Here is a 144,179-nt window from a genome sequence, read left to right on the forward strand (position 1 = left end):
TTTCATAGTATTAAAACATGGAATTGACAGGATGCTCTCTCTCATGATTGGCCTGATTTTTTTTGTTGTTTTAAGTATACATGGTTATACTTCAGCATTTGAATTTTTCTAATAGCCAATAGAATAACACTGCCATTAACTTTACTTGCCATTAGGCACAGTTAGACATATTCAGCATGTCCAATCTTACAGGGGCTGGTGTCTTTGGGCATTGGTGTTTGCACTGCTTTTTTCCAGCTCACCTGCTATTCTGCTTTGGAGGCAGATGGTCAGAACAAAGAAAGGGTTTCCAGATTTGGCCTTACAAACTGCTGAATGAACAACCACTTGAGGTTTTAGTACACAATTAAATGTAACTTAGTCTACTTAAATGGCCAGATGAAAGGGGATTCAAAATTGGGAAGGGGAAAAAAGAGGAAAATGGAGCAATATTCTTGAGGTATCACCTTCAAAGGAGGTTTTCAACAAGATGTCTGTGTTTAAGGCTGAACAATTGGATAAAGGACCGAATGATATCTTACACTTTTTTTTTTTTCCTTCAGAAACACTTTTCTGAATTGTTGAAGACATTAAGAGGGAAATGCTTCGCTCAGCCCCAAAATGAAATGAAACAAAATTCATCTTCACAGCTTCTCTGAAAAAAAATACAAACAGGCTGACATTGTTTCACATCTTACAGTCACTGATGGGGAAAGTGAGGAATGAAGGTGGTCAGGATGGGTGAAATCTGCTGTCTGGGTCCATAACTGACAAATGCACTTTTGGAAATGGATTGGAAAACACAAAATGCAAAGGTTCTGCCAGTCTGCAGCAAGGAAATTACATTCCTGTCTTTCAAGCAAGAGATGTTGAACCACAAAGCTGCTGTTCTTAAACACAGCTCCTTGTGCAGAGGTGTTAAATCGGTTTATTTACCTAACACAAACATGACTAGAATCTGTGAGGAGGAAGGTGCCTGCCTCCTGCAGCATCCCAGCTGAGGAGACAGGCAGCAGGCAGGGCTGGTGAAGGGAGGGATGAAAACAGTAACTTGACTCAGCTCGGTCTTTTGATGGGAACAAGTGAATCAGAAAAAGAGATGTTATATTTCTTGTTGACTTGAACATTTCAGATTACAAAGAGGACACAAATGTAATAAAAGTTTTATTGTCTTCAGAATAATGGGGAAATTTATTATTTTTGTGTGACATAAAATGCTGTAATTAAGACTGCACAATAAAAACAAGTGTGACAGGAGCTATTTTTAAGATTCTCAAATTCTTTCACAGATTCTCCTTTTATGCTTTCTTGATTCCCCTGATAGTGGAAAGAGAATCATATGATGTAAAAAAAATCGTAATTGCAAGCCCTTATAAAGCTTGTTTTAAAAAAAGTAGAAAATTAACTAAAATACATATTCTGATTCCAGTGTGCATCATTTGCATATGGGAAAAAAAGTAGCTCCCATATAGCATTTTCAATGCCTACATTTTTAGATAAAGAACAGCTTGACACAGTTGTTGCCTGAAATTATGCATCCTAAATATTTCAGCACTGAAGACAGAACATGCATTGTTTGATATTCCCCTTTTTGCAATTTAGCATTGCCCTTATAATAAGGCTTTGATGTATCACTTTAAAAAGTCAGTCACTCCTCACAGCCTGTTTTGCTATATAGGGAAAAAACAAAGCAGTGCTTAATTGATGATTCAGTTTATCTATCTGCAGTATTCCTGTAAATGCTGTGCCACAATGGGATTTCAGCCTCGAACATTCTGGTGCTGAGAAAGAGCTGATCCCATGTGGGCTCTCCTACCTGCTGGGAGGACACTCAGTAGTTACAGTTGTAGTGCTAAATAGCCTGCAAGTAAAACATTTTATACACCAGGCTGTATTTAGCCCTTGTGTTTTCATTATAGCTATTTTCCAGACACCAAAAGTTGAGTTTATTTTTTGAAAGAGACTCCACAATTATAAACTAAAGCTTAACTTATTATTATATGTAAATGTTACATGTTTTATTGCTGAAGAGCGGTATCAAAACTTTACACAGAACATTGAATTCAGTGCTGGTAAGGGAAAATGATCCATCCTCCCCATGTAGAAAGCATTACATCACGAAGGGATGGAAACAAAGAGCTCTGAGGGACTGGGATAGGCAAACTTCCCCCCATTCACAGGAAATGGGTGAAGCCTTGCTTGAAATTATTATTCAGACATTTTGTGCTGTGAAGGAAATGTCTCCTGATAGCACAAGCTATTGGTTTCCTGTTGTGAACTAACAGTTTTGGCATAACCAGGAATGGACAGGAAGGGCAAATGATTGGGGGTCATTGGAAGAACTTATTTCAATGAAAAGACCAGACCAAGTAAGTGGGAAGAAATTTGGCCTGAAAAAAAACCCCTGAAATTACAATGGGGGTGCGGGAAAGGGGGAGAAAAGGGCTCAGATGCTGATTGCTACAGTGGAAATAAACCTTTGTGGAAACAAATAATAACAAAAACAATGTTCCCCATGAAATGTTCACAGGTTTAGCAGGGGGAACACTGTTATTGGGCAGGAAGTATTGCAGGGGGAGAAAGCCCTTTGTGTCCTACCTAATTAAGAGTCTGATTCAACAAATACATATCCGGCTTCTACACTGAGGAAAGCAATTTTTGGAAGTTTTCGCAGATGCGGAATTGTTTAGGGTTGTTGTTGGGTTTTTTACAACTAGGACCTTTTAACAGAGGCACTTTCAAGTGTTCTTTTTCCAGCAGGGTGTATAAATAGCAGTGCCAGCAGGTCCCTGGGCCAGCTGAGGGTGCACCTTCCAGGCAAAGGGAACACAGGCAAAGGCTCACACGATGTGTTCCTGCCCAGCCTGCTGCGAGGGCAGAGAGGAGGCGATGTCCCTTGTCCCCCCTGAGGTCTTTGGGGATATCTGCCACCTTCCCTGGCTTGCTGATGCTGTGTCAGGACTGCCTTCCCAGGTGCTCTGTTGTCTTTCACTCCAGCTCTGATTTCCAGGGGACAGTGCAGAACTGGTTCCAGCTCCAGAACGTTCCTCCTGGCACATCCCAGGGGCTGCAGGATGGCAGGGCATGGCAGGGACCACTCCCTCTGCTCTGCCCTGGCACTCACAGGGCTCCACTCTCAGCAGAAAAAAAGTAAATCTAACAATCTCTCCAGTGTCATAGGCCTTTTTTTAAGATGGCAGCCTAAGTTTCACTTCAATCACTCAAAGTGCTTAAAGGCTATTTCCAAAAGTCAATGAAATCTGCTTGGACTTTTGTGTTACATGCTTTTGGAGCAAGCATTTTCACCCTTGCAAAGATTATTTTGATTGTATGGAAATTCAGGATGTAGAAAATGGCTGCCTGGTTCAGAAAAAAAACTATGAAAAGAGTCACTGTGTTTTTGGAGATTCTTAAAAAGCTGCTTCTGAAGAGTCTTTTATGATGCCAAACCCAATAGAGTTTGTAAAAATGTGTCTGATTTTTTTTTTTTTTTAATTTAATTTGTATAGAATTTTTAAACCCATATACAACATTTCTGCTTTCTCCTCTTAGACAAATACAAACTTGAGCCACATTGGAATCATGCTTTTTTTTTTTAACATCTCCTTTTAAATATTTTTGTTTCCATTTAAGACTGCCAGCATTACCATGGAAACCCCCAAAAATAAAGACTTTCTCAGCCTTGTGAGAGTACACCTGCAAGAGCAAGAACTGCCTATCAAAAGTGGCTTCTTCATTATGGGTGTCACCTAAGGACATTTTGTGTGGTCTGTATGACTTTTTGTCTCAAAATATATTGAAATTATATTCTTAGCATTGATACAATTTGGTATCTTGCCATGGACCAGTAACAAATGTCTGTTGCTATCCAATAGTGCTCTCTTTAATATACTATCTCTGTTTCAAAAGAAAAACCAGCTCTTGACAAACTGTAGAGTTGAGTTTGGAAGCCCTGAAATACCAAGATGAAATAAGTACTCATCTCAGTGAGACAAACATATAAATGAAGATCTAATAAGCTGTTTGAATATAAATAATTCCACTGGCTTCAGAAGGACTTGGATCAGAGTTACAAAGAGAATTGCAAGAATTCTGCTGCTTCCTAGTAGAGAGATGGAGCATATTTACTAGTGAGCAGTTGGTTACTATCAAAATGGAGCTGTTTAGACTTTTCAACATTGCTAATTTTCTATATTTTTTTTGTTACAGAATTAAACAGTTTGATCTGAAATTTTACAATTGCAATTAGTTCTATGCAGTTTCAAATTAACAAGAAAAAAAATTTTAGTTAATTACAATGGCTTAGCATGTACTTTTTCCAAGAAGAAGGCAGCTATGGTGGTAGGACTGAATTCAGATAACCTGGTAGTATCTATAAATAATATTTCAAGACAATGTTCTTGCAATAACAGGCCCTTAAACCAAAAAGATATTTTCATTTTTCTGGTGCCTACTCTCTGTTCTTAACTATTTGAATTGTATATTCTGCTTGCCAAATTGTTAAAATTTCCAGTATTTGGAGGCTTTTGATTTGTGCATCTTTTTGCAGTGTAGTGGCAATTTGACAAGTCTGCATGTGTAATAAGCACCACTGGGAAAACAGAGATTTTTGTTTGTTTGTTTTTCTGTATTAAGGACATTCCAAAACCAATGAAAAACTGAACTTTAAATGATGCTAGAAATACACCTTTGTGTTATTACACGTATGCTGTGTAATAGCATAGAAAAATCACTGACATATTTTTTGCTGTTATTTAAGCATACTGGAAAAAAAAAAACCTTAAATGCACTGAGGTGTCACTGAGATTTGCTTTTCACTGCTGTTTTAATGAGCTAAGTCCTTGGCAGAACTGTTTTTCTGCATAGACAAACCTCAGAAATGTTATCCGTAACATCTCCATGGTATGTCTCATACCAAATGATCCTGTTCAGATCAATAGACACCTTGGGAAATTAGGTGCTATTCCACGTGAAGAGGAGCATCAGACCTCAGCTCTCTGGTAGTATTGAAGTACTAAAGAACAAATTCAGTCCTCAAACCAGGTGTTTGCAGTACAGAGCTGAGTCTAAAGAGGGAGGGATTCATTCAAGCAGAACATTTAGCTGTACATGACAAATTAGTGTCATGACTATTGACTGCACCATCTCCGACTATAAATTCATCACAATATTATATTTTTGCAGGACTGGAGCTTCCTGTAGTACAAACAAAAAGTTTTTCCAAAAAAGTCTGGTGTTTGTAAGAAGATATCTTTCCAAAAATGCACAGGTGCTATCAACAAGATACAAGAGAACTGAAGTAATTTTGGCTGAATTTATCAGCTTTAGGTACTGCACTATGAAATTTCTGGATGTTTGCAGTCAATAAGGTTTCTGTGTCACAAGAGAAATGTTTCCCTGACAAAAGCTGATTCAAATGTTATACATTCCCACTGCTTCAATTTTTGCTCCAGGGTAAGTAGATGATTATTTAGTGTTTCTACAAGTTGTCATATTACTTATGCTACTCACCAAAGAGGTGGCTGTGTTTCAGCATTAGGCAGGGAGTGTTCCTGTGTGTGCATTTGAGCCCAAAAGGACCATTTCAAAAGGTTGTTGCCTGTGTTTGTTGATACCCTCTAAGATTGATTGTTACTGGCAGATGGCAGCAGAAGTTGAATTTCCCTGTGAAGGTGAGTAGGAGTGGTAATCAAATTAAACAGGGAAAGTGTTTTATAAGTATTTTAAATTCTTCTGTGGCAAAAAGTGTGGAAACTGTGGAGAGGATAAAGAATGATGGGTTACCACGCAGGGTTAATTTTTCAGGAAAGAAGTGGAGAAATTATAATGAAAATAATTGTAGTGGAATTTGTAAACTGGCATAGAATTGAGGTCAGTCATTGTAAAATTATTCCTCTTCCTTTGGCTGGATGCTCTGCACAAGCTGCTATTCCCCCTCCTACAGTGTTAAAATCACTTCTTTTCATTTGTATGTGCTTTCTGCAACTGATGAGATTAAAACAGCATAATACCACTTCAACTCAATAGGGAATGATTGCAACTGAAAAGCATTTATTTATTTATTTGATGTGAATCATTCTGTAGCACATTTCAGTTCCATACTGGAGAGGAGTTTTTTTGTCTTTTAAATGTTTACATTTATATAGGGGAAGGGAGAAGATGCCCCTGTCCCCTCTACTTTGCTAATGCAGGTGACACACACAGTGTTTCACAGTGCTGATGTATTGCTAGGGGACATCTAGGATAATTTCAATTATTCTAGTGTTCACTGTTACCACATCAACTCTTTGCAGTTGTATATGAAGATGCTGGTTGGTGTAAAAAAGGAAACATAATGTAATAGAAGTATCATAGAAAAGGTTACAAACAAAAAAACCAAAAAGTGGGTTTTGTTGTAATGCCACTGTCTATTGGCTCCACCTTGCTAGTAGTTTTTAAAATGAGGTAGACAATAATAGCCACTGTTTTGTCTAAAAATAAAGTAGATGCCTTACGGGGAAAGTTTTGTCCTAAGTAAGAGGACAGGTGAATTGTAGGGAAAATTACTTAATATATGGTAACCATAATATTTGACTTTTTATTGTATTAAAAAGCACTGCCCCTTTAATGACAGCTTTCTTACACTAATGCATAGCTTTGCCTTTTTTATTTTTTTCAGTTTAGTTAACAGTTCAGATCAGATCCTTTTATTCCAATTTACAAACATGCCAATCATTCCAGGATGGAACTAACAATTGTCTTGTAGCAAGAATGAAACAGACTTTGTAGAAAAAAAAAAACATAAACAAAAAAATCTTTTTTTAGGCCAGTTAATATAATTGGAAACATCAGGCAGAATTTTGGGCTCAAAGTCGTTTCCCTGGGCCTGAAAAGGAGTGGCAGAATCTAAGACAGAGACAACATTAGGCCCAGTTCCTCTTAGTTTAATCTAATTATGTTAGTTAGGACACTTGAGAGATAAGGGTACTCAGCAAGCCTAGAGCAAAGCTCCCTTTCCACGTTACAGCAATCACACTCTGCTGGGAAAAGTTGTATTGCATGAGGAGCTGCACAAGCCTGTGCATCACTTTCCAGAGCCCTCCTGGGGTCCCTAATTGCTGGCATGCACCCAGCCATGCTGGCAGCACACACAGTACTCAGGGAATACAGGGTCTGGAGTGGCTCTGCACAGGCCAAGTTCACATCACCATCCCAGGTTTGCATCCAGAGCTCTCCCAGAACTGTGACTTCCTCAGGGACTGTCGGACTGAGGAGCCCCAGTCCTGCTCAGGGACTGAGAGCAGCTCAGTGTCTGGGGTTTGGGAGCCCCTCTGGAGCGTCCCTTTGAGCTGGTGTGTGGACAAGATTCCAGCCAGGCAAATGGATGGATTACCAATATTCCTTGGATTCCTTGGCCATCTGGATGTGCTGCTACCACGAGGCTCATTTTTCAGCTTGATGAACGTAATGATTTTGGCAATGGTTATGGCTGCTCCCAATCATTCTTTTAACAATTTTCATTACTCTGGCCAGTTCAGGGTCCTGGCCTTTTCCTTCAGAGCTATGTGTTTTTACGTTTCAAGATCTGTGAATAGCAACTTGTACAAGTATATCTCTTTGTGTCTGCTCCTCATCTTGGAGCAGTTTATATACAGCAAATGCCTTTTGAATGGGATTGTGACAAAGTGACTCTAAAATGTGACAAATGCTGCTCTAAATGACCTTCCCACAGATACTGAGTAAAAAGGAGAGCAGCATCAGCTCTCCATTTTGCAGGACAGGGTAGGCACACTAAGCACACAGTCAGGTGGAAAGTAATGTGGGTTTCATAATGGTGTCAGCAGCAGACCCCAGCTGTTCCCTCTGATACATAGGGACTCCCCAGACAGAGCTGGTTTCAGCTCCATTTTACTCTGCAGTTTTGTCTATCTTCAGGTTTTTTCAGCCCCAACAGGCATCTTCTTGTGTATTTTAAGCTGAAAGACAAGTCAGCAAACAAAAACTGAGTCTACACAGGCACCCAGAAACAAAGCTGTCATTATAGGATATGCAACTGCTTTTTCTGAAGCATTGCTAAGTGTTATTCTCTCAGATCTGTACACACTGTCCAGTTCACATCTTAGACCACTGGGGGAAGAGAAAGTTCCCAAACGTGCTTGAAATACTGAAGCAGTCCCAAGAGGAAAGACCTAAACAAACACTATCCCCCTCACTGAACACACCCAATCCTTCCCCAACCTAGGCAGCCACTGACACTCTTATCACTTTCTGCCAGCAACTCTGACTGTTGTATTCTTCACAAGGAAGGCTTACACTGCTTGTACAGTTATTTGTCACCCCTGTGCATTGTATGCCTCAGTTACTGAACCAGCTGTTTTGCTGGTTCTTAGAAGGGCTTTTACAGAAGGGAATTCTGTATAAAAGTGCTGCTGCCCTGAGAATAGGTGGTGACTAGTGGTGACTGGTCATTAGGTCACCCCCGGTGACTTGTGGTGACTGGCACCATGGGTTACAAAAGGGGCCAAACAGCAGACAGACATTTTGGCAGAATGGCTTCTGAGTGACAACTTTCCTATTATCAATCTTTACCAGTGTATGTACATATCACAGTAAAGTACACCAGGCATCTCTAGTTACCATTGCTATCTCACAAAAGTAGGGTTGGCTAGTCTTAGCCTCTTGACAGGAGAACTTATAATAAAAATCAAAAAGCTGCACTTGGTGAAAATTATCAGTTACCACCTGAAATAAAGACATTTCAGATGCCATTTCCTTGAATATATGGTTAATAGTTTTAAATCTAAGAAAGCATGTGCCAGCTCCTCCCCATCATACAGCTGCACCGACTCCACAGTCTTTGGATTCAGTTCAAATCTTGTTTTCAGTATGACAAGAACTTTTGCCAACACTGTAGTTAAGCAACAAGAATAATTCCATTAATAAGACAGACAAACAAAAATACCTTAGCAAGCAGGTAAAGATCTAAAGCCTTGGAAAAGGCTGAATAAACTTTCAGCACAAATAGAACCATAGCAAATTAAGCAGGCTTGCTTAAATTGTACCTGAGATGGCCACTCCTAGAAACAGATCTTGAGCCACAGCCTGATTTCTCCTTTCCGGGTGGCCCTTGGAGACATCCTGAATCCAGACTCTCTAAAAGTGCCATGTTCTCACTTCAGGCCACATCAGCCCTTATCAGAAAGGCTACAGAACATCTTGCCTGGTTGGCCTCAAACTTATGGTCTCATCACAAGGACAGATGGGATGCGGGGAGGTGACAGGGACAGGTAGTGCTCAGGGTTGCCCGCACTGCAGGATAAGGGTCAGATGCTGGGAGTGAACTTTACTTTTTCTCCAAGTGTACTGATTAGTTCAGCAGTTCCAAATGTCATCCTGGGACCTCATCAGGAGTTTAATTCAAAGCAGTAAATTTGTTCTTTAGGCTCTACTCAGCTCACAGAACCTCTTTATCCACTGGATCAAGGAAAGCCCCAAAAATTACACATTAGGTATGCACAGTTTCATGGCAAATGCAAATATACACTTTAAATATCATATGAATGCAGTGGATTGCATTTATAGCATGCTGGTGGCCTACTTAAATACTAGCATTTTCTCCTCTTCAATGCATATGTAATTTATAATAGCCAGCTAACATCAGGAAGCTCTTCAATTCTCCAAGACTGAAATACTTGTATATTATACTTGTATACTGTACTACCCCCAAGGACTAATAGCTAAACAAAATAGGGAAATTCACTCCCTAGAGAGAAGACTCCTCCAGGCTTTAAGGACACATAGCTTCCAATTAAGGCTTTACAGAAGAGCTGATACGTGCAGTGTGACTAAGGCTCAAGACTACCCCAATGTCTGTCTGTCTGAGGAGGTGCCTATGGCACTGCTGTGCATTACAAACATGCACCACTAAATCCACCTCCGCATTCAGTTCATCTCTCTTGGGAATGAAGTTCATCTTTCACAATACAACATGGTCTTCTAAACAGAAGGCAAAAGAAAAAAACATTTATCATTCTTGTGCCAGGCAGAGTTTGACTTGAAAGAAACCGGATGAAATGTGTATCATTCATCTAAGGAACAAATCCACACTACAGATTTGTCTGAGAGACAAGTGAATGTGATCCAAAAAAGCTATCCTTCTCAGAATGGGAGCCTTGAATTCAGTCCAACCAGAAAATGCATGCTGAGTAGCATCCATTTATTCCGAGCAGTAATGGTTTCTTCTAAGAGCACACTGCCTTGATCATTGTGTTAAACATAGTATATATAACCAACAAAAATTCCCCTCTTTGCAAATGCAGGCTATCTGCCAGTTCCACAATGGGATTTTTATTTTTTTTTTCTAAATAGCTACTGCATAAGGGCTGTTGCCTGCAGAGCAGGTTTTGTGTGCTCAGCCCACTGCGATCATCAGGTCTGAGTGCACAGTAAATGGAATTCACGAGCCTTTCCAAGTCACCTCCTGTGTAAAGCCCTGAACAGACAGTCCCAGAAGTGAAGTAAGGAACAACTTCCCTCTCCGCCCCTTTGGGCAGCTCACACACATGCTTTTAGCAATACCTAAAACAAGAAAAACACCTACAGCCACTTCAGTGGGACTGGCGGAAACAGAACGGAAATGAGAAGCTGATTAAGTGGAGAGCCAGCTTCACATGCAGAGAAACTTCCAACTTTCTTTCCTAACGACTTTTTAAAAAGTGCTTCGGTTTTGCTAGTATTCCCTTTGAAAAAAAATAAAAATCTTGGCCCATGAGCTCTCAGTGCCTACACAGATGAAAGCTGTGAGAGGCCTTAAATGACTTCAGCAGGAAACTACTGGGAAGGGGAGGGGTCTGTTTTCTGACAGTCCCATTACACATTTCTAGGAAAAATCTTTTCAAGTTCTGCGGACGAAAACGAAACAGAATTACAGCACTGCCTCTCTTTTGGAGACAATCAAAACATCCTGCTCCCATGCTGGAGTGCTGCAAAGTAATTCTCTTCTTTTTTTATCTCTCCTTCTGTCTGTCTCAGGATGTTGGGGTCAGGAATAGCACTTCAGATTGAAGAAATTTTTTGAATCAATGCATTCTAATCTGCTCAAATAGGACCCATGTTTGTTTCAGATAAACTTGAGGAATAGTTTATTCTGCAGTTGCATTCATAAATTCTCCTGCCATTCCCCAAACCCCTCAAAAACTGTTCAGTGAGCTCAGGAGTTTTTCTGTTTAGTAGAGATGACAAAGCACTCGTGCAAAACCACGGCAGGGAAGCTGAGCAATAACAGACGTCAGCCAACGTCACCCCCAGATCACTGGAGTGGAAGGTCATCCTCAAACAGTATTTCCATTTCTCCCCTCTTGGTAAATTGCTCTGAGAAAAATCCTCTTTTTTTAGTGTAATGTTGTTAAAAATTAGAAAGTCACCAGCACTTACACAAAGCTGGAATTCCTGGCTGTGTTGGGAATTTTAAATGATGTCTCCACCCAAGCAGCATGTGGAACCAGCGAAATGGCTAACACAATTCAGAGCTTAAAATGGAGTGATGTTGCAGCTCCAGCTGTTTTTATAAGTCAGTACAAGAGATCTTTGGAAGCATTAGAGAAGAAATAGAAACAGAGGTGAATTATGGCTTCTAGTCTGATGATGTGCACTAAGGAATATGTGAGTGACAGTGTAAAAAGCAAGGAAAAAGTAAAGCATCAATGGACAGTATTACACAGTGCCATCCTCAGGACCAAGCTGGCCACAAAAAAGTGATGTCTGTTGGGACATATCTCATGGGAAACAGGTGCATTGTTTTTTATCTGTGCTTCTAGAAAAGGCACAGTCCTCAAAGGTGAAGAAGATACATGACAGCCTGGGATAGACAATACAGCTTTTGTTCTGATGAAGAAGAAAGGTTCACTGTGAGCAGACTTGGCCCAACTGCCCTTAACAGTTCCTGTGACTCGATGTGCTCTACAAACCCCTCAGTTATCAGCAAGCTACAGCTCCCTATTTATCAGCTCATCCAAGCTAACTCTGCAAAGGCTTTTTTATTCCCTGAGAACTGAGCTGTACTGTTTGACCAAACAAGTTTCCACCTCCTTTCCCAGTCCTAACATGCAGAGACCCAAAATCACTAGCAGGGCACAATGATGACAAGCATTTACCTTATAACCAAATAGATTTCCATATAGGTTCTTGCTTATAAGCAGAAGTTCTGACTAGCTGCTAGTTCTGATGCAGATTTTTAGCAATTTAATAATTACTTAGTATTTAATGAGTCTTTAGTAGTAATTTGGTAGATCTGCTGTCTATCTGGAGATGTTAGACACAAAGAATTTATCCAATGAAGAGAATCATGGCATAAACTCTGTCCCTACTGAAAACAGAGACTGATTTGCTGCCAACATCAATGCTTCATATTTGCACAGGATAACGTGCTGTGTATTTAAAAATAATTAAATAAATAGATAAGCAATGGAACTACTTGACAAGAACTAGAGAGGGGTGAGATATTTAATAAAACAGTTCTGGGGCTTTCATCTCAAAAAACTAATTTAAAAGGTTGCTTATAAATAATAAAAAATTCTGTGTTTCTTTGAAAAGTCAAATCACCCAAACCTCAGGTAATGCAGTTCTTGTAACATTACAGCCTCTCTCAGAACATGCAAAACCTGTACATCCCAGTTTCATATCTGCAGGTAAGACTCACTCTGCAAACTAGACCTAACTAGGAACATTTTGCTAAGCACATTCTAAAGGGCTGTAATTCCCTGTCCCCCAAAAATGGTCCGAGAATTCTGTACTTTCTGGAGTGGTAAAATTAAACAGTTTGAAAATGATATGCTTCAGGCTCACAAGAGTCCTCAAACTACTACAAATACAGCAGCATTTAAAATTACTAGGTTGAAATTGTCATCAATCTTACTTTGGCACAGTGCTAGCTTTTTCCCTCAGAAATAAATTTAATATCATTTCACTCTGTCACTAATTTCACAGGATTATTTGATTCTGAGGACAAATTTATATAGTTGCTATCACTGAGGCACATAAACAAGCTGAGCACTTTTCTAAAATAAAACTGTAAAACGTCAATGCAAATCAACAGTAAAATATATATTTTAAAACGATGAAAGTAGAGTAATTTAGTTACAGAGCATCTTAATGAGTAAAAGAAAGACTGTTTTGCAGCCCACTTCTGGAAACTAAAGCAGTTTGCTTTTTCTCCATTGATAGAAAAAAAACCTGCTATTTTTTGGCATAAACCCCCCCAACATTTAACCTGTTATTTTTGATAAATAGACTTTGAAAAGAGAAAAAGACAAAGGCAGACTTTTGTGAATCACGTAGGCTATAAATTTTTTTGGCAGCTGAAATTTTTTAAATTTTGGAATTAGTAGTCCTGAGGTAGAGGGGCTAGTTCAGAGTTATTGAAAGAGAAGTGTCCATCTTACAGCATTTTCCTACAGCTGTACTGTGAACATTCTTTATGCTCTATTCTCTTGACAGGAGTGATTTTCCTTGGACATCAAGTGATTCATGGAAACTCCAGATCACTTCAGTAAAATGCAGTCTCACAAGGAAGAACCTGCAGCATCTCAGAGATCACAGTCTTAAAAAGGTTCCAAACTCAGTGAGCAACTGCATCTTCCATAAGTGAAACTCACCCATCTTCTAAAATCATCTCATGGGGAGGAGATGTGCACAATAACAGTAAGTGACTGTAACAGGAACCCACGTAAAACTATGGCTAAGGTTTACTTTCCTTTGGGAAAAGCTTTTAAAAAGTACTTTGACTCTTTTTTTACAATGTTTCTATCAGATAGATTTACTAGATTTTAGAAGTCTGTTTTACTCAAGCTTCTTTCTGATCACCACTGTGCATTTGCAAAGTGTATTTATCATCCAGGGAAAGTCTTCTACAGACCACCATTATTTTCAAAGGAAAGGCTTCAATGATGTGAGTGAATTATTTCATTCACAAGTGCAGCATGTGCTCTCTCTTCTGTAATGACACAGTACAGAAAACAAGAGGTAATTAATGCAATTCCTTTGCCAAATGAGTGGGATCTTATAAAGAATTGGCACATAATTCTGATTTGAGCTTTCTTGTTTTAAACAAACCCAAACCTAATACAGAACAATATAATGTACTAACACGGTCCTTCACCATATTTTTCTTTATCGCCCCCAAAACAAGTGTCTGCAAAGTGCTGGGCCTGCAATCAAAGGACACTCAGTGTCCAAACCAGCACTGTTGATGCAGCCAGACATTTCTCTGTACTACAGTACAGTCATAAAAGTGAACCAAAGAAGAACATTTGGTCTTTTGTTGTCTTACATATCAAGACAGAAAAACATGGCTCTTCCTCTGTTCTACCCAATGAACAGATGTGGGTTTAATCACATACAAAAGAAAATGCTCACAAGTTTCAGACTATGACTTTGATATTTAGGAGTAAAATTACTTTCTCAAAGAAAGTAAATTTCATCTAATTATCTTGAAATTGTCCATAAAAAGAAGATTGGTAAGGAATTGGATAAATACACCAAATAGGGTTTCCTTTGGAGTTATTTTCTTCAGCTGGAGAGAAACCTAAGGTAATTTTCATAAACAAAAAACCCATGGCAAGACAAGGAAAGAAGCCTCAGGGTCCAATATAGGAAAGTTATAGGATACTCTTCAATAACTAGATATTACAGAGCAGTGTAAATTCAGATGCCTCCTCTATCTTGCTGAGCTCAAAGCTGCAGATGACCTCAATACACAAGGTTAGCAAACAGCAGAGTTAGGTAAAATAGAAGCAGAAAATGCCATACAAAAGCCCAAAAAGACACTTTAAGGGCTATAACTTTTAAGCTGGCCACTAACTTACTATCCAGCTCCCCTGCCTCCCCCCCAGCTCAAATCACCACATAAATATCTAAGGCAGATTATCCTTCCTTCTGAGGAGCATCAGAGCTCTGACAATCTCTGTGAAATGCAGATCCAGTGAACAAGGCAGCTCTTCAAGACACATTTTGAGAGGATGTACATGGCATAGAGGTGGTTGGAATTTGCATCCAGAGAGAACAGGTATGTTTCCAATGCCATCTGGCCCCTGGTTACCAGGATCTCTCCTGATACCCGTGGCCTCTGCAGCAATGATGTGCACAGAGTACAAAGGGATCTCCCTCCCACATCTGGGTGTGGTACCAGGAGCAGAGAGTGGAGGGAGAGCTGCAATCTGTGATTCTGATGTGAAAGTAAGATGCACAATGCTGGCATCTGGCAGCCATAAAAGACACATGAGGCAGAGCTGGGCCTCTGGCCCATTGCCAGCCAGGGCGTCTGCAAGGACAGCAAGAGCTTGTAACCCATGCAGAAGGGTCAGCATGGCAGCAACACAATTATGGCCCATGCTGGTACCTCAACTGCAAATTCCCCAGCTTCCTAGACCTTCAGTGAGTCTACCCAACATCCTAAATTAATTTTAAAACCACAGGCATTCAAAGTTCATCACAAATGACCAGGCCCACAAAACATCCCAAACTTACACCTCCCACTGAAAATCAGTGAGAGTTAAGCCTCTAAATACTCCTACAGTTCTGACCAAGTGTTTTCCTTTTTTTCCCCTTAAAAACCCCGAGTTGTGTTGTCCCTTTGAGCTTCTCTTGCTCATAGCTTTTTCAGTCCTGTATTTCACTGTAGTTCTTGAGAGTACCACAACCTGCAGTGCCCAGCCAGCAGCACCTATCAGGAGATCAGAGATAGTGCTGGTGTCTCTGGAGCATGTAGTGCTCACTTCAGCAACTGCTCTTCATCCCACTCACACGGTACCAGCTCCGTTTACAGGCTGTTGGGACAAACTCCTCTAATGCCAGTCACGAAACAAGGCAAGATTACAGATCCTGAATGAATCCATGTCTAAACTCAGTATTAAGATTTCATACAGGCAGTTTCACTTAAAACCTTCCTTGTAATGCTTAGGACCTATTTGAGTTTCTAAAAAGCGGGTTTTTAATTATGAGCAGAGAAACAATAGCTCACTTCAGCATGAAAAAGAATACACCCACTATTTTTCCATGGTCTGTAATTTAAAAATAGGTCAGCTCATTAGCTTTAAAGCTTTCAAAAATACTAAAACTGAAATTCGGGGCTCGATTTCTTTTTGTTTTTTAAGCCAGACTCAGAGATTGAAGAGTTTTAGACCAATGACTACTTTTAAGATGATGAAAGAGGATAAAGTTTTTGAACTATGAATCTAATATAGCCAGAACAGATTGATTTCATAGTAAATTTTTAAACAGAAAGTAAATTTTTAAACATTGACTAAATTTGAAGCATTTAAATAAGACCAGAGCATTAACTGCATGCCAATTCAGAAGTGCTGCAGGGCCTATAATTCGTCACTCTACACATATAGATCGAAATTACTTTTCTCACTTTTTTCCATCATGTGCATGTTCAGAATGCAAACAGGGGCCAAAGTGCACCTGAACAGCCAATTGAGAGACTTCCTATATGTAATGTGAACCAGACAGAATCAATACATATGGAAAAAAATTGACTGGGAAAGGGCAATTTCTTACTCTGTACTTAAAAACCATAACCCTGAGGGCCAGAATTGCTCTCCTGACATTTTGTAAGATGACAACAACAGCATTATGATCAGTGGGACATTGACTCCCAGTGCTTCCCAAGCTCCTTCTTCATGACCTGGGAGAGCACCTGGTGTACTTTCAGTATGAAACAGAAGTTCATCAGTGCCAGTGCCCAACAGGTGTCAGGGCTGTGTCCTCTATCCCCAGACTAAAGTTCAGGTTCCTGCTGCCCAAACAAAACTGGAGAAAAACTGCTGATTTAAGATCTTGGTAGGGTAAGTCAAACCAAAACCCAACTACTCTGAGCCATCTCATACTTCCAGTCACTTCACCTGAAAATAATTTGATTTTAAAATTGAATTTAAGCAAGTTGTTAGTAATCATTTTTCAAGTATTTTTTTTATTGAGGGAGGGAGGAGAGGAACATCAAACTATTCAGCTTTCCAAGTATTTAACATAAAACCCAGAAGAGCTCCATCTGGCAACCAGCAGGATTTCTAAATAATCTAAATAGTATCTACATAAGAACCAGGCTGTCTATGGAGTGAGACAACTTCGACTTTTACAGCCACAAGAAGTCTTTATTAACATAAAAGGAAATTATAAAGAATTACGTTAGAACAGGAACAAGAGCCTGGCAAGCTGACAAAAGACCCCAGGAATCTCTGCATTAATCTTGAAATGCTGCTTTTGACTTGTTGGAATATAGCATCATACTCTGCGTGGTTTTAAAAAAACAAAATAAAAAACCCTCTTAGGTTCAAAGGACTCCAGTACAATAAAACTGGCTCTAGGAAAATATTCAGATTAATGAAAATCAATATGTAATTCCTTACTTCGCCACACAAGAAACAACCCTTAACATTTGAACATAGTTTGGAAAACATTAGTATTTAATTAAAGTCATGGACAAGGCCCTTCATGTCCATAGATGTCTGTCTTCATTAAGAAGATGTTTCTGAGTACTGCTGCTAATTATGTAAATTAAATATACTTTTGAAGTAGTCTTACATATAAAAAATATGATAAATCTAATTCCCAAGTAAGTAAACACCTCAGAGTATACAGTATTTAATTTTTTGACTTATTCATATGAAGGATCTAGCCTTGCACTTCATACCTACCCCATCTACTTTTTGGATCATTTGTGAGTGATCCAAACCCGGTGGTGGTTTGGTGTCATATGGGAAATATTTAACTGGTCCTAATGCCCTTGTCAAGTTGCCATTGGGATTTTCTGTCAGTTTCTTGGCAAAAAATCAAAGAGTGAAACAGTGGGGCCAAAAAAACATGTTATGGTGATCCTGTGAGGATAGGGCAGCCTTGAAGCTCTGCATTTCCCGCTATCCCTGGGCTACAGGAAGAGAATTTCTATCTTTATCATTGCCCATCTGGCACCTTTCACAGGCTGCAAGAACAAAGAAGTAAAATGTACTGGCCCCTACCATCTGCTTCTGCTTGTGAAGTCTGGAAAGAGCCCGATAGGGAAGAAAGCAAAGAAAGATAAAACCCAACCCCTTCGTTTCCCACCAAACTCTTCTGGCAGGTACACATTGTGCCTGTACTTCTGACATATCTCAGGGCCACCCCAGAGACCCTCTGGCTCCCTGCAGCAGCACAGCTGCTGAGCTCAGAGCATCCCAAACACTCCCAGCCCCACGGCCTCACTCCCAGCCTTCTGAGGGCCCTGAGAGAAAGGTTGTGCTGTCTGAGATCTGCTTTATTGGATCAGCCACTGTTTTATCTAGAATAGGAAAATTCCTGTGGGTTTAATAAGAGGTATTACCCTACAGATTTTCTCTGGTCCCACCTCCTTTCCCATCAGCCACATCCCCTGTTACTGCAAGGCTGCATACATCATGTGTTGGCTGGACCCCTTCTGTCTCTGACAGAAGTTTGGCCAAAAAGAGCAGATTTTCTGCTACTTTGATCATTTCCTGTGGTAAAAAGTGAAGGGAATTATCTGACCCAGGGTCTTTTCTTTTTTTTCTTGCTTAGTTTTGAAAAATAGCATGGCTTTACATTTGCAAGTTCCCTTAAATAGTGTACTTGCTTTCCAATATCATTTTGCTGCTAGTTTACTGCTTGCCTTACAGAACTTACTTTTTTTAGAATCAGAAAACACATTGCTCTGATCTCAAATTCGAACTCTGCTGCTGTATTACATCAATAATGACCTTCCCCATGCTGAAGCAGCAACCACAAGATAGTATCAAATTTACAGACAATACAAAGGTGTCAGCTTCTTCCCTGTTAAAAAATTATTACATTTAAAAAACAAGCTTACTTCTCTTGTGGTGGGGATAGCGTTGTTTTTGGCTACAAATGTGCATTGCATAATGTCTTTAGAAATAAGTTAACCATTTTATTAAGTGCACTATTAGAGCAGTCTATGACATATGTGATATAAGCACCCTAAAACTTGTTTTCCCCTCAAGACTCCACATCAGAGAACATCTCATGCTTGTGCAAGCCCATGTTGAAATAGTCACAGCACCTGCTGACCTAAATGGTGTGGAAGCATTTGGGAACAGGGGCCTGAGTACGGTGCCAAGTAACAATCACTGACCTCCATGGGCCCTGCAAGTGCACCCTGAAAACTCGTCCTTTTTTTATTTTTTTCTGGCCCAGAGAGTACAAAGTAAACAAACAATGTGAATCTACCCACTGAACTAATGTCTTGTGTCAGAATTAATATTCTAAATAAATTTCAAAGAAATTATCACAATATACATTAAGCCTATAAATGTGGCACTCAGGCATTCAAAATAGATACATATATTCACATTAAGTAGTGAGACTCCACTTCTTTCAGCTCAGAAGAATGCCACAATGCGCAAGTTGTGCTTGTTGGCATCAAAACTCTTTTTTTTTTTTCAACTTTGCTGTGCTAATTACAGGAGTAGCAGAGATTCTGACAGATACACTGTTGAGCTGAGGCCAGGGTGCACTGTGTGCCTCCCTTTGAGCCAGTTGTACTCTCAAAAGAAATGATTGAACATTTTGAACTGTTAAAATTACTATTGTTTTAAAATGTTACAGGAAGTTACTTTAATTAATTTACTATTTGTGTATATGGTTGTGTTTTTTTTAATCAGCCTGTTAAAAAATCATAGCCTGGCTACATTTCCCACTTTATTTATAAAACTGAATCCTTCCAGAACTCACACAGCTCAAAAGCAAAGGGAGACCTGGGGCAGTCTGGTTTCTTTCAATATTAGAAAAAAGAAGATAAGTACTTATTTATATATTGAATGCATGTATCTCACTTAAAGATACAATAAGAAAGTGGAGGAAGAATCTACAGTAACCTTGTTAAAACAAAAATTGCACTAAACAACTTCAAACAAGACCTTACCACAACAAAAATGAGCATTATCATTGTTAATAACACAGTGCCTTCCATATGCAAAGGCAATAAGGAGGCTGTACTGCGATCCATACAACCTCAATAACGTGTAAACGAATCAAAAAGGATCTAATTAGTTCAGCACCACCAAAAGCTATTAAGTAGAAACATCAAAAAGAGCCAGTGGGACATTACTCTTTTTTTTTTTTTTTTTTTTTTTTTTTTTTTTTTTTTTTTTTTTTTTTTTTTGTCAGACGCGCTGCAGAGCTGCCCTTCAGAACTCTCTGGCTTGTATCTGGAAGGAGGAGGCCCCACCAACACAGGTCACAGTAAGAGAAAAGCCCCGGGGCTGGGGATGCTCCTGCAGCCCGCAGTGCCCCCCGCACGTCCCGCACGCAGCCCGAGCCCGGCCCCGCAGGATCCTGCAAAGGAAGGGCGGAGGGGTTCCTCACCTCCTGCCTGCACAGGAGATAGCACATCCTGCTCGGGCTGCCCCTTTTCCTCCTGCCCGCACAGCCACCGGCAAAAGGGGGAACGCCCCGGGAGGTGCCTCAGCTCCCACCGGGACACCCACCGGGGAGGGGGAGACAAAGGGCAGCAGATACTGAACTGAGCCACAGGACCTCCCTGGAGATGGCCTTGGCCTCCTGCGAGTCCCTCCGGACTCCTACAGCTGCTCCTGCCACACAGATGGGAAAACATTCGTGTGTGCACACGTGAGAGCCTCTGAGGAAATACCTGTGAAGGCATCTCGAAGTCAGAACACTGTGTGCAGATATTTATTTGTTAAAAAACAGTGAGAGGACTTCTATAGTTCACCACACAGCTTTGGCACTCGTGCCTCTGCAGCACACTCCACATGGTGAGAACATCACACCCTGCAGGAGGGCAGCCTGGGCTGATCATGGCAAAGAAAAGTCTTGTTCATACAGTTCACTGGAGTCAGAAAAGTTCCATTTAAATATAAGCAAAACCTAACACAGAGGTCCACTGTACTTAAGGAGTTATTTTTCTCTAACCCTGAAGGTACGGATATAGCTTTTATCTCCTCCAACAGATGTATCTGCCCCACTACCCAGTAACGTTTCACTCCGCTTCAGTAAAAGCTCATATGCAAGAGGAACAATAATGCTATAAAACAAAGACCTTTCACTACTCCAGGTCCATTCCATACCCAAAGCCCAAAGGTTTCCTTCTTCAAAGGAATAAATAGGACTGTATTTGTTAAGGTTTAAACCACACAACATTTTTAAGGTGCTTCCTCCAATAGTTTTCAACATGGTTCAATCTGCAGACCTCTAAAAAAACCCCACAATTATGCAATGGAGCAGGACAGAGAAACAAAACCTCCTTTCCAGAAGACTTGCTCTTCTATTTACCTTTAACAGAACATATAGAAGGCAACAGATCTCACAGGGCCACAAAGACCAGGCTGACAACATTCATCATTGCAACTCTGGGAACTACTGCAATATGCACTAAGCTCCACTCCCACCTCCCAAGGAACTCAACTGGAAGTCAGCTGCACCTCAAAAGTTAGACATGGTCTCCTGTAATTTACAACATCAAACTCAAACTGCTTTGATAGAAATCTCTACTGAGGAGCTCCAACACAAACCTCTGAGGACTTAAAGCACCCACCCCAACAAACCTTCACAATCCCCAGAAGACACATGGCACACGCTGAGATAACCAGCAAGAGTTAAGTTTTTCAAGAAATAATACTGAAACTCATAAGACTTAACACACAGAAGGCCCACAACATCTGCAAGAATTAAAATATAAAACTTTCTCAAAAGGTTAACACGAATGCTGATAAAGACAAACAAAGGCAGGCTGTGCCCTGCTGCAGCCACCAGCAGCGTTCTGCAGAGCAGCCCCAGTGCAGAGCAATCCCAGTGCACAGCAATCCCAGTGTGTGCAGCACTGCCCAGCTGTCCACACATACAACTGGAGTAGCTCTGTCAGAGGCTCCTGAGGAGGAGGGGTAGTACTGGGAGAGGGACAGTATTTATGCAAATAAAAGAACTGAATTGAAGCCTGTATGCTGCTGTCTAGAACTTACAGTTACGTTTGTACCACCCATTCCCTGGGGGAAATGACATACAATACAAACAGGCCTAGTTGTTCAATTATTCAAGTATTAAGAGATTCACAGAAAAGCATCTGAGAAACATAACATTTTAATAGATGAAATAAATACTCCAGTACATGCAAGATAAAAACTGACATTGGAAAAAAATTAAAAATCACTTTTGTTATAGTGTAATTTTGTTTGTTTGTTTAAACACTCACAGTAGCTTTTCCCCCAGTTTGGAAATCAACACATGGAAAACATAATCACAACCTCCAGTCCTTCCACTCCTACACACCAAATGCACTTCTAACCTAACACTTGATGCAAAATAAAAAAAGTCATACAAAACAAAAACAAACAAAATAGTAGCTACATCCATCATCTATGTGTTGTTGGGTTTTTTCATTTTTTTAAATGAGTAAGAACTGAGGTAACCTTTTTCCTGCACAACCGAACAGCAAAATTTAGAAGGGAAATTTCGGAAGACAAGACAAGACAAACTTTAAAAACCGCACCCAGCGCGATTAAAGCTCTTTTTTTTTTTCTCCTTTTTCTAAGATACCCCCACCTCCCCAAATATAAAAAAACTTTGAAACAGTTTTACCACTTGTGTGAAGACCTTGCTGAATAAAGGAAAATTTATCTGCAGATACTTGCTTAACTTTAAAGTAAAATAAAAAGAAGCCAAAACTGGCTACCTTTATTAGTACATATAGTTTGAATATGTTCTGCTTCTTCACCACATGAAATCAAAGGATTGGGCTCATCCAAGCAAATTCTTTGGTATACAAAAAAGGGGGTGAGGAGGTGGGATATTATTTTCCTTTAGCAATGACTGGGATCTAAACAGAAGATGTGGGGGTTAATTCACAGAATTGGAGTTCACTGGCGGTAAAGTCCTGGGTGAAGATCTTTCTCTTAGTGCCTGAGATAGCAGGTTGCAACCATCGGAGACGGCGCAAGCTGAGTTCCTCAACCTTTCCCTGTAATCACTCATTTTGGTGCTACTTTCGGGGTGTTGGGCTATATCCCTGAGGCATTGGGTCAGGAGCACACAAGCGGATACCACACTCATGGCTCCTCCTAGGATGGCAGTTTGCACAGCTTTGCCCTCTGGATTGATGGTGGCAGCTTTACCCAAGAACTGGGGCTCAGTGGCAAAGCCCACCAGAGCATAGACAGACTGCACCAAAGGTCCGCTGAACAAGACGCACCGGTTCCTGGTCAGCTCGCTGGGGGAGGTCTTGACCTCCTTGACACAGGCCAAGAGGGCAGAGGCGCTGGTGCTCATACATTTGACACTGAGTTTGAACTGCTCCTTAGCAAACTTATCCTTGGATTTCTCACTGGCCAGCACGCAGGCGTCCGTCAGGAATTTCAAGTTCTTGGACATGTTCTGAGAAACCTCCAGCAGGAGCTGAGGGCTCATGTCTGCCAAAGGGGTGGTCTTCAAGACCCCGCAGCCGTGCTCCACCTCGTGCCTACACCGGGTCACCTTGTAGCGATCCACCAGGCCGGGCAGGGCGGGCTGCGCCCCCGGAGTCTCCACCGCGGCCAGGTAGGCAGCGTGGGCAGAGCACTCGGTCAGCGACACCACCAGCTCCCCCATCTCCATCAGGCTTTCTCCCACCTCCCCGAAGCGTCCCATGTTGAGCTGGCTCTGGACGTCATGGGTCAGGATGGAGAGTCCTTTGGTCCTGGCGATGATCGTGTCCCTGCACTTCTCAAAGGACTCACCGAAGACAGACAGGCTCTCGGTGTTCACCGGCCTGGTCTCGCTCGACAGCAGGAGCAGATCGGCCACCAGTTGCATCTTGATCTTGCAGTGGTCGCAGATAGAGATGAGCTTCTTCCTGTGCAGGGAGCCGCTGCTGGGGGCGCCGCCGGCGGAGGTGTCGCTGCCGGACTTGCCGGAGCCGCCGCTAGCCATAGCGCCGGGGGGGCACTCGCATGCCGCTCGCTGCGCCGCTGCCGCCGCCTCCGCCGCCGCCCGAGCAGTCCCGACTGAGCCCGGCAGGATCGCTCTGCCTTTTCCGCAACATCATTCCATTAATCGCCGGGAGGCAAGAAAAGGCTCTGGGCGCCGGGGCTGCCGCCGCTGGGGGCACCGAGCTCGGCCGGGGCGCCCCCGGGCCCCGCTCCTACGGCGCTCCCGCGGCGGGGCGGCGCTGGCCGGGCGCCCCCGGGCCCCGCTCTGGCATCCTTGAGCTAAAAACACCTTCCGCCTTTTTTTTTTTTTTTTTTCGCACGCTGGCTCCCCTTCCTTCCACCACCTCCTCGTCCGGCTCCCCGGGATCTGCGGGATCCTGCGCGAAGTTCCCTTTAGCAGCCGCAGCGATGCCTCAGGGGCCGCCGAGCGGAGTTGGGGCAGGGGCTCAGCCCTCCAAGTTGTTACCGCGGCCCCGGCGCCTCCGGCCGGGGAGCTCGCGGGGGCCGGAGGGGCGGCGGCTGCGCACCATGTGCCGCCCCCGGCGCCCGCCGCGGGCCCGGCTCGCAGGAAGCGCCGCCGAGGGTGTGGCCCGCACGGCCCCGCCAGGGGAGAGAAGGGGCACGGCGGGGAGCCGGGACCGGGGTAACGTGGGGGGGAAAGGGAAAAAAAATATAAAAAGGAAAAAAGAGAGGAGGGGTATTAAAAAAAAAAAAAAAAAAAAAAAAAAAAGCTCCACCGGATCCGGGTGCTGCTGGGGCGGGCGGGCGGATCCGTTCCCCTTCCTTTGCCGCTGCCTCACTCCTTCCTGCCGCGGTCATTCACGCGGCTCGCTCCCCGCCGTCCGTCCGTCCGTCCGTCCGGCCATGCCCCGCGCCCCGGGCCCTGCTCGCCGCCACAGCTCAGGCTCTGCCCCTCAGGCTCTGCCCGCCGGCAGGGGCGGGGGCCGCGGGCTGCAGCCGCCGATGCTGCCACCCGCCCGGCCCTGCGCTCCTCCTGCCATCTTCCCTGGCCCAGCCGCCAACTCCCAGGGAAGGAAAAAAAAAATTTTAAAAAAAAATAAAAAAATAAAAAAAAAAAAAAAAAAAAAGAGGAGGGGGAGGAAATCTCCGTTTAAATTTCTCAGGCTTTCAGACAAACTACTGGGAAGCGGCGGCTGCGGCGGCGCTGCCAGCCAGACGCTGCACGGCTCTGGGGGGAGCTCCCCCGCCCCGCTGCCTTTGCTGTAACCTCACTTGAGCCTATCGAAATCTTTTGTGCGGTGTCACCGCCCTTCGTTTAAATCCTGCCCTCCCCCCGGCGCCGCTCCGCGCCCGCCGCTCGCTCCTCCCCGGCGGAGGGGGCGGCACCGCCCGCCCGTCACTGCCCCGGCCACGTCCGGAGGGCTCCGGGATAAACAAACAGCGGGGGAGGCCGGAGGGAGGAAGGCCAGAGGCAGCGGCAGAGCGCGGCCCGGGCGGGTACCGGAGAGCGAGGAGCAGAGGGGCAGAACCGGGGCAGAGCCGGCCCGGAGCCGCTCCCGGGCCCCGCCAGGTGAGTGCGGCCTTCTGACACTTCCCGTGCCGGGTGTCGGGCAGAGCCCGTTCTGGGCCGGTACCGGGAGGCAGAGCCCGTTCTGGGCCAGTACCGGGTGCAGAGCCCCGTGAGCTGCTCCTCTCGGGGACCCGGCCCGGCCCGGCCCGGGTCGGGCTGTGGACCGGGTGATGGGACATCGCTGTGGACCGGGTGATGGGACATCGCTGCGGCTTCCTCTGCACAGAAACAGTGCTCTCTGCACTGGCCTTGACCCAGATTTTAAACCAATGAAGACCAATTTGGTCTGTTGCTCTCCCGTTTGTGCCGCTGTTTTTGAACGCTGGTTACTGTTAGACTTTAGCAGGGAAAATGTAAACCAGCTACACTGCTGTGCACTGAAAGCTCTACAAAGGCTTCCTCTGAGCTGTCTCCATGCTGCAGCACCCCGAGAACTTTTTGAGACGATTCTTGTCAAAAGCAAGATGTTACACTCGGTGAACCTGAGGCACACATCAGATCCTGTCCTCTTGCACAGTACCTGCATCAATATAATTCTGATTAATCAAAGCCTGTGTTGAAACCACACCTTATATTTGTTACATATTTTGCTGTAGCTTAAACTGCAGCTAAATAACATTATTTTGTTCTTTTTAATCAGAATTCTCCTTTTAAGTCAGCTGCCTAATTCTAGGCATTTGCAAGACATTTATGAGGTTACAGAACTCCAGAAGTACATTTGTCCCCATTCACATTTAACATCCTGCTACATTCCTACTGCTGCAGGGGTATAAGTGACCTTGAAATAAATGGAAATTGGACCAGATTCCTCATTTGCAGTTGCAGGTCAGATCCAACAATGTCCCAGCACAAACAGAGCCCACCTTATGGATTCCATACATTTAAAGAGCTTCAGACAAGTTTATTTGCAGAAATTCTCAGCCATTAGCCAGAAGAACCTTTGGCCTTCTACTTGTAGAGTATGATGTGAGCAGGATTAGCACAGATGTGAAAATGGGGGGTTAACAGGGGGTACATATTTGGGGGGCAGGGGGAGCCCTTGACATAAAGCCAGGCTTGAGCAAAGGGGTAGATGCTGGTCCATGGGTGTGTCAAAAATAGGGCAGTTCTCCACCCATCCCTCTTCACAAAAACAGTGTCAGGAAAATTCTGTTTACTTGAGTCACATTATAGCAGTTTCAAGGAAGGTCATGATTTGGGCCTAAATAATTTTGGCTTACTGCCAGCAACTTGTTTTCAAAAGTATAAATAGGAATGATTTCAGAGTACTCTGAAAAATAAAATCAATGAGCAGAAGAAGGCCAGCTGAACTGTATTTCAGAGTATTTCCAGTTATGTCCTTAAATGAGATAGTGTGCAGCAGAAGGAATGTCTCTCATAAATACTAACCCAGTTTATCTTTAATGAGGATTGACTACATTTAATTAGGGTTTGAAAGATTTCATTTAAGAAAACGTAGGTCTCATCCCTGGCTAGAAGAGGTGTTACATGACCTAATAGTCTTTTCCATTTTTAGATGCTGCTGCCTGCCATGATGCTGTGTGTGATTTGTGCCATTCCCCAAGGACAAAGCAGAGAGATCCTTGGCTTGGACAGGTCCTGCAGTACCTCCTCCACCAGTGTCTCTCCACAGAAACCCAGCTGGGCCTTAACTGGGGCAGTTCCTACAACCTGACAGGGCCACCAAAGCTCTTGGTAACTGCTACAATATAAAGCAAATATTTTTCTAGCTCTTATAACCCATCCACAAGACTGATTCAGTCCTTACCTGCCTCAGTATTAGCAAGGGGGAAAACTGGTAATTTTTGTCTTGTAGTAGGTGTTGCATGTGGACAGTGTCCAAGAAGTCTTGCCAAATGCCATTCTCCTCCCATAGTAGCTATGGGTGTTTACCTCTTCTGCATATTAAATGTTTGGGGAGGAGTGACTTGGCTTCTGCTTTTTGAAAAAATAATGTAGAAAATACCACCTTCATTAGTCATTTTTGCCATGGAAGTGGCATTTCCTGAAGCAGCTCCCTGTTACAGACTGCAGGGTTTGCAGGGTTGCTGCCTGGGTACACCTGGCCTGGCTGGATTCCCCCTTAGTCTGTCTTTGCCATGAACATTCTCATGAACAGTCTCATTCTAAAAGGCAGCCTTGGAGGTGGATTCTCTTGGGCTGGTAACCTGAGCAGAGCTGAGAGTCAGCAAGGTACATGGTTTAAGGTGCCAGTACCTGCATCTCTGTGATTGAGGGGGAAACTTGTACCCAGTGATGTTTGGGGTGGGTGTTTCCTTCATAAGTCTTCTGCATGTCTCTTTCAAAGAGAATGTGTTCATGCCCATTTATTTCATGCCTGTTGAGGGCAAAGGTGGTCCGCAGGTCTTGGGCAGCTCACTGAATTGGTATGAAAACTTGGAAGATGTAAAAATCAGGTGGCCGTGCTTGGCTTTAAAAAGATTTCACTGACAGAGTCGGAATGAATTAACTCTCTGGGGTTCAAACCAGCAGGCATTGTCAGATACAAGGGATTAAAAGGCTTTTTAATGTGGCTTAGTAGTGTACAGAAGATTGGCTTACTTGTATGAGCTCTTCTTTTGTCACATTGATCTTTATTTTGCATTGTGCTTAGTACAACAGAAACTGGAGGCTGAAGTCTTCTTTCCTGAATCATCTGACAGGACTTGGCCCTTTTATTGCTTAGTAAAATATTTTTTTGTGAAGGAGGAATTGATTTTTGCCAGTGTAGCCACTGTTGAGTAATAGCTGAAGAATACCAAGTTGTAATAATTTCATGAGCACTGTATGTGGCCGGGTCAGTGAGAGGAAGTTACTATACAGTGGGTTGTACTTCTTTATATGACTTTCCTCTATAGATGTATCGATCTAACCTAATAGGGAGCTAGCTGATGAAGGAATAAAAGGCAATTCAGTGGTTCCCCTGTGTCAGCTGTATGTGACTAAACCCATGAGGTGGTAATTACAGGAATGATAGCTCCAGTTCTGAGGGATGCAGCTGGTTTTTCAGGCTGTAAACTAAAAATCATAGGAGGATGAAGTTGGCAGGGGCTGGTGGAAGGAATACTTCAACACCAAGGCAGACTTTGCAGAGGAGGGTGGATGAAGATGGGCCTTCCTCTCTGCAGCAGTGTAAGTCACACAGAAGGAAAGGCAAGTGTGTTGACCAGCTTATCATTCCTAAGATCTATTTTGTCCTAAATGTTTTGGTGCTGAGTAAGAGTTTTGTGGTCAGTGCTTACAGCCATTACTTCATGAGAAACTAAAACTGTGAGGTCTGGGTCTGCAGAGGTGGCCAGGGTTGATGCACTGGGGATGCAACCCAAGAACTGGTCTGCTTGTAGCCAAAAACACAGATCTGGAGGAACAATTAACGAGGCACTTGATACAGCAAAGTGCAAACACAGTCACAAGTTTTGTTTCTTCTTTTGTCAATAAATAAATAGGTTTTAGGATAGTGGGTGAGCTTTTACATGCAGGTTTAATTAACCTTGGTGTTCTGATGCGGTGGTTTGTGTTTGTTCTTTTTTTAATATGGCATAGTCAAAAACACAGTATCAAAGGTAAGAACAAATTTATTACATAGACTCCATTAATGTAAATATCTCAGTAGTGGGATGCTGGTCAGTTCCCGTTTCTCTGAAAGGTAATACAGCAAAAGAGGTTTTTCTTTTGTTGTCCTTTTATTCACCATTTATTGCAGTTTTCACCACTCTCTGTATATAATTGATTGGTTGTCCCCTGCTGTTACCATGGATATTTAATACATCGACATGGAAAAGAGACACGTTTTTATGAACAGGAAAATGCAGCTACAAAACTCCTCTTGCACTGAATGGACAGCTGTGCCATATTATATGTGAATACGGCCAATAATAGCTTTTTGCTTCTTATTCTTGCCTGCCATCTCCACACACAGACATCCCTCCTGCACCTTGTGTGTCATGGGGCGGGTGCCCAGGATGTGCCATGTGGCTCCTGGAGCCTGTTCTCCCTCCCTGGAGCAGGTGAGAAGGGCCAGAGGCAGGTCTGTAGCCTTGAAACTCAGGAACACTTAATGGAAGAATGGCAAATGCTGTTGGTGAGAGTGGTCCAGCATAAACAGGAATCCGAGACCCTCCCTTAGGCTCTTACATCTGGGTTATTTTGAGATCAAAGGAGAACATGGTATTTTGAGCAAAATGTGCAAGGGCCCACCCTTCCTGCATTGCACTTTTGGTGGTATGTTCTGTCCTGCAGCTGTAATTCTCTACAGAAGGCTTTGGGTTTCTCCCCTCCCTGCCCTCTTTTAATATGTATCATGAGAGAAATTTAATAGATGTTTTCACAGGGATCTCTGATCCTACACTGCTCTCATTGTACCTCTGTGTTCTGTGAGCAGGGCTAAGCTTAGCACTTCCAATTCATCTGAAGTTCATGTAATGTATTACTTACACTAGATGTAGGTGCCAAAACTGACCTGTAAACCTAAAATGAAATTGGGACTACAAAATTAATTTCATTTAGATTGTGAAATTTAGACTATAAATGGAATTCCTGTGGGAACTCTGTAAATCTTCTTTGACATTGATTTAATGTAATTCTTTTCTTAATAGGGTAACTTTAAATTGTGTAACCAGTACATTGTTTCAACCAGGACAGATCTGTAGCAAATCTTGCAGTAAGATGAGTACTAAGAGGAATATTCTGTGGTATTTCTGAATTTAAGGATCACACTGTGTAGCTTTAATGCAGTTGACTAGACAGTCATCATACCCCCTCCCCAACCCTGAGCAGATGGGTAATGACACAAAGCTGGGATGTCAGTTGTCAAACATCTCCATCCCATCAATAAATTTTAATTTATAAAATGCACGTGCACAGGATAACACAAATTCAGGGTAAAGATTTATTTTATGTTCAAAACTCAAGTCAGAATCTGGGATTTCGAGGTTAGTACCTGAATCAGAATTTTGTGTCTGAGTCACAGTAGTTAATCCCTAATCTGGGAACGTTTTGAATTGAAGACTTAATTTTTCAAATTGGATCCAGGAATTCAAGATCTGACTAGCTCTGGAACAAAAATATGTGTTCTCTTAATAGATGGCAAATAAGTGTGCTTGCCTTATGCATGAAATTAAATTGAGGACTGAAATTATTTTGAATCATTCAAATGTTCATGCTCTAGATGACAACATATTCTGCTTGCTCTGCTGCTTTTTTTCTTAGACACCTTCTTGTTTTTAAAGATAACATGTTCAGGTCTGATTCTTCAAGTTTAATTCTGCCTGTGAGTAAATTCAGAGGGTTGGATTGACACGTGCACTGTCTGTGCATGAGAGCTTGGCCATTAGATTCTCTCTGCAGGGGAACATTTAAGGTACTTGAGATAATTTGACCTATGAAAACATTAATTTTGAATGTTTTACTGCAAATATCTCACGATTCTGTAAAATGTATGATAGTGCCTTTAAACGGGGAAGAATATGCTGAATGCTGGGACATCTCAAAACTTGAAGTTTTCTGGGTCTCTTACTCAAGCAAGTCTTCTGTGTTGTTTAAAACAATATTGTCCTGGTCCTGCTCTAAGCCAGTAGGTGCAAAAAGCCTGTCAGGTTGTATAAGAGTCAGATCTCAGACATTTTTGTTATTCAAAATTACCACTACAAGGCTGCCTTGCACAACACTTTAATTCATATGGGACTCTCTTAAACATCCTTTTGTGTCAGTAGAGTTCTTGAAATTAATTGATTCTTCCAGACATGGTGAGTGCTGATAGCAGGCAGCCCTTACATGTCCATTCTCCCTTCTGCATGCTTAGGGCTGATCTTAATTGTCTATATGTCCTTCCAAGAAGGCAGGCACTGCCTTTTCCTCAGTGAAGCCAAGTTCTTTGTTCTTTCTAAGGTTTCATTCCAAGGATTGTCAAGGAACAAGCTTTAAGGTTCTACTGTACTGTATTTGCAAAGAAAAATAAAATGTGACAAATAGGAATCCACTTCAAAATAGAAGATTGCATATAAAACTCCACCACCAGTAGACTTGAGAGAGCTTTTGGCAGTTTAAAATTCACATTCTTCTCCCAGATCAAAAGAAAGAATGGTTTGGAAAATACATTTTGCACAAATATAGTTCCAAAAATGGAAAAAAAAATAGAATCTCAAACTTCATTAACAGAAATTTAGAACATCTTGAATCCTGTCATATTACAGCCTGACCCAGCCCTGCTCAATAATGAAAAGAGTTTACAAGGAGAGGTTGATTTGCCTTTCTGATGAGGTATAACTTTATAATTAAGGGTACTACTAATAAAACTTGAGGGTTGCAGAAGCAAAAATGACAGTGACGGCTTGAGACCTTCCCTGATGTGATAGATGGGACTTTTAGCTACAAGGTGGGGCATTTATCTTACCTTACTCTTGCAATCCACAATGAAAGTAGCCATGGATTATCTGATACATTCTGTATTGCAATCCTGGTAGTGTTAGCTGCTAGGACTATAAAAACTGTTGAGAAACGTGAAAACTCTCAAGCTATAAAAATCACATTGGCATGATTCAATAGATGCTCTGATCAAAACACAGTGTTCTTCAATAAAAAGAAAATGCAATTTAATTTGCTCCTGTTAGTGGTGTGTGCTGCATTGTGTTTGTTTCTTGCATGGGAAAGAGGAACAGCAGAGAGCAGGGGCTGGACAGGTGTTTGTCCTGCAGCTGACCCCACAAGCAGTAGACTTGAATGAGTCTTCCCAGACACAGAATTTTGCCTGAACAGAGGTAGTTGCAAAGCCAGAGCCAAGCATGAAAACTACCCTCCTTTTCAAACTAAAGCTTTTATTGGCACAACAAGGAAATGCATAGTGTTGTTTAGTGCAGTCCTGGGTATACTGAACAACTTGTTCACTTACCAAAGGGAATCGAGTTACTTTTGAGATCCGTATCTGAACATAGGATCAGGTATTAAAGAAAGTTAGTTGGCTGAAAAACAGAATTGAAGAAAATATTTCCTAGTAGAAATTCAATGAAAATATTTTATGCTGCAAGTCCAGCATTCCAAGATAGAATCTTTAATTTTTTTCCAGTGAATGTCTGCATGATCCAGGAATAACAAAAACTAGCAGAAACCTATTTTAGTAAAACCTCATTAATCACAGCAATCTGATATAGCATACCTGATGTTCGTTATATTTAATGAGAAATCACTGAGCAAATGTGCTCATTAGTGGCTCTGGTATTGGACAGCTCTGTGAGAAATACTTGTCTAAACCCTATTTCAGTTATGTACATTTAACAAGCTCCATGAATAGCTCTGGGCTGCTTCCTGTTCCTCTGGCACTGGCAGCGTGTCTGAAATGTTATAAAACACATGGAGGCTGCAGCCCATGCTGGTTGTTTATGGGGGTGCTGAAATCTTGGATCCCACCTCCTCCTGTGCTGTTTCTCGAGGTCCGTGTGCTTGGCAAACTGCTGCTTCATGTGCTGTGTCTCCCTGGTGTTCACCAGCTACGTGCCCTGCAGTGTGTGGTCACTTCCAGGGTTAGTCCAGGCTTTGGGGAGCCTCCCCAAACCCATGCCCCTGCCTCTTTGACTGCTTTTGTTTTGTTTTGTATTTATACACCTTGCCCATAAAGGCAGTGGGCTCCTGGTTCATCTCACGGCCGGAGCTGGATCATCTGGGGTTGAAAATAAATTATCTTTAAAGTCCCTTCCAACCCAAGCCCTTCTATGATACAGTAACAGAATTGGGGTTGAAGCATTCTCTCAACAGAATTTGCTTTGGACCTAATCTACCTTCAATGCTGGAATGGAAAAGCAGCCTGTTCACTAATCAGCCTAACTGCAATTAATACCAGCAGCAGTAACAGTGATGCTGCCTTGAATTCCCAGGTTTGAACTTACTGGAATGCAAGGTGAAAGGTAGAAGACAGCATTGTGCTATTTGTAATTATAATGCTACCATGAGGAAAAAACGAAGACTGGAGCGAAATAAGGCTGTGCAGACATCCATGCATGTAATTTGGTTTAGATAATGGAAAAACAGCCTGTACAAAGGAAAAACCGTATCTCTTACTTCTTTGTGGTGGTCAGATGTTCTGGACTTGTATTTTAGTAACAAACAGCATTAATTTTAATAGTTTTCTTTTAGAAACCTAATGAGACAGTAGTCAAAATCAGAAGTCTCACGCAATGGGCCCAGTCCCCATCACACAGATCAGCAAACCCGGCTACTTTTCATCCTGTTTTTAAAATAAAGCAACAAGAAGAAACCACATCGTTTAGATCCCAGGCGCTGGCCCAGCAATATTTACTCGTGTTAACCTCTCAGTGCCCAGCGTTCACTCCCTGCCCGGGCCCTGCAGGGCTGGAGCGGGGCTTCGTGCGGGGACAGCGGCCCGGGGGAGGCGGCCGGGGGAGCCCGCGGTGCCCTCAGCCCCGGCGGTGCCCTCGGCCCCGGCCGCTCCGGGCACCGGCCCAGCCGCGCCCAGGCCGGCCCGACCCGCCCTGCCAGCTCCTCCTCCCGGCTCATCCAGGCCCGCTGCCCTTCCTGCTCCTCCTCCCGGCCCGATCCATCCAGCCCCGCTGCCCTTCCAGCTCCTCCTCTCGGCCCGGGCTGCCCTTTCAGCTCGTCCTCCCCGCGGCCCTTCCAGCTCCTCCTCCAGGCCCGATCCATCCCGGCCCCTCTGCCTTTCCAGCTCCTCCTCCTCCTCCCGGCCCATCCAGCCCTACTACCCTTCCAGCTCCTCCCGACCCAGGCTGCCCTTCCAGTTCATCCTCCCGTTCCTCCCCTCTGCCTTTCCAGCTCCGCCTCCCGGCCCGATCCATCCCTCCCTGCTCCCTCCCAGCTCCTCCTCCCGGCCCGATCCATCCCTCCCTGCTCCCTCCCAGCTCCTCCTCCCGGCGCGATCCATCCCTCCCCGCTCCCTTCCCAGCCCCTCCTCCCGGCCCGGCCGGCTCCCCCGCCCCTGAGGCGGCCGGGGCCGCTTTCCCGAGAGCGGCAGAAGATGGCGGCGGCCGCGGGCTGGGCGCTGCTGGCCCTGGCGCTGTGTCTGAGCGCGGCGGCCGCGGCCGGCGGCTCGGAGGGGAAGCGGCGGGAGGGTCCGCCCAAGAAGAAGGACATTCGGGACTACAACGACGCGGACATGGCCCGGCTGCTGGAGCAGTGGGAGGTGCGGGAGGCGCCGGGGCCGGCGGGATCCGCCCGCACCACGCGGAGGGAACGCGGCGGCTGCCGGGGGGCGGCGGGGCCGGGCCGGGCCGGGGAGGATCGGCCGCTCTGCCCGGTCCCGGGAAGGCGGGGGATCCCCGGGCCTGGGAGGGATCCCCGAGCCTGGTGGAGGGTGGCCGGTGCCGTGTTCCGTCCTCCGAGGCTCTGGGTCCGTGTGTGGGGGTTTAGAGTCGGAGCGAGTGGCCTCAGCCCTCCCTGCCCGGCGGGCCCTGTCCCTTCACAAGAGCCCCCGCACCCAGCCGGTGCTCGGTGCCTGCCCGCAGCCTCGTCTGCCTGAAAAGTCTGGCTTTATTGAAGTATTGAGCGATACACATGTGACCGAGGGGCGGATACCAGGGGAAATACTCATTTCACGTTTACAGGGCAGATACGGCGCTGTTTTGGTTTGGTGTTTCTTTCCTATCTTGCCTCATAGTAACAACTTCTAATTCCAGCTCGCTCTCGTCGCCTTTATCCTTATCAGCTCCCTGCCTTAACTTTCCTTGGCGGTTTTCCCTTCACTCTCTTCTCCATGTGGTTGCCATGCCACTGTTAGATTCTTTTCACTGTATTATGATCCATCGTCTTCTGATAAATGCCAGAGTGCTCCTCACTGTTATTTATTCTTTCCCGTGAGGTTTTTCCCTGGAATATTTTGCAAAAAACCCTGAAGGAAATAACAGAGAGAAAACTTCTGTTTTATGTAACACCAGTTGCAGCTGTAAATCAAGGTGAAGTGTGTTTTATATGTGAATTTTAGGTAAAGTAACAGGAAGTACAGATGCCTGCCTTGGTCCTGGTGGGCAGGTTATGGACTTGGTCATCCCATAAATTGTTGCTACATATATCCCTTTAGGAAGGGAGGTTCTTAGAAGATTGAGTAAAAAAATTAAATAAAATTAGTTAAGGGCTCAAAGTTCACTTTTCTGTTGGTGGTATCAGCCAAGGACCCATCAGGCCCAGCTGCTAAAAAATCAGAGCTTAATATTGCCCAGCTTGAACCAAATTTGGCCTTGTAGGAAAAAAATCTTAAAAGGTGAGCGTCTCCTTTTAATGAGACAGCTGAAGGGAAGGCTCAAGTTAATGCTGTTGTAACTGTTGACTGTAACTCTGCTCCAGCCCTCATGGGCAGGCCAGGAGGCTGTTGAGGGCTTTTCTTTTTCAGCTGGAGCAGGTCCCTGGTCCAGGTCCCAGTGTGCTGCACAAATGCAGATGTGGCAGAGCAGCTGGGGAGTCACTGCTGGGGCTGGGGGTGTCCCTGAGGAGAGGCACACAGAGCACAACAGGGACTGGGGCAGGGTTCAACGATTAGGGGTTGTTTGGTTTCCTGTGATGGTCAGCTGCAGGGAATTTTGCCTGGTTGGGAGTCGGGACACACAGAGAACATGAAAGGCTTGAGGGGAATGGTGGCTGGAGGGTGGAGGAGAAGAAAGGGCATGAGTGCACTTGATGGAGTGGGATGAGAAACAAAGGGGCCACTGTGAATTCGGGTGAGAGCAGGAACTCTGCCTGGGAATGAGGGGCACAGGGCACAGATCTGTACAGAATCAAATGTCATTACTTTCAACTGAATGAAATTACTCCAAGTATTTTTTATTTCCCTGGCAATTAATCTAAAACCATTGGGGGATGGTGGTTATGACATGCTTGGGTTCAGCCACAAGTCTGAGTCTGTGGCTCCAGCAGCTTTCCCAGCAGGAGCAGCCAGCTCTGAGCAGGATCTCGTGCTGCCCCTTGCACCATGTGCATGACTGCCTGGTGATCTGGGACAGTGATCTGAAGACAGGGCAAAGAGGCAGAGGTGCTTCAGCAGCTCCACTGCACAACTACAGCTTGGAGGAAGCCAAGGGCTTTTCCTCATGGAAAGAGACTCACCTGGAGTCCTGGGGAGCTGGACACAGAACTGAAGATCTGAGCTGGAGCTCTCTTAGTTACTGAAATGTCCAGTGTTTAAATAGTTCATTACTGTTACAGGCTCAGGGTTTCTCAGGCTTGACTCTGGTCATTGAATTGGCAAAGCAATTAAGTGGCATGTGTTATTAATGTTTTTAAAAATCAAAATGCAGGGCATTTATGAGAAATTTGTGAGAATGGGACCTGAGGGGAGGAGCAAGTGAAAGAATATGCAGTTTTTACTGTGTCTGTGTAATGCTTTCCCTCTGGAACCTCATGTTACTGTTTAGGTGAGTGAGTCTGTGCCCTGGGGTGACTTTATGATGCTGAATTGGGGTGAATTTATAATGCTGAGTCTGTTCAGCCCAGAAATAAGTTTTGCACCTTTAAAACTAGATCTGAGAGTGAAGGGGGGGAGAAGGAGAAGCAGTGGAATGTCTGAAGCAGAAATAATAGAAATAAGAGCTTCAGCTTCCCTTCTCACAGACTGTGTTGTCTGCAGCACGGACAGCAGGAGAGAGCTCTCCTCTGCTTTTAGTTAGGTTTTAGCTAGCTGAGGCAGAGAAGTTCCCTGGACTGTGGCTTTTCTTTTTCTTGGAAGTGATCAGCCCTGCTCTGGACTGAAAACCCAGAAAACACTGGGAGCTCACACTTGTGGCCCACCAGGGCCTGGGATGTGGCATTTTCCAGTGCAGGAGGGACTGATAAGACTGAGCAGCCCAAGCTACACCCCACAACAAGGACTTTCTGAATTTGGCATCTCTTCAGAACAGTGAGAGGTTCCATTGTTTAATATTATTCATCTTTTATACTCGTGAATACTTTGCTTGTTAAATAAACAGGAATTTTTATCCACTTTTCTCCAAGGAAATCTTTTCCCAAACCAGCTGGGGAGGGGCTGCTTAAATCTGCTTTCTAGAGGAACCCCTTTGGAAGTTTCCTCCCAAATTTGGCCTAAAGCAGGACAGTCTGCTAGACTTTTCAGAGCAAAAGCTTACACTCTTTCCCTTCACTTTTTTTACCTTTTAGATAGCTTTAAGCATAGCTGCATGACCTTGTGTACAGAAAATAAGAAAATAAATGCCATCTAGGGGAGCTCTTGGCATCTTCTGATAATATTCCCATTCAAATTGTAAGAATACAACTTCAGGAGCATTTAGTTGAATAGTTAAGGAAAAAAAATAGGTAATACATGTTAGTAGCTCATGTTGTCACTTAATCCAAAGTCAGTTTCTTTATTTCATACAAAGTATTTGGAAAAGTTTCTTTCTGCCTTTTTCTTTGAAAACTATGAAATAACCTGTCTTTGCTCTAGTCAAACCAGACTTAAGCTTCAATTTTCTTTAAATTGTGGAGAATGTTTTTCAGTCAGTCACATGAGATTTTGTATTTTCACTTTACCAATTTGACCATTCTCTGGCTTCGTGTAAGGTATGTTAGTGAGGGCAGGGACTTTCCTTGGGCTCTCCTTTCCTCCCAGTTCACTCATTTCAGAAACTTCAAAGCGTGTGAACTACTTGAAAGTGTATTTCACACTTGAAATGCGTAAGACTTTTTTTTTTTTTTAACTAAGTTTTTTTACTTTTAAATTCTGTGACACCAACACTTGTTACAGAAATCACATTCTGGCTTAATGTAAGTTGTCATCACATTCAGCTCACAGTTGTGAGCTGTTTAGAGGGGCAGCAATTTGATTGTGCTTTCCAAATATTTAAATGGCTGTCAGCCTTAGCAGAGGTTAATTTTTTTCTTTTTTTGTAGAAGTGATTTACTCTGGGTGATTGTGTTGTCAGGCTGTGAGCTGCATCTGTGCATTAGAAAAGTCATGAAACCTTTAATCAAAGTCTTTCTGTGGCATAAGCACACAGAAAATCTGAACTTTTATGGGTTTAATTGTATTTCAGACACAAAGTAAGAAAACTTCACATGATCCTCAGAAGTAAGTTTTGACCTCTGAAAGCAATATCAGATTAATGTTTTTTTCATATATGTGTGTATGAGGCTTTTTATTGCAAATTTTCCATTTCATCTCGCATGCATAAAAAATATTTGTGAATCTGAAAAAAAAAAACCCTCTATTATGAGTTTCATAGGTGGAATTGTATTGAATTAGCCTTAAGGCTGAAATATTTCTCAGTGTGTGATAAAATGAGATTCCACCTGTCAGTATGAAAATGTGCATCATTTTCAGGGAAGGTTTATAAATGGAAAGAGGACTCTTGGTGAAGTATCTTGAAACAACAGTCACTGTTTCTTTTGGTTTCATGATCTCCATCATTCATCTAAAAATATTTTATCAAAGCACAGTTATCCTCTAAACAAAGAGAAATTTAAAAAAAAAAGACCCACAATATATTTGTGGAACAGCTGAGTTTAAATCTTCCTTGTTGTTTTCAAAACAGAAAGATGATGACATTGAAGAGGGAGATCTCCCTGAACACAAGAGGCCTCCAGCACCAATAGATTTCTCAAAAATAGATCCAGGCAAGCCTGAAAGCATCCTGAAGCTGACAAAGAAGGGGAAGACTTTGATGATGTTTGTCACAGTGTCGGGAAATCCCACAGAAAAGGAGACAGAAGAAATCACCAGCTTATGGCAGGGGAGTCTCTTCAATGCAAACTACGACGTGCAAAGGTGAGCTGTTGTGCACAAGGATAAAGTTCTTGCCTTTGCAGAACCCTTTCTTTCTTTCTTCCTGAAAACCTTTTGAACTGTTCATCGTTTGCTGTTCTTCACCTCCATCATCCATTATTGTTTCTCTGTTTCTTTGTCAGTTGTGACAAGAGCTGTGGTGTGATGCAGAAACCTCTTCAGTGCTTATGCACCTTGTGTGTGTATAGCCCAAATTCTTTTTATCTCACAATGGTTCAGCTGTTTATCAGTTCTAGCTGCCTCTATGTGCTTGATGGAGAGCATCCCACTCTGAAGACTTGTCACCACAAAAGGCTTTTTGTTCCTCTGCTAAAAAATGTGACTTTTTTTCCTCTGAGAGAGAGCTTAATTTTGAAACAGAATGTTGTGCTCTTTTATTGAGGCTGAGAAGAGTTGCAATAAGTGTGTAAAGCAAATTTAATGCTCATTAGTGTATTTTATATAGTGCCAAATTAGTTCTAAATTTGTTTCCTTATTCTTACTTCCTTGGTTATTTATTGACATACTTCATACACTTTATTCTTAAATGTAGTAGATTGTTCTCTTGTCCCTATCCCCAGGCAACAGCTAGATCAGCTTCTTGCTCTTAAATATGTGTCTCAGTCATGAAGGTTCTGTGAGCAAATGCTGGAGTGTTTGAAAAGCACAGAGTTAACTGAAAAAACCCCAATTTTTTCCTCCAGGTTTATTGTTGGCTCCAATCGGGCCATCTTCATGCTGCGGGATGGTGGCTACGCCTGGGAGATCAAAGACTTCCTGATAAATCAGGAAAGGTGTGCAGATGTTACTCTGGAAGGTCAGGTTTATCCTGGCAAAGGAGCAGATGGGAGTGAGAAAGTGAAAAACAAAACAAAACCTGAAAAAGCAAAGAAGAAAAAAGAGGCAGAGAAGAAATCTAACGGTGTCAAAGAGGACAACCGAGCAACCAACCAGAGAGAGGAGCTATGACAGCCACGGCACCCAGACTGAATCCTGCTCTGCTGCTCCTCAAAGGGAATCTGCTCATGAGTCCTGGGTTTTGGGGAGGAAGGAAGCAGAGACTACTGAAGCTTAAATTTATGTTGAAATTCACCAGTTTTACTCCTTGCTGTTGGCCATTTGTTTAGTTACAGGAAAGGTAACGCTTCATGCCAGCAATTGACTGCTTTAGTTTGTAATTTTTTTTAATGTTTTTGTTGTTGTTTTAAACCAGCATACAAATCTGTGTGTCTAACATCACAAATTTAATTTAAGTGGAAAAGAAGAATTATAATTTCAGAATACACTGATGTTCATCTGTAGTAGCTGTGTCTATCTTGGGTGTGCAAGTCATGGATTCACAGCTGCTGTCAGAGAGCCAAGTGCAGTGTGAAAAGATTCTCTTGGAAGATGGTTTGATAGACACAGTTGGCACAAAACTGCCCAAACTTGCAAAGAACAGTGGCCAAAGATGCCTGAAATTAAAGTTTAGGATATGTTTGGTTAGACTGCCTTTTTCTTTAAAATAAACTCAACCCGTTTCTGTCCCAGGAAATCTGTGGCAGTGCTCAGGAGTGTGATGGATGCCAGGGAGGAGCTCTGCTAATGCACTCCAGGTCTGTACAGAAGGGACACTCTGTGCCCTTCAGAAGTGAATGGAGCTGCAGCACCTGCATGGGCAGTGTCAGGGTGAAAAGTGGAGACAAATCCAGGGCATTCAGCACTCCTGCTGCTGGAGGACTGTGCCTGTGGAAGCAGCTGTTCCATGTGCCTGTTACTCAGGCAGTGAGCTGGAAGAAAAAGCTTTAACTCTGAAGTTAATTTGATTTGCTGATTTAATGGTTTGTTTAAGTATTTGAAAAAGTGCTAGTTAGAGCACAGAGTTAAACTTTGAGTTAGACGTATCACTTACTGATGCTGATCTGGTCAGATTTTGGTGGTTTTTTTTTTCCTTGGTACAGATTCCTGACTGACATGGTTGATTGTAAATGACCATTTGATTTGAATACTATGAAGTTGGAGCCAATATTTCATATAATTGAGGAGTTTTTATTATTACTCAGATTGTATTCAGTCAAATGCTTTGCTTAGAATTGTTTCCCTTCTGCCTTACTACCAGTTAGGGACTAAAGGCACCCAGTAGTGTGGTCCACATCATTTTGAGCACAGTATCAACTGTCTTCACTCAATACTGGTATGGTGTTACTTTTTCTTTAAGGTGCTAAAATCCAAATGTTTTGGATAAAAGGTCCTAATTGAACCATAATGGTTGATCTTGTGGAATACTTCGGTATCAAAAGTACAAAACTGTGACCGAGTCCTTGTTCTAAAATAAAAGATGTCACTGAACTTACTGTTTTCTCGAAGAGTAGTAAAACCTTTTTAAATAGATCTGCATTTGGTTATGTATTCAAGAGGCAGACTAACTCATCATTGGTTTCTGTATGTAAGGACTAAATGATGTTGATGAAGGTTCCAGTTGATTCATTTTATTTAATTTTAATTATATTTGTATGAATTTAGATTAAAGAAACCTTTGCAGCTACACTTCACTAAGCAGGCCCGTACCTGTTTGAGTGGAAAATTAAAATTTGTTTCTTCAGGATTAACTATTACTTTTTATATTCTTACACTAATGCAGATGTGCAGCAGAGTTGAGAAGAGTTTCAGTAGATGTTTGCAGAGTTGAGATGTGCAGTCCAGTTTTGTGCATAACTAATTTATCATTTGGTCACATATTCTGGGTTAGCACCACCCTTTGTAAACTTTGCTTCTCATCTCAAGGGAAGAACAGAGGTCAGATGAAACTATAAAAATGAAATATTAATGAGATTTTGCTTTTCAAAGTTATGGTATAGAGGTGACAATTCAGATTTTTTGATCAGAAAGACATGGAAGTGCAGTTTTGTATTTCTCCTAATGTTACTTCCTTTTTCATCAGGTTGGGTTTGAGACTGTTGGAGAAACAATTACTACACTACCGCTATAGCCCAGCTTTTGAGTACAGGTACTTCAGTCATTCATGAATCCACATTTACAGTAGATTAGGGTTTTTTCCCTTCGTAGTTTAAAGGAGCTTTGTTTAAATTGAACCAGCCAAGTGATCTTTTTCTTGGTTGGTTGGTTGTTTCTGGGCCAGTTTCCCATGCCAAATGCAGGTATATCTTGTGCCACATAGCTTAATCAAATTTCAAAGTGTTATTGGGTTTTTGTTTGTTTTGTTTGGGGTTTTTTTTAGGTTTTTAATCTGTGTGATGACTTGGCAGTTGCTTTTTGATGTAAAACACAAAATGCTGCCTTCACAAACCAAGTTTCTTTTACTTTTCCATTTTTCTTCTCCCTTTTTCATGCTTTACTCTAAATAAATAATGAAATATACCAGTAAATGTAATATTGCAGTCTGGCAGGAGCTGCTTTACCTCAGCCAATCTTTCTCTGCTATCACAGTTCATTACTCAAGAATAACCCGAATTGCCTTTTAAAACTGGTAAAGTCTTTGAGACAGCTGCACTTGTCCTGGGACAGTGTTACATAACCAAATGTTTGGTGATGATTTAAGGAGCCCAAACCCTATCACACACATGAATATATATCTATGTGTGTGTGTATGTGTATATATCAAAATAAACATCCTCAAAAGTTATGTAAGACCAGGAATGTTTTGTGAGTACCTCAGAAGATGGAGTCTCCTTTGGAGGCTTATCAGGTTTTCAATAATACATTTGCTATTTCCACATGCAGGACATTCAGATATCTCCTTTAATTTCAACCAGTAGAGTGGTAATTACAGATCTTGGGTTGTTTTTTGTTTTTTTTGGTGGGTTTTTTTTTTTTGTTTTTTTTTTTTTTTTCAGTTCTATACAGAGATACATGGAAAATCATCTGTTTTCATAACAGCAAAGCATCTGCTGCCTTTCTCCTCCCAGCATAGTGGTTTCTCTGTTCTAGTGCTATAACTAACTTTTCTGAGCTACTCTTAAATTTTTAACCCAGCTATCCTACTCAGAAAAAAGAGTTTGTCAGTGATGCTACACAGGATGTGTTTGCACTTTGTGAAAAATTTCCAATGGACAATCAACTTTTTATGTAATAAAATACTGGAAAAAATATTCTGGGTTTTGTTGATTTGGGGTTTTTCTTTAAACTGTTCTGACACAAACTACAGCAGGATTTCTGATCTTAACTTAGAGGCATCAAAGCATTTCTCTGAACAGTCAGGTCAGCCTTGACTTGCTGGAGAATCTACTTTTCTGTCACTGTTCCTGAACTCTTTTGTCCCAAAAAGGAAATCATAAATTAAAACACCATTTTGTAAAGATATGGAACAATCTGCTTTTATCTGGTATTTGGCCACTGTTCTCAATGGATTTCTGGTAAAGCTTATGAATTATTTCCATTCTTTTATCTGTGGCTCATTTCCTTTTTTAATCAGGGACTAACACTGCCTTTTCCAAAGGTTTTTTCTTTTAATTGCATCGGATATTTATAGAAATTCAAAGAACTTGTGCCCAAATAGAGGGGATGCCTCTGTTTTTAAAATGCCTAATTTTTGTCATGTTTTTCTTTATTCAGATTGCCATCCTACTAGGTCCATTGATACCCTGCTATTTGATCATTCTTACTCTGGGATAAGATGAACTATTTTTGAATATCACTATTTTTTATCTTTTATACTGTGCCCTTTTAACAGGACAAATCCCACTGAATTCAGGTAGTATCAAATTGCCAGGAAGGAAAATCACTCCACTTGGATTTTTGGATGATGGTATTTTTTTCCTGCAGTAGTCAGGTGGTGGAGGGGGTTGGACACAGGAGAGCTCTGTGCAGAGCAGTTTTTGATTAGCATTTAAAAAGCTGCTGTAACACACAACAATCAGGCATTGCACAGTGCCAGACTTCAGCCAGGGACAGATGGGAAATGCTTTGTTCCTTTCCTGTGTGATGCTACTTAACACACCAGTGTTGATACTGGCTGGGTTATCAGTGACATTTTATCAACTGTTTCTGTGACAGGAAAACCAGATCTGTTAACCATCATTTAAATTAACAGTAGTAATTAATTATTTTTGAATTGGTGTTGTATGTTGATTATTACTACATAGACATTGGCATTTTGGGGAAAATGGGACAGTTAAAGGAGCTTCAGCCTCTTACCTCTCTTATGGGTAAAGGCTGCAACTTGTCAGAAACAGAACCTTTTTCCTTTCTTCCTCCAGAATTGTGTCTGTTCAGGGGACAGAAGATGCCCTTGTTTTTTACAGAAAAGGGACTGGAATGCTCTGATTCATGGAGTTTATTTCCCAAACTTTTTTCCCTTAGATAATTTATTGATACCTCAAAAAAAGCCTGTGAGCCCATCTTTAGTGCCTGTAACATCTGCTGCTTTTAAAGATAATTATCAATTGTGTCTGAACAGAGGCTGGACTTGTGTGTTGGCACCCTGCCCACCAATTCTGTGGGGAGCACTGACCAGAGCACTGAGCACTCATTAAATCATTAATATTTAAATCAGCTCGGCTGCTTTAATTGGTGGCAGGGTTACATGTCATCAGAGCTCTGTGTGCATTGGAAAAGAGGTGTACAGCAAGACCCTGGAATATGCTTGCAAGATGCAAGGATTGAACAGCACCATGAAGTGACCTGGATCTTGCTGTGACTTTAATATAAAGTTTTCTCTGTAGTGAGGAAGACTGAATTATACAGGAATAATTGTAGTGCAAGCATGTATTGATAATGATTGAGTACTTGCTCAGTCAATTTAAAAATAAGCAAAAAGGTTTAATAGGTGTATTTATGTGACCATTGCTGTTATTTCTGAGATTCATGTCTTCAGACCGTCTTGTATATTTGGAATTTTTTTAACTTGTCCTTCCTGCAGGTCCATTTCATTCAACTTTTTTTTGGTTTTTTTGCAAAAAAATTAGAAATTAGTCAGTTTTCGTTCCCTCATCTGAAACAGTATTTCAGAAGTGTCCAAAATAGTGCATTATGTGAGACTTTTCTGTGAGTATTTTATTATTCATCCTGCCAGTTGTATCCAGAGCCATACCCTGTGCCTTGCCAACCCTTGATAGTCAGCTGCTGTCTTTCAGGTGCTGTACAGCATGTTAATCACTGTGTGGACTTTAGATAATTGCACTTATAATAGGATGGAGTTGCCAGGAGTTTAATGGCAGCACAGACATGCAAATGCTTTGGCATTTAAGACAGCAGTTGAGCACAAGATCTTGAAAAAATGTCTTGCCTTTAATGTGGGTACCAGGTAGTTTGTTGTGAACTAATGAGCTGTGTAATATAATGAGGGCAAGACCACTCTCCTCTTTATCACCATTCCTCTCAGCCTCTGTTCCCACATAACATCACCATGAGCCACATTGCTCAGTTCTCAGATAACCCAACTAAGGCCTGAAATCTATTTCAGCCATGCTGTTATTTCTGGCAATAGTGATAAGCCAGGACAGTCTCACTTTCTGGGATGAGAAAATCAACTTTAGATTTGTAATCAGAGCAGCCTGTGTTCAAGGAATGTCGCTGTACCACTTGAACACTGGAGCTGGTCTACAGGAAAGCAGAAATAAATGAGCTTCATTTATTTCCTTAGGTGTTGCTATCAACTGACAGCCCCTTTGCTTTCAGGTGAGTGTTCCTATCAACTGACAGCCCCTTTGCTTTCAGGTGAGGTGTCTGTGCTTTGGGAAGCACTATCCTATTGCTCATCCTACACTAACACAGCAGGAGAGGAGACGGGGTTGTGGTGGGGCTGGTAATTTCATTGTGATCTCACATTACACCCTCTGGCAAAGCAAGAGAGAGACTTATTTGTCGGGGGCTTCCTCCCGAGCAGTTTCCTGTAGAATCCTGTCACAGTTCCCTTATCACAGGCCCCTGGCCATGTCCTGGGAGTGCTGAGACACCCCAGCTGAGCCTTACAGTCAGAAATTGCAAATAGATCCGTTTACAGAGGGCTGGGGCTCTCCCCGGTGTTTTGTTGTTGAGGGTATAGAGCGAGTGGATGTGCTGGGTTCACTCCATGGCTGGGGGGTCACCCCAGGGAGGAGCTCCTGAAGGTGCTGGTGAAGGAGCCACTCAAGAAGAAGGAAGGGCTGTGGCTGCAGCCGTGTTTGTACAGATCCCTCCCCATCCTCTGGTCAGAAGGGGAGGTGGAAGAACAGCTCCTGAGATCTGGCTGCCGGGATCGCCCTTCCAGGCTGAAAAAGCCGGGACACATCACAACGTCTTCATCTTCTGGCCGAGGAGATGGGCTGGCTGCTCTGAAAGCCTGCAAGGGTTGTATAAAAAACTCTTAATTTGGGTACAAGCAAAATTTCCTGTGGTCCACAGAATTGGGGAGGATCAAAGCTCTGTGGAGCAGCGGAGGGAGCATCCCTACCCCTCGCAGCGGGCCGCGGGAGCGGTGACAGCTCAGTTTGGCTTTGGAGAGACCCGCAGGAAGGTCGCGGCTCCGCCGGGAGGGGGAAGCGCCGGAGCCGAGCCGGGAGCGGCCACCAGAGGGCGCGCGCGGACAGGGAACAGCCTGGGCCGGATAAAAAATTATTAATATAATAGAACGTAATATAAATCTTCATTATATCATACAAAATAAATTCTAATATATTATAATGTGGCATTTCTAGGCATGGTTTAGCAGTGGACTTTGGAATGCTTGGTTATGACCATTGGACTCAATGACCTTAGAGATCTTTTCTGAGATAATCAATTCCATTCTCTTCTAGTCTATAATGCTCTTCTGAGTATTTATGATTTGTATTATCTTTGTAATATGTAATCTAAATATTAACACGTGTTATATTTTATTAGACATATTAAATTGTGTTATATTTTTATGCTTTTCAATCTCAGGTAGTGGATCCACTCAGCCATCCTTAGTCCCAAACACACAGACACACATGCACACAGACACAGAGCAGCAGTGGGACAGCAGTGATGTTTTCCTGCATGCTGGCAGGAGTTGAGATGGGGGGAACCCTTTCCACATCTTCCTTTGAGTCAGGTGCCTTTTCAGTTTCCTGGCCTGTCACCCAGTGCCCCACCTGCCCCAAATCCAGGCCTTTCCCATGGCTGTAATATCCCCATTTCCCTCTCTTTCCCTTCCTGTCCCCCTCTCTGAGATCCTGCAGCTGTCACCAGGCAGTGAAAGGTGCTGTGGTCCATGTGGACTGACCACCAAATGCAGACAGGGGCTGCTTGGCCTCTTGGGTTTTGCCTTTTGAAATAAATAGAGGAGACAAAAATAAAATACGAATTTTGCACTGAATATTTATTTTGATAAACATTGTGTACTCCAAACAACTACGTGTTATTTCAGTTGTAAGCCACAATCTTTTGGAAACAACGTCCCAAGAGCTCTTGTCATCATAAACCCGACAGTCAATGCACCACCACGGTCTGTGGACATAGAGAGCTTTCAAGTGCAAAGCAGATTATCAGAAAAGACACATTGCCAACCTCCTTAACAAACTGGACAATGATCAACTCCAGTAAAAATGCTTCATATGTCTGCAATTTAGTTGTCTTAGTGCCATTGTAATAAATTAATAGAAAATATATCTTTTTTTTTTTTTTCATTGGAAAGTCTATAAGAAAATGTACAAACATCTAATTCCGAAAAAGGACCAGCTGTTTCGGCGACAGGTAAAACAAGCAATTGAACAGAGGCAACAAAACCCAAACATCCGAACAAACAAAGAGACAAACAAAAAAATGCAATCAGAAAAAAAAAAACCACTCCACCAATGGCAACTGTGTAGGCAAACATGGAAACATCTGCAGTAACAAAACCTCTCAGCGAGGGTCACTGCAGCTTGTGCAGGGGCTGTACAGGGTGGGCAGAGGACGAGCACTGGGGGAATTCACTGGTCAGGATGTGCATTTTCTAGAACAGTCAGAGACCAAACAGGAATCCTATGGCACAAAGCTCTTGCTGACTGGCACCAGGCCCTCTTCTGTCTCCAGAGGACACAAGGATGGCTCCAGTGCAGGTCAGAGGGAGCCCTGGGCATTTCCCCATGTCATTTTCCTGGTGTGGTTGTCCCTGCTCTGTTCTCCCTCTGGCTGCCAGCCTGCAGTCATTCCCTACTCTGTATTCACAGCAAGACATCCTTTCCAGCTCCAAAACAGTCCCTGTGTGACCAGCTCAGCACCACAGGAAAAGCTGTTGAAGTCTTCTCTCTCAGTAAGGTGAAATCTTTTAGGAAACAAAAAGAAAAAGGCTTTTCCTAGACCCGAGTCTCATGCTTTCACCCTGAGAATTCCCAAAAGGGTAAAATCAGAGGCCACACTTCAGCACAAAGGCAGCATGCTCCTAGAGGCTGGACAAAGCAGTCTAGGGGACAGACCCACCTGGTGGGATGCTCCTGGGAAGTTACACACTTGGAGAGAGCAGGAGAGGGGAAATGGCTGTGGCCAGTGGAGCACTGCAGAGGGCAACCCCAACACTGGAGCTTGTACAAAGCCAAATCCCACTCCAGGCACATCCCAAGCCTCGCTTTCCTGCCCACCAAGTGCTCATGAAGAAAATACTCCTACTTTGGTCCATCTCCTGGAAGCAAATATGCTCCACCAGCACTGCTGCAATGGCATCAACAGCACTGGCTCAGGGCAGGGAAAAGGTTTAGACAACCCAAACTGACAGACCCAAGGGAATTCTGTTAGTCTCTTCCCTTGACTTCATGGATCTGTTTTGGCCATCGTGGGACATCAGATAAATGTTTTGGATGATCACAGTTGAAATACCAGTGAGACTGACTCTTTCATGGAATAATTTGTGGAATCCCCAAACTATCATAAGAATTTTAGGAAATAAACAACTGATCTTATTTGCCTTTTACAAATGTTGCCCATTCACTCTAAATGGCACAAATGCCTAAGGAGCATTCATTACCAGACTCTTGTTGGGAAGCTGGGAGGGAACGCTTGGCTTTTTTTTTTTTTTTTTTTTTTTTTTTTTTTTTTTTTTTTTTTTAATACAATACACAACATTCAGTGAATTCAAAACAATTTTGTAGTTAGTAAGTCTGAAAAGAACATTTCCAGTTTCAAAACCCAGGAGAGGCTTGAGAGGAATGTAACCTACAGTACTATCTAAATTTTGTTCATGCTTGCTTTGACATTCAGAGCAACTGATCTAAACCAGCATCTGCCCAGCCTTTGGAATGACACAGAAAATCCTTGTTTTTTAGTTTAACTTCAAGGTATCATTTTTGATACTGTGGGAAAAAAAAACCAATTTAATTACATAAACAAAGTAGCCATCAGCTATTGGAATAATTTATGTGGCAGCGAGGACAGGCAGAAATAAAGTGGGGAAACAAACCCAAGTCTTACTGGCCAGATTGACATTCTTTGAAAAGATTGTCATGATGTCTTTCACACTTCCCCCCTGCCCTTAGATTTCTTAAAACAGCCACTGCCTCCAGAAACGCCTTTGAGGTATTTCTGGGCAACTGACAGAAATATCACTGAACACTAGAAATGCTTTCAGTGTTTTACAAGATAATGTTTAATTTCCCAGCTTCAAGAGATGCCCCTGTAACATCCTGATTGACTCTGACCTGCCTAAAGTGCCCAGGTATTGGTTTGAAGCAGGGGGAAAGGAGGTACAAGACATCCAACTAGTGCACTGGGATTCTCACTTTAATTCTTCAGCCACCTGGAAAGACCTCATCCAGGTCTTCTGTAATTCTTACAGGAGGATCAAGACATAATATCTTAAGCCTGAGGACAAGATTAGAAAGTAACACACAGCAGAGCAATCTGATCCTGTTCCCTTTGATGTCCTGGGAAAGGCGAGGGTAGCTCACCCTATTTGATGCTGAATAAGATAAGTCCCAGTATTCCTAGTGAAAAATTGGAAGTCTTGAATTCTGATGGCTTTAGCTGGCAACCATAAACTGATCCTGCATGTTGTTATACAGAGGGAAAGGCTGAATGGGAAAGGCTGAGAAAATACACCTGCTAATTGACATTGCTCTCCTTCTAGCCTGCAGCTGCTTGTTGAAGGAAAATTTATTGTTTGCACAACCACTATTAAAACTCCTGGATCCATAGGAAAAACACAGATTTCTGAGGAAGCAGAAATAGGTGGTTCCATCAGTCTCTGCTGGCATGTTTCATCCACTCCTTCTGTCATTTCTTCCCCAACTATGTGCCGTGGGCTGCGTGTACAACACACACCCCAAAGAGCTTGATCAAACCTCACAGAAGCTTTAGGAGAAATGCTTACTGTCCAGTTACACTTCCCAGCATCCAGGTAATCACTCAAATCCACTCTTCCCACCCCAGACTGTCAAACCAGTCTTTGAACTGGCATTCCATGTCTACATGAGCAGCTAGTTGCACTACGGAAAAGAGAAAGTCTTCAGACAACTTAGAGGCTGGTAGAAGCAACAATCCTCGACGGTCTTCAGACAAAGAGCTCCCCTCCAAGAGGCAGCACGAACGTCAGTCAGTCTGTCCCAGGAGCTCAGATAAAGCAGCTCCTGGGGGAACAGCTCAGCCCTGGCCCAGTCCTGCCAGAGCAGCCCTGGTGCAGGAGCAGCCTGAGCACACGCTGCTCACAGAGGGAGGTTTCCTGCCACACCTGGCCACTCCAGCTACTTACAGTGAGATTTCTCTTTGAACAGCAACAACAACAAAATGCTACATCGGCGGCGCGGGCGGGCGAGGTCTGTGCAGAGCAGTCACTAGTCCATCCGTCCGTCTGTCTGTCCATCTGTCCATCCGTCCTTCCATCCCACAGGGCAGTGCTGGCGGCCAGCAGGCACAATAGGGTGTCCTCACAGCTTCATCTTCTTCACCACAGGGATTGGCAGTGCCTGGTAGATTTTGGCTGAGTCTTCGCTGGTGACCAGCTTCACCCAGACAGGGCGGAAGGTGCCTTTGAAGCCCACAAAAGCCATTTTCTCTGCAAACCAGAAAATATGGATTTGGAGTGTGCCAGGACTGCACCAGAAACCCACCTGTGTGCATGGAGGAGTGCAGGTGCATAGGAGCCATATATATATGTATAACACAGAGATGGAATCATGCCAAAAGCTCCTACAGTTGACTGCAGCAATGTGCACATGGAGCTGTATTCTAATGCAATATGTGATGCTCTGGAATCAACTTGTGCCATTAAGTCAGAATGTTTCAACAGAAAACCAGCTAAAACCAAGTTCAGACAAGTAAAAAAATCTTGGTTTGGGGTATTTAGTGGGTGAAAAGGCTCCATATTTATACTATTAAAAGGTCTTTTTATCCAAAATTAATCTGGAAAATCAAATCCTCTGAATTATTTATTTCTAAGAAAAACTGCCAGCATGTTTTTCCTATTTACAGTTTTAAACAGAACATGTTACCAAAAGCTGCAGTGGATACAACCATTCTGAATACATAAATTACTGCTTCCAGGATGTTTGAGCACATGCTGATAGAAACAAGCAGGGCAAAGTTTAGAAGCAGAAGAAAGGTCCCTTGACTGGAATAATGGGAGGTTAGAAATGACTTTTTAAAAACTGGTTACCTTTTAACCTAAAACCCTCTCCTGCTCCAAGTTTCTCCAGAACTTTAGTCCATGGTCCTCTTGAAATGAATCTTCCTTTAGATGTCATCAGCACTATGGAGCTGAAGGAAGCAAAGAGATGTGTAAATGGATGAAGAGTCAGAACACATTTCTCAGTTGTTTGTCCTGAGCCCTGGTAACTCCTGCCTGTGTGTTCACACACCCATGAACTACAGTGGCTTCAGCTTTAATGCTTTTCAATGCTTTCCAACAGTTTGGTCATAGATTATTTTTCCAGTCATGTAAAACCCATTAGAAAGCAGACAGAAGCAATGTGGTTTTGTTTTTTTTATTTTTAAACATGGTTTTCTAGGATGATTTAAATGTTTCCAACCTGCAGTTCCCTCCTGCTTTGCTTAGAGAGAACCATTTTCTCCCTGGGATGCCCTTAGTAAGTATCAAGTAATTTCTTGTTCTTTCATTAGCAGATTAAACCTGAAGAAATTCACTTCTCTGAGACTTTTGGTGGCCTGATGCTTTTCCTATCAGTATGCTTCTGTTTAAAAAGTGTGTTAATATTATTAAACTTATTACAATAAGTGTGTTAATATTATTACACATCAGGAAGTGGATTTAGCCAGGATTGAGATTTTTGTAAAGCAGGATGATGGCCTCTCTAAAAAGATTTCTTATTTTTTATATGAAAGAAAAATGAGAAAATACCATGCTTCCCTGAAGTAACTATATGATACAATTTTTTGAAACCTGTAGAATTATTTAAGACAGTAGAAACACATCTGACTGCACCTGCATGGCACTCTGCACAAGCTTCCTCCAAGTCTCTAGAGTAAATGCCAGAATAATATCCTGTGGATCTGGCCACAGCTATTTCAGACGATTTGTCAACAATGCACTCATATTTGCACTAAATGTTACCCATCAGATTTCAAATCCAAACAGATTTCATAACAATTAAATATATTCACTTCCCATGAGCACTCCACAAGCTAATGTGGGAACAATCCCTTTGGTTAATGGATTTCTGATGTGGTTCCAATTCTCCTTCCAGAAGAAGTCACTGTCCTCCAAGATGCAGGAACATTTTTTGGCTACCTTACCACCTATTTCCAAAACTTTGCATTCCTGGCTGCCATGCTTTAAATACAGAATAGTCCAGCCTTTAGGTCTGGACAGAGGAATGTATTTTACTAGTGGAATTATCTGAAATTTGAGAAAACATACATGCAGTAAAAAATGCAAGCTGTGCACTTCCTTACAGATAAATACTTTGTGAATTTAAGTCTGCAGTTTGTCTATAACCACAACATAAGTGTAGCTCTGCAGTTTATTAATCACATGCAGCCCTGCAAGTTATCTGGGGCTCAATCAGTCCCTGAATCAAAGAGTGTGCATCCTGCTGCTGCCTTCATGTCCTGCACACATTTGGGCTCTTTTGGAGTCATCAGGCACAAAAATACATTAGTTGTTTGCTCTGCTGTTGTGTCTGGCCCATGTTGGGTGATAAAATCCAAAAAAAAAGATGAGTGTTTTGCAGTACTCTTGTACATTGAACCTTAGTGAGAGCAGATTATTTACTCACTGGTCTTTGATGTTGTTGACATAATTCTCTATCTGTGCTGGGATTCCTTGTAGAATGGAGTTTTTGAATGTTGCTCGATCAACAACTTTTCCATGGTGTCCATCAATCACAACCAACTGGATGCCCTCTTCAGTGAGGAAAAACCTGACACCATCCACCTGGGCAGGGGGAAAAATATTCTTGGTCTGTCACAGCAACACAATTGCAAACAACCACCTATAAGGAACTCTGATAGTCTTGAGTCACAGGACTGCTGTTTGCTTCAAAGGGCAGAACTCCATGTTTATCCTGCCTAGTAGGAGAAGATACAGCCTTTTATTTTTTTCCCCCAAAATACAAAGCAGAAATGACCCAAACTTTCCATGGTTATTTTGTAAGCAAGTTTTCCATGAAGATAAAGCAAGTGGTGCAGAATTGCGCCCCATTGAGTTTGTTGAGAGGATTTACTCACCTCAATGTATGCAAAGTCATCCTTGAGGTGGAAGTACTGCTTCTTGTAAGTTTCTATTTTCACTTCGATTAGGTGGTCCTTGGTCTTCTGTTTGCAAAATGAAAAAAAACCCAGACGTTCTAGTGAGAATGTCCATTACCTGAATGCTGCATTTTCAATGAAAACATTTCAAAATTGAAATTCAATCAACAAGGAAGCTACATAACAAGCACTGACTTGCCAAATTAAAGTGCTAATGAAACTGGGCACAATGGTAACCTCTCTGCTCATCCCATCACCAGTTAAATTGTTTCACTGAATGGCAGACTGATCTTACTTTGCAGAACTGACACATAACTCTCCGAAGATTTGCTGTGTATTCCTTTTTCAAGGGTGATGAGTGAAAAACCCAATTAACAGATAAATACCCCACTTCCTCCCCCAGAACCAGACTGGATACAGGAGATTGTCTTATTCATTATATAAATGAGAATAATTCAACTCAACTATTCAGTCCCCTGTCTGTCACTGCTGTTCTTACAGCCTGGAGGAGCTGGAGGCTCCAAAATCACATTCACTGGACCAACCTGTCTTACACCTCATCAGTGTTCACCCTGAAGTTTTCACCTTTCAAGAACAGCACATCACATCAGAGCCCCAAAAGACCAAGTAGACAGCTTGCAATGGCTCTCCATACGTTGCAAGAATCTGTTTCATATTATTCCACCTGCCTGAACCATTTCAGAAAACCAGGCACAGCATATACTGACCCCGGCACAAAATTTTTCTGTGTCTGTGGGCACAATATGTGCCAGATTTACAAGAGCAATGATTCTGTGATAAGAAATCAGCTGCTTTACCAGTTGTGCACTCGAGAGCTTCTTTGGCATTGGCACTTCCACTATTGGTGTCTCAATGTACTTGGGGTAGGCTGTGGCTTCACAGTCGCTGACACCAGCTGTCTTTGGGATCACAGCTTTGATTCTTATTCTCTCACAGCCCTTCACAGAGCAGAAAGCAAATTTCTCCTTCTCATTTTGAGCTTTGAGTTTCAGAAACAGCAGCCTGCAGGCAGGAGAAAAAAACAAAACAAAACAGCCTCCTTCAAACTTTTTGTGCAAAAACATACTGAGTTTTGGTAGTGTCTTTCCTGTGCTTTGCAGTAATTTTCATTGTAGCCCTTGGTGCTGTGTTTTATAGTGCCCAACATCCCACATGCAAATAAAAGGGAACACTCATCTCAGAAATGGTTTAGGGAGCTCACAGAAAGTAAAAGACAGAAATCAGATAGCATCTGAATGCCTTCTGAGCTCCATTCTATAGTGATATATATATATATATATGTAGAAATGCATGCTTTATATTTCAGGTCTTTCTTTCTTTCTTTCTTTCTTTCTTTCTTTCTTTCTTTCTTTCTTTCTTTCTTTCTTTCTTTCTTTCTTTCTTTCTTTCTTTCTTTCTTTCTTTCCCATTATTTTAATTCTTTAAAATAACAGGCTTTACACTCAGTTCCTGTTTATTGTGTGCATCCTGTCATGGTGTTTATAAATAGTTGTTCAAAGCAATAAGGGCTGTGCATGTCCTGAATTAAGTTTCATGGTCTGCACTTTGCTTTTGTCTTTCTTTGTTCGTTTGTTTTCTAATTTGTATTCACGTGGAAAAGCATTTCCCAGAGTAGTTGGCAGTACAGCTGAGGTTTTGAATGACTGGTAGGCCTGGGAGTCCCAGGAAAATGAAACACTGGTCACATTCCCAGAAAACCTTCCTGGTTTTGTTGTGATCTCCACTAGTGGCATGAGCCAAAGAGCTCACAATTCCAGCAGAATTCCCAAAGCAATGTCCAAACCAGCAAGGCCTGCTATCTTACCCAGTGTCCTCATCCCAGTAGTAGTACCCTTTCGTAGGGTATCTGTGCTCCAGTTTCTCCATTTGGGAGGTTCTGTAGAAGGTTCCAGTTTTGTATGTTTTCTTCAAGAGTCGGTTGTGGATGTCTGAGAGAATGGAAAATGTTGTCCCTTTAGGATAGCAAAACCCTACTTGGATCCAGTCATTCCTAAAAATAGCAAAGACCCACATTTTAAAAGTTATAACACAACTATTATTTTCCTGGGCATGCTAGAAGCTGAACTAAATAATTTACAGTAAGTTTTTTCCTGTCTAGTTAAAATTTTCATGGTTTAGAATGGATCAATGCAACATAAATTAGACATAACAACCATGGGTTAGTTAAGCAATGTAGGGCAGATCTGCTCCTGACTTCTACACCTGTGACTTCCATGCAGCAGGAACGAATTAGCTCTGAACTTCCAAAAATGAACTGTGTTATCTTACAGAGCTTCCTGGGGGAGGAAACAGGAACCTGAGATGGCTCATGAAAAGATGGTGAACTCAATGGACTTCCTGTTAACAGGCATGTTCATTCTGGAAGAGCTCATGAGGTGATGACCTCACCCATTAAAAATGTGCAGTTACATGATTGTACTGGAATGTTGGGATGGAGTTCACTCACTTGTTGAAGTTGATGAGCCATATGGCCAGCTCTTCAGGGGCTGTTTTGTCCCAGTGGATAGTGTAGCCTTTCCTCAGAGTTATAACTGGCTGATACTGCTGGTAATGAGTGCTTTTGCTCAAAGCCCCTTCCAAGTAAAGTGGGTGATTGTGGTAGTCATTTTTTATTATTTTCATTTTCAGGTTGGCTGGCTTGTAGGCTTGGATGTATATCTAGATAGAAAAAAAAAAAAAAAAAAAAAAAAAAAAAAAACCACAAAACAAAACCAAAAATAGATCACCAAGGGTTTAATGAACTACAGTGAAAGGTTCAGATACTCAATAAATGTGAGCTAGTGCAAGTCCTGTGTGCTAGGCAGGGAGCTGTGGGCTGTGCACTTATATTCAATTCCTTTAGGCTTCCATTTCAACAAAGCAAACTGTTTTCAGAAAGAAAAAAAAAAAAAGCTCATTTCCTCATCCACTGAGTTTTAGTGCTTGTGCCAGTGGCTGCAGCAGGGCTGAGATATTCCACAGCATCCTGCAACCCTCAGCAGCAGGACAGTATCTACCTCAGACATCTGACTTGTGTGCTGAACAAGGATCCTTCTGTCTGGATTTCAGAAGTCTGAAACCCAGCTCAGTGGTTAGAAATTGGCTGTAGTGGCACTACACACAAAAAACCTCAACTGTTGCAACACACAAGACAAAACCAGGCACTCTCAGCAGAGGAAAGTGAGGGCTCTGATGGCAGCAGCACTCAGGCCTCCTGTGGTGGGAAGAATGGTTTGGTGGTCACACACAGGATGAAAGACCATCAAAGCTCAAGTCTAATTTTGACTCATCAGCACATTTCCCATACACACTGTGGGTAACACTTCCTTCCATAAATCAGGGAAAAATAACTAGCCAACAGCCCGTGGATTTATGAATATTAATCTGTGAATGCCCATGGAGCTCTCAGGAGGCTTCGGGCAGAAGTTGTTGGAGTTGTCAAGAGCCAAGGCCAAGGCTTCAGAAAATATACCACAGGATTTCTCATGTTCAAAGCCACCTGTGCAGACATGCTGATAAATAAACACTGAGAACTCTGAAGAAAGTCCATTTCTACAGGTCAAGCTTTAAAGTGCCAAGAAATTTTAAATAAACCAAAGTGATAATGATACTGCAAGGTAAGCAGCCTTACCTGTGCAAAGTGCCCACTGCAGATGGAGCCTCTCCAGTCGGGCACATCAATGCAGTCAGGGTGCTTGATTAACCAGTTATCTTCTTTGATCAGGTATGAGCCTGGGTATTCTGACACAGAACCATCTACATCATGGAAAACTGATGTTTTGTCACCATCCATATCCAGATCATTGAACCACGGGCCAGGTTCTCCAAAGAAGACTCTTGAAGTAATCTAAACAAAACAGTGGAACAAATTTACATCTCCAGAAAAGAATTCTTCACTTAGGGGACAAGAAAAGTATGCCCTTGGTCACTACAGTGGCTCAAATTACACATTTTCTGACTTAAAAGGTGTGTTTGACTTGTCAGGCAGAGCAGACACACATCTCCTTGCTGATCCTGGGGGAAAGGCTAAGAAAAACACAATTTCAGCCTCACCAGTGGGAAGGTTTGTTTCCAAATTCTGGAGGAAGGTTCAGGAGATGGGGTGATTTCATGAGAGCCACTTCACTCATTGTTTGCTAACACAGTTTCAAAGTTCCAAGCCACATGAAGTCATACCAATGTGGGAAACAGTCAGCCCTGGGAAATGGCTGCTTAGGCAACTTCTGACTGATATTTTTATCCAGCATAAATAAATTCCATGTCACCAGCCTGCCTCGTGCAGTGTGAGAGGGACCAACCAACACTTTTAGGGGAATTTTGCCTTTCCCATCATATTTGGCACTGGTCAGCACTTTTCCTGACCTGTGAGCAGGCCTGCTAATTTTTTGAAAATTAGGCAACACAAATCATTTCAGCCCAACTACTTTATTCATTTATTTGTTTGTAATGTTTGGCAGCTGGATTTAACAGCTGCTAAAGGTGAACCTCAGCAAAACAGTTAGCACATATTTGTGCAGGCAAATACAAAAATAACTCAAAAGAACAGGCCCCAGGACAGGTTCAGACCAGCACCCAGAGGTTCATAGTGTAATTCAAAATTTGGCAAACCCCTTTTGGCTGGACTCTGCTCTCATTTATGTCTGCAGAACTGGAGTCTGGAATTACCCTAGTGTGCAGGGCTGCAGAATTATCCTGCATCAGCTCAGTTTCACTGGCTGCTCCCCAAAATCAGTATTTTCTGCTTCTAGGTCAGTCAGGCCTTCCAGAACAGACTTCCTTCTGTTGCTTTAATATTATACCACTGTTGAAAATAAAGGGGGGGGGGGGGGGCGATTCTTCGCTCAGTTTCTGAGTTGTACCGAAATGGAAATTATCTTCACTTCAATGTCGCCATTTTTTTATTATTTTTAACTGACACCTGCATCTGTTTTGCTGCAAACTTGACAGACAATCAGATTTCCTTATTATTTCATCCATTACACCCCCTCTTCCCTTTCGTTGTGAGACTTCTGGCAAAGACAATCATACGAGACCTGACATTTTCCCCTTTTTGCCCACCACCCCGTTTCCCGGGCACGAGGGGCTCCCTGGGGAGGGTGACTCACGGGGACATCCTGGAAGTGGATGTCAGTGACGTTGTTGTTGGGGCAGCTCTGCCAGGCGTTGTTGAGGCGGAAGGCGAGGGCGCTGGTGTGGCGCCCGTCCAGCGCCGCGAACTTGCGGAACGTGCAGTTCTGGACGTTGATGGGCCCATCGTAGAACTGGATCCCTCGGATGGGAAAGTCCCTGAAACACATTCCAGAGACGTGCTCAGGACACGTTAACCTCAGATGTGTTCTAGACACGTGTAGTAAAGCATCTCCCACCCCCAAGTGGGCGCCTCTGTCATAAAGAGTTTACCTTTAGACATTTTAGGAAGTTTACCTAGAACTTTCCATACTCTCCTGACAGTGATTGGCTCAGTACCAAGAGAGAAGTGTCGCTGTTAGAGACACGAAAGAACCACACACTCAACCAGTCAGGTCGAAGTGAGGAAAGAAGGGCAGTTTATTATGATTTGGGGTTTAAGTAGGATTTGGAATTTGATCAAGGATTGGTAGATGAGAGGAACACCTCTCTGACCCCAGTGGTCAATTCAGAAGTCCATCACAGAGAAATATGAAAACAATCTACATTGTTTTGAGAAACTCCAATTCAAGAATGTAAACAATCAGAAGGCTAAAGAATCAGGGCGACAGAGAAGAGCCTGTTGGACCTTGTCATCTGTTGCAATAGGACATGAAATAAAGATGCTTGACTCTAGTCAGGGGGCAGTAGAAATCAGAAGGCTTAATTTTGCAATTCATCCAGACCATGCTGCACTAAGAAGGCACGTTTTTGGTTCATAGGATTGACACCTCTCCCATTGGCTAAGAAACAGAAATAGCAAACAACACCTGTTGTTATGGGAGAGGAATATCGTTTACACAAGGTTGTTTTGGGAAAAAGAAAACTGTTGAAAAGTTTCCCTTGGGAAGAGCTTGGCAATTCTCAGGCTCAGAAAATATCGAGCCAACAGTCACCCTTCTTCAAGGCCTGTACCTGTCCCTATTGGCAGCAAGACAAAGTGTCCCTCCTAAAACATTAAGTATTTAGGAAGGAGCACAAAGGAAGTAAGGAGCTTTTTGGAGTGTTTCTAGCAGGGTGTCAGAGGTTTTCTCAGACACCTGTGCACGGCTTTTCCTTTCCTTTCTGTAACATTTGTTATTTTTCATTTATTAAGCTTTTTACTTTACAAAACACGTCTGAAGAGCAGTCTCGCTAAAATTATTTTAAGCCAATCTGCAAGGGCTGGACCCTCAGAGATTGATACATTTACACGTGGCTTGTAACACTCTGGCCACGTTTTAAACTCTATCAGACACGCACAGTCCCACAGAGCTTGTTTTGTGGCTGCTTCCATTTCTTGCAGCCTGTAGGATGACTCCTAAGTTCCTGCTTTGGAAGAGAAGGGATTTCCCTTCTCTTCAGCTCTCTAAAGTCCTCTTATCCTTGCAAGTTCAGCTCAAGTTCTCTCGTGTGGAACAGATCATCTTTATTTAGTCTGTACTTCTCCAGGGAAGGAAGTAACAGCAATGCCAAAGGGTTGACCTAAAGATGAATAAATTCGTGTTTGCCATCAGAAATGAGTTCTGCAGCAGTGAAACCTGAAACTCAGCAGAGCTGTGCAGACTCCTTGGGCTGAGTAATGGCAGGGCTAAAAGAAGTCCCACCACATCTTTCAAAGGGATTTGGAAAGAAGCATTGCAATCAACTGCAATTAAAAAAAAAAAAGTGTTTCTGAAAATGAGGAAAGGTCCTGCAATCTATAAAGCTAAGAAGAGTTGAAGGGGCAGATTAATTTATCTTTATCATCCTTTTCTGATATCTGTAAGGTAAAGAAGACACTATTTTCCCACCAATTAAATTAACAAGATGCTTAAGATCTTTGAGAGGCTCAGATAAGACATTTCAAATTTCACTTATGATAAATAAATTTGATCCCTTCCTCATATGATCCCTTAGAGAATTCCTGCCTGCTCCAGTGCATTTGTTCTGAGTTTCTGCATACGACATCTAAGACATGTCCACATACATATATGTGTAAAAAATATTAGGAGAGTCATAGCAGAATGGGTTTTCATTATTGGTATAGTTTATAATAAGTCTCCAGCATCACTGCTGACAGCAAAATTGAAGCCTGTGATATGGCAGAAAAGCATCAGCTGTTTGCCTACTGTGGGGCTAATTGTTAGTATAACTGTGCTTTTAGGAAGCAAAAGCATTGCCCTGGCAAATCAATCTGTAGGACTAAGGTCTGGGAAGAGGCCACACATGAAGTCCACTGGCCATTTCAAACCTGCTTAACAAAGGCATCACAGTCCTTTGCAGGAGCAACAGTAACAGCAGCCCTGAGCACACCCATGACCACATGCAAGCCTAGGAAGGGGCTTCTATGAGCCTTCCTGGCAGCTGATGGAGCTCAGCTCATTGCTCAGCACTGCTGATCACACGTACAGAGCTGTCCTGCTAGCACAGAGTAGCTCTTGCTGTCCTCTCAAATCCCCTTGCAAAGGGGAGGGGAAAGGAAAGAGGAGCTTGATCTGTCTTGGCAGCCTGCAAGGATGTACCTGCCAGCAGCAGCTGCACAGTGAGGACTCTGGGATTGGGAGACATGAAATGAAATCCTTCCTGTGTAATGGTTATTAAACTGAACAGTGTTGAGGAAACCACACTGGGCTGGGGTCTGTGCTGGGAGCAGGAGCTGTGAGTGTTTGACGTGCTGAGCTCAACTTACGGGCCAATGGGCAGGGTCCTGCCCCTGTGGTCCAGACCCCCAGGGCCCCAGATCTCATTGTCCGTCATCTCTGTGCCCAGGTTTCCACTCTCACCAACAAACAGGCTGTTCTTGATCTCCTGCTTTGAGCCATCATCGTGAGGGAAGGTGCCACCACTGAGGAGAAAGGACTGGAGGTGAGAAGGCTGCCCAGCCCAGCCCCAGCCCCATCACAGTGCCCAGGGACAGCCTGTGCCCCTCTTACCTCGCCAAGGTCAGGCCAATGCCGTTGTCAGCAAACCTGCCAAGAGAAGAGACATGCTTCACAAGAGATTTGGGGTTGCTTTGGTTTGTCACGTCAAACTATAACAAGAAAACTAGTGGAGGACAGCAGGGATTAATTACTGTACAGTGCTGTTTTTGGGTTTTTCCAGACTTGTTCCCTGCCCAGTTTTAGAAGATTTCTTTTGGCACATCTTGCAGAATGCACAGATCACACGAAGCAGCAGACACACACCTGATTGTTCCAGCTGGGGTTAAGATGGTGATTACTAGCCGTAGTTTACTTGATAAAGCTTTATCTCTTTGTCTAATGATCACACACTTTTCTCTGGTAGATAAAAAAAATCATGTTTATCTCCCACTCCAACCAGATTTTATTATTTAATGGTGCTTTGCCTTACACACTGTGCTTCCCTGTCTTCATGTTTCACTGAAACTGCTTCCATAAAAGAGCTTTGCAAGGGGTTAAAAAAAGAGCAGCTTGGCTTGTCTTCCCTCAACAGGAATGCAGAGATCCAAGCTTCCTTATTAAAAATAAAAATTAGAATATCTATTTTGCTGAAATTTCAAGATAAGATAAATCACAGATGTTGGTCCTTGACTCCTGCTTAGAGAAATGCTACAATGAATTGATGGTTTGAGTCAGCCTTGATGGTGTCTTCACACCGGCATCACTTCCCACACCTGTCACTGATCCTGGCAGTGGTTTGGGAGCAGATCCCCTCACTGTGCTGCTGTCTGTAGGTGGCAGCCCTTCCCACCCTATCACCTCCTTGCTTCCCTGCAGGCCACATTAATGCTGGCCCTGTTAATGAGACACATAAGTCTTTCTGTAGCAATAGAAATGGAAATGGAAATGGCTGTAAAGACAATTACAGTTTGATGGCTGCTTCCTCCAATTCACACAGGCTCAGAGATTTGCTGCTGGAAACTCATAAAGCACTTGGTGTTTTAGCACCCTCCACACGATGCCTTTGCTCCATCAGCAATGCAAATATGACCTGAGTGGGATCTGTGAGGACAACACTTGCTGGCCATGGATTTTTGTGGGTCATAAGAAACACAAACTGTGTTGCTCAGTGTGACATTTCTGAGTGTTCTGCTACAGCTCCAATCTCACCAGGTCACTATTGCCAGCTTATTCCACTGCTTGGGTCACTCGAAGGTAAGGCAGCTTTGGCTGGGAATTGGACACTAGGTATTCCCAGCTCTGGCTGGGAATTGGACACCAGATATCAGCGTGGCAGCCATTCCCACCAGGGTTATCACAATATACCCGTAAAGGAGCTTTTTCCTTTTTCTCCTCTTCGCTAGGATTTGATATCAGGAGCCTGGCTCAGAAACAGAAACTGCAGCAGATCATCTGTTTTCAAGTGCAAAACAAATATCTGCTCTGGCCAGTGCAGGAAATGGCCTTCAAAGAGCACAACACACACACTTGCCCAGACTCTCTCCCTTGCTGCTGTGATGCATAGTTTTATGTCTGCTTCATCAGTACCTGCTTATTCAGCATTACACTGAACCACATAAAACTGATCTGTGACCAGGCTGAGCCAGGAAAGGTGGTGCATTTCACTGCTTTCTTTTCAAAGCACCTCATTTTTCATATTAAAAAGAAAATAGGTTTTATTTTTAGTTATTTGCATCTGTGTGTCTGTGTCTGTATTGTGACCATTTATAAATGCTGGTCAGCATCACACAGAGAAACAACCTGAGGGATCCTCAGCCCAGACAAAGCAGGTTTTGTTTTTATAAAATAATGCCTGTGGTGGCTTAAGATTTCATCTTCCTTTCAATCTTGGCCATATGAAAGGTGCAAAGTGATATAAATAGTCTGAACCACAGTTATGCTCGTCATAAACACCAGGCTGAGCTCTGAGAGTTGAAATAAGGCAAAACTCACTGGCAGTTGTCCAGCCACACATCTCCACCTCGCAGCCAGGCCCCATGATCCTGATTCTTGTAGGCAATGAAGCCCTCAATTATTGCAGGTTCCCTGGGCTTCAAAGGATCAGCATCTTTGTGTGGGCTGTACCTGCAACCAGAAGGAGAGAGGAGAGGTTGGCAAGGGGAGGTGGCCTTGCTGCCTGCATGGCCCTGCTAAACATCTGGTTTATGGTAACTCAGGAACAGCTTTGGGACCACAGTCCATGCACATAGCGTGTCTGCTCAGGCTGTGATGGCCAGACCCAGCTGCCAAGGGAAGGAAGGTCCAGGCAAGGCAGTTGTAAAGGCCTGCTCCAAGTTTCCTTTCACCTTTCCGGTATTGTATTGCTGATATATTGCTGAAAGCATGGAAAGTTTATTATTGCTCCCAAAAGTTCCAGCTATTTTTTTAATCCCTTACTGCTATCCTTTAGCATGTTCCTGTTATTTAGATAAATATCCTTTTGTTTTCCCTTTTGAGCATTCTTATCTCCTAGCTCTGGCTATACTGTGGCCATGAGTACCACTGCCAAATTTTTCTTGCTGTGGAAAGGAATTTTAAAGTCTTGGAGAGGGGCTGAGAGTATGTCCTTCACTACTCCCACTGCACAGGACACACGTACAAGATTTATTAACCCTGAAGTCCTCAGTTTGATGAAATATTGGCCTGATTTGGCAAAAAAAAAAAGCAGACAGAACCAGAAACTGCAGCAATGTGTGCCCTCAGTTGCTCCCTGACAGCCACTGCTTGGGCCACAGGATCTGAGCAAGGTGATGCTGAGCTTGGCTGTCATTTACCCTGTCCTGAGGCACCACGCTCCTTGTTGGAGAAGCATCCTCCATCACACTACACAGCTTAGAAAACCTGACAGATGAGTATCCAACTCAGTGCCAGCAACGGATGGTCCAGAGATTAAAATTCATTCCTCACCATGGGTAGTGAGGCCAAGCTGTCAAATTGCTAACAGATATTCAATAGCACTTTGCTTTGCTTAATAAGCCATCATATCAATCTAAAACTGAGCATCAGGCTGATAGGGTTCCAATAAATGAATATTGCTTTGGCAGCTTCATCACCGTGAATTTACTTTCAGAGACAGATTTAGTATCAGCTCTTGTGAATTCCCCAGGCAATGTTAAGTACAGATATTTTGAGATGGATTCCAATTTCATTCACATCCATGATAACTGGAGGAACACTACAGGGTCCAGAATGTGACTTGGACATTTAATGCTGTAACTGAATGCAGAATAATCTCTCCAACTCTGTCACTGTCCAGCCTAGCTTGCAGTTTGCTCCAGCCAGACCAACTTTAGTCATTTATTCACTTCAGTCTTGACACGTGAAAAGTGGAAAATAGAATAAATAATCTGAGCTGCAGTTTATGCTGGTGGGTAATCCCCGAGCACAACCATGACTGCATTATGAATTGTTTGGCTTCCAAGGGCCATTCCTGCCCTTGTATGGCAAGGGAGAAATTGCTTTTTGTGACCACTAACTGTGCCTGTGGCAGCAGGCAGTTCCCCAAGGCATGTGTTCATCTGCATGGAAAAGCAGCATCAGGCTCAAAGAGCAGGCTGCTCTTAAGTTTTGGGGTTTTTTTAGCATCTACTTCTACCATTGAATTGATCACTTGAATTAACTGAGCATTAAAATAATGTAAATAAAATTTGCTTTTGAACATATTTTAGCATCAACTGCTAGCCAGGGTGCTGGGGTGATGTGGATAATTGATATCTGAGCTCCTGACTGAGCTCCCCTGGGAATGAGGATAGATCCCACCCCTGTAATGCTTGCCCAGTGCATGACTACAGTAGTCTGGGTAACCCACACCCCAGAGATGAGAAGGAGACAAAGTTGTCATTCTCCCCTGCTGAGCAGAGACTTCCAGCAGGTTTCTCTTCCTTACATGGTTTCTTCTGTCAAGAAATGCAGTTGTAGGGGAACATAGGTTAGGGTGCAACTGGAGGCAGTTGGTCTGTTAGGAAAGAAACTATGGGATTTGAGAGAATTTAAGTCCTTTTACATGTCTAGGGGTTGGTAACCAAGAGCCAGACTCAACCTCTAATGAGATACAAGAGTGCAAGTGCAGCCCTTTCATCAGCCTCCTCTGGGGCCAGCTCTGGGGAAAGAGTGGGTTCTCAGAAGCCACCAGACCACAGCAGGTCTGCTGATATGATACAGTCTGTAGAAAGGTTTTCATTATTTCTAAATTACTCCATTACATCACAGGGAGGCTGTGCACAGCAGCAGAAATGAAGTAGCACTCTGTGTATTTAATTGTGATTGTTACTGCAGTGTCAGGTTTGGAACTAGACTGAAATCTGAAATCAAAGCATGAGCTCCATGACATAAGCACTCGCTGTTCAAGCAGGTTCTAAAAGAATGAACAAAAGCAATAGCATTCCCAAGAAAAACTTAAATTTCTTATTCCTAAGAAACTCTTGCAACAAGTCCTGCCCAGAGGGAGTGTTGACCAGGCAGTGAATTTTCTTCCTTATCTAAAGAATTCAAAAATCAATGGAACACCCTAGAGCAGATGTAATATCCATGCCAGCTCAGCTCAGAGCTAAAGAATGAGGATGAAACCAGAAAACTGTGGGTGTTAAGGGTCCCTTATAAAGGAGAATGGAGAGATGAAGTCAGAAATGGCAAGGTGTATCTAAGTGAAGACCTTTCCTCAAAAAGAGCCACCCCAAAGGCATTGCAATAATTCTTGTGAGCTTCCTTGGGGCAATTTCATAGCTTTCAGTCAGTGTTTTAGAGAAGTCTTTTTCAAATCAAACTATGCAAAACCCTTTACCTCCCAGAGATCAGTGTCAGGATGGGTCTTTTGTCCTTGGCAGAGGCTGGGGTGGTTTTAACGCCATTATCAATGATCATTCCAGCCTAAAGGAAAGACAGAAATGCAATTATCACAGTATATTTATAAATTTTACAGCTCTTTCCATCTCCAGACTCTACCTCCAATTGTCCTAAGCCCAAGTCACCCACATGCTGCTAAGAACAGCACACGAAACAGGTGTGCCAGGACTATCCAGGCTTGCATACACCCCCCAAAATTGCTGCAGATTTCCCAAGCTGCACTTTTCTCATAATTGCATGTATTCGAATACACCTAAAGCTTTTGCTTCAGCATAAAGCCCTCAGTAACACACAGTCCCACAACATGGCACGCTAAGGAGTAAATAAGCAGAGAAGGCAATTAGACACAGCGGCCGTATTTATCCCTCTAGAAAGCTGTTCAGTTTAACTGCCAGCATTGGCAGTGGAGGTGTATAATTAGACAAGCTGCCAGCAGATGCTCCTGGAGGCAGTATTTTAGCAGCACAGAGGCAGGGAAGCAGCCTGAGCAGAGGGGAGAGCCGCCGTGGATGCCCAAGAGCCAAGCGGAACAGGTGCTGGCCAGCTCCGAGCGCTCCCGTGCCAGCCCGTGAGCTGCCTGATCTGCAGACACAAACAGGCCTGCAGGAGCCCCGGGTGAAGCAGAAGGCACAGGCACTAATGGCTTGCAGGCCTGGGGAGCTGGATCTAGATGAGGGGATGGTGTTAGTTCCAAGGGCAGCGTTCCCGTTGCGCGCAGACTCACGCGGTAGTTGGAATGCGCGCGGTTGTTGGAGAATCTCCCCATCGGCATGTGCTCAGAGTAGCCCGGGGAATACATCCCTGCCGAGGGGCCCGTGGGCACGTGGTGCAGCACAAACCAAAAGCCTGTTTCCTGAGAGAGAGAGAGAGAGAGAGAGAGAAGGGACAGCTGAGGCTCTGCTGGTCTGCACTGGCCCCAGGAGAGCTCAGCAAAGCCACAAGATGTACGCCACACAATTTCGGTAGAAGTCACACCCATTGACCCTTGTAATGCTCTGCAGCCAAGAGTTTAATGCACATGAACATTGGCAGTCACCCTTCTGATCTTCAGGGTGCCTTAGGATGAGTTTTGGCATCAATACCAAAGCAGAAGTAAGATTTCCCAAACTTAAAAACCAAATAATTTCTATTTAGTTGCCTAAAAATTTATCAAGGGGTCGTAATTTAGGGACTCGAGATTTGGAAGCTTTGGAAAGGCCACATCGCTCTGTTTAGGCTTGATTTTCTTGTTTTTATGTCTTCTCAGGACAATAAGGGCTCCTGATGTGACCAAAAATGCCTGTGGAATTAGCATCAGGGCTGACTGAAATTTCAGAGCACCATTACTGTGCTGCAATCAACAATATCATTGCCAAAGGCTTCTCTGTGACTCCACAGTCACATTTATTTAATTTATCCAGGCTGCACACTGTGGAATTTTGTTAAATCCAACTCTAGAAACAGCAAGTGGCAAGAAGTGTGGAGCAAAAGTAAAACCATTAATTTTACTGGTGGCACCAGCCACATTAATGTGTGTCTCAATCAACCAGCTTCAAAAATGTCTATGTCACAAAAGCAGATTTTATTCCAGTGCAAGCCTCCCTCAGTCTTGCAGGGCTGTCACTGCCTTGAGCTGTTACCAAATAAGAAACTTGTGCACTTACTTCAGATCCAGCAGCTGCACAGTTTATAAGGTTGTTGTGTGGGTTGGCTATCCAGAAGGTGGATACAGCACTGCGGGTCAGGAAAACAAAGAATAACACAAAAATGACACTTTGAGCACACACCAGAGTCACCCATAAACTCCCCCAGTGCGGGCAGGGCTGATACCTCCCCAGATAAGGAGTCCTGCCTAGGGTGAGAGGAATGTGTTTTGTCTCATACCTCATGTCCTCTGTGGTTTGACAGAGACATGGCCTTATCTTTTAAAACACCAAGTATTAAATGAGGAATTTCGACTGCAATTCCAAGCCTGCTGTGAAGCTGTCAGATGTCAATCATGTTTTATGATAAGGTTATGTTGTTGCACAAGTTATAGAGAAGAGCTTTTCCCCCCACATAAGCCCTTGGGTTCATTAGAGACTCATTTAATTAAGGAACCCAATGAGCTGCCTATTAAGGGCTTTCCAAGTGTACCCCCGTACCTGCCTTTTCCAAGACCTGCTGTGATTGATTAACTTTATCTGCTCTCACCCTCCTGCACATTTTTTTTGGGACAAAAAGCATTCCATTTGTCTAATGCACATAAAAGACTCTTAATTGAAAGATTCCCATCAAGGAGGACAGATCAATCCATCCATCACTGTCCACCCTATGACATACAGAATTCATTAACCAACAGGCATGGCAAACATCCAGCAGTCACAGCCAGCAGACTGGCCCCTAAATTTGCTGGGTGAGATTTGCCCTTCTGCAGGATATGAACCTATGGAACCCTTATGTCTATTTTAGTCTTGCCATGAGAGACTTCATAGGGGTTTTAGGCCAACTGATTTTGCTGATGCTTCTCTGTTTGTCTGACTTTATCATGAAAACATAGCAAAATTTTTCTATTTTGGGCGTGGGGCTGGCCTAGAAATAAACAAATTTGGATTATTTATAGACCACCTCCTGCTGCGTAGGCAAGGGCAAGGACAGTGTATTTCCACAGTGACCTGTCTTCCAGCCTAATCCTCTTCTTCAGAGCCACATGGTTTGGGCAGGTTGTGGTGTCATTTGGCACAATCCTGTTGTTTTAATTCCAGCAGCAGCTCCCCTGCCTGCCTCTCCCAAGCTGATGGAGCCACAGCTGGTGCTCATCCCTCTGTCCCTGCACTGGGATTGGTGTTGGTGCACTTGTGCAATTCCAGGCTGGATGAGCCCAGTGCAAAACAAGCTGAGCTATTTTTCTGATCAGACCTTGAATTTGTTTATAAAGGAAGACAGGGCAGATCAAAGTACCATAACACTTTTCCATTAGAAAACGCTTGTTCATGTAACCGCCTTCAAAATGACACATAGAATATGTCCCTATGACTATTAAATGAATTATCAGTGGAAAATGAGCACAATGGCTAATTAACCCTTATTTTAAGAATGGGGGCATTAGGTGTATTTTATAAACAAACTCAGATGTAAAAAAGAGCATTGCATGAATTCCTCTCTCTCCCTTGCCAAACTAAAAAGTTTAAAAAATCTTTGTTTGAACAAAACCAAGGTTTGTTCTGAGGACAAAATGGTTGATACTGAAATCTTTTCAAAATCTACTGCCATTTGAGATAAGCATGAATGTCAGAACATGGCCCATTCTGAACTCAGCAACTTTTTGCCGAGCCATCGAGTTCAAGACCCCACAAGACACAAGGCAGGGCTGGGCCCTTTGAAAGAAAGATTTTAGGTGGGAAGCATCTCAATGGACTTTATGCAAAAAGTTAAAAGTACACCCTCGGTCTGTAGGCATGTGAATTGCACAAGGATAAAGACCCCAAGGAAACTGCTGTCCCAAATTTGGGGCAAACAGCCCAGACCCCCACAGACATCTACATAATCACATACACAGAATGCTGTCTGTTCTGGCTAACTCCTGCAAGGAGAAGGAAGAGAAAAGGAAGGCTCTCACTCACCTACAGTCCTGCCTGGGCTTAGGGATGTAGCCTGGGTAAGCTCCCTCTGTGATCAGCTTGCACATCCTGCTGTCACGGTCGGAGGGGAGCAGAGTGCTGGGCTTCACCAGCAGCCCCAGGCAGTGGTCAAACGTGTTCCTCTCTTCTGGCCCATCCTCCGTGAAAAAGCAATGGCCCAGAGCATTGTAACCCACCACATCCTTCACCTGTGTGTTCAAAACAAAGGGCAGTGTTAAGGTCTTGTGCCTCAGCCACTGCACAATTAGAACACACTTTAGTGTGATGGCACATAGGAGCCTCAGCACCCTTTTGAACCCAGGATCCATAACCAAAACCAAAAGCAAGATCCCTCTCAGCCCTTGGGAGCTTATAGTCTAAGCAATAACTCTAACACTTAATTAGAATTTGTCATCACCTAGGAAATGCTCATTCCATTCTTTTGTTTGCCTGTGAAATCAGAGACGGTCTTAGCATGAGGCTGGAAAAAACACAGGGTGGGGGATGAGGAGAGGAATTAGACCTTCAAATCACATCTGGGCTCATTCATCTTCATGCGGAGTTACATGAGCAGCTACATAAAATGAAGCTCAAAAATGCAGCTGAGATGAAAAAATATTTTTCCAGGCTATCAGAGAGGCAGAAAGTTGTTTTCCAGACAAGCTGGTTTGTTTTAGGTTTGACCTGATCTTTGTTTTCAAGTTGTTGACAGAAGCTTTGCTTGACCCTGAGACAAATCAGCTGGTGTTAATCAATGCTGTTCTGTTTTGGTTTGGATGTTGTTACCATCAGGACACCCTTGGTTGGACAGAACAACACCCCTCACACCCCTGGAAGATCTGAGAGCAGAAATGTGAGTTTGAAGCCCATGGACAGGACAAGATGGGAAGCAACAGCCCTTGGACATGCAGCGTGTCCAGCAAGTCAGTTATCAGTGGATATATCTGGGATATAGAAAATTACTTTCAGGTCTCCATTGACCAGGGGAAGGTCTGGATCTCCTGGGCTTTTTCCTTGCTGCTCCCATCAGCCACCACTCATCCATCACCCTGGACTCAGGAATCCTCCCTAGCAAAGGTTAACCTGCCACAAATGTGTTCCTCTAAATGCTTCTGATAAAACAGCAAGTGTCAGAGGACAAAGGACAGTATCAACCTGGATAGAAGACCTGCTCACCATGGTGTCACTGAGAGACCAAGTGCTTGGGCATTCAAGTGCTGGAATTGCTTTTGTAAACAGCCTTGAGGCTTCTCTGTCACCTTCATGCCTCATTCCTGAGGCAAGGAGGACCAATTTCAAATAAAATCCCAGGATTAGTGTTGAAATTATTACAAATATGTTTTCACATGAGAACAAACACTTTACTTGCCAAATCTGTTACTGGCTTGCAACCACACAGACTTCTATTATGTAGCATCCATGCTCCAGTGTAAATACTCAAATTTCTGAGCACAGGTCATCACAGTAAATTAAACACTGCTAAAATGACCTGCAAAATTGTACATTCCATTGAGCTACCTTGCTGAAATCCACTGCTAACTTCCCTGGTCTAATAAAATTATAGATTTTGCAAGAATTAGCCTTCTTTATTTAGGTGTAAAACATACGTACTAAAGTGTACCCCTCAGAAGAATGACCTAGCCCAGCCTTGTTACGATAAAGATTTACAGGACAGAGCACTTCAGGACACTGAGCAATATTCAGAAGGTTTCCAACAGCCAGAGGAGCCACAGAGATGTCAGAATTCCACAGAAACTGCCACAAAATCCTATTAGCTTTCTGTAACAGGACAGTAATACCAAAAAGACACATAAGCCATGGTGTTGGGACATTTAGATGGTGGAAGCAGTTTCCATAGAGAAATGTTTGCCACTTCAGGCATTTATCTTCCCAGCTGGCACAACACTGCACCAAGGCAGGGACATGGACACCTGCAGTGACCAGACTCAGCTGGGGCAAGGCAGGGGAGTGCTGTTCCAGGGGATCCCATCTCCCAGAACAGTGAGAGAACAGGAGCAGGGTGAGAGAGGGCAGTGCACTGGCAGAGGCTCAGAGGCAGCCTGTTGTTCTCCTAATTCATCCCTGAAAGCCCACAGACCAAAAGGGAGTTATCAGCCAGGAATCTGGTCCCTTAGGCATTTGTCATCCTCCCTTTGATTAATTATTTCCCCTTAAGCCACCTCAGTCACCTCTGACTTGTTTCCTGCGCCTATTTTCATACACAAGCCCACTGCTGAAATGCCTGGACAGCAAATGAGATGCTTGTTCCAAAATTACTCTTCTAATGCATTTAATTTTTTTCTTTGATTAAAACCTTGTTAATAGGCCATAATCTTCCATTAACCATGAGTAATTTAGAGTCAGATAATGTCCTTTCTGGCAAAATAATTTCTGTAAAGTGTAGCTGGATTAGTAAAAGCAGGTACCACTGAAGCTGTTAGATAGCACAGTCTCTAATTCCATGAAGTACAGGCCTCTCCTGGATACTGCCAGACTATTTAGTGATCCCTATTTAATTTCCTTCCCAGTGGCTTCTTTAGCTTGCACACTGGGATCCAATGGAGAGAGTGGGAATCAGAGCAAAGTTTCATCCCTGGGATTGCAGTGGTGTAACTAGGTGGGGGGTTTGGCCAATATATTGCAGAAAACATTGGGTAACTATTGCATTTTAAAACAATAATTATGGTGAGAAACTAGTTTCTACAGATTTGTTTCCAGAAGGACCCTCTGTGCCTCTCAGCTAATATGAATTTACATGCAAGTGCAGAATAACCCATCAATGAGGTGAGTTAACACTGAGACAGTCACTTCTAACAGACTGTGCAGACCCACAGAAAAATACCTGTCATCAGAAATAACTGGATAGTCTTTTCCCCTGGACTTTTCAGTATCTATGAGTATCTCTGAGGTGACATGAGAAAAGTGACAGCAAAGCAAGCAGGAGAGTCTGTATGTAAATTACCTGCCTGCTTTAATGACAGTAAAAAACAACTGATTCCCCTCTCCATTTATTAAAACATTTGCACAGGTACTCTACAACACTCTGAAATCAGCAGTTTAATGTTAAGGACATCATTAAGTGCTGTGATATGCTGAGGTTTAATAGTCCAGCTAGAATTTTTATGGCTATTTCCAAAGTGTGGTTTGTGCACATCATTAAGGCAAATTTTCCCTCAGCAAAGTACACTTTGGATCTACCTGATCTCAGAGGGAATGAATGTTACCTGGGGAAAGACAGAGCTCATCTCTGTTTGCATGAGTGGTGTTCTTGCCCAAGAACATGTAGAAACAGGTGGTGCTGCCCAAGTAAAGAGATAACAGGCAACTGGGAAATGTATATAGTAACTATTGTAGTCATCAGAGCCCCATGTGGGTGTCTTTGAATATATCTGGGGGAAGAAGGATGTGGAAAGGAAGGAAATTAGAGTCAGAAAGCAGATGAGGAGATTGTGGTGGGATCACCTGGTGAATCAAGGCAGGGAGCTGCTGACTGCAGATGTGTATCAGAGCCATGAAACAACGGCTGAGTTATGCAACATTTGGAGCATGTTTTCTGTGATGCAACTGAACAAACTTGATCACATTGCTTTAGTCCACTGGGGCTTTATTTTCAGCCATCAATAATGATGAGGTTAAAAAATCAAACTAAAACAAGTATGGGCAGAGCTTCATATTCACACATTTTGATAAACTAAAATCAAGAGGGATTATATTGACTAACTAATGTCCTAAATTATAAGATTTCTCTTGGGTGCTTTGTCATGGAGGCAAAGTATGATAATTTAGGGAATTGTGGTTGTACAATAACAGCAAGAGAATCAAGCTGCTTTCATCAGCTACATCAGCCTGTCTAAATCTCACTCAGTCATCTTGGCTGGAAAAGCTTAAGCACATGGATTCCTATGCCACAGACTCCCCATGGCACAGTTGTTACCCAGAGAAAGCAGAAAAGACAAAATTATTTCCAAATTCTCTGCATGAACCCATCTATCTGACTGATAAGAAAAATTCCAGGCTCTGGGTATTTGGTTTGGCAATAGGGAATGAAGATCTCCCATTAAATCCAGAAGCAGCTGCAGCTCCTCAGCAGCTGTGCAGCCTCTGTGCAGCCAGAGGATGTGCTTGTGGTGCCACTGGTGACAGCCCATCACAGCGTGACAAATGAAACCTGCAGTGCTGCCCTGCCATTCTGCACATTAATTGTGTATTAAGCCCCTCTACTGGCAGCCTCAGGTTGGGCAAATGCCACATGACCCTGAATGACTTATACAATTTATACAGTAAAATGTCTCTTTAATTCAGAAGCCATGTTCATTTGGTAGGGTTTCAAGATCATGCTATAAACTTAGAAGGACAGAGGTCAAACCCAAAACCTCAGATTCATAAATAGTGGATAAAAGCTGCTCTGCTTCTGGAACTGCAAATTAAGTGTCCTTTGTTCAACTTCTGTGCATTTTAATTATGCCTGGGACTCTCCCTTCCAACACTGGCACTTCTAGAGGTATGAACTCCTAATGCACAGTGACCATCCAGGTTACAACTGCCAATGATATGTTTCCACTTAAAATTCTGTTATATATAGCAGTAGAGCTCTTGACAGTACAAATTCTCCTCTTCAGCATTTGGATACACTTTTTCATTTTGGAATACACTGCCATTTCCCTGAATGGGTGAGAGTCCTTTGCCTAGAGAAATCCTGCACCTTTAAGATTTCCTTGAAGATCATCCAGTCCCCCTGGACTCTTCTGCCCTTCAGGACCTGCCTCCCAAGGGACTCTGTCAACCAGGTTCCCAAAGAGGCCAAATTCTGCCCTCTGGAAATCTAGGGGAGTTTTTCTGCTGACCCCACTCCTTACTTCTCCAGGGATAGAAAATTGCTATTTGTGATCACTATGCCCAAGACAGCCTCTAACCATCACATCAACCACAAGTCCTCTGTTCCCAAACAGCAGGTCCAGCATCCTTATCCCAAAAACAAAGGAACCCCTAGAACTGGAGAGAATCTGAACATATTCTTGACATCTCTGGTGTGCTGTAACTTTTCTGGTAACCATCATTTATTCGAGAGATTTATCCTAAAGGGTTTCTTGTTATGGAATGCAACTCTGGCAAATCACAGCTCTCCGAGTGCCTAATGTTATGACTGGCATTGCAAACCCAAACCTTTATTACAGGAATACTTAAAGCTTCTGGTTATCCTCTTTAAATAGCAAACCCTGTGCCTACAGAAAGATCCAACCAGTCATTAGAGATGGGCTGGTCTGCAGACACTGCAGCACCCAGACAAATGTTCTGTCCACTCTGAGTCACACACAGCCCCCAGTGCCACACTGGTAGGTTGAGATACTCCCTGTACATCTGGGGTGGGAAGAGTCAAGCACTGGTTTCAACAATAAAACACATACTTCTGCAATAATTAAGCTGTATTCATGCTATGAGGAAGGGTTTTTTTGCTGCTGTCTTTATCTCTAAGGCAGATACTGGAACTTCTTACCAGTAAACCATTGGATCCATGGACTGTGACACAGCGGGAGAAGGTGTTGTGGATGGAGGTGTCCTTCACGTACGTTGGAGGGTTGTAGCCTCCCTTCTCATCCACATCTCCAGCCATATGGAAATGAATTGGGTAATGCCCCATTGTCTGCTGGCCCATGTATTTCAGTTCCAGACCTTCAATGTGGGTAGCCTTAAAACCAAGACCAATCTGGAGAACACAAGAACAGCAGTCAAGAAACACAAAAGTCTTTTGAGGGCAAAGAGAGGGAACAGAGGGAATAGCAAGGGTTGCACTGTATCTGTATCTGTGTATGGTGGCCAAGGAGACCAGAGCTTTCCCCACTGCTGCCACATTAATTGTAGAAGGAAAGCAATTTATATTTATCATTTTCCATGGAATTCAGCCAGCTGGGTTCAAATCAAACTTCCTGGGCTGAGCACCACAAGAATCTAGGGAAAACTGGGATCGGGATGTGGAGACTTTATCTCAGGTGTGTTGATCACCAGCCTCACTGGTTGAGCAATGTCTGCAGGGGCCTGACATGCACTTCAAAGCCAAAAGACAGCCAGCAGCCAGATGGTAGATCTGCTGTACTGTGGGGAGAGGTTGTTTGCTCAATGGCTGGTGAGGAATTTTTCCCTTCCTGCATCTTGGCTTCCTTGGTATGTGAAGGTGTAGCTGGAAGGAGGAAGGGACAAGCAAAGGGCCCCCACCTTACCTTGATGTGTCCCCCAAAGGTGTCGAAATCAAAGAAGGAGCAGAGCTTGCTGCTGTACTCGTAGCACTGCTGCTCCATCTCTCCCATCACCACCACGTTGCGGCTCAGCAGCCCCACCTCCGCCCGCATGTCCACACCATCGACCACCTCGCCCATGTGCAGGTATGTGGCTTTCCCTAAAGGAACCAGATCCAGTGTCAGGATTACTCTGCCAGTGCTGCTGGCTTCCCCAGGGCTTCCTGTGGTGAGTCTGGTGTGCTAATGAAAGGAGCAACCAAATCAGCACAAACTGTTGGCTGGCACCTCAAAGGAGGGGAGGCTGGAGCACAGGTGATACACAAGGTCTTGGTGAGATATTTGCAATGGAGGAAGTGGGATTTTTGGTGTTTGGTTGCTTCATTTTTCCAGGGAGTTAAACTAACAGTCTGTCTGGACAAAACACATTTCCTTCCTTGAAAAGGAGCTGCATAGTTTGGATTACAACCGGCTGTGTATGAACATCCAATGCAGAAAAACCCTGATGATGCAGCTACAGAAAAGTCTAAAGGTTACCAAAGGTCACCCAAGTTAGCACAGCATTTCCCATAGTAAGACACAGGGAGCTGCTCAGACCCCACAGCACTACTCTCAGGCAAGCATCAGTCAGATCCCGCTAGCACCGTGGCTGTTGATGCAAGCAAGGAGCAGAGTGGGCAGAAGTAGGTATTGTGTCTTGGGACAATCACAGCCCCTCACCAAGTCTGTGGGCTGTAAAACCTCCAACTCCCTGCCATCCCAAACCTCTCCATTTTAGATCTACCTTCATTTCTCCAACTTGCTCTCAAGGCTTCTTCCTGCCCTGATGTAGTTGGAGACAATGGGCTCTTCCATCTACCCCATGCCACACCTGCCTTTGCCAAGCCAAGTTGCTCATAACATCTTCTACACACACCCTCCTCCATGGAGGGGTTAAAAGCACAGAAAACTTTCCCTGGCCTGACCAGAAAGGGGAGAAGTCCAAGCAGTGGGGATGTCTAGAAAGCAAAGCATCTCTTTGTTGTAATTTCATTCAAACATATTCCTACTACCTCCTTCCTTCCGAAGGTTTTTGCAGAGAAAAAATCAGTTGGGAAAAGGTTCATCTTACTGACTCCATTCTGTATTATTCCAGTAAAAATAAGTAATAAGCTCTTTAAGTAAACACTGAACTGTAAGGAATGCTACACTTGCATGTATTTAATTTCCATGGAATCATTCAAATCCTTAATTAGAAACAAATGGCAAGCCTGAACACCGGCTATTGCTGCAAAGTACTTTATGCTTAAGCAGAATTGCCAAGTCGAGGGGAGGACTTTGAACACTGAAACAATATTATTTTAAACCAAAACATGATGCTTTGAGTGTATAAAAAAAAACCAAGCAAACACCATTCACTCCCTCTTGTCCTGAAGCTGGAAGCAGTGTCGTTTGATGGCAATACTGGGATTTGGGGAGGGTGAGTGCTCCGCCCTGCTCTGGGACAGCTGCGTTGTGGGAACAGGGGTCACGCCACAACATGTGCCTTCTGCCTTGGCACCTCTGCCTTCAAAACCAGCTGATCTTGTGAAAAACACTCTCTGTTAACTAGAGGAGTGGTGATGGCTCACCTCAGAAATGAAGGGTTGCGAGGAGCCCTGGATTTGCACCTCACCCACTTTCCAATTGTCACCCTACAGAGTCCTGGACTGATCCATGCCCGTGTTGTTGCCCCGCAGCCAGTGAACCTCATCAGGTGTGTGGCCAAAACTAGACTCAACTCATCCCAAAAACAGCAGCTTTGTTCCCTTTATTCATATACATAGAAAAAGCCACTGCAGTGAGTACCCTCCACATGAGGATACTCCATGCTGGAGCCTTGAGTGAGTCTGTGAAGGAGCACAGTCTCTTCTTGGGGAACCATTTTTAAGCTGTTATTTTTCAGTTTTCCCCGGAGCTGACCTCTCCTTGATTTATTGAAATGCGGGAAGGATTTTAGATAATCGTAAGAACATACTATTTGAAGCCACATCTCCAGGATTTGTGGCAGTGAAATTAGATAGGCAGTTTTGTTATTCCTGCGCTGAGCTCTAGAATAATAAATGTCATGCTTGCATGTATTTAATTTAATTTAACACCAGTCCAGACATGCAAAACAGGGTAAGCACTGACAGGAATGTTAAATACGAACTAACCAGTTTCTAAATATAACTTCTTGGGTGCATGTTTTTCACTCTGTGCTTTTGCTGATTTGACATGTTTCCAGATAAAAGGAGAGACGGAAAGCAATCGCCTTCCAAAGTAAAAGCGGATTTTGAATAATAGCTCCTTTAATAGGGTTTTGAAAAACAAACCACTTCTCAAGGCAGACAGAAATTCAAGCTCCTTGCAGCAAACGGGCTGAAAGGAGCTTGTGGGAGCCAGAGCCTGGCATGGGAGCCCTCACAGGCTGTAAATGACTGCTGGGAACCAGCACTACAACATCGAACACTTCCCATGGGACCAGGAGAATTGTGAGGGGCATTTACAGACACGTGGCACTGCCAGGGAGCTGCCTGGGGCATGTTTGGTGGTGGGCAGGGAAAAAACCCACAAAAGAGTCTGTTCTGTGGTGAGTTCAGGGAGTTCACACGAGCTTGGCAGCGTCTCACTCTGCAGAGCTATAAGTTTAAAGTTTGGTTGCTGCTCACAGCTGGCGCATGGAGCCTTCCCAGGGACCAGCCAGGACATCTGAGACCCTGGGCACTGACCCTGGGCAAGGGGTTTGCAAAGGGCCACTGAAGTGGTTTGATACTAAAAAGGCAACCCTGTGCTTTGGAAGTGGGAGGAATGTGCTGCTGCTTCAGCAGCAAAGCCAGTGCTGTGATTTCCCAACCACTAACAAGCCCTGAGGCCTCTGATTCACCTTCTCCTCCTTTGGGTTAGGGTTTGCTGCATCCCTCATGGATAGAGACTGCCCTGCCAGGCTTGTGCCATATTGTAATCTAAACCAAACACAGCCTTGCAATGACACACATCACGTCTCCTCACAGCAGACCCGGGTGATGGATCAGGAAAAACTCCCTGGCTTTGCTGCTGGTTGTGTCATAGCAGTTCCTCCAGTTAGCACAATGCAGATTTACAAGGAAAACTTCCTTAATATGTGGTTTTTGCCTGGTACAAGACTTGATTTAGCAAAATATGAGCACATTTCTGTGCTTATTACTCAAGACAGTGACTGCTGAAGTGAGTTATTGGTAAGGACAAGGTAATTACTAAAACAAAATATACATTAAAATAAACATAGATGATCCACTGATCAAGGGCATGCTTATGTCAATAAAGCTATTCAAAGCAGAGTTTCTCCAAACTGTGCAAAGGAAAACCTGCCACATATAAACCCAGCCATAAAACCTGGGTCTTGTGCCTTATCAAACCTGGGAAGGGTGGGATTATAAAACTATTTCAACTGCTGCAAATGTGGAAGGGTGCTCAGATCTGGTGAGTTAGAGCTCCCAGAAAACCCTCCCAGATATACTCATACATTCCCAAATCCCTTGGCTCTAAGTGGCCCAAACTGGTAAATCTCCCTTTAAGAAGTGAAACCAGCACTCAAAGGTCTGGATTTGGTGAAGATAAAGTAAAGCTGAAATTCTCCTGGAGGAGATTTTTTTTTCTTTAAAGAGTCTTTTCTTCTCCTTTGGGATCTCTAGGGATAAGACCTAGTGTCTCATGGTCTTTTGATGTTTCCTAATCAAGTTTTTAAGGGAAATGTTAAACATAATTTGTCTGTTCAACTCGCATGATCCAGTGACAGTAAATCCTTCATGGCATCTTTAAAGTCAGTTCGACTCACTGCAGATGCCAGCCCAGATCTGACAGATTTATCATTTTTGCCAAGCACTTGTCATCACTGGTGGTAATGCCCCTATTGCTTATATTTAATAACAAATGCTCACACTGGCATCTTTCAAATCCTCATTATTCTGAATTATCTTGATGGGGTTTGTTGTTTCATCCCTAAGGCACAGGCCTGTAACGCAGCATGGTTTGGGTGAGCTTGCTGGCTCCTTGAGTCACACAGCACAACCTGGTGTCCCAATCAACAAATATTCCTCCAATTCATAACTTTAACATGGAAAATTAACTTTTCAGCAAATAGAAACACAGCAATCAGGCACAAACTCCATCCTTATGAACTTCTATGTAAACCTGAATGGGATTCTGTCAGCTCAGCTCCCAGGCAATGCCCAAAGGTAGAAGGAGCTCTGAAAGACTGTTAGAAAGGGCTGTTTCACAAGGTTTCCTGCTCTGCCCTCAAGCAGTAGAATCACCTTAAAAAAAAAAGCTTTTGGCGTGTTGCAGCCAAAATGATGCCAACTTCTAAACAGAACACCCTAAATCTCTAAAAATATCTGAATTTTGATAGTGGGGTAAACTCTCCCATCCTTACAAAACCAGATGAAAGCTGACACAGGCTGTGGATTTGTGAGACAACTACGTGTTTATACTTTAATTCAAAGTTCTCTGCATGAACAAGATCACAGTAAACTTCTTATCTCTCTAATATTTGCAACCCAATAAGCAGGATTTAAGGGATGTGTGCTTGAATTCATAGATTCATCAGTATGTGAGATAATTGGAGTAATTATGCCAGGCACGAATAGTTTTTTTCATCCTTTATCAAGAGCATATAGGAGCACAAAAGAACATTTCATCGTTTCTGTTGCATGGTGAAACTTATCAGCATTAGTAGAAACTTCACACAGAGCAACCAAGATGAAGATAAGACTTGTTTCCCAGGGAAAGTAGACAAAATACTTGATCTTTCCTACTATCCAGTTCTATCATAACAACACAACCCTTCCTTCCTTCCTCCCTTCCTCCTCCCTCCCTTTTCCCTGCACTGTTGTCCCTCCCCAAACCATGTGAAGTTGGAAGATCAAACAATTTTAATCTGTTCCCACAGTGAAAATAATCTAGGCACAAAAATGACAAGCAAGCAAGGAAAAAAAAAAAAAAAAAGAAAGAGTTAAACAAAGAAAGCAAGTGGAGGAAAAAGTTCCATTTAAGTGAGTGACCATTTGACTGGGAGCAGGACCTGCAGATCTGGGTCCTGATGCAAACCACACTTACCCATGGGAGCCACAGTTTTTACATTAGGGCAGTTATTCCAGTAAAAGAGTGCAAAAGATCAGAGCCTGTGTGCCTTCCCTCACTTTCTACACTGAGATTTGCAGATGTCCACAGTTAAATAACTAAATCCTCCTAGAACCTCATGGCAATTGAGTATTAACTCCCTTAAGTTCTTTTGAAAAGCTCTAATCAATCCATTTCTAGCCAGTAAAGAAAGTATGAGTTTCAGCAGGAAGTATCAAATATAAATAGGACATGAGCTAACTAATGAGTTTGACTTATTTGGCACAATATGCTAAACCATGTCTATTAAAATACTATTAAACTATGAGAGCATAAATTATATTAAACCTTGGTATGCCAAGTGGCTGCCACACCAAACTGGCTGTCCTCAAAGCAGAGGTTTTCTCCCTTTTTTATAACAAAGAGACTCTTAAATAGTTCAGATCTGACATTTAGGTTTCATTTTAAAAATAAATAGAAAGGAAAAAAATAAAGATTAAAAGGGAAATAAATCATCACGGGTAGGAATGGTTTTATCATTTGTCTTTCAAAGGGCAAACTTTTGGAGTTCTCAGCTGCTAAACTAAACCTCTTAGGAAAATTAAGCCTTTACACTTATTACAAATGACATCCCTCTGAGACCCTGTATATAAATGTCTGTGTGGAAGGCTTTTCTCAGAAGGAGCAAAGCAATCTTGCTTCCTCCATGCCAAAGGCAGGCAGACATTTATGATGAATGTCCTACACTCAGTTACAAGCCTGGCCCAGGCACACAAAGCCAGGCTGTGCCAGGGCTGCTCACCTGTGCTGGGACCAGGGGCCATTAGTGATTCTTATTCTGGTTAATTACATGTCATGGCACAGGGCAGTGGATGAAGTTACACCATGGTCAAGCGCAGAGCAGCTCAGGGACCTCCTGCCTCCTCAGGACAGGGGACATCTCAGCCTTACCAGATTTTAATTCATCTAGACTGAACTTAGATTCAGGTAGATTTTATTTTGTTTTCTAGTGTGAATGTGTTTTTGTTACAAGAAAGTTGGAAGTGATTTTTATAACTGGACTAAATTCTGCCTCAATTTATATAATCAGTGAAATCCCATTGACGTCAGTGGAGTTGCCTGGATATAAGAAAGGAGAGACTTTGGCCCTGGTGTTCATGTCATTTGTGGTAATAAAAGGAATGTCCTAATTCTCCTAAAGAGCAATTGGAGATGAGGAGCACAATTGCTTTAACAAGTGTTTCCACTGCTTCTTTACTTGAAATTCACATGAACTTTTTTGTTGTCTTTAACCCATTATTTGTTTCCTTAAACTAACCTTGCTGTCACTGCTGCAGAAGATGAATGTAACTACATGAATTCCATAGATTCATTAGATTATAGGAAGTCCAAGACTCCTACACCATCTTTATTTTTCCTGGCGATCTTCCAAGACCATCTTCATGATGTGACTTGTATCATACCAGTCTGAGTCCAACAGCTCAAAAGTTTCTCAAGAAAAAATATTCAGCTTGGAAATATGTCTTCTTTGAAAGCACTAGACATTTGAAGTCATAAGACTATGATACATTCAGACTTTGAATAACATTTTTCTTGGCCTAATGCACATCTCCAACAATGAATGGCCAAAGCTCTGTGGGGATGCAGCTGCCAAAGGAAGGATATTGGTACCTTCCAGAAGGACTTGCATCAGAGATAATGCTGAAGTGGGTCATTTCAGAGAACTGAGTGAACTCCCTGGTGCATTGGGTGTTCCAAGTGCCCTCATGGTTTCTCAGAAAGGTCTTACTGTAAATGCAGACAACACTGCCTAGAGCAACAGCCACTGTGCAAGAAAAGATAAAGTCACAGGCATGATTTACCACCAGGCAGATGCTGCCTCTGAAGGACAGCCTCATTTACTACAGACTTTTATACTGTAAAATAATGATTGCTTTTGTAAATTATAGAAGAAAAAAATCCTCATCTATTCACGTTCATGTGCTATTTCCATGCTCTGCTTATCAATGTGCCAAAACAAGGTTCTAGAAGGGAAAGACAACTTCACAGACTCAAGTGAAGATTAAATCTCCCACTCTGGATTTCAGTTTTGTGCTCTTGCTGGTAATAGTCTGTGCCTCATCATGGTTATAGTTTCTTAATTGGATTCAGTGTCCAGAGGCCATTCTACAATCATTGGACTACAAAATCCATTAATCAAAAGCAATTTGTTTTGCATTTGAGCTGGTCACCTGCAAGAGGAAAATGCTGGGGCTCTAAAAAGGCTCCCACTCCTTCTCAGGCTCACCCTGCCATTCCATCTCCCAGTGCAGAGGCTCAGGATAAGTCAATGGCCTCCAGAAATGTTTGGTTAATGCATCACCTCTGGAGGCAATACTCTCTGGAGACACAGTAACCGGGAAACAGTAGCTTTAGTAGTACAAAACAGCAGTTCTAAAATGTAAGATTACAGCTCTTGTTAAATGAAACTTAGGAAAGCAGCCAGCTGGAAATTACTTCACAGCCTTACAGTTTCTCAGAGTCTGTTCCTGCCCTAGCTCACTCTTCACATCAGCTGTGCTCATCTGCTTTCTAGAAAGTGGTATTTCAAATACAGTTATTGAAATTCTCAAATACATAACATGTATCTGTTCCTCTTAAGTAAATTCACCCACTCAATAGCGTGACTGGGGACAAAAATTGAGTCAGCTGTGCAAGGAAAAGGCAGAAAGGAACCAAAATCAAGTTAGATGGTTTTCAAGCAAGAAAGTTATGTATCCCAAAAGCATCTAACAATGAGCCATCAGATTCAGGTGTCTTTCAACATTTCTCAATTCTTTTTGGAGTCACCCCAGTGCAAATGACAGAATTTGTGAACTGCAACACCAGAGGGATAAGATGAAGCACCTCACCTGCCACCTTGACCTGGGTGGGTCTGCAGGTCCTGCAGGGCAGCACTTGGAACTCTTCTGCCTGGTACATGGAGTAGTCAGTGCTGGCCACCACCAGCCTGTCCCCAGGTTTCCATGAGCTCACATCATCCACCAGGTTCAGGATCGTGCTGTTCACGTTGGTGTCAATGGTTACTGTGAGCTTTGGTTTCACTGAAAACCCAAAATGCAATGGTGGAGAATTCAGTCAATCTTATCAGAAAAAGCTTGCTCCTTCTTTTTTCTTCCCCTCACACCCCTCCTTGGAGTGCCACCAAAAATTATGATTTTCTCATGATAAAAAGGAAAAAAAATTAACTCCTCCAAACATGTTTTTTTTTTTTTTACTGGCTTTGGCTTGGCAAGCAAGAAAACAGGAAAAGTATTTTTCCTTAGTTGCAGGCAGGTGGATTTTCCACTAACCCCAGGATAAATTTAAATGTACCTCTTAGTGGCTCATTCTCACCACACCCACTTAGCAGCAGCTCTTGTGGGCGCTGGGCGCTGTTGTTTACAGCAGCCAAGTGGTCTTTAACTTAATGATGTTTTTTTCCAGCAAAACAACAGTCTGCCACCCTTCTCTTGGTGCCAGCACCAAAAATCCTAATGACCTGTCTAGTGATCAGGTTAAGGACAGCCGTGTTGGAATTATTAACTACAAAATGAAGTATAAGTTTCAAATCCTGTTGTCTTCACACACTCTTATTGACTAATCCTACGTCATCCCAAAATGTTTTTGTAAAAGAATTTACAGGAAAGAACTTGCCAAATATTTCCCACAGCTTTGCTGGGTATTTGAAAAACCACCCTGCTGCTTCTGTTAGTGCTCAGAAATTATTCCTGAGATAAATCTTGTGCTGTTATATCTGGGGTTGTGTCTATAGCCCAGCCAAAGATTTAGCTTGGAAAAATTACAGAAGTTGTTCAGACACCCTGAAGGAGCTAGTCATGGGAAGACAGGATTTCTGCTGTTCTCTGTTCTGGGTTTCAGTGGTGGGGCACATACCAGATTTGCCACAGAGGAACCTCACTCTGTAGTTGTGGCAGCCCTGGCCTGTCTGGCCCTTGCCGTGGCACAGGAATTGATAATCGTGGCCGCTCTTGTAGAACACCTCCGTGGTTAAATCTGCTCCATCAAGGGTCATTGCCTGCAACGAGGATGGAAATACAGCTCAGCTTTGCTGTGAGGTGAAGGGATTTCATCAAAGCACCTGAGCCATCAGAAGAGGCCTTTATTTTGGGTGATGGCACAAGCATTGCCCAACAAACCCCTGTGACTCCAGCCAGCATTCCCAGCTGCTGCTCACACACAGCTACTGCTTAGGTGCAAGCCTTTCTCCTGTGTCTACACTGAGACCATGGGCTGTTTTGGGAGGAGTCTGTGAGCTTCACAGACAGCTGCCTCAGTGCCCTAGATTTTCTCTTGCCATTGGTTTTGAGGGCAGATGGAAACATTGAACACGGATGCTTGCACACAGATGAACTCATGGCTTCAAGCCTCTGCACTTCACTCATTCCATTGCTTGTGGCTAGGCTCTGTCTGAACCTTGCAGGAGAAAGGGGGTAGGGGTTCAGTTTCTCCACTGCATGGATCAGATTCTCAAAAAAACCCCCGAGGGTGCTGCAATACTGCTGCCTGTTCCAAAAGAAACAAGGAGAAGTGGCCCTTTCTCACAGGCAAGTACCAGCTTGTAGAGCTGCCTTGAGATAAAAGGCTGTATCATGCCAAGAAGCAGTGACATACACAGCCTCTCTGGTGTTCCTGCTGGGGCAGCCTCTCAGGGTCATGTCAGATTCCACATTCTGTCTCTAGAGCTTGCATTTCTCTTGACCCTTTCACAAAAATGTGGTGCATTGCATCGGACAAGCCAAATACCAGGTGCAGTTTGGCAAGGCACCAGGAGAAAAGCCATTTTTCAATGAAGGGTCTGATCCTGATTCTCTCACTCATGCAGGCTTTCCTTATTAATGCTGCCGTGTGTGGGATTAGCACCGTCAGCTGGAGGAATGTGCCTCTGGCTGTGCTGTGCTTCTGTTATTATCATCATATCTTCAATTTTCTCCCATGTTCCAGAGCTGGGGCAGGCCAGCTGCCATAAATCAGTGCAGCTTTATAAAAGCAATGAACAGCACCAGATTACACTACCTGAGGATTTGCCCTAAGATCTGCAGGATAAACCAAAAAATGTCTTGCTTTTAAAATACATGAGGAAAAGAAAAAGAAAAGTAACTTATTTCAGAGAAGAGGAAAAAAAAGGTTTGTTTCTGGAGCAGAAGAATGTCTTTCTTCTTTTTGTTTTAACATGCATTCTAGAAGAGGATGCATCATAAGAAATATCTGACCCCTGTTTTGAACTGAGTTGTCACTTCTCATACACGTATATGGAAGCAGAAATGAATGTGGATTTGGTAAGACCTGGCAGAAAATTATAGGGCAGTTTTTTCCTTTCTGTTCAAGAGAGATTCTTTATAATATCTAGCTCTGGAAACTTTCACTCATACAGTCAGCATTCCCCTTTACTTCAATAGCCACATTCTTGTGGATAAGAACAACTCCACTGGCTCAGAGCATGCAGGAACCTTAGGCTCAGCCTCACACAGATGTGAAGGATTTTATTGGCTTTTCCTAGGCAATGCTTCTGCTATAGTATTTTTACCAGGAAGACATAAAAAGTATATAGTGAACATATATTTAAAATTACCCTTGTTTCTTGCTGGGTTTTTTTTGGGGTTTTTTTTTTGTCTTTAAGGAGGCTTTTTGCAGTGTCAGAAAAGGTATCTGAGTGCTCCTAGGCATGCTGGCCTGATGGCATAATTATAATGCCTAGCTCCAAACAGAATTCAAATTTCTTTCCACAGAGATAAAACAATTGATTCCAAGAAATGATTGATTTTTGACAACCTGCTAGAGCTGGTAGTTGCACTATCTTATTACATTTTGTGATTTAATTTTTTAGGTAGGGTCCATTCCAAGACCATTTAAAACCTTTAAAATTTTCATGTGGTTGCTCCTTTTAATATTCCAGCAGGGAACCACATATTTCATGATAGCATCTGTGCTGTCCATGTCCCCATCTGTACATCTTTTCATGCCAGGAGCCAGAATTTACTGAAAGGAGCTCAATTCTATCAAATTTGTCTCAGAATAAGACAAGACTGCACACAAGACCTTGTTGGTCATGTATTAGAGTGGTAAAATAATTGGTATATTTTATTTAGAAACTAAAATTACTGACAAGCACAATTATTTTAGGGGTTCAGCGTCAGTCCAAAGAAGACTTGCCCCTCTGAAGTGAGTGGGAAGCCTGCCTACCTGGATGTCAATGGGCTGCCTGCAGATTTTGTCAGGATGAGCAGCTTTGAAGTCAGACAGTTTCTCCATGTCCTTAGATCTCGCTTTGTCAGGCCTCTCAAACCACTCTGTCCATTCCACATCTAGAGACAAGTACAAACAAGTATAGTCATTTGAAAGTCAAGCTTGATGAGTGCAGCAAAAATGCACGAAGCATAATATGATCTCTGATATCATTCATAAGTTTCTTCACTGATGATCTGATTCCTCTTCCTGCCAGCCTGTCAGCCACTTTTATTGCTGCTATGAAGTGCAACCAGCCAAGGGAGAACAGTGTTATTAAAGCTTCATAATTGGCATGTGCACTGTAAGCATTATTAATAGATGCAGATTTTGGATCTGTGTCTGCCTTAGCTGCCTTCTCTGATCTTCAGATCAAGTTGCACCAGTTACTGTGTGTTTGAAACATGGGCATGATGACTGTGCAGTGAAAAGAAGTCAGAGGTTGTGTGTGATCTCTCAGACCACCAGAGATGGAATTTCATACCCAGTGCAGAAAAGGAAAAAGGATCCCAGTTATTCAGAGGGTCCTAGAGACAGCTGGAGAAAGAATCTGTGAGTGTTCATTAATTGGGTTAGTGATGACATAAATAGCAGCTAGCAAGTCCAGTCTTCTCAAATGGAAAAGAATTGCAGTAAAAAGGATGCTTCACCCTATTTGTCAGCTCTCTGCCACGAAGTGAAACAGCCCACAGACCCCTTACCTTGAACCCACTCGCTTGTCGAAGAGACATTAAAATGTTCTCCATTCTCAGCTTTGAATAGTTTGGACACTTTGGCCACAGCTGACCCTCTGTGACCTGTTAAAAAACCCCAAACATTGGTAAAATCATTGAAATCAATTGGTAAAATCATTGAATGCAATTGATAAGAGTAAGAAGTGAAAATGTAATGATCTGTGTATTTGCATATTTTGACTACATTATTCAAAATTAGCCCTGCACAACTTCCGGAAAAAAATTACTAATCTTGCAATGAGGCATCAGACATTTTTGTAACTGCATGGATAGTGAGGAAGAAAAATATTCAAAAATCAAGAGGGGGTAAGGCCCACAATCATTTGTCATACATTGCTATTTTTATTTAATGCTGTAGCAAGCCTTGTTCATGTCATGAGAAGACAGAGACTCAACAATGTTCAGCTTGCAAGAAAAATGTTTCACAGGAGGATTTGAGGCTACTGATTCAGGATACACTGATTAAATTTTCAGCTGGTGTGAACTGGGTCTGTTCCACTGATTTGTGTCTTAAGAGAGGCAATGTCTGGGTTCAATGAAGTTACATGGATTTACACTGGTGAAGGATCCCCCCTTTTATCTGAAGGTTTGGATAACCTAAGCTATCCCTCACTCAGCTGCTTCAGAGACATTAGTGGGAAGAAGAAATATATAGAGAGAGCATTCAATTAAATCTGTCAAACCATCAATTGCTCATAGCTTCAATGTAATGCAGTGGGAAGTAAAAACACCATTGACCAAATTAATCTCAGCCATAACTTCAATAACTACCAGAAATCACATCAAGACAGCATTTTATGCATTAAATACCTTGATATTCAATGTGGTCTTCAACAGAAGAGGAGGGATTTCCTTTAATGGTAATAAAACTCCATGGATGCCTGGAAAAAGAAAATGAGACATGATCAAGTTATATCAAGTATGAGATGCATATTTCTTATAGCCCAATGTTCTTAGATTTCTCAGAGGCACCACAATCAAAACAGTGTGATTAGTGTCACAGACAGCTTAGTTAAAATTAAAATTATCTTAACACTCTATATTTCTCCAGTAAATATATCAGAAGAAAAAGAATTTTGAAGGCAAATCCCCACTTAAAACATGCCTGTAACAAGTGTGTTCATTATTTAAATGAGTGTTTTAAGAAACTTGTGTATGACAGATCCAAGAGACACTGGCAACTCCTTGGGGAGCCTGCAAATAAATCTTGTGTGTGTGTATGTGTGTATACACTGAAGGACATGAAAAGAAACCACTTCTGCTTAAAGAAATTTAGCTCATGCTGAAACCTCGTATATGACAATTGTCTTTGGAATGACCCATGAGAATTTCTAATAGACAGACTGGCTGGCAAAGGACAATAAAAAATGCTTAAATAGTCTCTGAATATCTGGTTTCCTTCTTTGAACATTGAACAATGATAAAGGTTTATGGCTCTGAATTGTCCATTCAGATCTGATGCTATGTCAGAATTCAGTTCATTACCATCTGATGAGTATTGATCAAGTAGGTTCAATAACTGTCAGCCACCCTGGAGAATGACCACATGGATGAGAAAGCAATGGAGACAGGGACTAAAGTGCCTCCCAACCTTGAGGGTGAACCCAATCAGTAGGGGTCAGGGGGGAAGGTTATCTTAAAAGTAGAAGTGGTTCAGGCATATCTGCTCTTAATGACTAAGAGGATACAAAATATGCTTTCAGGGTGGTAGGGAGATTTTCCTGATTTTACCATAAACTCCCATAGATTAGATCATGTCTCTGTAGTTACAAATATCTGGTAATTTCAATTGCATCAAGAGTCTTGCAGGTCACCTTTATTCTGGGCCTCCAGAATAAAACACATACAGCCATTGGCAGAGAGCCACTAAAACCCACCCAAATCACAGGAGCCACGAGCCGGGATTTCCTGGGATTTGCTGCTCTGGAGGCAGCAGGAGCAGGCTCAGGGTGAGCACTGCTGCAGCCCATGCTGTGCCATGGCCTCAGTGGACATGGCTGCTCATACAGTGTCCCAGCAGCATGTCCTCAGCCCCAGCACTGGCCAGGCCCAGTGGAAGCTGCCAACACCACTGCCTGGGGATCCTGCCAGCCAGCCAGATGCTCCTGCTGGAAAATCTGCCTGCGTGCCAACTGCCGAAGGCACTGACAGGCTGTGATCTCCATCCAGGGAGAGAAGGGGGATGGGAGCAGGAAGGACACTTTATCACTCAGCAGTCAAGATAGATTTTTTTGGTTCTGTTATTATAATTATTGTTTTGGTAAACCAAATTCGAAACAAATGACAAAAACATTATGATGCCTCAAAAATAATCTCAAAAATAAATCAAAGAATAAAGAGCTATTCACTTCTGCAACTCAAGGTCTGGCCCCATTTCATGTGTTAAAATACTTGTTTCTCCCTGTTATTTTACCACTAAAAATAGTTTTAAAGTCGTTCAACCTTGACACATAAGGACACATGAAATCTGTTTGGGCTGTATGAAATTAAGTAAGTCCAGAGCCAAACAGGAGATATTTATGAGGAATTCCAAAGAGAACAACTATGTCATCAAGTGCAAAAAGGCTTTCTCTTCATTTATTAGTAAAAGGGGGAAAAAATGGCTCACACTGAAAGTGTAAACACACTTTTCAGAGGGAAAACAATAGGAGAGGAATGCAAGACTTTCCTTTCATTCCTAATGTTCTGGACTCAGCAAAGAGGCAATTAAAAGATATTCCAGGAGCACAGAAACATTTCTGAATAAATCAGCATTCCACATCAGCTCTGCTACAGCAAGGGGGAGTTGCACAATTTTACAGTCTGGTTGAATGTGGAGCAACTGGAGATGGGCAGGAATCTGCCCATATAACCCCTGCCAGCACCCCAGAAACCAACACAACCCATGACTGGATAGCCTGACTCAGGTGGCACCTCACAAAATGCAAAGCAGAAATTTCCTAAGCCTGGGGCTTACACTCTTGTTCTCTCAGGGATGCCCATGGCCATCCCCAGCCATCAGCAGGAGCTGAGAAGATTTGACAGCCAGGATTCAGCAGGACCAGCCAGCAAACCCCAAAGCTGGGCAGTGAGTGGTGACAGGAGTGTTAGAAAGAAAAATCCATCTTCTCTCCTCAGTCAGAGCCTGCCTTGGCCATGGAGGCTGAAATGTGTACACGTGTGTGCAATTTTCTCATTCCAAACATTTTTTTTCTAAGATACTAAAAAAAAATTCATGAAGCACCTGTCAAGTGCATGCATCCTTATTCACAGTTATAGATGTATCTGAGACATAAACCACTATGTCTAAACCTTGTTCCACTGAAGTGGAGGTTCAACTTGCTTTAGAGAAAAAGCTTGGATACACCTAAAGCTGCCTGTGTTCCACATCAAACTGCCATCAAAAGTTGCCATCAAACTGCCTTTTCTAAGTCTGGCCCCAGCTGCCATCCAGACAATGTGGGTTTGAGAATTGATGAACTTAAACTCTGAGAACACTCCTAAAAATATGGGGTTTTAAATAATGCACCAGATATTTTTTCCAAACACCAGTATGCTGGTGGAAGACCAATTTCTTGACCAGTGTTGACCAATTACTACTACCTCATTATTTATCCACATCTCTGTAATTCATGGAATGCAATTTTGTGGTATTTCAGATAACAGTATGGCAAGGATTAGCCTTTTGACTGCAAACAATCGCAATGCTGAAAGTCACACTTCCCTGGATGAATTTCTGCAGTATTTCCATTATAAATATTGATGGCAAAATGATGAGAAGCTTGCATTAAAACACCACAGCAGCCTAAAAAAATCGAATACTATTTACTTTTATAAACATATGCAAAAGCCATCAATTCCTTCCCGTAGTGCAATTGGGGAAAAAAAATAAAATGTCAAAAAATCATGTTCTGTTTCTCTAATTCCTGCATTTTTAAGAAAGCCTAGTAGGCTACTGGGTTCTAAAATGGGGTGTAGATTTAAGAGCAAGAATTGCACTGATGGAGATAGTCTGGTTTTGGAGACCATTTCTCCCTCCTTGTTGATTCATTGAAATGTGTTGTCTGGTATCCAGGAGCCCCTGTAACATTTGACACAACCTCTTCATCAACTACCCCAGATCTTGCTCCATCTGTGTGTGCCCAGCTGACAGATGTCTCTTTCCACAAACTGCTGTATTGAAGCACTTCTCCCTACAAGGCAGATTTTGTGCGTGTGCGTGTGTGTGTGTGTGTGTGTGTGTGTGTGTTCTGCAGACACCCTCTTAATGCCTCATAAAAAAAAGCCTACATAAATTCAGATCAACACAAAAAATTATAATGGCTACAGTTGGGTAAATAGCAAGTATTCTCAACAGTGTGTGTGCCAACACAGACACTGTGTTGGCCACAGGAGTATTTACAGTCCACACCATAAATCCATGTTTGCTACATTTCTGTGCTGCTCAAGTCCCCAGACCTGCACTGGACAAGCTGAGGAATGTGCTGTATGTGTGTCTGTATGGATGTAGCCAGGGCTACACAGCAATTATTATACCCTCCTTAATTCTCAGCCCATCTAATCTTCTGTGTGTGTATAAATATGCTTCTTAAATCTTTGGGGGATGGCTTCAAAATAAATTGGAATAAGCAACCTGTGGGAACAATATCTTGGAAAACCATCTTTTTTAATGTGAATCATATGCTATTCCTCAATCTGCTAATAAAAATACCCAATATAGACTCTGAGAGCATCTGAAACTATCTAATTAACTGCTAAAACTCCACATTGAAAAGTTTCCCTCTTTTTTTATTTTTTTTTCCCATGTGAAAGAACTTTGTGACTTTGAAAGAGTGGAACTATTTGGACATCTCAGGAACATAATAAAGCCTCTGTGCTGGGAGAACTGGCAGGACTGGCACATACCTAAACCCAAGGTGGAGGAAATGCTTGCTGCCCAGTTTGGTCATTGCTTTCCTGGCCAAGTCGTCCAAGTTTCTGGATCCTTCATCATTCACTGCGACCGACAGGATCATGCCATTTGCAACTCTACCCAAATACTGAGCCAGGCGGATACTTTCCTCTTTTGCTCTGTAGGTATCAAACCTGAAATGATAAAAAACACGTGTAAACATTTACTGCAGTCATCACCACGTCTTTTTGTACTGAAAAGCAAGTACTATAAAGAAAGTACTCTTTTGTATTGTCCACTGTAATATTACCCTGTTGCAAAAGCACTTGTCTAGCAGGGTGTGTTAGGGGGTTCTGTAAAACCAAATTGATTAAACTATAGTTGACAAATTGCAAGGCATAACACTGCTCACTCTGTGGTTTTGGAGATTGCTGGCCTGGGAGGAATTGTACAGACATGCAATAACACCCATTTGAACAAGAAGCTAAAATATGTGTGTTTGAGCTTGCTGAGATGCTGTCCCCAACCTCTTCCCAAAGATCCTCACATCTAGGCAGCCAAAGGATCACTCACCGATCCGAATGGACAACTGCCCCTGTCTTCGGGTCAATAACGTGGACAATGACACCCCGGTGGCCCCAGCTCCTTTCAAAGTAATAGCCACCTTCCTCCATGCCACCAGGATGAAGAGTCTTGTTCAAGAAAGTCCAGGACAGCTTTTTCTTTCCGTGGATCTCAAGAGTGCCACCTTTGCTGACTCCAAGGTACTTCTGTCCAAAGTAAGGATTTGGTTGGCTGCCGTCATCCGCCCTACAGCAGGAAGGGAGGAAAGGGACCAGGTTTGGGTTTGTGTCTGAGTCAAGGAACCTCTCTCCTTGTGCTGCTGTGACCCAAGGAGAGAAGTCTCATGATTTGCAGTGCATTTCTTTCAGGTACTCCAAGAATCAGGAGCTGCCCATGTTGTACAGAAAATAAATTATTTTAAAAAATAGTAGCAGCTGCCAAAGACCAAAAGCAATCTGGAACACAGCTTATACATGCTATATTCATTATATCCAGGCCAGAGGAGGCCTGGAGCCCAGACTGAATGCCACATCTGTGTTTTTGAATTCTGGAGGCAGGCAAGACCCTAATCAGGAGCTAAGAGGTCCAGTGGTTGTTATAGATGAATTTAGCATCCTTGAAATTTTAAGAGATCCTGTACCAATCTGCAAGACATAAATGTATTATCCTTCAGCTCACAACTCCCATATAGAAAGAAAGGATGTTTAGAGAGAAGAACTTTCAGATAAAAATAACTCATCAGGCTTTAAGCCTTTTCTGGAAAATCAGTTTTAGCTGTGGGAGGAAAATCAGTTGTGCTGATTCTCTGGCATGCCCAAACACTACAATGTTCATATCCCAGTAGAAGAGAAAAAAACTCAAACCTGCATCAATTTTTGTGGGCCATTTAAATTATTTTAAAAGTCACTGAACTTTCCACAGAGCACTGATGATAAGTACATGTAATTTTAAGGAACATGTAATTTTAAGGAACATTTTCATGCCCTGAAGTGGAAGAGAGGCTCCAGAAGGTTCTAAGGTAGTATTTTATCATGCATACTTACCGCCCATACAAGGTGATCACCACATTGCCTTGGTAAGGGCACAGCTCACTGCCAATGTGTAACTCTCCATCATTTTCAATGAGAATATGTCTTGTACGCAGAATGATGGGCTGCATGTCGTCTTTGATGACCAGTTTCCCTAAGTGGAGAAGGTTATGACACTTGTTTTATCACACAGCAGCTCATGTGAGGTTGTGATCACATTGTGCTAAACCCAATGCTGGGCTGTCATCTCAGTTTTTGAAAAATTTTGTTCATACACCCCAAAAAAGTTCTCAATACAAATCCTGAAAAAAAAGGTTTGTATTCAATCCAGTTCTTGGAAGAGCACAACTAAGATTTGTATGGAAGAGGATCCATTCAAAACTGAGACAGAAATTTAGCGTTAAGATGAATAAAAGCTATTCATGCCAGCAATGCTATGGCTCTGTCCTTGGAGACAAAGAGGGACATAAGCATGTATCCTGTCCTGAGGCCCTGATAACACAACTACTACAGTATGATGCTATCAGGCCTGTGGTTTGGTAAAAAAAAAAAAAAATGTTTTTGAAGCGAATTGCAGAAGTAGAACTGATCATTACACTGAGCCACTTGTGTAAATTCTCCAGACAGGACAGAAAACAGGCTGGTTACAATGGCTAAAGAATCTCAGCACCTCAGCCACCAGCCAGCCTTGTACTGAGGTAAAGCTGTGTTTGCCCAGTAGCCACCCACTCCTCAGCAAGAAACTCTCCCAGCATGATCCACAGTGATTTAAACAGTCCCAGTGGAGAGCAGACTGCGCCCAGTCTTGCCAGCAGCACGTTTTACCTCCATCAGTGATGTGGATTGAGTGCACAGTTGCAGAAGAGGAGAGAAGCAGCTTCCTGCCATTGCGGATTTCAACACGGTTTTCTTCATTGTGACCCGGGTTCCAGATTTCTAACTCAGGATCCCTGTCAGGACATGTGGCAGCTGCTTCTGCTGGACAAAATGGAGAGTGAGGACAATCAGTGTTTGTTTGGTATGAGACAGAAAGCTCTGCACCTGGGCATCTTTACAGTATCCTTCAGCATCAGCCCTTGGCTGACTCCCTGGAACACAGCAATACCTCAGTGCAGCAGGGCACTTGTGGGTCACGGCCAAAAGAAAACAAACAACAGCTCAAGCTGTATGGTTTTCTGTTTTCTGGAAGAATGGAAAAATCCAACGCAAAGGAGCCTTGCAGGGGATGCAGTTTCTAGAAAACTACTGAAAAGGGACTTTAACTGAGCCCTTCCTGCAGTGACATTTAGCTCTGCTCATACCATCTAGATACAGAGCCCAGGGAAGGTGTTGATAAAAGGATAAACCAACTACAACCTTTAAAATGCCCACAAAATTGTTTAATATAAAGATGTTTAAATATATTTGCATTCCATATTTTCACTGGAGATAGAAAGAAAAAGAGATCAAACTAACATGGAAACACCAAGCACCCAGCAATTACTAGTACATCCAGTGACAGAGAGCAACAGGAACCTCACAAGTGTGTCTGGGTTTGTGAGCTTTTCCAGGCAGAAGCAATGGGGATTCATTCACTTTGGGTTCACACATCTCCAGTCTCCACACACAAATTTGATGATGGGCTGCCATGACGTGTTAGTCTGAACAGCTCTCGTACCACATCCAAGAGTCTCATGTTGCAACTATTTATTTAAGATAAAATATTTCCCTGGTACAACCTCAGTTGAAATGTGAGCCTCATGTCTTACTCTAATCAACAGAACTGCGAGTAAGTCTCACGTGTGATGCATATTTTCAAAGGGTAGAACCCTCTCTAATCCTAGGAGGCTGAGGTCAGTGGGAGTTTGAACAATGAGCCCTTTGCCTTCAGAAAGGGCTGGGAGTTGTCACCAGCTTTCCAATTTTTATCCCTTAAAACAAAAACACCATGAAGAAGACTACAGGACCAACAGATCAGTGACCATGGGCGTGGGATAAACCCCTTGACCTCAGCAGGGTTATGTCTCTGGAACTTGGTACAGTAAAGTTGGGTGGGTTTTGCCCCACAGACACTAATGCCTACAGGTAATGGAAAGGACAGTGATGTGAATCCAAGCAAGGAAACATTTCCTGCTACTGGTACAATCAACAGGCATTGTTTTGTGCTGCCACTGTGGAACTTGAAGGACATCTGTAGTTCCACTGCAACAGAGACAAAATCTGTCCATCTGCATTCAGTTTCCCCTCACATTCCTCCACCAGCTTCATATCTTGGGAAAACAATAGAATTGGACCAGCCATGACTTTAAAGTCTCCAGAGCCCCAATGAATACCAATTTTCAAGGTGATGTTTCATGTGGCCTTCACAGACCTTGTATCTCTGCAAACTTTTCCCATATACATGCAGTAAATCAGAGAGGACCAATAATCTACCGGGCACCAAGTCAGATACAGATAAACATCTATGACCTGATTTTGATATCACTGTGCCAGGTGGAAGCTGGAATTGTATTAGTAATGTCAGAGGCACTCTCTGACTTACAGTAATTGAGAAAAACAAGCAGGTGTTTCTGGGTTCCTACCAGAAGCCACACAGAATTAATAAAAGTTAGAAAAGATAAATATTGCAGACAGAGAATGGGGCTTGCATTATAAATAGATGTTCAAATATAACAGCAATACACACTGACAACAATTTTTTTTAAGAGAGCTGTTATTTCCCTGAGAACAAGGATAATAGGAAAATGTTCTCATGATGAGAAGTGATATAAAATCAAAAGAATCAATTCAAATGTAAAGATATAATTTATCAATTACACCTTAATTAATTAATTTAAATGTAAAGGATAAAAAATGTTGTTCAGTTTTCCATTTACTTGAATATGCTACTATGCAAGGAGCTTCCTGCAGTCTCAAAAAATGACTTGTGCCCCCAAATTGATTATTTTGAAACAGAGAGGCCCACAGAGAATCCTATGGGGAAATCAAGAGGAATTTAGGCTGGTGTTTGGGATGACAAACAGCAAAAGCCAACAAACCAGAAGCAGAGGACCCAAATTCGCAATTTCATGAACCAATTTGTACCAGGAACTTTGCACATCACCAGCATCTGCTGTGCCAATGACACCATCAGGGTGAGCATCTTCTGCCAGCTGGTCAAGTTACCCTGACAGCTTGATTATTACTTTCATTGTCATTTTTTAAATAAAAGTGCAAATTCTACCCAGCACAAGGAATCAACTGAATGTTTGTTTCTTCACCAAAAGGGCCTGAGCATGACAATGAGAGGTGGCTTCATGCAGCTGCAGTGTTTGGGGCAAGACATATGGTCTCTTTGTTTCAAACAAATACAAACCTCCAAAATAGCTGTATATAGAATATGTAAATCAGGATCCCCTTTCCCCCTTCTCTAAACTGCTTAGAAAAAAAAAAATGCTTGGAAGAGACAAAACCCAAGGGACAAGGATGTCCCAGGCCAGGGCTTTTTGCTCTCCACTTCTGGGCTTGAGGAATGTAGAATTCTTGCCTTCACCTCCCTCAGCCACAGCTATTAGGACCTGAGGTTTCTTTTGCTATTTCTTTGTAGCAGTTTGTTGGGTTTGTGTTTGGTTTAAGAATGTGTGGCAGAGTCTGAGGGATTGCTGAGGGTACTTTCACCTGCTCAGAAATTTCAGTCTTTGCCACTCCAGCTGCCCTTGACTGGGAATATTGGCACAGCAGAGAACTGCTTTTCTCCTGAGTTTTTTTACTCTGTCCTTGACTCTTTTTATACAAAGAGTGAAAAGCTGGTCAATCTAAACCTATCAAAAATAGCATTACAAACCACACCCTTTTTCCCCATGGCAGGAGAGAACTTACCTGTGCTTACTGAAGAGGCTACAAACAGAAAAAACCCCAAACTTCCAGCCAGATACTTGGAGGTAGGTAGAGCCATTCTTCAGGATTTTCAATTCTCTGTATGGATAGCTGTGAAAAAAAGAATACCAAGAAAATGTCACTTTTTTTTCCCCCTAGCTCAGTCACTGCACAAAAAAAAAATTAAAAAATAAAAAATAAATAAAAAGAGAAAGATTAAATCAGCTTTATGCCAGACCACATCCACTCCTGTTCAGCTCGATGGCTGAAAACACTTTTGCAGTGATTCAGGACCAGCCTGAACAGAGCAAAGAGCCACGGGCAGCTCCTCACCCTTTGTTTGGTTTAGGATAAAACCCACTCGGGAATCCAAATAGACACTCAGAAAGCAGCCACCAGCTGTAACCAAAAACGCCTTAGGAATGTGGCATAAACACATCCAGTGTCAGGACTCTTTAGGGCTGCATATTCACATGTGCTAAAAAGTAATGAAACACAACAGAGAAGGCGTTTGCAGAGTGACAAATTTTCAAGGAGTAACCTTTCTGTGGCACCTCTCTCCCCCCGAAATACCCACCACATTTTTAGCAATGGTGTTTTGTGTAACCCCCAGATAAACCGTACTCACACATCCAACCTGGAGCTTGCAGTTTCTTAGATTTCAGATCTAAGAAAATATTGTCTGTTTAGTGTGCCAGCTCAGAATTTTCTTGCAAAGCCAAAAGCTGCTTTTGAAACCAGTCTACCTAATGTTGTTTTTGTTTCCTCCGTAGCCAACCCCCAGCAAAAACAAACCAGCAGTGTCATGAAAGTCAAAGTTAGAATTAATGTGATTCTCTCTGGTCTCCAGTGATTGATTCTGCAGCTCTGCCCCGGGCTCATGACAATTTATTGACATGTGTATTCACAGGGAGGCAAGGACACCCACTTCTGTATTCATAAGACACTGTTTGAAATTCACATGTTGTCCTTAGAGTCTTTAGGTTTTATCATATAAGCCAGTGTCTGGGCAATATCAAAGACATTTATTTGTAGCTGTCATGTCACATCCCACTGATGAAACAGGATAAATGTATGCACCACACAGTTTAGTTCAAAACAAAAAAAAAAAGCACTGAAAAACAATTCCAGGGTACCCCAAATTCTTTAGGGCAAAAACACATGTTATTTTCATATCACTTGTTAATATAAGCTAAACAACAACAACAAAAACACAAGAAAAAGAATGGAAGAAGTCTGGATTTATTCTGGAGCAAATTTTGTAGTGTATATGTAAAATACATCTGTACTATTCATAAGGGTGACACAGATCAAAGCACAATGATAGGTTCAAAACATCACCATCAACATGTAATCCAATGATAGCATTAAAAATAGCATTAGGACCAGATTTTACAGGAAATATTTTGCCAGGGAAATGTTTGTTTGCTTTGGTATAGTGTATTTGACAGCCCTGAGCTCTAGAAACAGCATAGACTCAGGGCTTGGTATTGTCTATCAGGTGCTGAAATGCTGTTACAGAGCAGTGGAAGAGAGGAATGCACTTAGCAACGCTATAACTTTGAATGATGTACATTATCAGAGAGCAGGGCTGTCGCCATGGATTTTGTGCCAGAACCAGGCTGCACGTGTCTGACATTTTAACAGCATTAACCATCAACGTTGGATAAGCCAGAGCTCTTTCAAAGAAACATTATTAGAGGTACACCCAAAGTACAGCAGTCACCATTAAAATGCCAAGATTTATTAGTGATTATTACACAGCCTGATCTGCAGACCCAGTCATTAGGCTCTGCTGTAACCGTCAAGGAAGAACTAAACAAGAGGTAAGACCACAGGATGGTCATTGCAGATAAACAGCATTTCTCAGAGCGTGGACATATCTGTGTGTTAGTGCTCCATAACTAGTTAGTGCTCCTCAGTGAGGCTTTGGTCATAAAAGACATGCAGAAAATATAAGAGTTCACAGGAATAAAAAGAAGGGACTGTTTTTTTGACAGTGGCATGCATTTGCTCTCCTATTGCTGTGTAGGTAGCAAAGAAATGTCTTTGTTCTGACCCATTAAAAGCTCAGAGGAGCATCTCTGTTCTGTCCATCTCATGACCTTACCTCTGACACAAACCTGTATCAAACTGGTAGGAAACTACATCAAGAAATTTCTCAGTCTTTTCTTTCTGCAGAGCCAAGAACTGCACAGTACTTACCATCAGATTGTGCAAAGTGGCTCCTGGTTTTATATCCCCTGTTGCTCACCAGGGACTGCTTCCCTGATGGCATCCATCTTCATCAGCAGAGATCAAAACAAGTAATCAGACACTGGGAAGACAAGTCATTTTCGGAGGCATCAGCTGTGTGCCAGGGCTCCGATGTTTTCGCAGTGTCTGATCTGCCACAGTCCAAAGAATATCCTGCTTATTTTGTGGCTGAGGTAGGGTGTTTGATTCGGCTCACACCGAGTTCATTGCAGTGTTAGTATTAACTGGCACTCGGGTTGGAAAGGCTGGGAGCCAAGAGGGCCAAGAGGATCCGACTCCTCTGATTCAGCTCTGACTAACACCGGGCTGGAAAAATGCTGCTCGGAGGATAATCTCAGGAATTTTCCTTCAAAACCTCTCAGTTAAGCACCTTTCCCAAACACTGGGCGCAAGCAGTGGCATGTCTGGTTTGATTGTTTGGTGTAAGAGGAGGAAGAGACAGTGACTCTGCTGTGTGCTGGAGCAGACTCAGGAGCAGTTATCTCCTGCCAGGCAGCTCTTCCTCGGCTCAGCACTGGGAGCCACGAGGGGATACAGCCACACATCCTTGAAGAGGCGCCACACTCCTGACTCCAGCTCTGATGTAACCACCAGTGTCAACAAATCTCCCGGCAGATTTGGGCACTCAGAGCACAAGGGCCATGCAAGTGGCTGCCTAAGCCTATCATCTCCAGCCTTCCTCAAATACCATCTGGGACTTCTCTCCTGGGTGAGAAAAGCTTTTATATCTGGCCATTAAAAGCCGCCTGGCGATGGCAAGTGGGACTCATATCCTTGGATCTGGCAAGGCACGCTCTCTGAAACGATTCCCAGCTGCTGAACTTTTCCAAAAAGTGAACAATAGCAGCAGACAATGCTAAAAGTAGATGCAGGAAACCATTCGTGCTCAGCTGGCTGCTACTGCAGGTGTCAGCAGCGATGCTGTACTAGAAAGCACACTGCAGAGAGCAATGCCTATCCACCGCCCTTCCCACGGGTTTAGTGCTGGAGGCAACTCACTGCACACAATTCTGAGAACAAAACGGTGAAGAAATGCTCTGAGGAAGCTGCATTGTCAGGTGTCATGGTAGGGTCACACAGACACTCTGAATGTGAAGGGTCAGAGCAGAGCTTTCTGGGAGGCACCAGAAGCACACACAGTGACTCGCCCCCTTGAACAGCTCAGGGCCAACCACCCAAACCTGGCAACAAAATTTTTAAAAGTTACTCCCAATACTGAGTGTTTAGAAGTGCTTTTTAAGACTGGCTTGACACTCTTTGGAGGAGGTACCTTCAGCATCAGCTGGAGACAGCTCCTGTCAGTGTGTCAAGCAGGGCATAATGGGATCATTCACAACACATTAAAAATGAGGCAAAGACTGAAAAAGGAGCAGCTACCTGATCTCTCCTGAAAAAGATGTCAAACAGGGGCAGCAAACCATGTGGCTTCTGTTGCTGCTGCTGCCCGGGAAAAGAGACCACCAACCTGCACAGGGGCAAAGGGGGGAAAAAGGGAAAGCTCACAGGGAAAAGGCATCTTTCAGCCTGATGGGCCCTGAACTCTCAGCAGACACTAAATTGCTCAGGTGCCTGGGATGACCTGAGAGTAAAATCTCTGTTCCCCAGGGCCTCCCTCTGCAAGCGAGATGCTGTCAGAGACCCTGATGAGTCAGTGCCAGGGCCATGGTGCTCCAAGCCCAGAGCCTTCCACAGCCAGCACTGATGCTGAGGTTGCAGCAGTCTGGTTGCCAGGTCTGATTCCTGCTGCATCTGTCCTCATGCATAAGCAGGGAGCCAACATCGATTTGGAAGCTGATCCTGAGAGAGGGAGGAGCTGTTTAATTAACGCCTCTGCTCCCTTCTTGCTGACACTGCACGGCAGCAGGTCCCCTCGCCCTGCTCATGGAATTTTGCCTTTTAGCCCCAGCTGGGAAGATGGATTTGAGGTGCACTTTTGCTTTTCTGGCCTGAGAACATGCCAGCCCTTGCTACAGTGACATACAGAGAGGATTTTCACACACCCAGCCACAGGCACAGCTAAAGCCTTCAGAAAATAAACACAGGAATTTCTGGGGATTGCTAATGGAAATGCTGTTCAGTCCCAGTGCATGGCAGCAGCATAGCTGCCTCTGCTCCACATCTTTTTCTTCTGCTTGCCACCCACACATCAGCTCATTTTTACTAGCAAGGGGAGGAAGATTAAACTCAGGAACAGACTTTAATTCTCAATGAATCAATACTGGAGTCAAAAGCAACATTCTGACTGTTTTCCCAGTGAACCTTGGTTTCGTATAAATTTATCTAATAACTTTCCTAACAAGAAGGTTCTGCTCACATATTCTGTATAAACATCGCTGCAAGTCCCTTGGTTCCTGATGTCCATAAAAATAGATTCTGAATGAGGAGTAGGAGTTAGAGGAAATTTTTACAATGAATAAATTAACGAAAACTAAGGTGTTTGCTAATTTGTTGTAATATTGGCAAACTATTTTGAGACAGAAATAAAAGGGGGAAAGTAGGGGGTTTAAAGCTATGCTTTTTAAAAGGATTTACCTTTTTTTAGAGGCTTATGGACTTTGAAGAGGAACGGAAACAATTTTTGGCTCTGTTTAAAGAAAATCATTTGCAATTCCCATCACTCCACCCATCCGAGGCTGACTGACTCCCAGTTTCACATGCTTTTGAAGTGCTCAGCATTTCCTTGAGTTAAACCCTCCTCCGCCACATGAAGTTTGCAAAGCACCAGAGGAGTGGGAAGCTGAGCCCCGTTTGCTGAGGCTCAGGGTGCACCGACTCTGCTGTGCCTGCTGCCAGCCAAGCTTGTGCTTCCAGGGGATGCCAGAGCCACTGGCATCAGTGGCATCACTGGCATCACAGAAATGCTCTGGGAATGCCCAGAATGGCCACACACCCTGAATGCATGGGATGTGCTGGAGATGCCTGGATTGGCAGCCAGTCCACATGGGGGTGGATATCCTCGGGAGATCCCCAGGAGGAGCAGGGCAGATTCCTACAAACGCAACATCCACGCAGCACTTACCCCACAGCTTCATACACACATCCTGGTGCCTGCCAAGTGAGCAGCAGCCTTTGAAAACATCCCCTTGAATGTCCCAGCAGTCCCTGGAGGAGCTGTACCCAGAGCGTCCCTGGTTAGAGAGCTCTTTTCCCTCCCAAGGTAAGGAAAGTGAGTGCTGCGGCTGAAGAGGATCACAGCATCCTGAATCCTCTTCAAACTGCTGCTTTTAACTACCCAAATAACTGCATCAGGATGTAAATATTTTTCTTTTTGCTTTTGTGGTACTTCACTGTTTGCATCTGGCTCGCCACGACTCCACGCCTTCCTCTCCAGGACATTTGCCATTTGCTCTCCTTCTAGGGCGGGAGGAGGAATAGAGATTTTTCAGAGGTTTAGGCACATTCCTCTCCTTCCTTCACCAGGCTCTTCCTTTGCTAATTGTTTAGTCTCAGCCCGGGGTTAGAGCTCTGCAAAGTTTTATTGGGATCCAGGGTCTGGACATGTCAGAGATTATCAAATAAATCTCCAAGAAGTTAAAAGCTTGCTCTGTAAGTACTTGCTCCAGTGTTGGGCTTATGCTTATGAGCCAAAAATATATTGCTCTTTTTCCTCTGTACAGCATCAGAAATCATAACAATTAGATATTAATAAGTGTTCAGAAGGACTTCAGGGATCTCCCTAGAGGGTCATGTCCAGCTCTCAGGCTACTGTACCAATTCTCATCCCCATGATGTCCCGTGGATCACAATTTATCTTACCTTCACTGAGCAGCATCACTGATTTCTTCACTTTCTGGCAAGCCAGGACTTCTTCCTTAGCCAAACACAGCTCTCACCTCTCCTACCTGGTGTGGGGATGGAGCCACAGCTTCCTTTTCTGCCTGTAAACTTTCTGGGTGTCCTCTCACCCCACACCCAAGGACCAGAGGCAAGTGTCCCATGCAAGGCACTCAGTGCCCACTCAGAGGCACAATGTCAGCTGGCCAGCCTGTGGATGCCAGAGCAACTCACTCACCAGGGAACAAAAGTCTGGCCAACAAAACACTAACCTTTCCCTGCAGCAACTTGTTTGGCCATTTCTGAGAATTCCAAAGAAACAACAGGACATCAGTTACAAAACCTTCACCCACCTGTTTGAACAGCCCATGTTATTCAGTGACAGGGATGATCTGAAATCACCTGTCCCTTCACTGCTGTCACCAAGTTGCATCATGTTCAAACCCAAGTGACTCTTTCATCATTTCAGGGTCATTTTGTGCTTAACTACAGTCAGTGAAGTCATCAGTTTTTTCTCACTTTGCGTATAAATCTCTGGTTTTGTCTTTACCTCAAACAGCTGCAGCATAGACATAAAGCAAAGAGAATTAGCCACTAATACTGACAATATTTCAGTCCTGAACTGGAGCAGAAAGTCGATACGAGCATTGCCTGAGAGGAACACAAGACTTTACCCTAAGCAGCACATACTTTATCCTGGGTTTTATTCCTGTAGGTCTTTAATTAAATGCTCACATCAGCTAGACAAACATCATTTGACCAGTCATTAGCTTCAGACAGAAACACATTTATAACTCCTTGTTGTGCTCTGTGCTCAGTTTGATTAGAAGACACTGTCCCAAGATCACTGCATACTGACCAAGTTGATGTAGCTGAGTTCATCTAAGATGCCACAGCAGATAGACACTTTTTTTTTTTTTTAAAAAAAAAAGAAGACATTAATGGATAAAAGCAGGAATGAAGGGAGAGTTCCCTACTTTTGCTTAAGTTCATGTTTCCCCGGAATTGCTAAATTTCCACGCCAAATTTCATTTTTAGTCCCACGGTTACCACAGAGCAGCTTTTGCCTTTAGAACTTACCTTTTGATACCAGATCACAGATATGTTGAAACACTTCCCCTGTGGAAGGGCAGCCCACAGACTGCTCCTGCTCTGCTCTGTAAGGCGCTGGTTGAAAAACAAAGCTCTACCACAGAGGGTAAGGTGAGAATATATTTATTGGTTATGAAATATACAAGTGAACACCATGGGTTTGGTACAATCTTGTAAGAACAGCAGGTTTTGGTGATGGTGGTGCTGGGCTCTGCCTGGCTGGTGCTCCCCAGCAGTGCTAACCCCGGGGCACTCCAGCCTTTGCAGGGCTCCAAGCAGGTCTGAGAAAAAGCAAGTTTTAGTGTCTCAACAGTATTATCAGGACATTGACATTTTTTTCAGCTTCAAGGGAACATAATGCTGTAGAGAAGCAGCTTTCTGATAACTAGCATGATTAAAGACTTTAATCCAGGATGGTTTGGCTTGTCCTTTATAGCCAAGTGTGGCAAAACTCCCTGAAAAACAGACATAAGGAGAGAAGTGACTCTCTGGGTGTGGCAGTTCACTTACCAGTAGAACACCTTGGGGTCCCTCCACATATCATGCAAGTTTCTTAGCCCTTCCTTTATTTCTTGAATTAAAATAGCAGAACATATAGGAGAGAGAAAGGGGGATGGAAGTGGGAATGAACCTCACTGAAACTGCAAACTTGCTGCATCATGGATCTGCTGGTATTTCAACAGGCTAAGCCAGGTGTCCAGATGTCAGTTAGCAGGAATATTGCTTTACTCTTTACTTCTAAATGATACGGATACTTTTTCTTATTTAACTACCTGAAAATGGTTAGACACTTTGAATCCTTCTTTTATTAGTTTACATCTGTTTCATCCTGTTATGCCTTAGCTATCCCTCATGTTGACTCTCCTCTGGTCCTCTGCTGTCCCAAAGTACAAACGCATTATGTATTCTTCCATTTTAATAATAATGTCTTGTGTTTATATTATGCTTTTCATTGCAAAGGCTCCCAAGGCTATTTGCAGCTGGCTGGATCGAGACTATTCCTGTAAACACTTCTAATTTAAATAAGGTTTTGCAAAACCAGGAAACAAGACCCTAAATCCTGATCCCGCTGGGGTCAAAAGGATTGGGGTTTTTTTGCATTATCCCTGGCAATGTGTGCTGAGGAGAAATGCTCCAGCCTGCCCTGAAACACAGCCCCCCCAGCAAGGAGCAGTCCTGGAGCTGTGAAGTCAAATAGTCCAAATACCTGAACCAGCAGGAGGAGGCTCATGGAGCAGAACATAATTACCCAGACTGGAAATCAGGGCTGGCACATGGGTGAACATCCTTGCCCTTAGGAAAGGCAAAACAGGGGCAGCTTGTGATCAGCCAGCAGCAGCTCAGTCCCTCTGCCAGTCACCAGCATCCCACTGATGTGGCAGGGCCAGGACAAGACCCCCAGCCAGTGTCCCCAGGATGGTGCTGGCCCTGCCTGCTGCTTTTTGTGCCCCTGGAGAGGATCAAACCAAGCTCCCAAAACAGCCAAGAGGATGGCACAGGCTTGTTCAGGGAACAAAGTTTGGCAAAACAAACAAACAAACAAAAAAGATTCCTTTTTTAATCAAAAAATTCCTTTCAAAAGTACTCGGGGCTTTGATGAAAGAATGAAACAATAAAGTTTCAGGACAAAAACAGAAAAGAAAACCTCAAAGTTTTGCTTTTCAAAGGATGAAAGAAGAAGCAGCTTCTCAGGAATCAAACATGCACTAGAATGAAATCACTGCCTCTGCTGTAAAGACTGTGTTGCCCTCCCCTGGAGTGGTCATAGCAATGAGCTTTGAAACTTCAACCAGAAATTGATATGAATTTCAGTAAAGCAGTGGGGAAAGTCCCCAACCCCCTGTAACCCACTCCCCCTCCTCCATCCCAAAAGATAAGAAGCTGGAAATACAGTCCATTTTCCATCTGATCTCTGCATGAATGCCTGAAGTCTGCATCAAGTTAGGTGGCTGTTTTCTGGATTTCCTTATCACTCATATTATTCATTCAAACCTGGACTCAATAGCCTCTGGTTTTCCAGTAGGAAACCCAGCATGGATTTTCTGGATCAATGATAGCAATGGATTTCTTGCAGCAATATAAGGTAACTGTTGATTTCACCATCCTTCTATCCAAAACAATAAATAGATCCTTTTCCACTGCAGACTGCTTTATTTTTTGTCAACTTTTCAAGCTATAATTGTTTATCCTCACAAAGCAGTGGAACTTTAGAGATTTTACTTTTTTTCCCTTTTTTTGGGGGTTAGAAAAACAAGCTCCCTTTAGGATGAAAAATTTGCACCGTGGAACTGCTCACTGGCAAAGTGGAGTCAATATCCTGAAATAACTCCCCTATTTCTCCCCATGCCTAAGCCAAGAGGTTACATTGGCATATTGTGGTGGGAAATATATTGATAAGCACTTTATAACTATGTGTACATTTTTGGATGGGATACACACCAGTAATTCTGCTGTGTGTTCCAACCTAATTAAAAGCCAGTGAAACATGAAAAACAATAAATAACCAAAGAAACATGATAGAATAAATATATTTACCTCCCTTGTGGAAGATAATAGGCTTTGCTGAACCTAACCTGACAAAAACAGACATTTCAGAGCTGCCCAGCATGTCTGGGATGGTCCTAGAGCACACAAGGACAAGTGATCTGAAAAGAAGAACAGTAATTATTGCATGATTGCAAAATATTGCTTCATTAAGCATCTTCAAGACCTTTAAGCTCCAATTCAGAAAAGTATGTAGGACCATCCTTGATTTTAAGAACATCTAAATCCCCTTATTTCAATCCCATGTAAGCTTTCCCAAGTTTAAACCTCCATTTAAATGGTCCTAGATTAAACCTGTGCTTCACATAGAATCAAAACAAGCCCAAATGACTGTGAGTGCATCCCTCCCTTATGGGAGAGGGACACTCATTTCTGTGCAGTGCTGAGACTCTGAAACCATCTACATCCTGGCTCTGATTTTCAGTCAATCTTCATCCTGCCTTTAGTCCTCACAGATGTCCTTTCAGCCCCCAGTGAGTTGTACCTGCAGTGAATTGCAGGCACAAGTGGTCACATTTAGCTGAATGCCTCACTGCAAAATCTTACCAGGAAAACAAACTGAATGTGCAGACATTGCATGGATATATGTCATTTTGTGCACATCTGGTACATGTACACACTCATGTGCAGAAATGCAGATGTAATAACTCAGGAGTGTTCAAACCTTTGGTCATGAACTGCTCAGAAATTCCTTGGACTGAAAGTCTGTTTTCTGGTTGCTTGACCTGCTTCTACCAGCAGCCAAGAATATATCTATCCATCTCTGTTGTTCCATGTTTGTGTGGCAACACATAAAACCACAGGGAATGTGGGACAGACACAAACAGAGATGGTCCAGACCATTGCCAGGACCCACACAAGGCAGGAGAGCCAGCAGGCAGGCAGAACTGGTCATTGGCTCACCCAAGCAAAGTCCCACTGGAAAATCTGGCACACCTATGATTTTTGTCTGTCATAAGAGGCAAAAACAATCAGTAAGAATAAACAGAAATGGACTTGTTTCCAAAATGGAAAACTGAATCACTGGCTGCCAGGAAGTGGCTGGACATGGGGATGCACAGGACTGCAAGTGTCATTGCAAGGATCTTATCTACTCCATGCTGGACAATGGCCTATTTAGAGGAAATTGCCAGTTTTCTAGAAAACCTGTCCCTGTCTGCTCTAATCTGTAAAATCCTGGGAAAGAAATGCTGCTCCTCTTATCTGGCTGATGCTGGGCATTTGTACATGTTTCATTTGTGTCAGATTTCTTCAGAACACGGGTTTGGTTATGAAATTACATAATTTAACTTTCTTTGTCTATCAGCCACAGGTTGCTACACGAAGTGGAGTCTCAGCAGTTTTCTTACCTCTCTTTTATGGATGTTTGAACATATTCAGTTACTTCAAGGGGCAGCATTTTCACTGGTAACTGGGTCAGAGTGATACCTACTGCTCCTCAACAGGCATCCAGAACCAGAAGAATATTCCAGTGCTGGTGAACAGGAACATCGTGCCATTGATCTGCAATGAAAAAAGCAGAGGTAGGTTATATGGAGGCAGGCTGAGGAGCCTTAGGCTGTGATCCTGCTCCTCTATAAGGGAGCTAAAAGCAAGAAAAATATCTACATTTTTAAAAATACCTATAATTTTAAATATATCATTGGTATAGATGAGGTGACATCATTGATTGTTGGTCAGTGGAAGGAGGAAGCAAAACCCCTTCTCAAAGGGTTACAAAACCATGAGCAATGAGGTCATCAGCATCTTCTGTGGATTAGTAAGACATGTATAGGAAGCCAAGAATCCTGAGAGTAAAATGCTTAGTTCAGCCTTAATACAGTTTCCTTTCATGTGGGGGAAATTACTGTCACTGGACAAAGCAGATTTGCCCATGGAGCAAGGGAGAGGTGCTGAGACAGCAGATGGGAAAATATAAATGACACATGCCTTTTTTTGGTTTGTTTTCCCTGAAAATGTAAATATCCAAACCAAACTCTTCCTCCTTGGAGGGCCTGTCCCAGTGCCTCAAAGCAGTTGTAGCAGAAGTAGTTCTTGCTCTTCTCCTTTCCTACAGCAAGAACTCCTTCCCCAGGTTACACACCTCCAGATGTGCCATGGTATTTACTTTTAGAAAGCCAAAAGCTCTCAGAGCAGCCTGGCACTGGTGTATCCTCCCAACATCTTGGGCACAGCCCGTCCTGAGAGAACAGAACCTCCACCAAGGAGAGCAGCAGCAGAGCAAGGCCAGGCTGTCAGAACACAGAAGGCTGCAATGTACACAGTTTTCCAAAGCCTGCAGGCACCAGGAAGTTCACATCCCATCAATCTGAAACATGTATGTCTCCAGGGAATATAAGGCCAGACTGAATGTGGGAGCCAAGTGTTAAAAAGTGACTTCTGCAAGAAGTCAGAGGATGCTGAATGGAATTTGGGGTCAAGGGTAAGGGAAACATGAATGTCCAGACCATGAGTGGGCAAAGGGGAGTGAGAAGGAGCAAACACAGACAAAATCTTTTGCCTGCCCTGGCCGTCTGACCATCCTAAGTGTGGGAAGTGTGTGAAAGTCAGGATGCAAGCACAGCAGAGAGCAACCACCCCAGCAAACAGACCCACATGTGGTCCACTGCCCAAAGGGCAGCTGTGATGTGTGTCCTGTCCTGTCCCATCTGCACACTGCAGGCCCCAGAGGAGCCAGAACACAGCCCTGTGGGACCTGGGGCAGGGAACACCACAGCCAGCTCACTCAGCCCTTCAGGAAGCTTGGATAAGAAATTTAAAACATCTCCAACTTTCACCTTTCATTCAGCAAAACAAGAACAAAACATGTCCTTCTTCATTTTCCAAATTTTCTGTGCCTTTCAAGATTTAGGGTAAGAATCCCTCCTTCAATCATTAACCTTTACCATTTGCCTATACCAGCTTTTACTGCAGCTTGGACTACATGTATTGAAATTAAAACTTCCTTAGAAAAACAACACTTTGTATTAAAGACTTAGAAAAGACAAAGAAGCTTTGGGGACACAACACCTGTCCCAGGAGTGCTGCACACACAGGTGTCTGTGCCTCACCACGGGGAGGATGCTGCCTCCACTAACACCTGCTTGTTAATGGCTTTGAATCAATTTTTGACGATGCAGCCAGTGCACTAGCAAGAAATCTTGGCTGCTCATATTCCTTAAGGATGCTGTACCAGCTTTGCTTGGCACTTGTTAGTGTTAATTATAATTCAGTAGCACGCAGGCATGAAAGCCTGGGCAGTGTCCTTGCAAGAATTATTTCAGTCACTCTTCTCTGTCTAAACAGATATATAAGGCATGTGAAGGGACAATCTGACAGTCCCAAACCTCTTTAGTAGTGAAATATAGTTATTTTTATCTTTTAGCGCAATGCCAGCAGAGAAAATCAGAAAAACAAACTTGTTTTTTCCCCCACATCCTTTGTAAACAATGGCTTCTAGTTTGCTTTTTCCTCCCCTTCCTCTGCATTGGAGCAGTGGTGTTAATTCTTCTTCTGAGGTGATAAAAGGCCATTTTTTTCCCCTAAGAGCTTAAATCCTCATCTGAATAGAATACAAACTCCAATTGACTTTAATTGAGTTAATTGTAAGGGAGAACAATGTACTTGCCTCTTCCAAAGGAACTTCCCATTTCCTTCTGCCAAGGCTCAGCAAGATTCTGCAGTAACTCTCCTTGGAGATAATGTCTCCTCTATCTAACCACTACTTCAAATGCAGTAAAACACAAAACACCTCAATGAATGCAGATGTAAACTGGTTTTGTATGTCTGCCCTGCCAAGAGACTGGATCTTGATCCTTATATGCTTGACTGAGGGTGTGCTGGAGATAAGAACCTGCAATTACATCAGAGACAACCTTAAAAATCAGCTTGCTGTTTTATATCAGCCAAATAACACTAGGTATCAATGCCCAGATGTGCATGATTCCAAAAGTAAGAATCCTTTACTCAAATTGTGATCCTGATTCACATTTAAGTGTTAATTATAAACATTTATAAAAGGGTTGTTGCAATGCAGTTTGAAGGATCCTCTGATCAACACTCTGGCTTGTAGTAAGTTAAGTATGGATTTCATATATTTTGCCTGGCAATAAAATCAAGTGCAGATCTGCACGAGCCTGAAACAGTTCTGCAGGATTTAGAGTGGAGTGAATTTACAGCAAACGAGTGGAAAATCTGGCTCCAGTTTTTCAGTTATTCCTGTTAACCAGAATTACTTCCTGGTTTGAAACACAGCAGCGATGTTGTCCTTTGGAATTCAAAGCTAATCCAAAATAAGCCCTCCCAAGAGTCCTTTTGTTCTGGTTTAAAAGAAAGAAATGAGGGGGAGAGGTGCCATGAATGTGCACCCACATGCTGCTAGCTGAGCATTATCTTTCAGGCAATATTTGAAGCACAGCACAAAAGTCTGCAGAAAATCAGAGCAAAACCCTTCTCTCTACGCAGGTTACATGATGCTGGGCAGATTCACATGTGGGAATTCCCTACAGCTCCTCCTTAGGTGTCTGCATGGACACTGTGTCACACAAGAGGCTGTTTCACCCTGCAGGGTTGGCACTTGTGGAGCTCCACACACCTGGCACTGGGACATGAGGTGCTGGACATGCAAATGGGGTGTTGGACATGGACACGGGGTGTTGGACATGGACACAGGGTGCTGGACATGGACATTGGGAATGGGCAGCCACTGGCCTCTCTGGGAAGGGGTTGGGGCCACAGCTCCAGGGGTGCACTGGCTGCATGTGTGCCATGATTTTAATTCATTCACAGCCTGACTGGAAGCAGTAACTGAGTCCTCTCCAAGCTCCACAGGCTCAGAGATGAACAAACAGGTACCTTCAGATGGGAGCAAACAGAGGGATCAGGGTGTCTGTGTGCTTAGAGGATAAACTGGGTACAGGGTGGAGCTGCACTTGCTAAATTGCACTACCCCTCACATTTCCCAGCATCACAAACCAGTTCCAGCAGTTAAACATCCATTGCCAAATCCTGCAAGATGACAGGCTGAGCTCCCCTCTCCTGATGTGATGAGACTTGCAGCACTTGCAGCTCATACCCCCAAGCAAACAGCATGTGGGGCACACCTCACTCCAGCCCCAGGCAGCCCTGCTGCCCCCAGGCTTGGTGACATCCCACCAGAGAAGGAGCAGCAGCTGTGCTTAGTCTGTTGTGCAGAGGGACACAGGTTTGCTTGGAATTACCAGCATCAGCTCACTTCTTTGCAGAGCTCAAAGCATGCATGACAGAAGCTCCAAGGCAGCCAGGTCTTCTGGCCTTTGGAGTACATTTTTATTTCTAGTTCTTTCAAGTATGTTTTCAATCCTGTCCATTCTGCAGTTCAGGCTGAGGAAATTATATAAACAGCTCAGTTCAGCTCCAGGATCAAAAAGATACATGAGCTTTACAGGGATTCTTCATTCTATTTCTTTTAAAACTAAATATTTGTTTCTATTTGTCTGGAAGAAAGAATGAGTAAGCTTGGTTCCTTTCCAAGGATCCAGCATGTGGGGTTAAAAAAAGAAGGGGAAACATCCCACTCCTTATGAAATAGTCTAAAAAACAACAACAGGAAAAGAAAAAATGCCAATCCCATAACTTCTGGACTCTGAAAAGCTAAAAAAAATAACTGCTGAACTAAACAGAGAAGCAGAATGCTGATACTGCCAGAACTCAGTTAGGTTAGACCCATCAGTCTGCCTGTTCCAGGTCCAGATGGCTGCTGGCAGCTCGTGGCTCTTCCCCCACAGACCCACACGTGTGACCATTTTTCCTGCTATTTAGTAGTAAACAACCTGTTTACAGAATCTGGGCAACCTCTTTTTATTTATTTTTTTTAAAGGAAGATTAATTACCAATTTGATGTTTCACAATTCCTGTGATGAGAGAGACCTGGCCATCCTCAAGGAGCCTGGTTAGCAGGGGAGGCATTCCCGGATTCGATTGCTCATGTGTTATGGTTGAATGAATAAATATATCCCATCTTATTTTCAAATCTGGCGTTTGTGGATTGATTCCTGAAGTAGCTACTTAGTCAGGTGAAGCATCATGGGACTCATGGTTAAACCACAAAACACTTTTTTCCTGCCTAACTATTTTAGCTGACTGAGAAACAGTTTCGTAATATGTTTTTTTAACCAAAGGTGTCCTCAAGTCTCACAAAGACAGTGCGAGGGTTTTAAGACTCTTCGTGACTCCAAAATAAGAAATGTGCTTTGGTGCTTACCTTTTTTCACAAAATCTGATTTTTAGAATGGGATTATTTTAGAAATCTCTTTTCATGGACATTAGAAAGAGGTTGAAGCTTCACAAACTGTCTCAGTGTTGGTCACAAGAGGAGTCTTTCTTATGGCCCTTGGGGGTAGAATGGGTTTAAACAAATATTTACACCATGCCCACACCTGCAGCAAGCTGAGCAGCAGGGATGCACAAGGAGCACAATCCAGCCTAGAGGTCAAGCCTTTTTTGAGCAGCGCTGCAAATCTCTGCTTGGATACAGATACTCCAACCCCCAGCAACTCCAGCCTGGAAACCCATTTTGGCCTGAAATCAGTGAAGAGAGCATGCAAGGTAGACAGACCTCGATTTTAACTATGAGAAAGAGAAAGGAGATGCTGTGCTGAGAAAAGGACCCCGAGGGCTTGCTGCCCACCCAGGGCACAGCAGGGCTCACCCCAGAGCTCTGTCGGAGTGGAGGAGCCACTTACCAATTCCACAGAGAGCACTAGCCCAGGAGGGAATGTGTGCTGGGCACTGTGCACTGTCCCTGTCCCTCACAGGGATATCTGCCACCACCTGGAAAACAGCTCCCCTGGGATAGCGGAGGGTGACACGCAGCCAGTCTCCTCTGTCGGCAGAAAGGGCAGGCGGGGGCAAAGGGAAAAAATGCACTGGAGGGCTTGAGTACAGGAGAGATGGTCTGCAGCCAAGAGTACAGTCTGCAGGGGAAAACAAAGAAATGTCCTTTGAGGTTCTCTTTCTGCTCTAAAAAAACACAACAAATCCTCAAAGCCAAAGAAAATCAGATTTTTTTGCTTTGTCTGGAAACAACGGCTGCTTATTACCAAGGTCTGATCCAGGGACCCCGGCTGACCTCCGAGGGCTTTGAGTCAGGTGCCAGCATGGCTTAAAAGCTGGGATTTTCTCTTCCTTGCCCCATGAGCCTGAGGTACAACCAGTCACAGACCCACTCGTGTCTCCTGAGGCAGCCAGTTCATCCAGAGCTGCTGCAGGGGAGGGAACCAGCATCCAGCAGACATTTCACCGGGGGCACAGATTCAGGAATTAGAAAGTAATCTCCGACTTGAACCAGAGCCACAGTCTAAAGAGACCTGCTTCCTCCACTTTACAGCAAAGTTTATTATTATGGTTTCCATTAAATCTCCTTCTCCCTGGCTGTTTCTTCAATGTCAGTTTAGAATAACTAAGGATAAAGTTAAATCATCTTTTAACTCCTGTTTCCCCAAATTTTGGAATACAAATTTACAAAAAAAAAAAAAAAAAAAAAAAAAAAAAAAAAAAAAAAAAAAAAAATTACCCCTATGTCTTTCCTTTATCCTGTGATTCCCACTGCCAGAGAAAAAAAAAGGCTCCAAACTAGAAACCTTTGGTACAAGCCTTAGAGCCAAAGCTGCAAATACAGCACAATTCTTATACTGATAGAAAGGATCTCCCATAAAAGACCCCAACACCCATTCCTTCTGTGAGAGGGACTTGTGCTGTGCAAAGCAGAAAGCCACAAGAAGTTTAGACCTGAAAATAAAAACTAAACACCAGGACAATTATCTTTTTGGGTTTTTTCTTCTTCCTCCCCTCTTAAGTGGCTTCTTCTTCCTCCTCTCTTAAGTGGCTCAGCATGTAACACCAAGATGCCTGAACCATGGTTTGCTTTCCTTGTGTCACCAAAACCGCCTAGGATTTAAATATATTCTTTGAACTATCTGCATTCCTGGTAAAAATGGAAAATAAAAATTTGGCTTAGAGAAAGAAAGCACCACCTTCATCATCTGCCTCTCTGCATTCTACAAAGCTCAGGAAGTCAACATTTTTCCAGTGGATTCCCTGAAGTGATCTGTGACCCATCCCTACCTGCAGAGCTATAAACAAGGAGAAATCACTTCATTTTGGTGAAATCAGGGGACCTGCATGCCTGGACCTTTACTTTGCTCTACACATGGACAGCAATAAAGGAAAGCTATTTCGGCCTTGTTCTGTTTTTTTCATTAAAACAAAACAAAGCTATCTACAGGATGGAAGAGGGGACAGGCTGTTCTAAACTAATAAATCAAAGCCACACAAAGACCTATCAGCTTAAGCCAGATACTGCCCTCTAGATGTTAACCAACTCCAGCTGTGTCATAACACAGGACAGCTCAAAAACGGATATATTTTCAGATGCTCTGGCCCCCGACTAGAGGAAATGAAAGAAATGTACCAGAGCCATATTCTTGGAATACTTTTAGGATGGAGTCCCAGGACATTTGGCTGTTTCATAAGGGCGATTTGCATTGCGTTAGCACATTTCATCCCCTGAAGTCACCATCACAAAAAGCTCGTCACTCCCCCAGATGCTGGGAACCAGCTTTGGTGCTATACTACACTGACTGCCACCTCCCTGAGGAATGAGAAAGGCATTAGGAAAGGAAACTAGAGGGTGAAAGAAATAAAAAAAGATAAAAAAACCACAGCTGTGACCATCTTGAGTTGTCAGGTCATTTGGGAATAGAGAGCTACAGTCTAGAGTGAACGTGTGCAGGCTGAATGAAGCAATGAAATAAATTACACCAGGATTGAAAAGATCAAATGAAAAGCCCCTACTTTGGAGTTTGTGGAGGAAGAGATGGAAATAAGTTCTTTCCCACAACAAAGTGCTTGGGATGAGCTGTGAGAAGCAAAGGTATTAGAACATATCCTTTATGTAAATATTGGAAAGGTTAAGGGCGTTATTTTCTCTTTAAATTAGTGGTATTTAACAGTTTCCTATTTAGTGCTGCACTTCAGTTCTGTTTCCTCAGCTTGTACAAAACCCACTGTAAACCCTCCAAAGTACATGTCTGTGTGGCTGAGCTGGGCTGCAGCACCTCCAGGAAAAGCAAAGGAGGAGATGTCAGCACAGGATGGTTCCTGTGACTCTGCCTCACAGCTGGGCAGAGGGTGTGGGTTAGATCCCTGTGCTCCAGCCACTGCCAAAACTGACGGAGAGATGTAGCCTCAGGAAACAAGCCTGGGTGATCAGTAATCAGTAATCAGGCAGGGGTTGTCTGGGCCATGGAGCTCAAAGTCAAACTTAGACTTTGTATGTGTATCTTCCTCAGCCCCTGCGCTGGCCACCAAGGACCTCCTGGCTGGTCCCAAGCGCAGGAAGCCTTCTTCTCTTTCAGGGTGGTCAATAAACTCTGGGTCCTGCTTCATTTCTCTGCTTAAACCTCTCAATTCTGTATTATTTAGCAGTTGCTGCTCTGAGGTGAATATTTGCAGGCAGAATTAGAAAAATTTGAGCCAGTCTGAGCATCTTCTAGAGGAGCCCTAGTTTTGGCACTCCCAGGACTGGCACATCAGGAATGCCACAGGTGTGTGTGGACACACACAGCACTGGCAAGGAATGAAAACACTGAATTCATGGTAGATCCCAAACTACAAACTTAAAGTAATTTTAAAGCCCAGAAGGCTGGGGAACATATGTAGCTTTAGATGTTTTCATGCTTAAAAACCAGCACAAAGGAGAGAAAGGCACTCAAAACTCAAAGGATAGAAGTCAGATGTGATAAGTAAAATGCTAGTGGAGCAATACACAGGACCACTTTTTCATCTCCTACTTTCATTCTTAGAAGTTTCTTGCAAGAGAAACAAATGAAAATATTTTTAGGTAGAAAGTCTAAATTTCCAGTTTAAATAAAAATCATACTAATACGTTGCTCTGTCACCCCATCACTAATATGTATAGAAAACTAACTTTAAGGTATTTGCACCCCAAAACTAAGTAATTGTGTTGACAACCTTTTCTAGTGAAAAAGTTAATTTCGTTTTATAAAGAAGGAACATTCTTCTTTCTTTTTTTCATTCATGTTCCTAATCAGGCCAACATTTTATATGTTTTTATGAAAAAAATTAGTCTTTGAAGGAGGAAAGCTTCATATACACTAGCAAAAAGTCAGTGTTCAGTGGGTCCCTATTGTTTCAAACATTACTTTGAATTTCTTTGAGGATCTGCTGACACCAGACTGCATAAAACCTGACATTTCTGCCCTCTGTTACTGTCATTCAACAATCCCCACAGTGCACTTCATGCATTTTTACCATTGTGTTTATCCTGCTTGTTTTCTTTTGGTAATGGCTGGATGAAACAAACCCAAGAGTTCTTTGGAGGTTTTTTTCACCAAGAATATTGGCATTTGCAGTTCTGTCTCTTTCAGGTAAAGTGAAAGCATCAGACAAAGTGTTTTAAGAAATGTTCTGTTTTGGCAATGAGCAGACTTCCTGGGATAAGCAAAAACATAAAAAGGACAAGGGAAAGCTAAAAAAGCAGGCGAGAGGTTTCCTGTTCTTGAGCATGTGTCAGATAGAGATCTGCACGTACACACATCCATACCTCATTTACAACCCTCAGAACACACCTCCAGTTCAACCCTGAACTCTCAGAAGCAAAGACACACAGAGAAATGTGATCAAGCAGGCAAAGGAGGGGAGACCTCTGTGAATGGTGGGATGTAAAGGGAGTCACGTAACTTGGAGATGAGATTTGGCTGGAATAAACATTAAAAAGGGAATGTCTGGGGCTCTGATTACTGGGAGAGGATGAATAACACTTGTTCAATATTGGGAGCAACACACAATATTGGCTACATCAGGTGGATTATGAGTTCTGGGCAAATGGGTATCATCTACTGCTGGGTTTTCTGGTTATCCTGGATGTCAATCCTGGCTGTATTTCAATAAAGGGAACCTCTAAGCTGATGAATATTTTTCTAGAAAACAGCCTTACCATGTTTATTGACATGGTGTGTCACACAGCTGATGAACATGGAAGGGCACAGTCCAAATCCTGACCTCATTGATGAAAATCTGGGGTAAACTAACGAGGGAATGCCATGGAGTACAACTGAAAATTACATCTTTTTTCCTTGGGCTTGAAAAAACAAGAGAGTTCCATCCAGTGAGTCAGTCTCCCCCAACTGTTATTACTCCTATTTAAAAACAACTCCTCTGACATTTTGGTCAACATCTACGTGAGCTGAACTTTCAAAGGGAGGGAGAGAACTGGGAATTTAAAACTTTCCTGTTCATAATATGGGAACCAAGCAGAAATCCCCAGCTGCTGCTTTGGTAGGCTTGTCTCTTATAGACTGAAGTTTAAACTTCAAAGGGCCATAAAAAAGGCATAGCCCCTATTTAGCCTGCAACCCATCCCAAGAATAAATCACGGGAGGTCAGTGCTTCTTGCTCTCAGTCAGGATACAGCTGCTTTTTCTCTCAAAAAAATTTCTCCCAACCTCCCAACAACTTGCCCAGCACTTGGCTGAATCTCGTCTGGCACAAAACCTGCTTTCAGGACAGGTCACCTCATCTCCCGTCAGCAACAGCGGTTGGGAAAGAGGAACAAGAAATGCCCACACATCTCACTGGTGCTGAGAAGAGCAGAGAAAGGGCTGCAGAGGATCTGGCCATGTCTCTGCCAGTTTCTCCCAGTTCAGTTATTTTCCTTGAACCTCCATTCCCCATCAGCTCCCTGCAGTTGTTGCTCACTCCTCTTTTTTTAAATTTTGGCTTTTTTTTTTTTTTTAAGTTTTTTGCCTTCAGCTCAAGTCCAGTAAACACACCCAACCTCCCAGAATGACAGACATGGCTATTGGATGAACATCCAGGAAATTTTCTCAGGGCCTTGTTACTGAGGGTAGACTCTTCTGGAGGGATGCTTTTTGCAGGGATTGTAACAAGTCAGGTGTGTGTTTAGCTAACTAGAGTCAGGTGTATTGGGGTTTAAATGCCTTTCCTGAATACTGCTATTTAGGAAATGCCATTAAAAATTCAAAAGCATGGGCCACATCTTAATATAAATTAATTTTTTTATCAACATCTCCTTAGGCAAAAAGAATGATCTTTGGTTTTGTGAAGCTCAACAAATTACAGGAGGGATCCTGCCCTGAGGTACAGATCTGCTGATCCTCATGAAACTGACTGAGGTCTGACTCAGAGAGCATTTGGCTTGCAGACAAATGTATTCAAGCAAAAATAAGAACTTCCTGCATTTAAACACAGTACATCATTTTATCATCTCTTTTCCCACCCTACACGTTTCATGGAGGAATCACATTCCAGTTCAATTCCTGTCTTTTTAATGTCTTTCCAAGTTCACTAGCACTATTGTGTATTTTGTATTTTCCTTGGATGCACATCAGATCAGGAGATGATCCCTCAGGACCCCCAAGCCCCACTCCCTGAGTCAGGAGAGGGGTAAAAGCAGGGAAACCCCTCAGGTTTCACATGCCAGGCTGCAGAGTGACAAGAATGACAAGCAGCCTGGTCTGCCACAGCCATCTGGGATGTCTGATGCTCAGGTTGCTTTAATTCCTGCTGTAATCTGGTCATGTCAGGAAGGATGTGTCTCCTCAGAGTCACCTTGTTAATCCCTGCTGCAGAGGACAGGGACCAGCAAGGGAGCAGGTGAGGAGGGAAAAGATCAGGGCTTTGGGATGGCTCAGACACAGCAATGCCAGCACTGGCTTCACCCAACTCTACTGAGTGGTGCAACCTGGTGTTCTGACAAGTGTTTCAGCTTCTTCCCAATTATAAAAACAAATGTATATAAATCTTGTGGTTTTAATCCATGGGGTGATCTGTGGGTAGTTTAAGGGATTTAAATAGACAGGAGGGAATTCAAATGTATCTGCTGACTTCTGTGTTGTGTGGATGATTAACTCTGAATCACAGATGTTATCAGGAGGGGCAGGCTATGAAACCCAAGTAGCACTTCACTTTATTATTATTGGAAGTGGTGGTGGTGTTCCTTGTATTGCATCCAGGTCTAGGGGATGGAGGGGTCAGAACTCATGCACGTACAAGAACAAGAACAAGCATTCACAGCCTTAAACTGTGAGCTCCGCTTCGAAATACTAATTATCCCTTCCTGAGCATTTATCAATCTGGGAAGCAAGAGGAAAAGCTCATTTGGAACTAATCTGAAAAAGAAACAATTTAGGAAATATCTCTAAACTGGGCAAGACTGCAACAAGCACATTCTAGCCTTGTCTTGTTATCTTTGTTTTTCTCCAGACCTTATCGCCGCTAAGGAATTTAATCACAAAAATGACAAGTAGCTGAAAGTATGAATCAGACTGGCATTGAATAATAAGCCATAGGAAAAAATCTACCTGCACAACCTTGGCAAATACAAATATAATGAGTCCCCCAGAGTCTGAGTGCAGACATGGACTGTGTAAGTTCCCCTGCACTGAGATCTCTACCTTTGGATGGGTTGGAGCCTCCTGGAGGCTTTGTGCCACCCAAGGTCAAAAGAGTCCAGAATTTTTAAAAACAGTTTAGACACAGGCTCATTTTGGGCTCTTGAATTTTCAGATAATTAAGGTTGTTCACTGGTGAACACGATAGCAAGCCCCTGCACAGGTCTTCAGCCCATGAAATAGAGGAGTTGAGCAATGAACCTGTGCCCATCCCTGCACAAACACCACAGCAGAAGAAAGGCTGCACACATGGCTGAGCACTCACATGGGCATCTACCCTTCTGTTTGCTGTTGACAAGAAATTTGGCCCTCCCCTCCCTAATTTTCTTTATAAGACTCTTACAAGTATCCAACTCCTTCATCAAGGCACCAAAGAACACCAATATGATGAGCCTCACTGTACACCTCCAGGCACATTTCCCTGAGTTCTCCCTGTCAAACCACAGCAGAGAGCCCTAACAAGGGAAAGCCCTTCCCTCTGAGCCTTAGCAGACCATGTCTAAAGGTATTTCCCTGTTCTCATTAAAAGCAAGGAATGCTTCATCTAACTGCCACTGCTTTCAGGCTGCCTCAACAACATGACTTATTACACTATACTTCAGATACGTGTTTTCAGGAGATATAATTCTTATCTTTAGATGTGCTGATAGCACAAAGAAGCCTGGCTGACTTACTGAACAGCCCTGTGCCTTTGATAATAGTATTTGCCTTTGCTGCTTCTGTGATTAGAAAATTTGCACAGGCACAAAGCCTGGGTCATTAAATTGAGGGATTAAATTTCTAACTTTGATTACTATATGAAGTGCCAATCTTTGTGCTGTTCTCCAGCACTCAAAAGAAGGCACTTACTCCCAACCAAATAATGTTTTCCATCCTCTTCTCCTGGATTACCAGCCTCTCCTCCATCTTGTAACAAGCCTGATGTTCTCTGTGGACCTTTGTGCTTCAGGACAATAATTTTGAGGAAAGCCCTTAACTAAGCCTTACAGATAATTCTCAAACTACTGTGAAGCAGAAAAAAACAAATACCAACCCCACATCCCCCCCAAAAAAGCAACCCCAAAACCTCCACAGCCAACACTGCAAACAAAAAAAACCTAAACCAAATCAACCAAAATAAACAAAAGGAAAGGAAAAATACAAACAGCTTGGTGAGGATGAAGGTCATGGAAACCACTCCAACAAAGAGACAAAACCCATGGAAAATGGATCTGACGGTACATAAAGGTTTTACACATATTTTTTCTGCCCTGAAAGAAACCCTCAGCAGATCTGGACTGATTCTGGAGCACACTTCATTCCTAGGCATTAAAATTCCAGCCTGTGCTCTGCTGTTCACCTGCTAAAACATTCAGAGTCACTTGCCCTGCGCTGCCCCATTCCAGAGGCATCAATGCCCATCCTCCCGCTCATCCTCACTGGGAAACTCCCAGGCATTAGACAGACAAATCTTATCTAGAGCTTAATCAGGCATTTCTGCTGAGCCTGCAATGTTCCCCAGCAGCCTGAAAACACGACCTGCGGGTCTCCACCACGGCTTTATGTTTGCCCATCAGTCGGTGAGAGACACAGACCTCCTGAGAGATGCAAACAGTCCATCTCTCCCTGGGAGAGACACTGGCAGGCTGGAGCAGCCTCTGCTGCACATGGCACCATGTGGAGACACAGCAATTCTGTTTGGTTCAGCCACACAGTTTGATGGAAGCAAAGAAACCGAAGGATTACTCTAAACTTGGTTTAGATCAGAGGGAGGGAGGGAGGGAGGGAGGGAGGGAGGGAGGGAGGGAGGAAGGAAGGAAGGAAGGAAGGAAGGAAGGAAGGAAGGAAGGAAGGAAGGAAGGAAGGAAGGAAGGAAGGAAGGAAGGAAGGAAGGAAGGAAGGAAGGAAGGAAGGAAGGAAGGAAGGAAGGAAGGAAGGAAGGAAGGAAGGAAGGAAGGAAGGAAGGAAGGAAGGAAGGAAGGAAGGAAGGAAGGAAGGAAGGAAGGAAGGAAGGAAGGAAGGAAGGAAGGAAGGAAGGAAGGAAGGAAGGGAAAGATGAGGACCTGCTGGGTGGCTGTGCTGTAACTGGTGTGCTCCCTCCTCCTCTGAGCCAATCCACCCCAGCGGTGCCTCTGAGCTCACTGGACAGGATTCCCAGCTCACAGCGCTGCCAATTTCAGCTGAGTCATGTGAATTCATCCCCACCAGCTCCTGCCCACCCCAGGAATCTGGGCGTTCCAGCCTTCTAACAGATGTCTGGACTGGCACAAGATTCACTGGGTCTTTCCACAGTGCCTCAGAGGCAGGGAAAGTGTTAATCATGCAAATATTCAACATTAATGTTATCCAAATCCTGGTACACATCTCCCTGTCAAATTCCTTATTTCCCCTCTGACCTTCCTTTAGCCAGCCTAGTGCAGCTCACTCTGGAAGCTGCAAAGGCAACATCCCATATAGAGCCATCCATCAGCTTACAGTGCCAGGGCTGAAAACACTGTAACTGTTCACTCAGGTTATTTCTGAAATTATTAACCCACACTAGAAGATTGCTACTGCAGTTCATCCAAACGTGGTTTGGTTTGCATCTCATGTTTGGCACAGATATTACTATATTAAGAGATCATTTTTGGAGGTTATGAAGTATTTTGAATTTCAAAAGAACAGATAAAACATAAAGCTACTTGAGAGAGGTAAAAGTCTGTTTTTCTATCTCTGATTGCTCTGTGCTCCAGAATCTGAGATTTCTTTCATTCCAGAAATCATTGGAATACAATGCTTAGTAGAAATTGCTTAGGTAGGCACTTATTTTCCTTAAACCTCTTTTTCTCCTTAATTCCTTCACCTTCCACGGGAATCCTATTTCTCCATGTTTTTCCATGCAGTAAAAACTGGAGATTTCACTATTGCATCAGCCTTAAGTCTCACACAAGTGAACATCCAGCATCCTTGAGGTGTAGACAGAGCAGCCACGCAATTCATTCTCAATTATTTCTAAATTAAATGAAGTAAAATTGTGTTTTTCCTTTGTTACAGTATATTTCTTTCTTATGATTCTTCAAAACAAATGCCTTGCCAACTGTTTCTGGATCAGAAAACTCTACAAACCTTTGCCCAGTTCAAATAACTGGTTTCATACAAGACAAAAGGAACCACAACCACATTGTGGTTTTCAATAGTAAAATGTAGTTAAATTGATGCTTGAACAAGAGCTAAAGTTAAAGTTGAACTTTACCAAAGCCCTGGTGCTGCCTTCAAATTTAAGTTCATGCCTGAAGTTCATGGCCCAAAGCTTTTGCAAGTGTGAGCTGGCCATCAGTGACTTGGCAGAAGATTTAGCTCTGCAGTTGCAAGGAGAGAGCTCACCATTTAAGAGACTTAAGAATTGCAAAACTCAAGTTGTCCATGAGCAACTAGCAAGTTTTGCTCATCCTTAAAGTGTACAAAGATAGATTAATACAGATATATAAAACAGTGATTTAATTCTGGTAATTGATAGATTAATACAGATATATAAAACAGTGATTTAATTCTGGTAATTCCCCTGTGACAGGAGTGTCCAAACACTCATCGTGCAGCAACTCAGTCATGGCCCTACAGTTAATCCATCTTTCAATCAAGATGGCCCAGGTGTGTGTCACCCTCTGGAATGGGCATGTATAAAGAGGAAAAACTGCCTTTCTCAGGTGCATTCCCATGGGCCTTCATAATGGGATCAAAGGACAAGATCTTTAGATTTTTTTCAGCTCCAAAATTCAAGTGAATTAAATAGAGCTCAAGCTCAAAACTATCCTACCCAAACTCACAGCAGGGACTCTGCCAGAGGAGCAGAGGATGGGTGTGGGGTTTGTTGGATAATACTGGAGGGACGTGGGAGCCCTCCAGGTTTGCCAGGAAAACGTGCTGCTTCATGTCCCAGTGCCTTTGCCTTCCTGCTATGCCAACTATCTCAAACCTGCTTTGGAAACCTGAGCCTCTGTTGTGTGTAATCAGGTCAGGTTTCGCTTGCAAACCTCTGGGGTTTTTACCACAGTGTGTTTTTGACAATAACTGAGGACTCAGACAAACTGCAGAATCCAAGGTGGTGGCCAGGCTTTCTTGGTGTGCTCATCCCTTGCAGCATCTCCTCTGTGCAAGCCATGGCAGTGCCCACCCTGCAGAGCTGACTGGGCTGCAGGACTCTCTCCTGACAGTGGAACCAGTGCAAAGCACAAGTAATTTCACTAAAGTAAGAACAGCACTAAAAACCATAAATGAAATCAAGTAAAATGAAGAAGATTGCAAGGGGAAAAGCGGCATCTAAAATGGATATACTCTGTTTTTAGACAAGGCTAAGAAAACATGGGGAACAAATATAGCCCAGCCTGCAATCTTGCTGTGCTGAGACCTAACATTTTAAAGCTTTAGTTAGAAAGATGCAATAATTCCAGTGCTGTTTGGATTACAGAAGATGCAAAGTTCTGTGCACATTCTGATGTATGTCTGCACTTTATATATATGGGAGATAAATTATGTGTGCAGTGACTAGTACAAATAAATGAACCAGAGCCAGAGTTCTTCTGGAGGGATTTCAGGGACAGCAGGCCAGGACTTACTTGGATTCTATTTCAAAACTTTCTGGAAAAAGAAACCCCTCTGCACATCAAAAAAGCTGGAATAGGGTAAAAGCAGAAGCATCTTGCTGCATCAGTTACTGTCAACCTTTAAAACCTTGCCTCCATGCTCTCAGAAATCACTGGGACCTTCGAAAGGTCACTCATCAATATTTTGGGAAAACAATAAAGCTCCAGACCTTTGGAAAACAGAAGGTTTTCTATCAACATAGGGCAGTACCTGTTGAAGTTGCTGGGGTCCAGGATGACATCCTGAGGTGCTCTGCCATTCCACTGGTGGATATAATCCTGCTCAAGCATGACAAGGGGGTGGCACTGCTGGAATGTGGCTCCCCCAGTCATGCCTTGCACCGGATGGGAAGGAAATGCTGCCCTGGCAATGGACAAGGTCAGGTTCTTGGGGCATCTGGCCTGGATATAAAGCTGAGGGTGAAAGGAGAATTACAAACATATCCATTAAACCAGCCAGGCACAGCCGTAACATGTGCATTTGATCATCATTGCCTGTAAATGGTTTTGGCCAATGAAGAGTTCAGAGCATTTGGAAAGTCACTGAAATGTTTCCAGTTCAAATAAAAAAAGGTAAACCAGAAATAGCATCTGCAGCCATCCATGGGGACACCACGAAGTGAGATATGAGATGTACAGTGCCGTAAAAATGTTCACTATTCAAAATCTTTAGGGAGAAGGGTAATCAAGAAAGCATCACAAAATAACTCTTATTTTTATGAATTCAAATAACTGCACTTTTAAAACAGGCTTATTCCATTGAAAATACAGAAAACTGAAGTTATTTCAATGGGCTTTGGCCTAGGTCCAGTTATCTAATAGAATCCACATCTTTTCTCTCAAGTAGCAGACTAGGCTAAAATTCTGGGGGCTAAAACTTGATGTCCTGACTATATGATCTTATAGACCAAATACCAAGGTCCAGGGCTTCAGCAAAACTCCTCTTGCAGGGACCAAGAGATGCCTCTGACCTGTAGCTCTACAGACCAATTACAAAACCACACTCCAGCTGTGCCTTTTCTGCCCTGCCATCACTCAAACAAAGACTTTCCACCATGTGAAATTTCAGTGCAAAAGGAGGATGCACAGCTAGTCATACAAATCTGTCTCTGCACATAGGGTTGTTTCAGGCAACTTGTCATGTTCCCTGAAGGGTTTCAGATGCACAAAGGACAGATGAGGACATCTATAATCCTGCTGCCTTCATTCTCCTACAGTCTAGGATAACACTCTTTGCATCAAGAACTTAAAACATCCAACATAGAAATCCATGGTAGCTCAGAAATATCTAAGCTTCTACATGTGCATCCATCTATCAAAATTATTTTTAAACTCAATTTGTGTCTTTGAATGGAAGAGACTCTTTTGCCCATGTGGAATATCACTAAGTCAACAGGAATGGAAAATTCATCCACTTTCTAGAATGAAAAATCCATCTTCCTTAGAACCACCTCCATAATTTTTGGTTACTTCTACCAAAATCTTTAAAAGAAAATGGGTCACAAAGAGACTTTAAAGTAAGAGAAGTGGTGACAGATAAATGTGGTAGGAGAAAAAGAGCTGGTTAAAACATCATAAAATGTGAGCCTTCTAATTGCTTGGGTGGTTTAATGGACATAGTTGTCATTTTAGCTGCTTGACACTTCATGCTGAAGAGATGTGTCAGATTCCCCCATGCTTACATGGCAATTTTCCCAAGTAGATTGTGAAACTGAGAAGATAAGTTCTTTACCATTCAGGGAGATCTGCTATTCAACTGGAGAGTGAGTATGAAGATAAGCAACATGCCAAGTATTGGAAATGACAATCTTGATTTCTGAGAAAAGGTTTTCTTGCTTTCTTGTTTCATTACTCTTGCTTTTGTCCTGTCATGCTGTCAGCTGTCATGTTGGGGCAAAAAACCTTAAAAATGAGAAGATCAAAACATACCTTCTTCCTTTCTGGTTGACTGACTGTTCAAAAAATGTTAATATCTTAGGGGAAAACATTTTCTTGATGAAATTTCCAAGTGAAGGCTTTAAAATTCTTGCAGAAAGAAAAAAATGTAGCTTTCTTTCTGTACGACATGCTAGGATGTCACCAGCATCAAGAAAACTACTTTGATTGTCAACTGGTGTACATCAGAGATCCAAACTGAACCTCTTTATCCAAATACAAACACTCTGAACTGAAAAACATCTTGCAGGCTTTTCCTTTCCTTTTTCCCAGTCTGTGAGGTGCTGATAATCCTCAAGCACCACGGATATCCTGGGCCTGTACAGTTTTCCTGGCTAGAAAACCACTGCTCACTGCCTCCTGCATCTCTTGCTTGCTTTACATTCAAGAGCATCAGTACCAAAGCCAGCCACAGAGGCACTGAGTCCACAGAACCAGCAAAGATGAAGGGTCAGCACAACTGCAAACATCCACTGCAAGAACAGAGTTAACAGAAATGGAATGATTTCTATTTCAGCCAATGGTAGTGAAGGAGTGACTAAGTGAACTGGTGTAAAATCAACAGCATTTCCTAGAGTATTTTAGAATTGCAAGGCATTGTTTTTTTTAATTCAAAGCTGACACTAATTTGGCTGTGTGGCAGTCTCTTATGACTGTCTAACACATTTTTAAGCTTATAAAAGAAAACAGCACACTCTGCCAAAAACTCTGCTTATTTTAATAAAGGCTAATACCAAAAAAGAGAAGTTTCACAGCCTCCCCTGATGAGTTGCTGTGAAGTCTGCAGACAAACAGTAAATTCAGCTGCCCAGTGGGAACCAAGGCACTTGTCATACAATTTATATAAAAATCAGGAAAGGTTTAGGAATCTCATTTACATTATAACAAGTACTGCAGGTGTCAAGGAGTCTCCAGTTCAGTGCCACTGGAAATCTCACACACCTACATGGAGAGAACCATGAAGACTCTCCCTACATTTTTCTTTATTGGCCTTTGCAACAGCTGAAAGTCAGGTTGATGGGACACCAAGGGCCTTGGTGCCCTAATGATGAAGTCTGAATGACTCAAAGACTGCCAGAAGATGTGGAGCTGACAGCTCTTGTGATTTCCCTGTGGGTTAGTGTTCCTCCTCCTCGAAGCCTTGCTTTATTTACATTACAACATGAGAGTTTCATCTGTCATTAAAGAGCAAAGGGGTTGGTCGTGTTTGGACAACAGCAAACCTGCAGCTCCAGAATCAAAAAGGCAGGACTAAAACACCTGATAGTTCCTCCTTGGTGAATTTCATGGCTTTAAGGTGGTCCCAGGACCATGAGGCAATACTTGGTGCTCCCTGCTGAAGGAAGCCCTTGGACAGCACAGGGGAGATGAGATTTGATGCTCCTTGGAGGCACTGAGGAGGAAGAACCAAGAACCAACCACAGAGGATGGGAACATCAGCCTGAGCTGCCAGATTAAAAAACACCCTCAGGAGAGCCCATCCCCAGGATTTTTGGATCTAGAAACACTGCCAGAGGAATTGTTTTTCCCTAGACATTTCCTTTCTCAGGCAAATTACATCCAGGAGAAGAGGAGCATGAAATGGGGATGAAAGAAACCAAGCAGAAAGGAATTAAGTGTACTCTAGGCACTTAGCTCAGAAAGGATTTGCCTGCAATGTTAGCTGAAGGACTTGGATGTCAGTTTTCTAAGCCAAGTAGCCCATCCCTAGACTGACTGTCTTGGGCTCCATTCAGCAGTAACACAGGAGTCACTATTTCCTTCAGCTGAAAGGATATTTTCACCTGCTTGCACTAGGGAAGAATACAAGCTCTTGTCTATACCAGGGCTACATGAAAAAGAACAGAAAAACAGATTTTGTAATAAAGTTGTTAAGATCAAAGCAAACCAACTTTCTCCATAATCGGATTCACTCTTTTCGGCTTTTGATCTGAAGTGTGACACTCAGAATTCAGCAGACAAACAAGTCATCAGTCAGTCAGGGTGCTGAGAATCAGCGTGAGGCTGAAATATTCTAACAGTTATCCTCTTCAAATTAATCAAACCCTGCAGCACAATCCTTCTACCCTGCACATACATATATTTCCCTCCCCAAAAGCCATAAAGTGAAGCATTTAATATGACCTTTACTCATCCTGCTGGATGCTTATTAGTTGAAAAATGCTGGTAAGTAATGGATCCCAGAGAAGTAAATGTTTATGCTTGCCTAAACCTAGCCAAGGAAATTTTCTATGGTGGAAAAACTGTCTCACCATGTAGAGTGCCATAACCAGGAGGATATTAATAGAAATAAAAATATAAATGCTTGCTTGTTTGCAACTCTGAATTTAACTGTTAGGTTGCCAGAGCAGGGACAATCATTTCTCTAGAGACACAGAGCCAAACTAAGTGCCAAGGAGAAAGCCCTGTTTCAAAGGGACTGTTTCATAGGAGCCCAATCCTGTTCCTGCCCAGCCAAAACACACCAGGGCTTTTAATTCCAGCGTTTAGATACTTAAATAGCAACTCCTGCTCTCTGCTGTGCAACTAGAGCAAATGCATCTGACTTTTTTAGCTTCAGGAGACATGCATGCTGTGTGTTTGACTGTGACATTCACTGCTGGCAAGGTTTGAGGCCATCTCTCAGCCTGTGATTTCTGCACGGGAAATAAGAAATAGGTGTGAGTTTGCATCTCAACCACTCATTTCACCATCCTGAACACAAGAAGGATGTACCAGAGAAATGACATCTTCCATTACTTGGCTCACCAGAACAATCCACTAGAGCCACACGATAGAGAGGACAAATGCCTGGAACAAGAGAACACCAAACTTTCCCCCAACTGGATTTCAACTTGCAGGCAAATTATATCAAATGTATTGCTCCCCCTCTGTGTGAGTAGTGCTGAGCAGCTTCACTGCCTCCCCCCTCACCAGAACATCTGCTGCTGGCTGGGCTGCCCCACTGTCTGTGGGGTTTTCCCAGGACAGACCACCCCATCCCAGCAGGGCACTGTGAGGGAGCTGGGAGTTTGTCTGCTCTGCTCTGAAGGTGTTTGGACACCCTGTCACCCCTCCATCCACCTCATGGAAGATGGACATTGTCACTGTTCCCAAACCACTGGCCCAGTCTGCCAAAAAACATTTTCAGTCCATCCTGGAGGAGAAAATAGGGTGAAAAATCACTGTTTAGCTCAAAGTAAGGACTCAGCTTCGCAGTGTTGTGACAGTGATAGAGTTGGAACTGGGAAGCTCCATTGTCCAAGCAGAGTTTTGTTTTGACTCTAGACATAGAAAAAGTCCCAGCCTGTTGGTTCTCCCTCTCATTGCTTAAACCCAGGAGATATTCCCACAAAAATTTGACTTTTGTTTCTTTGAAGTGCACCCACACCACCATGTGTTGCTTGAAATCACGCAGCAATAAATTGAATTTAAAGCAAAAGAAGAGGATGACTGAAAGGGTAAGAAAATACTGGATGATTATGAAATTTACTGAGTAATATCACAGCTGGTAATAAAGAAAAAAAATCCTAGCTATTTGGGGAATTTTCTCGTATCTTTTCAATTTCCATTTTAAGTGGTTCTTTCAGTGCCACTTTTTTCTAATCATTCTTCCTAAGCCCTCATAAAACTTATAAAAGTTTTAAATTCTCAGAATTGGCTCTCATGCACATTCTAATATATCCCATGATTTATTTTTTTTTTTTTTAGGAAAGAGAAATAACAGGAAGAAGCATTATCCTCATTGTGCATAGCTCTGCTCTCAAGATTTTTTCAGTAGCTAAATAAAAATATCTGTCCTGATATGAAAATATATCAAAACAAGGAAACTGCAGATGTTCAGCAAAAAAAAAAGCATGGAATATTTTAATGTCTGCAGATGAAATTATTACAGGGTGTGAAGATTAACTTCCAAAGTAATCAAGAAAATAATTACTCCAGATCAAGCACTCTGAATGAATCCAGGAGGAATGTGTATAAAAGCAGACAGCATAAATAACAACGGGACCATGCCGACCCAAAGGACTGTAATTTGTTCCATTTAGCCCAACTAATTTTAATTGGACTGTGCACATGAATTAGGGTCAGCAGGATTAGGCTGAAAGTTTATTAAGGGCTTTAAAGGCTTTATTTTAACAATAATAAACAGAATGGCTTAGGAGAATAGGAGGGTTATTGTGACTGAGCTGGATGGGAAGTCCATCATCTTAAAAAAACCCAAACCCTGCAGCAACAACTACTTGCAGAATAGAAGTCTTTATTCCTTTAAAGTGAAAATAAAGCCTAGAATCATTTTCTGCCACCTTCTTGTCTAAGTATGAATCTCATAAACAAATACTTGAAGCAGTCTCCTTTAAAGGAGGCTCAAACACTTGGAAATAGAAGGTGCATTTCTGAGGTTTTTTAAATCTTTTCTTGCTGCACCACAGGAAGTTTTTCCCCAAATGGAAAAAACTTGGCTTGGCCTAGGAGGATCCCAAAAATTGGGTTTTTTTGGTTTTGCAAGTTTTAACTTATAAAATATGAGATATTAAAAAATGTAAACACTGTGCAGCAGCTCAAAACTCCATTACAAATACTTTGTGATGGCACTTCTGGAGTTGCATAGGAAAACAGGCACTTCACTGGGGAGGAGAACAAAGTCAGCTGCACTTCAAACCAAATGAAGGCACAGCCAGTACATCTTACATCTGATCAACACTCAGTTCTTCCACCCAGCAGCAAACAGTTTTGGTGCTAATTTTATTCTGCTCTCTAGCATTCTCCTCTAAAAAGTCTCAAAGTCAGAATTAAAGTGGAAATGTTAATGAGCAATGTCACTTCTTGTATAAGCCTCAAGGTGAGTGCAACTGAGTTTGCAATTACAGCCATGGTACCTATGGTATATTTTTTTCTAAGTGAACAGAGGAACAAAGGTTCTGCTCCTCAGCTTTGCTCACATGGAGCTGGGGATGAGCTAGAAGAAGGTGCAGAGACAGGTCATGTCTGGATATCACACTACTATTCAAACACCTAATTTTCAGTAGGTGTGGACCTCTGAGTGATATGGTATAAAGTTTTACTGGAGTTACCTGTCTGAAGCCTGACAGTGTTCTGTTTGTAATCTCTTAAGAATGTGCTAACTCAGCCTGTCCAAAGCAGCTCACCTCACACACCTGCAGGGAACCCCGATGACTGCACTTTCTATATTAAAAAGTAACAAGGTGCTGGAAATCATTGTAATAATTAATAACTTCTTGTAACATTCAAGTGTTGGCACAAGCTGCCAACAAAAGACATCTCACTGTATCACTGTCATAATTTTAATAAAGCCATTTTCATCCAGCAGGAATCTTCCTCTCTTTTACCACCCAAGGACTCTGTCCCCCTGGCTTTTCCTCTGCTGGAGTGATGCAAACCCTCACCCTGCCAAGCTCCCTTTGGTCAAAAGTCTCTTTAAGGTTGGGACTGTTTTATTTCTGCTCTCTATTTCAGGAAATAACAGGCTTCAACTCACTGTCTGCTTTTCTTTTTCCCATCATGAGCTGTTTGCAAATGTGTGCTTTGATGCAGAAACCCAGCACTAAAACAACACAGGCTAAACATAGCAAAGTCAACATCAGGAAGCACCCATCTCTTAGCTGGGCTGGATTGCAATCCCTTGGGAGTTGTTAGCCCATAGCCAGGGATCAGCACCAACCCCTGTGAGCTCTTCTGGGAACCAGAAACCCACCCAACACAGAGTATTGGGATTTCTTTGGCAGAGGCAATTCCTGAGAGGAGGTAGAACTGGCACAGGTAGGAGTGGAATAGGATGGAATCCACCCTGAACTCCTGGCTGCAAGGACAAAACAACCAGAGGGACTTTTAGCCATGGATGTGAGCTGGGACAGTTTGGGAGCCTTCTGCACCTGTTACAGGTGGCCTTGCTGCTGCTGCTCCTCCCCTCACCCTGTGCCTCAGAGGGGCAGAGGGGTGATGGGGTGGCTGGTTTATGACTAAGAAGAGATACACCAGATCTTCTTAAGGAGTGATGCACCAGTGTGGACATGGCTTGGCTCTGGGCTGGGGCATCTCCTCTGAGCCCCCCAGGTCCTCCTGACTGACAGAGGTACTGGAGACCACAGCCATCACTCATCCCTCAGCTGGGTACAGCCAACTACTGCCTCCACTGCTTTGAAATAACTATCTAAAAGCCTCTTCTCAAAACAAACAAACAAGCCCAGCAATAATATTGCAATGGATAAACGCATAGACAATATGTGGGATTCAGCTTTGTCAATGGACAAACAACTAGAATCCTTTGTGTGGAGTGTAATGTTCAGGTCTTCTGTTCTGCTTCACTGTTACTTTTATCCTGGAATTAAACAAGACCTGACTGGCTTTATTATTTTGTTGTCTAACCAATCTGCTGATTAGTCTGATTAATTACACAATTATCCTTCAGCATGACTAATAGTTTTGTCATCACTGTACAACTTGCTGTAATGTTTAATTTCTTCTTAAAGAACAACAGTAAAATGATTGTACTTTAGGGAATTAGTACTTAGCCATCCTTTAAAAACTAATAAAATGAAGCCTGGAGATGGAAAATTAATTAAAATAGTTGACGGGCTCTATCTTAACTAGGCAAAGATGTATTACCCCATATAGCAATGAGCAACAACAACAACAAAAAATAAACTGTCTGTGGTCCTACAAGTGTAAAATCAGATGTAGCACATCTGGGTTCAATCCAGATAAAATAGAATGAAAGTGAAAATTGCTGGGATACAGGTGCTTACAAGCATACAGGGTTTTTAAGCTGGCAAAGTACCAGCTTCAAAAGTTGATATTTTCTTGGAAATATAAAAATAATAAATAATTATTGAGATCATGTCATAAGGGTTTGTTTGGGTTTGGGGCTTTTTTTGCCACTGCACTGGTTTAATTTGCTCTGCAGAATTATTTAGGAAATCTTCTGACCATTTTTACTTTGAAAACCTTAGATCCTAAATGTGTTGCAGTACTGAACTGCCTCTCAAACAGATAATGCTGCATATTAAGCAGGCTCATTGGCCTCAAATGTTGTGACTGTATTGAAGATTGCATTTTCAGCCATTCAAGGTATAATCAATCCTTTGCTAATGTGCATAAGTATCACCTGTGTGAAACCATTCTGGTGGACAGTCCTACAGCCATTACTGGAGGAAATTTTCCAGTCTTTTCCACTCCACTGATCAAACATTTTTTCTCTAAGCTCTCCTCCCCAGTTCCATGTTGATATTCTTGTTAATGTTCCCCATGACCAGCTTATAACCATTTCCCCAAGGGAACACATGAAGGAGGTACAGTAGATTACCCCCTATTCTTGTTCCAAAGGTCCATAAAGCATCTAAGGTAATTAAGATCTCCCCACCAAAATGCACAGAGAGCATGTTTTTTACTTAGAGCAGCAGTCAAATGGCTGCAATCAACATCGTCCTTTCATGAAATACCCTCTGGTTGTTGGTCTAAACTGTACCAGAGAGGGGACAGATAAACTCTCTGCTTGCCAGAGGCAGTGATATTGGTCAGCCTCAGAGCAATGGAAATTTTCCTCAAGATAAAGCCAAACCTCAAGCCAAAGTTACTACAGTTCATGGACATCCTAACAACTATGGACCTTGTTTGAAAAAAGCTAAGGAGAGGTCACAATTCCTGGGAGAGAGCCAGGTGGAATCCATCATTTCCCAAGCCAAGTGTCCAGAGTAGTGATCCCTGCAGGAATCCAGGACAAGGACTGGAATTGCTCAGCACTCTGCAGCTTCTGCCAAGGCAGAGATACAGAGCCCCTTTCTGTTGTCACAGCTCAACGGAAGTCCCTGTTGTGCTCAACAGGAATTGCACAGCTGATCTCAGAAACTGGGTCATGGCTTTGCTTCTCAGTGCATTTGCTATTTCTGTAGAATTGTTTTGCAGCCTTACTGGCTCCGGATATCTCGTGTGTGACCTTCTCAACCTCTAAGGCCATGTCCTGACCAGGTCCTCAGCAGCTGGAAATGCTGCACCACTCAAGAGTTTTGTTCTGGGTGTTCTGATTGCAAGGTGAAACCTTTCTCCAATGCAGATTTCTTTGTGTATGTCTGCCCAGGCATAAGTCATCATCACATTTTACTTGCTTATAAATAACCTTCATTACTAAGAAGAAAAGGGTTTCAAAATTAATTGGTGACATGCACCAATGTAACACACACCTCTGCTTGGAAATCCTGCCCTAGGACAGATCTCTCACCACTGCTAAAAACTTCAAAACCTTTCACATCTAGAAGCAAACATTTTTTCATGTCTCACTTACACTTTTCTCCATCAGGATCTGCGACACATTGTCCTGGGGGCTGATCTGCCAGAGGCTTTTCATGAAGAACTTGATGGCACTTGAGTATCTGTCAAGAGTCAGGGTCAACTTCTTGAAAGTGCATCTTGCCCTCCTGAGAGACCCCTGAATCCAAGATCCTGGAATCCAAGGATAGGGAATGTCCTAGGAGATTTAAACACAAACAGAGTCCTGTGTAAAAAGCTTGGGCAAACTCCACGTCTCCTGACAGCATAGAAATATATTAACAAGTAGCCAAACCACCTTTTCTTTCCCAAAACTGGGATCTGAAGACTCATCATAAGTGAAAGATGAAATTCTGCTGAACATCCTCTGAGGGATGAGGGTAAAGGGCAAAAAAAAATTTAAACATAATCTTGCCTAAAACTTGTAAGTTGGGGTAAAGCAGTTCAAAGCCCCTGTCTTCAGCCACCCAGGAAATCATCACCACAAGGACTGAAAGGGCAGCATGGGGCAGCACTGCCATCAGGTTCCTTGTTCAGGGCAGATGGGTTTCTCAGGAAATCACCATGACTGAAAAAATGGTAGGTCAGATTTCCTGGAGGTAAGTGTCTCCTTGGAAGCAAGTACCAAAAGGACAGATATCAGATGCTTTGCCATACTCCTCCAAGGGTACATTGCTTAACAATATGATTAGAGTTTATCTGAACTGCAAAGGAGTTTTTTTGCAGTTTCAATTTAAATAACAACACCAATAATAACTGAGGATAGCTCTGATTATTCTTGCTGTCCTACAGAGATCCCATTCCTGTTGTCACTTATGGTCGAGTCATGTATAGCCAGAGTTGTGTGCATGACATGTCTAATTACTACTGCTTATTACTTAATTTTTTATACCTCATAGAAGGTTTAATAATTGTTAAGCCTCACCAAAAACATATATTAAAGTAGATTTTAGGCTTAGGGCAACACAATTTACTGTGAGGATGTGGGTAGGCACTGGGGTTACTAGAGAGGAGGCTGTGCTGCTGATAACAGAAAATAACACATAGTTTTCAAAAAAGAAAAAAGAAGCTATAATGGTAAAAGGTTTCTCCCTTTTCTAACTGGCTGTGTTTGCCCAGCTATGCCCAGAAGAGGGAGGGTGCCATGGTGTGTGGGAGCTGCACTCTCATCTTGATGCTGAAGCATCACACAAGGGCCATTTGGCATAAGTCAGATTCTCTAATCCATTCTCCACTGACTAATAAACTAAAGAGAAAATTAAATCAAACACATTCAGTCAAGAATGCTCTCAAGCTGTTGGCCTGAAGAGTAAGTTTATTTGGATGCTTATTATTTCTGGCCTGAACAATAATTTAAGCACCTGGTATAAATTACTCATTGGTAGCCACACTAATTCCTGGGGCTTTTCTTCTACCTTAAGCTAACGCCAAGAAGAAATGGCAGAAGAATAACTCACTTGTTTCTGGGCAGTGTTCTGTGTTCTCCATTTGCCCCTTTTCCCCAGTAGCTGTTCTGGCCTCCCTGGGGGCCAAAGTTGCTGTTTTCTCCAATAAAAATGGAGTGTGCAACCTCCAGGCTGAGCCAGTGTCTGTTGGGAAAGTTCACTGCAAGAAAAGAAACACCAAGTAAATATGCAGCACAGCACATCAATTAATTAACACTTTTAATTACACCGCAGACACAGTAGAATTTGTATCCTTAATTTGGAGAAAGGTGCATGTACCTCTATACAACCTGCCCTAAAGTATGTTCAGAAACTGACAAGTCAGTGACAAGGTAGCTTTGTGCTTGAGCATCAGGACCTCCCGTCCAGCAGGAAATATTCAGCAATTATCATGTATTCCCCAGGCATCCTGAGGCAAAGAGAATGAAAGGCTAAATTGCCCCTTGTATTTATGGCTGCCCAGGGATGATTTGATGTGGTCCAGAGGGAAAATGTGAGTTTTTCTCCTGTCTTACACTAATTAGCAGGGGAGTGTCTCAGTTTCTTGAGCATGTTACACTGGGGAAAAAAATGGGAAGAAGACCCTTTTTAAGAAATTACCTTGCCAGAGTGAGTCCAATTCCATTGTCTGAAAACCTGGGACAAGAGGAAACACAGTGGTGTAAATAATGAGGAATGTCTGCAGTGAATTTGGCCTACAGACCTATTTATGCCTGTTGTGATGGGAATGATGTAACAGTAACCTACCTTGAGTTTTGGAAAATAATGTCACCAGCCCTGGCCCAGACCTCATGGTCATTATTTTTAAGAGCAATAAGACCATCAATCATGGCAGGAACTCTTTTCAGGCTTTTCAGGCTTTTCAGGATTAGCATCTTGGTGTGGGAGAGACCTGAAGAAAGAATCTTAGTTAATGCATCACAAGAGACACAGGAGTCAACTTCAGACAGAGGCAGTAATGCCCAGCAGATCTTTTTTGGCTTCCAGTTATTAGAGGTCTAAAGAGGTGATGTGCCCTGAATCAGAGTCAGGCTATTACCCTGATTTCACTTTTGAGCTTTGGTGTAAAGCAGAAAACAAGAAATATTCATAAGGACAAAATTCTAGCCTAGGTGAAGTGAGCAGGTGATTTCTCACCAGACACCAATGCGCCCACAGCTACTCCTTAATTTGATTCAGTGTGATTCAGAGGCACAAAAAACATTTTTCCCAAGTCACTCAGATCCTTTTGTAGATGTCCTTACAGGGCCCATTGAGGATCTTTTGTTGAGGCTAGAAAATCAATTAGACACTTTCAAGAATCTCATTCAGCAAAGATAACAGAGTAGCTGCTCTCCTTGCATGTACAGACCAAACCCCCACATGTCCCTGTGTCTGCTGAAAGAGAAGCTGCTGAAAGCAAAAAAATTTTCCCTGGGAACTGGGTGCTTCTCAATAACTCACAGGCTATTTCTTGCCACTCTGGCTGTTAATGGTAGATTTGTGCTGTGTTTGGGAAAAAAAATCAGCTTTTTCTGAGTCTACCCTCACCTCCTACTTCTTCCAGCTGAGGTACAAAGGCACATGTCTCCTTGGTGCCCAAGGGGGTGGCCCTGGCAGGGAAGTGTCACAAGGGACACACAGTCATCCTTTCCTTTCAGCCTTGTGGGAATATCATATCAATAGGGTATGATGGGAATATCATATGAATAGGGTATGATGGAGGAGAGAAAAGGCAAAGCTTGACCAGGAGCAGCAGCTGATTTCTCTCAGCTTCCTCACACAAACCCATAGGACTGCAGTGAAGGAGAAAATGGTCTTAATTTACCTGCTTCCCCTCTGCCAAAGGAAGCTCAGACATTTCAAAGCAGCTGACAAAAACCTTTGAGGCTGCTTATTTTCCTCATTAATCCCGGACCAGTCTCAGCAGCCTCTTACATCACCTTTCAGATGTAAGTTCTTCTAAGCAATTAGCAATAAATGCTGGAGTTTACAAACCCACTAATGCACTAATGGGATCTAGATCCCCTCCACATGCTTCACTGCTTAGTCCTCACAACCCCAAGTGCATGGGTGTCCTTTTTGGCCAGCACTAACACAAACAATCCAGTGCACAGCTATGGAATAGTTGCCTCTGCACATCAGAGAGAGCGTGTGTTGTTTTTTTTTTCAGATGCTCCAGCCATAATGAGGCATTAATGATCTGCTAAATGCAATGCAGAAGCCAAGATGCAGCACAACTATCCAAAACACGAGCCGTGCAGCATGTGCTTACCTGGCATTATCGACACTGGGAGACTCCCTGGGATCTTCAGCATTGGCTCTCGTTGTCTTTACTCCTTTTCCAATAAACAAACCGGCCTAGAAATGCACATGCCTCCGATTACTTTAACAGATCGCTCAACAGGGACCAATGATCCCAGATTTTATCAATGAATGTGGGCAGCCAGTGCACGCAGGCACAGGAGCACCAGCAGCCAGAGCTCTCTCTTCCCTTTTGGTGTCTCTTGGCACTGCTCAGCATGACATGAGCACAGGATGTAGCACGCTCAAGTCAGGACAGAGCCTGCTCTGCCATATGTTATGCATCAGCATCTTGGGCTCTCTTCTGACCCAAAGCAAGGCTCTGAACTCCCACTCTCTCTCCCTCACAGAAAGCAATAAGGGACCCTGCCAAGCTCTTGATAACTTTTTGGAAAAAGAGTGTTGTTAAGAATTAAGGCTTTAAATAACAAGTGACGAGTCCCCCGACAGTCAGAAGAGAACATGAGCTGCTGCAGCCAACTTACAGGCTTTGGGCTGGAGCAGCAGCTGCCATGGACCAAGATGTAAAATATACAAAGCACAGAGTACAAAACCAATTTCAATCTAGAATATTGAGAAATAAGTTTAAAATGCTTTTGCTATCTTACAGGTTATGTTTTCATGTCAACAGTATATTTGGGGGAAAGTGTTTTCCTTGGAACTACCCTTGAATTTTCGGTCTCATTTTCCAGAGGTGATGAGCAGTCACTGGCACAAATTATTTCTCCTCATCCCTTTACAACCTGGCATCACTATGGTCAGCAGCAGTGCTGAGGGTCTTGTCTGTTTCTCCTGAAATCTCTCTTAGAAATAGGTGTACTCATAGCCTGGGCACATTTCCTCTAACACAACCACCCAACTGCAGTTCCTGGGATGGGATGTCCACTCTCCTCAGCTCCCTCTTTATTATTTAGTACAAACAGGGCCCCAAAAAGTTGATTGTGTCTAGATACAGTGCCAAAAAGAACCTATATCAAAATAAACAGGTGTGAGACACCCACAACCATCATAGAGCAGCACACACAGTCAGTGCTGTACTATTAGATAGAAACATAAAAACCATCCACGTGCCTTGAGATTGGAGTGGACTCTGCTGTAAAACACTCCCAAGGGGGTATGCTCAGCCTGTTCCTCTGGATATCTTCCTTCAGAATGTCTGGTGGGGACCAGGTGGAAGAGGCACCATATCCCGACATCCTAAAAAACAAAGGGAGGTCTGAGAAATGGGGGGCTGCAATCAGTGACACAGGTCACCTTGGGAGTTCAGCTTTTCACACTGTGCTGGCCAGATTTCTAACCTGAGCCTGTCCAACACGTGTGTCCTGGGGGACACACAGCAGCCCATAACTCCCACACCTCCCAGCTTATCCTTTGCATGCACAGTAGGTCCCCAGGGCACACACAAGAGTTTTAACAATGCATTTATTGTGGGTGAATTTCAGGTGGTTTATTAGAAAACAGCCAAGTCTGTACAGGTATATAAAACACAAACATGTTTGGGGTAAACATAAGAGATAATAATAAGGAGAGAGTATGTATTCATATATAGAAATATAAAATTTTATTGAGCATTTAACTATTAACTACTAATAAAAATCAGTATTTTCTAAGAGATATAATACACCATTTCCAGGCACAATTGTGAAAGAAATCAGTGGAGAAGTCCAGGCAAATATTTGTTCTAAACAGAGACAAAGGTCACAAAAATACATATCTGAATTTTATGTCTTACTACAATCTTATTGCTTTTGACATCAATAAATAAGTGTAGAATATTTGGGAAGTGGAGGCAAAGAATAGCCCTGCCATTAAGTGGTTTTACCTGAGCACCAGCCGCTGCATTCTCTATTAAGTTGTTGTTTGGATTTGCAATCCAGAACGTGCTGACAGCCCTGAAAAATCAAAATCAAAATGATCCTAAGCAGTTACCAAACAGGAAGGGATACATTTTCATAGCACTGCCCTGGACTTGAGCCACAACTCTCCTATTGACTTTAAAACTCCACACAACCTTTTAATGACACTCTTTAAGGAAAATAAACCATCTAGTAATGTCAGACGTGGTCATTTATGGAGCCACATGCTGAACCTATTGTAAATTATATGTGAACGTTAACACAAAATCCATGCTCTGTTCAATGCAGCTGAAGGAAATCCAAGGGTTGGGGGGTTTTTTAAGTTAAGAAGCTTTGGAAAATGTCTGAAAAGTGAAACTTCTGGTCTGTCTTTTGAAACTTTAGGGGCAATGCCAGGAGTTAGGGGATTCTCTATGAATTTATGAAGCTTCTACATAAAAAAAAACCCAAAACAAAACAAATATTCTTGCAAGCTGCAAATGGCCCATTAAGAAGATTAGGGAAATACAATGTTGATGTTTGTCCCAATAAGGAGTTCTTCTTCAGAGAGAAGATCAGTAGTGGTACACACAGAAGCCAGATATAACTATAAAAACATTGTCATCTGTTGTATTACTTCACTGGATAACATCTTTGCAAGTGATAAAGATCATGTATAAAACCACTGCTAACCTTCTCTCATTGTGAGTGGTGCCTCCCTCAGTCCTGGAGCTGACTCAAACTACAGGCAGTGTGCATAACTGTGGACTGACCTTAAAACCACTCTGAGGAAGATAACATGCATAATTAAGGGGAAATTGCAAAATACTGGTTTTAAAAATACCCTCAGCACTAAGAGAGAATATTTGATTCAGTGTCATAGAGTAAATACCTACATAAAGATGCATAGAGATAAGTGTGTCTTACATGATAAACCAACAAATCAGCATGGTTAATCTAGAAATGTCTGTGACTGCAACATTTCCAAAATTAAATGAGACATACTTTAAAATGCACCATGCAAAGTAATTTATATTAACGAGATTCCCATTCTCTCTCCTCCATTCTCAGAAGGTGCAGGTCCACTTCTTTCCTGTAATGATCATCTTGGGCAGAGGTGTTATTTTACTATTTCAGTCTGTTTAATATTAATTGACATGCTTGGGGATATTGCATTAAACCCTAATTTGACCAAAAGGACTTAGCACAAGCCTCCTTTGATGTACAGCCTTATGAAAATAAATTTAGAAATCCTTCTTTTAAATGTAAATACTAAATCAGGATAGTTAAAATACCAGCTATTTGTTACTAAATCCTAGAGAAACCTTAACTTTGTACTCAAATGATCCCTGTCAGCATTTATATTCCCTCTTCAGGCATACAAAATTCCTGTTGACGTCAGTTATGTCTGTGCAAGACTGCAAGATTAACTAATATTAACCTACTTGGTTATTTTTGTATACAGAGGGATACTTGAAATAAATCCATTTCGTGGAATCATATCCTGTAATTTCCCCTTGATGGGCTGCAACTGTACATAACATCTGGAGTCACAAACAGTATAGTCCCCACAGGTATAGCTCTGCTGGATTTCATTGTTTTCCTGGCAGTCACCCCTCAAACCTGTCATCTGCTGCTCTTGTTTCTGCCTCAATGAGGTGTCCAAAAGAGAGTTAAAAATGAGGCACAACACAAGCAGGTACCCAGTTCCCACTGAGTGGTGGAAATCCACTGGGACCCTACACAAGGGTACAGCACTTTGGAGTGAACCACAGGGAGGGGAACAGTGAACTAACACTGAGCATGTCCCTCCCTGCCAGCTGAGCCTTGGAAACACAAATAGGAAATGGATTTAGACAAAAAATGCCAGTGTCCCTGCCATGCTGCTAAAATCAGTAAGCCTGGCTACTTCTACCCTCCCAAATGATGGGCAGAAGTTGTGCTGAGGAGGCCATGGAACACTAG

General features: G+C 42.9%; 3 protein-coding genes across 3 annotated transcripts; 1 reads left to right on the top strand and 2 right to left on the bottom strand.

Annotated features, from left to right (window-relative positions):
- Positions 1–22,041: 22,041 nt before the first annotated feature.
- TLNRD1 (talin rod domain containing 1) lies at positions 22,042–25,410 on the bottom strand. The gene has a single exon (XM_083871255.1). The coding sequence runs from the start codon at positions 23,881–23,883 to the stop codon at positions 22,816–22,818; it is 1,068 nt and encodes a 355-aa protein (XP_083727381.1). The 5' UTR covers positions 23,884–25,410; the 3' UTR covers positions 22,042–22,815.
- An 8,956-nt stretch (positions 25,411–34,366) lies between these two features.
- Positions 34,367–41,453, top strand: MESD (mesoderm development LRP chaperone). The gene is made up of 3 exons (XM_083870582.1): positions 34,367–34,558; positions 38,892–39,124; positions 39,826–41,453. Exons 1-3 carry the CDS (start codon positions 34,394–34,396, stop codon positions 40,088–40,090), a joined length of 663 nt encoding a protein of 220 aa, XP_083726708.1. The 5' UTR covers positions 34,367–34,393; the 3' UTR covers positions 40,091–41,453.
- Positions 41,454–50,851: 9,398 nt separating this feature from the next.
- CEMIP (cell migration inducing hyaluronidase 1) lies at positions 50,852–99,107 on the bottom strand. The gene is made up of 28 exons (XM_083871410.1): positions 98,746–99,107; positions 95,734–95,886; positions 94,924–95,062; positions 93,890–94,126; positions 93,331–93,510; positions 89,257–89,327; positions 88,414–88,509; positions 87,671–87,792; positions 85,364–85,505; positions 84,340–84,531; positions 76,337–76,512; positions 75,616–75,825; positions 70,125–70,330; positions 68,187–68,256; positions 67,268–67,396; positions 66,482–66,567; positions 63,655–63,786; positions 61,735–61,770; positions 61,491–61,646; positions 58,780–58,960; positions 57,306–57,521; positions 56,142–56,353; positions 55,500–55,685; positions 54,493–54,697; positions 53,654–53,740; positions 53,203–53,360; positions 51,624–51,724; positions 50,852–51,023 (listed from the first exon to the last, which is right to left on the bottom strand). Exons 1-28 carry the CDS (start codon positions 98,819–98,821, stop codon positions 50,896–50,898), a joined length of 4,083 nt encoding a protein of 1,360 aa, XP_083727536.1. The 5' UTR covers positions 98,822–99,107; the 3' UTR covers positions 50,852–50,895.
- Between the last annotated feature and the right edge of the window lie 45,072 nt (positions 99,108–144,179).

Source organism: Zosterops lateralis (assembly GCF_965231275.1).
Source record: "Zosterops lateralis genome assembly, chromosome: 13".
In the NCBI taxonomy this organism is placed as follows: Eukaryota; Metazoa; Chordata; class Aves; order Passeriformes; family Zosteropidae; genus Zosterops; species Zosterops lateralis.

Coding starts and splice junctions, on each gene's coding strand:
- TLNRD1 (XM_083871255.1), bottom strand. CDS start 23,883: ATGGCTAGCGGCGGCTCCGGCAAGTCCGGCAGCGACACCTCCGCCGGC.
- MESD (XM_083870582.1), top strand. CDS start 34,394: ATGGCGGCGGCCGCGGGCTGGGCGCTGCTGGCCCTGGCGCTGTGTCTG. Junction 34,559..38,891: donor GGCTGCTGGAGCAGTGGGAG/GTGCGGGAGGCG, acceptor TTTTCAAAACAG/AAAGATGATGACATTGAAGA. Junction 39,125..39,825: donor GCAAACTACGACGTGCAAAG/GTGAGCTGTTGT, acceptor TTTTTCCTCCAG/GTTTATTGTTGGCTCCAATC.
- CEMIP (XM_083871410.1), bottom strand. CDS start 98,821: ATGGCTCTACCTACCTCCAAGTATCTGGCTGGAAGTTTGGGGTTTTTT. Junction 76,513..84,339: donor CACCCAGGTCAAGGTGGCAG/GTGAGGTGCTTC, acceptor TGGTTCCTTTAG/GGAAAGCCACATACCTGCAC. Junction 51,725..53,202: donor GTCAACAACATCAAAGACCA/GTGAGTAAATAA, acceptor TGCTTCCTTCAG/CTCCATAGTGCTGATGACAT.